The sequence below is a fragment of the Astatotilapia calliptera genome, chromosome 7 (genome assembly GCF_900246225.1).
Source record: "Astatotilapia calliptera chromosome 7, fAstCal1.2, whole genome shotgun sequence".
Lineage (NCBI taxonomy): Eukaryota > Metazoa > Chordata > Actinopteri > Cichliformes > Cichlidae > Astatotilapia > Astatotilapia calliptera.
In genome coordinates this window covers 18,431,999-18,539,243 of record NC_039308.1, presented here as the reverse complement: position 1 = coordinate 18,539,243, position 107,245 = coordinate 18,431,999, and the positions used below count along the sequence as shown (strand labels likewise).

The 107,245-nt window shown below is 40.2% G+C and overlaps 1 protein-coding gene across 1 annotated transcript; it reads right to left on the bottom strand.

Annotated features, from left to right (window-relative positions):
* Positions 1–38,339: 38,339 nt before the first annotated feature.
* On the bottom strand, positions 38,340–106,209 carry hcn1 (hyperpolarization activated cyclic nucleotide-gated potassium channel 1). The gene is made up of 8 exons (XM_026173561.1): positions 105,532–106,209; positions 99,017–99,440; positions 75,354–75,515; positions 63,723–63,941; positions 58,544–58,690; positions 54,399–54,639; positions 48,056–48,220; positions 38,340–39,711 (listed from the first exon to the last, which is right to left on the bottom strand). Exons 1-8 carry the CDS (start codon positions 105,885–105,887, stop codon positions 38,633–38,635), a joined length of 2,793 nt encoding a protein of 930 aa, XP_026029346.1. The 5' UTR covers positions 105,888–106,209; the 3' UTR covers positions 38,340–38,632.
* Positions 106,210–107,245: the final 1,036 nt, after the last annotated feature.

Here is a 107,245-nt window from a genome sequence, read left to right as displayed (position 1 = left end):
GTCAAACAAGTCAGTAGCATTTGCCTAGCACTTAAACCCCCGCGGAGCCATCATTTTGCGTTTCCACCTTTAAAAGCCGGAGAGCAGTCAAATGCTGGAAGTGGAAGCTAAATTGGCTAGTCATTCATATGTATATTAGGTTGTTACCTAGGAATTCTGGAGGGAGGGGAGTGGGGGTGTGTGAGCTAAAAGCTGTGAACTTCCCTTTTGTGTTTCATCTTGATGCATTCTCAATCATCCAGGGAAATAAATCTCCAAAAGTCACCAACTTGGAGTGTTACAGTTTGCCATCTTAGGGAGAAATCAACACACATGGGTGTATTTCCTTTGTTGCTGAGATTTATTGATAAAAACAGTACAAAAAACCAACCATTTGTACACATATTTACAAATAATAATAAAAAGCGAGTGAGTACATTACAACATTTTCAGCAATCACTCACAATCCTGGCATCCATCACATCCACGCCACACTTTGTTTTGTTGTAAAGGGTGACAGTGTTTGGCTTCCTTTTGGTAGTGTTATCAGTCTGAACCACGCTTTGTTGCTGAGATTTATTGATAAAAACAGTACAAAAAACCAACCATTTGTACTGTACTGTACTGTATCTGAACCACGCTGTGCATGCTGCTTGACCTTCCCATTGCTCACAATTTGAATTTGTTCACACTGCAGATGAGGAGACTGCTTCTCCACCGAAAAAGAGAGCTTGTTTGGGGACTGAGACAGCGAAAGATGGCACAGTGTGGCGTGAAGAACAGGTGGGGACCTGTCTCCCTTTCACCCCAATAGAAGGTTTTCCGTCTAAGAAGTTTTTGCGCAAGTGAAAGCGATGTGAAGAAATTGTCCGTGGTAACATTTCTGCCCTTGTCTAGGAATGGTTCCATCAGCCTCATTACTACATTTTCAGAAAGTCTCTCCCCAGTGGGACGATTGGGGTCCTTGCCAAGATATGGGAAGACATTGCAAATGTACTTGGATTTTAGGTCGCAGGCCACCCAAAACTTGATCCCAAACTTGTCAGGTTTACTTGCAATATACTGCAGGAAACAGCACCGAGTCTTTGATGGGAAAAGCTGTTCATCAACGGTGATATGTAGATCAGGGTTGTAGCACGTGATGCAGTTGGTGACAAATGATCCCCACACACTGGAAATTGCAGCGAACTTGTCAGTCTTTGCTCGATCACAGCGGGTGGACTTGTCATCAAAGCGTAGGTGTTGCATGATGTCTTGGAAGCGGTTTCGTGCCATAGTTCCAATTATCTGTGGGTTCCAATTATCCATCCAGCAGTCATTTACAGATGGAACCCTGTAAACCCCCCGCAAGATGACAATTGCAATAAATGCCATTAGTTCAGGGAGGTCCATGAACCAATGAACATGCTCCGTTTGCTGTGCATGTTGAATAGTCCATTCGACAATACGCTAACTAAGAATAGTACAATATATACATATATATACATACATACATACATAAGTCACTTATAAATAAATATTTGGAAAAGAAACATGTGTAGTTGTAGCAGCAAACAGTGTGTTAAGTGGATGCGTTGTACAGGGAGATGGCCACAGGCAGGAAAGATTTCCTGTGTCGTTCAGTGGTGCTTTTCGGTAATCTCAGTCTCTCACTGAACGAGCTCCTGTGACTGACCAGCATGTCATGGAGTGGGTGGGAGGTGTTATCCAACATTGTCTTTATCTTGGACAGCATCCGCCTCTCCGACACCACCTTGAGGGAGTCCAGCTCCATCCCCACAACATTGCTGGCCTTACGGATCAGTTTATTAAGTCTGTTGGCATCTGCGACCCTCAGCCTGCTCCCCCAGCATGCAACAGCATAGAGGATCGCACTGGCCACCACAGACTCGTAGAAAATCCTCAGCATTTTCTGGCAGATGTTGAAGGACCTCAGTCGCCTCAAAAAATAGAGACGACTCTGGCCCTTCCTGTAAAGTGCTGTGGTGTTTTTAGCCCAGTCCAGTTTATTGTCAATGTGTACTCCAAGGTATTTATAGTCCTCCACAATGTCAACACTGACCCCCTGGATTGAAACAGGGGTCAAGTGTTTCCTGGTCTTCCTGAAGTCCACGATCAGTTCCTTGGTCTTTGCCACGTTGAGCTGCAGATGATTCTGCTCACACCACGTGACAAAGGAGTCGACCACAGCCCGGTACTCTGTCTCATCATCCCTGCTGATGCATCCAACCACCGCAGAGTCATCAGAAAACTTCTGAAGATGGCATGTCTCTGTGCAGTGGCTGAAGTCTGTGGTGTAGAGGGTGAAGAGGAAGGGGGAGAGGACAGTCCCCTGTGGTGCCCCTGTGTTGCTAACCACCTTGTCAGACACACACTGTGGGAGACGTACATATTGTGGTCTTCCTGTCAGGTAATCAACAATCCAGGACACCAGAGAAGCATCCACCTGCATCGCTGCTAACTTATCACCCAGGAGGGTCGGCCTGATGGTGTTGAAAGCACTGGAAAAGTCAAAAAACATGACCCTCACAGTGCTCGCCGGCTGGTCCAGATGGGTGTAGACACGATTGAGCAGGTAGATGATGGCGTCCTCTGTTCCGAGACGAGGCTGATAAGCGAACTGAAGGGGATCCAGATGTGGTCTTACTATGGGTCGCAGCTGGTCCAGGATGAGCCTTTCCAGGGTCTTCATGATGTGGGAGGTCAGTGCCACGGGCCTGTAATCCTGGGGGCCACTGAATGCTATGAAGCATGTCAAGAGTGATGAAACACAGGAAGCTCTGAAGGCGACTCGAGATACTTCTCCTGGCCTTAGCCGTTGGCTCTCCATCTGCAGCGTACGCTTCTATTGGGGTGAAAGGGAGACAGGTCCCCACCTGTTCTTCACGCCACACTGTGCCATCTTTCGCTGTCTCAGTCCCCAAACAAGCTCTCTTTTTCGGTGGAGAAGCAGTCCCCTTATCTGCAGTGTGAACAAATTCAAATTGTGAGCAATGGGAAGGTCAAGCAGCATGCACAGCGTGGTTCAGATACAGTACAGTACAGTACAAATGGTTGGTTTTTTGTACTGTTTTTATCAATAAATCTCAGCAACAAAGGAAATACACCCATGTGTGTTGATTTCTCCCTAAGATGGCAAACTGAAACACTCCAAGTTGGTGACTTTTGGAGATTTATTTCCCTGGATGATTGAGAATGCATCAAGATGAAACACAAAAGGGAAGTTCACAGCTTTTAGCAGCTCCCCCACCCCCTCAATCACACACCCCCACTCCCCTCCCTCCAGAATTCCTAGGTAACAACCTAATATACATATCTTCCACTTCCAGCATTTGACTGCTCTCCGGCTTTTAAAGGTAGAACGGTAGAAGCCTGGGACTCCAGGTGCCTAGATGTATGCCTACCTGACTCACACCTCAGTCATGTGGCTTCTGTCACTTTGAATGGAACTCACTGAATACAGAAATCAGACAGCTTTTTCACTGGAGAATGTAGAAGTGTAAAGTTCCTGTCTTAGATAATGTTTTTGTACAAAAGAGTTTTACCAGCCAGGAACTTGTTTAAAAAATCCTGAATTATAACTGAGTATCTAGAAGAAAAAAATCAACTGAAGTGCTGCAGATCTACCAGTCCAATTTCTACTTTATTAAATCATGTTAAAAAAAAAAAAAGCTGACTTAGGATTTAAAACACCGCTCATTAACAGGTGTGTCTTTTTCCTGAGAGCAGAGCAGCCTCTCTCATCCTGACAGATCATTACACAGAAGAAAAACTATTCCCAGTGTGCCTCCATCCCATCAACTATGTAATGATTCCCTGGAACCAAGTTGTGACGCTCGTGCTCTGCTAAGTGACCTCGCTATCTAGCTCATTCTTTGGGTCAAGTGATCTACGAAGACGGAGGAGAAACCCTACACTAATAATAGGCTGCTGCTGACTTCACTTCTGATTGACCTCGACCTCGCTGTAACCTCCAACAGCGGGCCTGATATAAGCACAAACGCCGCTCTCCAGCACCTGCGAAGCTCAAGAGTTCTTCAGTTTCTCAGGAACACAGTGTGGCATTACAGGGAGTTGGATAGCGGAGTCACTGAGGTGTCTGTAAAGGATATCCCAGTGAAACAGGAGGACTGCGGTGTCTCTTACAGCAACTGTGGTACCTTTGGGGAGGTCAGTCAGGTATGATTGAGCTTTATTCCGGACATTATTTGAATTTCTATTCATGGGAAACTTCTTTTTCCCAACTGAAGCCTGTCAGTCACACCTCCTTCAATATCACTTAGCAGAAAATTACACCTGCAGCTTGCCTAAATGGGACTGCTCAAGTGTGACCATTTCAAGTTCAGTGGTAAGCACTGTTTCGCTTGTCTGTCTTTTGGAGTCATTACAGCAGAGCCTGGGTGCTCCAGCACTGAGCTGACGGTGCAGTTCAGTTCCCGGCCACTTGATGGCCCTTTCAACCCAGAGATCTCACCCCCACCCACCCCCTTTCGCCACTATCGTCATCATTGCCCACAAAATGGATGACAGCTTTTAGCAATACCAGGGTGCGTCACGACTCTGAGGTGCACATGCTGTGCCATTTATGTTCCACCTGTTTTGATGCCTCAGCAGCTCGAGAGCCAGAGAGTGATCATGCCTGCAGCAGCACAAGTATCCAATTAATGCTGCAGCCTGATATTGTATCAAAGCTCCAGGGCTGATAACCTCAGCACCTCCTGCCTTAGAGAACATTATCTGTGATTCTTTATGTAATTAATTTGTAGGAGAAAAAAAATGACAACAGAAGAAGAGTTTTACCCTTTCTCTGTTCTACTTTATGTATTAGTTGTAAGTAGCACTTTATTGCCTTTTTAAAAAAGGTGTTTTGCCTTATGACCTCTATTTATGTGTATAGGGCATAGGGGCTGTTTCTTCTTACCTCTATCTTTACTACTGATTTCATTTTTTCTTTTCTTTTTGTACTTTTAATCCCTGTTTTCCTCCTGTGTTATTTTAAACAACAAATTCCCAAATTAATGACACGTTAGAAGTCACTATGTGGCCTTTAATGGGAACCATTCTCACTGATCAACTACAGTGTTGTTCGGGAAGAACTGGGGTTTTCTGATCTAAAAGGATTGTTTAGACCACCTGTTTTTTCTCAGCAGACACTTTTTGGGATGTTTATTGCCTGGAAAGGGGAACAAATAAAAGCATGGGGAAGACAAAAATACTGTATAGACACAAAATAAAATCACATTAAAAAAAGAGATGAAAGGAAGCATTTTCTATTGGAGCAAACAAAGGCCAATAGGAAGAGCCGCCTGTGAGTGGACTTGGTTGTTTCTCTTGATCAAGGAGCTGTCCTTGCCTGGCTAAAACTGTCTGCGTTCATAAAAAGGGTAGAAAATACATCGCTAATCTTGGATGTGCTTCTTTAAATTATGCGGCATCAAATATACTCTGTTATTTGCTGGCAAGAGCAAGATCTGAAAAGGAACATGTTGCACTGCACTGATGAGCTATGAAATCACAATACGTACCATGAAAAGTTGTTCAGTGCCTTGTAGGTTCCTGACAATGACATTAACCTTTTCTTGCTTAATGGATGCATTATAATGCAGCAGCCGACCATAGCCTTTTATCCTCTAAATGCTCCCTCACACATGGGATAAAAAAAGAGTATGTTGCAGGGAATGAGCACCCTACTGTCAAAACTCCTCTCCTTCTGTCTTTCTCTCTCTCCAGAGTGCAGCACTGCAGTGCTTTCCTGCACATGCCCAGACAGACTGGGAGAGTGCCACAGCAACTTTGAGCACACTAGAAATACTAACAGCCTGCATCACAGACACATTTGTGTAGTCCTGCAAGATGTATTTGCATCCAGAGAAAAAATCTCTAAATCTGTAAGATTATATTTATATATATGTATCTTTTGTTTCCTTTTGTTCCCTTTTTTTGGAAGGTCAAGGTGCTGTTGACATGAGCACATTCACTGAAGCAAAGAGGGTTGTCTTTGGGTGTCAAGGTCAACTCTACCTCCCGTCATCATTACACCAAGTCTTTTTTTATGATTACATACGCTTTAGCTTGAGGATGAATATAACCCTCATTATATGCATGTAATTCTGTGCTGTATGAGCTAATGATCCGACCCCTCTGGATCTCAATAATGTCTCAGATTGCATTTGCCATATAGTAGCTATTATTCTGAGTATATATATTCTCCTAACCTTTCCTTTCTCAAACTATCCGGTAGCTTAGCAACTCTAATGGACAGACTTTCCTTCTAGGAAAATATTGATGTTAGCACATTATGTTGCTCTTCTAGTCTACCTTTTCCCTTAGCAAGATGATAGCCTCTATTTTACTTTTTGTTATAGTAGTTGGAACAATAATAGGTGAGCGATAAAATCAAAGAGCAAACAGACTGAGTCATAATTCAGTTAAAGAAAAGATCATAAATGTAGAACAGGTAAAAATGAAGAGGATCTATTGTTGTTTCTCTAGAAAAATCAAAGAAAAAGTGAGAATCAGTTACACCGAAAATATTTCTTTCTTGAACTCTTTCCTATAATTTGTCAAACACGATAGGCCAGGGGATGGATGATGCACTTATGTTAACCGAAAGTGTCTATATTGTAATAAAATGGCTATTTATACACTCATTTTAAAAATTAGCTACAAAGATCTTTTAATCTTGTAATTCCAGTGTAGGTTAAGCCTGACTTGAAAATTGACTGAACATATGTCAAGTCATATTCATACACAGAGTAAAAGACACAAAAAATTGTATATTTGTTTTTATGCCAAATATAAAATAGCTTTTTAAGTCCATCGTTTCCTTTTGGAAGTGTTGTATGAGATGCCATGTAAGGATGTGGCGGGCGAGCCGGTGAAGCTCAACCTTCAACACTGTGCTCTCCACTGTTGTGGCAGCAGGTTAATGTAGAGTTTTCTTACTGCCATCTCAGTGATGGTGACTTGCTTCTGAACATGTCACTGTGGCTCTGCCTCTCCCTCTCTCTTTCTTCACCAGCTGTTCACTGCTGAGTCACATAAGGATAGCAAGAGATGTGCTTTGCTTTACAGTTGCTGTGAAGTTTCCCATCCACACAGAAACAGCCTTGGCTCTGCATGGAACTGAGGAGGAGAAAGAAAGACTGTGAAAAGCACTGTTTTAATGTACTGCTCAAAGAAATTAAACTCTTTGAAAAGACATCAGATCTCAATCATCATAGAGAAGAAGACAATCATTCACAGACAATCTGAACTCACAGATTAATCTAACCCTACTAATTACATGTCATTGGACTGTGGGAAGACGCCTGAGTACCCATGTGACATGTAACATGCAAACACCACACTAAATGACCCCAGCCAGATAGTAAATTTAAACCCTTCTTGCTGTAAGGCAACAGTGCTACCTTATCACCATGCTGCTCCCTTTGACCTGCACCCTGCAGATCAAAGGATAAAAATGATGCACCTGACACTGGTTGAACATGAGGCCAGGCACTTTCATGATCCTGGGACCCACTGCACCAGTGTAAGGTCTGACAGTGGGTCCTGGGACAACCGTTTCATCCTGATACCTAACGCCAGTCAGGGTCCCGTTGCTGAGCCTGTAGAGGTCAGTGCATCCCTCAATGAAATACCTCACAAGACCATCAGTGACCCACAGATAAACTGGCCACGCTGAACGACGTAACAGGCAGCACAATGCTCTCTACGGTTTCTCTTTCGTGTCTGTCACATGAGCTCAGGGTGAACCTGCTCTCATTTCTGAACTCGACAGACTCGAGCAGTAAGAGCTATAAAAATCTCAAGTAAGCTGCGAGAATTTAACCGATGTCAAAACATCACTAGCATTTATAGAGAGATGAAAACATACATGGAATACTGTACATGTCAGTTCATGTGTCCTCATCACAGAGCTGTAATCAATAAATATAACCTTAGTGCAGTATCCTTGAGATGGCCACATTTCATTGCCTCTCCAAGCCATTATACTCCCATCCCCAACTATTATCACACCCATTTCTTTTCCTGTCATGGTCATGCACTATATTTATTTGCAGCTGTAACACCGCTCACTAGTTTTCCATTCCAGTAGCTGTTAGTTAATGATTTCATTTCCTTATAAACATGGTGTTGCGTTCTGAAGTTGCTGTGCCATATTGTGGCTAAAGCCAAAGCCTTAATACCGACCTAAAATATAATGCAGAGGTGCAGCTATCACTAACACAGTGACCATTCTTGGCAAGGTGTAAGCACAAATGTGGGGGTATTGCCTCAGGAGGCGTTACTTCCCTGTATGTCTTGTCCGGTCTATGTCTGTTAAAAGCAATCTATGTTAACAGTACATGCTTTTCTACTGGAGGGAATCTCAGCATGTGCATATACACCAGAAAGCAAGCCTAAAGCATTAATGGTCAGTTTAAAAACATGTATTTGAAAAAAAGCTAATGCACAATAAACATATTTTCATGCATTTTTTTTCTTGTTGCAATCTGTTTATCAACAATACACTACTCTTGAGCTGCTAGTCTGAAACCTTGAAGTCTCCAACCCTATTTGACAAAAAATGACATATGTGACATTGTAATTAGCTAAAATGCATTTTTACCATGACTCCATGCAGTCCTGCCAAAAACTAATAATAAGTATAATAATACAGTACTTGTTTTCTGCATGACCTTTTCAGTCGCTCACATTGCTGTGGAGAACCTTTTGCCCACTCTTCGTCACAACGTTGCTTCAGCTCACTGAGGTTTGTGGGCATGCACAGAGAGCTGTGCATAAACTAATTTTAATCATGCTGAGGTCTGGACTTTGACTGGGCCATTGCAACACATTGATTCTTTTCATTTAGAGTCATTTTGTTCTGGATTTTTTTGCTGTGCTTGAGATCATTATCCTGTGTTGGCTGAACTTTAACGGTCGAACAGATGGGTTAGAAGTCTAGTATACAGAGGAGTTCATGGACATCTCTATGACTGTGAGTGGCCCAGGTCCCGTGGCTGCGAAAAAAAAGAAAAAGCTAAAATCATCAACCCTCAAGCACAACTGTGCTGGGCAGTTTGTAGGAGGTGTTCGTGCTGATACGCTCTGTTTGGTTTTCTATCAACATGGCACTGTGTATTAGGACCAAGCATCTTCGCAATGTGTCAGTAGGACATTACTCCACAAGTCCAGTTTCTTTAGATGCAATTTTACAAACATAAACTGTGAAAAAAACCTCTTATTTTACAAAGAAGAGCTTCTGCATCCCTTCTACAGCCCTTTTATTATCATGATCATTATGATTATTACTAGAAGTGATACTGTAGTAGCAGTGATAGCTATACATGGTGTAACAGTACCAGATGGATAAACATATCTGTATCTCTAAATGACATACTAAGGAGAAGTAATGATCTATAAATGATGAATTAATCACTCGCTACTACCTTAATAATTATTAATGGTGTGACATTATGATAAAGTACTACCAGTTGTTTTTTCACATATGGAGCAACTCTCCAAAGCACCTGAAAACATACTAATAAAATAAGTGCCATTCTCTCTGAATGAAGAATTAGTACTGTGAAATGAAAGCAGTCCTGTTATCAAAGTCTAAGATACTCCATGTTAAGCAAGTTGATACGTGACTTACTTTTGCTTTTTCACTGATGATCTGTTAATGTTTAATGTTGGGGTAAGATGACACCTAACTTTGCCTGGTAGTTGCGCCCAGCACACATTAATCACAGGCTTAGTTATTTGGATGCTAGCCAACTTATTTGTTATTCTACATTTTTAAAAAATAAAAGCAATTTCAAATTAGTCTGTTTTTTTCTTAAATCATGAGATCCACTTGGCTTAAAATGCTGAAATGATTTGCAGAATGGCCATTAACACTATATACATGTAAGCAAGGTTTTCTCCCTATACTTGTCTTGTAAGCAAATGTACGCAAAAGAAATTTACTGTAAAGCAAAAGGTCCTTAGTGGACTTTTTGGCAGAGAAAGACTGTAGCTTGCAGAAATCTTAACAGTTACAGCACAGTGACTGGCAGCTTTCACACTTACAAACACCCGATAATATAATTACAGCCAAAACCTTTTGACAGGTTGGCACTTTGCATCATCTACTCATTTACATTTTTCCTCATCTGGTGTTTTTCTACCTATCCAGCCTTGTGTATTCTTTCAAATGTGTCCTAATGAAACATTTTTCAGTCCAATATCTCATGCAGATTACTGCTATGCTGTCCAAACTGATGTACTGCGAGATGACCTGCTGACTGCATTGGCTAATTCTGTTTCTGACCCCAGCTGACCAACTTGTCAGTCATAGACCACAGTCGACCAAGGCCCTGGCAGTTTTCTTGGCATGCTTGAGAAATGAAATGTAAGTAAGATTGTAATAATTAAACAAAGTTACTTTATCTACATGGGCGATCGTGGCTCAAGTGTTGGGAGTTCGCCTTGTAATCAGAAGTCCCGGCTTGGACAGTCTTGGTCCGTTGTGTCCTTGGGCGAGACACTTCACCCATTGCCTACTGGTGGTGGTCAGAGGGCCCGGTGGCGCCAGTGTCCGGCAGCCTCGCCTCTGTCAGTGCGCCCCAGGGTGGCTGTGGCTACAATGTAGCTTGCCATCACCAGTGTGTGACTGTGTGTGTGAATGGGTGGATGACGGGATGTGTAAAGCGCTTTGGGGTCCTTAGGGACTAGTAAAGCGCTATATAAATACAGGCTGTTACATAGTTGTTGGCTATAGTTTGAGACTGCTGTGGGTCTTGCAATGCGTGACTTTGTCCTGCTGTAAGAAACTAATAACCAAAGACAAACATGGCTTATAGCAAGTTAGTGCACATCTACCATACCATTTTATATTAAACAGAAGTATGGGCATGTGATATTAATCATCTATGTACATGAGACCAAAATCGAAGGTTTTGGTCTCATTGTTGGGTTAATGTTCCAGCTGTAGAGTTTTCCCCTTGGTCATTAACTAAGACTGCTTTACTTACGTCATCCCAACTGATCAAGTCAAACATACTGAGTTAATTTGGGGGGGGGGGGGGGGCTAAAGAGACACATCCTAAAAACAAGCACCATGTTGGCTTGTAAAAAAACTACAGTTAACTAAGCAGTGAATATATACATGTCTTCACTGCTGCAGAAATATAAAGTATAACTCTTCTGATAGTCTGCAGTCAGTTCAGAACACTTGAAGCCCTCAAGCCTTTTTAATAATGCATTAAACAGTGGCTTTCAGGTCAGTGCTGGGAGGCGGTGATGGTAAATACAGCATCAATATGGATAAGACTCATACAGCCTTGTCACTAGAGTCTTGGCCACTTTGCCCTCTCTCTCCCACTTCAGCCACATAATCATCTCAGTCATTCAGCACCTCTCACAAACCAAAGCACATTTTCACATATACACAAACGCACACACAAAAACAAAGTAACACATGATTGCATAGAAATGACACTTTTGGTTTATCACTTATTATTACCTTTTTCACTCACATAATTTGGTTTCCTCTATGTGGACAGTGATAATTAAAATGATGTGCTGTAAAAAGGGGGGGATGGAACAGGAAATGGACCTAAGTACATTTTGGAACAGTAAAGACTTTTCTGTCCTTCACTATGCATCAGAAGTGTCAAATTACAACTGAGACACACACTGAGTTTCTAACCATTCTCCATGTAGTCGCAAAGGGTAGAAAAGCTTACAAAGCTATTTGGAAAATAGTGTCGGTCAACTTTTAACTTTTAAAAATATATAAATTGGTTTAAGTACCTGCACATGTCATCTGGCTAATTTAATTATCAAAAGTAGCCAGACTCAAGGACAAGCTTGAAATTCAGAACAAGGCAAAAAGAGACAGAGAGGAGAAAGAGAGAGAAGGGATGCATACTAACAGATGACACAATGAGAAATGTGTTCTTTTTAGTCCTTGACAACCTTTCTTAAAACACAATTAAACATAGAATAAATGAATGGAAGGCATTTTGCTTCTGTACCATATCCATTACTTTAGCTGCAAAGTCTAGCTGCATGACAAAGTACAAGCACGTGAACGGTAATCTGCACTAAATCAGCTGCTAAAAGATAAATGGATGGATGACTTTTACCAGGTCAGAACAAAAACCGCTCCTTTCATCTGTTCATCAAAACAAATAGGTTGTGCACGGGATGCTATTTATCCGGGCTTACAAGCACAGGCATCCCTCGGCAGCTGAGTTCAGGTTTTCCAAGTCTGTTATGTCTCTGTTATGATATAATGCATAGTTATGGTCAAAGGTTTACATACACTCATGTCCCTGAATGTCACTGTAATTTTGGGTCTTCAATGATTTCTTTTTCCAGGGTGGAATGAATGTTCAGGACACAGCTTAAGTTTAGGATTATTTTCTAATCCATGAAGAGTAAAAAAATATACATCCAGGCTCAAATATACAGATACGTTGACCAAATGCCTTCTGGGGAAAAGTTTTATGGTTGCACGAGACATAAATGGAGCTATTTGGCCACAATGACAAGAGGTATGTTTGGAGTACTAAAGGCGAAAATAAGGCTCTCAAACCTAAGAAAACTGGACCAGCTGTTAGGCATGGTGGTGGTAACATCATGATCACAGATCAACATTTTTTTTTCATTTGATGGTCTAACATTAAGCTTCTTGAATTGCTTTTATAAAGTCCTGACTTTAACCCTTTTGAAAATGTCTGGACTCTGCTTAAAAGCTGGGTCCATATTAGGAAGCTCATTGATTTTAAGGAAGTCAAATTCAAAGTTATGCACCCAATTCTCCTTTTTTTTAAGTCACAAAGAGTTATGCTGGGCAAAAATTCCACCCTGGAAAAAGAACAGCTCAAAGAAACCAATAAAAGCCAAAACTTGTTACTTTTGACCACAAATGTTGTAAAATATAAAGTCTTCTGACCACAACTCTGTCTGCTGTATGCAGAAAAGATTCCCCTAACTTAACTTAGAAACTCACTCTGGCTAATATATAAATAAAGGATACGAAGAAATCTTGCTTGGATAAGGTGATTAAAAAAGTTTTGACACAGAAAGTAAAAATATTTCCCAGCTTGACATTTATTTGAAGAACCCAAGCAGAGTCTGTTCTCAGATCTACTGCACTTCTTTGTGGTATCAAATAAATCTCTGTGACTCGCTTGTCACCTTTGCTTGACGCTAAATGAATATCTGATCAACTCCTCGTGGTTAAAGGACATTGGGGGCTGATCTAGAGAAGGTGTTGAAAAGGAAAGAGCTTGCATGGAATAAACAACACAATATGTCTGTATCTGGTGATCTTTTCTTTTTTAAACATCCAAGGGGGTAAGGTCATGCTGTGAGTCAGTCTCGTTCAACCAAGTCTTTATACACCACTCAATATACTGACAAGAAAGTTAGTGAGTGGGCTAAAATGGTATGAAATTGAGGATGTTTTATGGACACTTAGGAGCTGTTTTCACTTTCATTTATACAAGGAAAAACTTCTCAGCTGCAAAAAATAAAAAAAAGAACCAGTGAGTATACATAGTCAATGGCATTTTGTGACTTCAAGCAACTAATGGAGAAGAAAATGCTGCCAACATGAGGTGAGCAGACCCTAAGATCAAACTACCAAGGAGTCCAGGATGCTGGTGACTGTCATATCACAAGGCAGCAATGCACAATAAGCGATTCATTCCCTGTGTAGACACAACTTAAAGGGACTTCCACATGTTAATATCTTATATAAAAAACTCTCCTTTTCATGTCATCAATGTTTTCTTTGCCTGTTATTGCTTGAAAATACTAAATTTCATTCACTTTCTATGGTCTCTGGTCAGCATGTTGCTACAAATCACTTCCTGTGTTGACCTGCGTGCCTAGGCAAACCTGTAATGTATTTACCAACCTCTCATATGTCAATCACTGGTATCCTGTGCTCTCATTGGTAGTCACTTCAATTGCTGGCCTTGAAGTTGAAAAAAAAAATCTCCAGACCTGCCCAAGTCCAGTTTTCACCTGTTGTTGCTTGAAGTCGCTGCTTATCATTGGCTTCTGGTTCTGGTTGCCACGTTGTTGCAAGTCACTTCCGGTGTGAATGCAACTTCTGTTCACTTTGATATGTGTGGCAAATAATAAAAGTTATAATAGAAAAGAGTAACCCAATCTCTGTAATTGCAATTGTGTATTTCCTCTCCATGAGAAAAACTAAACGAGAGGATAAATGGGTTTATTTTTAGAATTTCACAGGGAAGAGGCACTATATAACCAGAACCAGGGCCAAAGCGCTATCCAGTCTCTCATTTTATGCCTCAGGACATGCAAATAAATAACTAAACAAACAAAAAAAAGCCATGAGGTACATGCCAGGGCCTTTTTCTCCTATAGCCACTTGTCTATTCTGTGTGATTTTAAGATGATAGAAAAAAATGGATATCATTCTATACGGTAGATGAAAGAGGATACTTTGCTGAGCGAGGCAATAATGGCAGACAGAACAGGCTTTGAATTGTATTGTGTGTGTTGCAGTAGAAAATGTAAGACCGATGACTCGCTGGACTCAGCATTACAGGAAAACGATGCATCCAAACGATCTCGAGCAGCTTCTATTTCATTTGTAGTTGGTGTTTATAGATGTGTCATGATGAAGGATGTCCATCACAACCATAAAGATGACCATGAACTTTGAGCAAATCTCCATGTACTATGATCATCAAACAGAGAAACATGGAGGGAGCTGATTATGACATTACTAGCAGAGAAAATGTCTCTCAAGGAATTCAGATTCAGTAACCTCTGTGAAATGCCATTAACCTCAGGGGTAATGCAAGCTTTTAAGAGACAGATCACCACTCAGCTAGCTGTCAGGATTCAGGGACCACAGACCAGCTGTAATTTGACAACAGGGCAAATAGAAGGTTAGATAACTGAAACAACCCTTTTATCTTTGTAGGCCACTCGAGAGAGCAAAAACATCCAAAATTACATTTATCTTGCTCTACCTTTTATGCATTTGTGCCTTTTTATTGTAGACTACAAATGTCTGACTTAATTCTGTCCTCACCAGAGTATCTACAGAGTTCTGTCCTCTCAACACTTCATTAGGTGTACGTGTTCAACTGCTCATATAACACTTAGATGTAATCAACCAATACAACGGCAAGAACTCAGTGTATTTCGGCTTGCTGAAATTAAAACTGAGCATCAGAATGGAGAAGAAAGGTGATTTGGAATGTGGCATGGTTGTTAGTCCCAAGATGGGCTGGCCTGAGTAATTCAGAAAAATGCTAATCTACTGGGATTTTCCCACACAGACATTTCAAGGGTTTACAGGGAGTGAATAAAAATGTTGCATTTAGATGATAGAGTCAGAATTAAAGCAGATCTGAAAGCAAAGAAGGCTCTATCAAAGCCATAAACTATTGTTTTCAAAGTAAGCCACCAACAGAGTGCGGTGAGTTTAAGAGAGGCAAAGACAAATGGTTCACAAAAAGGACATGCGTGTATTTGCATGTATTTGTGAGACAGCAGAATGAATCCAAGTTCTCTAGATAAAATTAAGCTCTGGAATCCATAAGAAACTTTGACTTGTCTACTAAAAAACATTGATTTCTCTCCTCTGCGCTCATTCAGGTCATTGGAGCTTTGGCCAGTAGTTTACGTCAAGTGGCCCAACTGTTTCCCTCCTGTCAATAAACCACCGGGACGCCAAATCAGAATCAACAAAGCACTGATCCAGAAATAGCTCCCTCCTACGATGCTGACAGGAAGAAACTTTGCAGAACAACACGCAACCCACCCTCAAAGTAGGGGAGGGAGAGAGATCATCTGGCCTCTTTGTTATGTAAATTGACTGAATCAATATGACAAATGTACTGTGAAAGGGAAGAAATACAATGCTTTTTCATCCCCACCAGCATTCATCACAAGCCTTGGTCTTATCACCACTCCCAGCCACGTGGAAACACCTGATTAATGACTGTCACGTGCCACCTCCGTGAATCATCAGGGCACGAGTGAATGAATAGAGCATGAATTAGATGGTGACACATAGAAATAAGGCTTTAGGATATACACTTGCAAAGGAGTAGTCTGTGCTAATTAATCTACTCTTTTAGTGATGTAATTTCTATTTGAAATACACCAAGATGGCTGATTATTAGCAAAAACATTGAAAATTTAATAAAAATCATGAGCTCTTTGTTGGACTAAAACATCACTGAAACATAGGCAACATAGTCTTGACTTCAAAGGACTCTATAGCTGCGCTAATCACTTTGAAGGAAACGCTAACATCATTATTATAACATGGACGTAATGACTACACTAGCTATTTTATGGATACAGTCCTGTATACCAGCATTTCATAACGAAACGGAGCCAAGCCTGATAATGCTTTGACAAAATAGTATGGTTTACGGACAGATACTAAATTTTATCCGGAAATGGTTTTTTTTTACCATATTTCAGGGAAGTCTACCCTAAAGCTGTTCAAGCATTACTCTTAAATGCAAACCTGATGGTGGCTCCAGAGTAAATGTTAGGAAGAAAACAAAGTTATTTTAAACTTTAGGAACTACTGCACTTCAATACTAAATATCAGCATGTCATTCAAAAGCGGATGCAGAAGATGAAATTCTGCAAAGATACAGTACTGTGAAAAAGTCTTGGGTCACCCCTCATTTCTTCATATTTTGCTCTCGAGGACTGTGAAAGAGAAGCGCTGATCTGACTTCCAAGGAGCCAGATTTCTTATAATGTTTAAACTAGTCCTGAGCAGTAGTTCTTTCAGAGTTTTTTCTTTGTATGTTGGCTGTTTCTTCACTCAGTTTTAGTCCAGTCCTTGTACCTGATCTGTCATGTCTTAAAGATGTCTAAGTTTAGTGGACTCTACAGCGTGACCTAAAAGAGGAAGTTTTCACAGATCACAGATTTATTTACACAAAGGAATAACTTACACAGGGAAGATCACAACAAGAAGTATTTCCAGGAATCAATGCAGGAGATTGGGCGTGAATTCATGCCTAGAGAGGAGAGGGAGATTAGTCCAGGTGAGTCTGTCAGAGGGAATTTCACAGTGCTGCTCCAGAAGTGTTTGGTAAGTGTGAGTGAGGAACAGCTTACTTTAGAGTGTCGAGGGAGAAGCTCCGGAGAGAGGCACTGGTTTTCTCGAGGTAGGTGCTGGAACATAGGAAATTTAGTGGTAGGATGGGCAGCAGGTGGGTGATACCACACAGAAAATTTGGTGGAGACTACATGCAGGAGCTGCCTCTTGACTACAGGCAGATGAGGCACATGTGTGATGGCTGAAGAGCGCTAGCCTGAGGCAAGAGTGGGAACCATGTCTTGAGGAAAGAAAGTCAGAAAGTCATGTCTTAAAGAAATAGGAAAAATGCAGCAAAAACCTGACACAGGACCAGAGAACAGCATCTGGCTGTTCAGTTGATTCATCTACTGTTCACTGAACCCTCATCAGAAATGGTTTCAATAAAAGAGTGGCTGTCAAGAAGCCATTCTTAAGGAAGGGAAACGAAAATAAAATAACCCAAGAACTGAACTGAGGACCTAATACTTATGCACTTTCATAAATAACATAAGAACAGAAAACTCTGAACTGCATTTTGCAATGTAGAAAAAGTAAAGAGACCATTAGTCAAGCTATTAGCTTTTGTTTTCACAAAGAAAAGCACCTTTGTTGATGTGGCTTTAAAAGCCACGTGGCTATCCAGTGTGTAGAGCACTCTTGATCCTTAATTTCTGGTTGAGTACATTTAAATCTGTACATCTGTACATGTCGGTTCATTCTGTGATGTAATACTTTCCTCTAATGAGACTGGAAACCATCTGATTATCACATGGCTTCTGACAGAGTCTGAAGGGCAGGCCTTGGATCATGAGGGCAAACAGATATTTTTCTCTGAACTTTTCAGCTTACTGTTCCCGAGTAAATCTTAGACTTATTTATGCACAAAATGGCAAGATACTTTTATCTGTGCAACGTTGCTTTCCTTTACTCTTCCCTCGTCTTTAGTTTAGTCTGTTTGATTTGGATAAATATATATTTAGAAATGTTATGAAAACAGAAATAAAGCTTTTTGGAACGTAAACAAGATTGCAGCAGAGTGCGGCATCACTTTGCAAAACAAAATATTTATTCTATATGTGACCCAGTACTTTACTGCATGTGAAAATATTCACATATGAGGAAAAAGAATCCATAAACCTATGGTATGGCCCTTTAATGTAAACACTTAATTGCCCCTGACAGCAATTCAATATAGGCTCTGAGGAAGGATGCAAATCTGCACTGCAACAGCACTTCTCAAAACCTGCCGAGCTTGTGTGCAAAATAGGCCACAAAGATGTGCTTCTTACAATGATAATGATGATATTAATAGTTGAAAAAGAAAAGGCTCTAGTGGTCCAACTTAAAGCCAGATTATATCAGGATTGCATCACACGTCTGTCATACAAAGTACGTGGCTGTCACATGATTCTGTTGACTTTAGAATAAAGGAAGAGGTTTAGAATTGTGTTTGTATGTTTGGCATACTATAGCTTGGTAGTGAATGAAGATAGTACTGTCCAGCTTTCCTGCTTCTTGAAGAAAAAGTTATAATAATATAATAAATACATATATAAATATATACAAATGCATATTACTGTTTCAGTGTATGATTTTTAATGTACATTGTAAAGTCAGCGTAACTGAGTTTTAAAAGCAGCACATGGAAAAAGTAAAAACTCAAACTTGTTACTTAAAGTTCAGTGAGCTGGTTTCAGTCATTGTGCAAATGTATCGTTTATAAGATTGGGGAAACCTGCAGTCAGCTGAGACTGAAGACGTCACTTGAATGAGTGACGAAATGTTTCTCCCACTGAAAACGCTACGTCCAGATGAACAGAATCAGGAGGTATTAAAGTTGAGAAGGAAAAAATAATTTATTATTATATTATATGATATTATTTGTATATCCCTTTCATCAGCAGTGTTGCTCATATGTCACCTGCCACTGTTGCAGGGTCAGTACCAAAGTATTTATGGGAATTAAACTTGGTTTAAATGATTCTTTTAGCTAACATATAAAATAAGAACTAGATTAAAAAGGAGAACTAACTGAAACTGGATTGTGGACTCTTGGAAATCCCATAAGCGAATATTTTATTCCCAATAGGAAATTTAAAAAACATTTCAAAAATGTTTAAATTGACGAACTGATAATATTTTAAGAAAAAATAAAGTAATTTTGACTTTGATGTCAGTATCATGTTTCAAAAAAGTTGGGATCAGGGCAGCAAAATGCTGGAAAAGTAAATGGTGCCAAAAAGAAAAACAGCTGGGGGAACTAAAACCTAAGGACTTAAGAAAACACCTAATAAATCACTATAAAAAAAAAAATACTGCATTACAATTAACATATCGTCTCAGTTACAGCAGTTTCACCATATTAACCATATTAACGGAGTCGGGTGCACTAGTAATAGCACCACCGGGGGAACTAGCGGTAGTAGCAGGACCATAATAGAATTACATCTGATCCCTTTCATTTTTTATTATGGGGAGGAAAAAAATAAAATAAAAGCTTATGTTGTCTAACAGACGGGTCGGGATTCCACAGCTTAGACTTAACAGGCTGCAGAGGTCATTCGCTCCTTAATCCACAAAATTACAAATACATATTTTTTTATGGATTTGTTTTTATGGCTGGAACTCAGGCTGACATCGCCCATAGCAGTTTTACTACAGTGTGATGGATGTGCAGCTGAGTCTGCTCTATGTGTAACAACCACAACATTTTGTGGTCTATTTGAATTCTTGTCCTGATGAGAAAGCGTGCGGAGAATCACAATATCGTCATTAGTATGGTTATGGAAACTACAACAAAAAGTCAATTCATGAGGGATTTTCTTTAATCTGGATGGCTTTAACGATGGTAGGATTATTTACTGTTACGCAGGAGGCTTTAGGTGTCACATGTCTGCACGGAGTATATGGATAGGACTCTATATCAGAGGGAAACCTCTGACATCCATGTGCCCTCCAGCTGATCAGATTACATTTTGCTTCAGCGATGAATAACTGATACAGAATGAGCGGGGATTTGAGTTCATCTGTGTACACTTTGTAAGAAAATGCATACATGCGACTTTCCTGCAAACCTAAGCACCCATGTTTAGATAATGCATTTGTACAAAATGCTGACAATTTCAAAAAATAGCATCATTTTGTTTGTTGATGAATGGAAAAGTCCTTTTATTTGGAAGAATGCTTTAGACACAACACAACTGCCATGACAGACAAATGCTTCACCAGGAAAGAGGGTGAATGATGATCATGTGGCAAGATTGATGAGCATACACGCAGCCCTAAATATTTTCACTTTGCAAATGAGCAAAAACTGAAATGACCTTTCATCAGTACACTGTATTAAAATTGGATGCCCTCACATGTGCCAGATTTTAAGACCAGATTCAGTTCATTCATGCTTGAACACAATGCAGACGTAATTTCCTCAGATCAGATATAATCCAACAGCATTGCGCTGTAGTTATTAATCGTTATGAGTAGTTCTCTGAAAAAAAGGCCTACTGCCTACTGGCTGCTGTGTTCATATGTAAACTGGTGATATAACACATAATGTCATGGTGCGTGGTGTAGTTACGCAGTCATATGTAATATAATCACATGACACGCTGCCTGGGTAAACACCATATGGATAAACCTTTATTTATTTATTTATGTTGGTTGGTATTCTTATGAAAGAATGACCAAGTACTGTACTATGTTTTCAAAGTACTAACGCCACTTTATGGTATTTATTTACAGTACCTCGACTCTTGATTGTTTGTTCATAGGCAAGCAAATAGAGATTTTGAGTACTATACTACAGTACCACAATAGGTATTTCTATAAACTAAGAACTTTTGCCAGCTTTCTTTGCTTCCATCTTATGAAGTGTGAGATCTGCTGCTATTCTGAGTCTATGGCTTACATTTATTCAAGTACAACTGTGGGCTGCTTAGACTTTGTTTCAATATAGCCACATCTACTACTCTCTAACAGACTTTGAGCTGAGGGTCTTTTTTACATATTACTTCCACATGCCTTTGAAAATGCATAAAAATGCATGCCACTTAAAGAAACATCCAGTGCACAATAACAATAACAATATAAGCAACAGTCTTTTCTCTCTTATTCTTCAGCCTCACAAAACTTTATTTCCATCAGTTTGGATTAATAGTTGGCCTAAAGACAAGAAAAAATGTTCAGTATTGCTGTGAGTACAGAGAAAGGGTGATCAATCACCTCGGCCTGGATCAGTAGCTGGAGCTTTTAGTGCTGACGCTTATGTTTGGCCATGTTAAGCCACAGAAGAGTGCACTTAAATGTAAGGAGAAAAAAGACAGATGAAGTGCAGTGATTTTTCTCTTGTCAATGCTGCCCTGTTCAAATGACAGCACACTACAACAGTTTTGCATCACTGCTTCTGAAAAACACTCAATGTTTAATCAGGGACATTCAGTTCGGTTTAATTTGCTGGGTGTGATGCAAACAAATCCAGTAATTATGTAACAGTTACTAGATTTGTTTGATCAGCCAGTGACTGATGCCACATCCTTAAATGATTGTGTGTTAGTGTCGATCACAAATTCAACAATAACTCGCACTCAATTATGTGTCACTGACACATAATTGAGTGCAAGCAGGTGTGACAAAATAACAAAGGGGTTGATTTTCTGCTTAGTGCAGTTTTTACTGCTATTGTCATATAAACTCTTCTCAAAGGACCAGTTTAGTTTCAAAGTCGCCATTTTGGAAAGATGTGAGTAAGGCAGGGCCTTTAAAGCAGTTATACAGTATCTGAATCTTTAGGCGACCTGAGACCTTTCAGACTGTTTGCATTTTGAGCAATGAAGTATCCAATTATCCAAAGAAAGCTTTTCATACAGTCTGCAAATTCAGGCTGTGGATTGCTGGCAACCAGAGGAAGTGCAGGCATGATTTTGAAGCTGATAGGAACTAAATTTGCAAACAGTCAATACAGCAGTTACACTAGCAGCAGTATCTTAAATTTTGGTGACCCTCAGTGACCACAATGGTGACCCTCAGTTACCACAGGGCCCTCCTTCTTAAACGGCTAATGGATGATGTGCGATGGCATCTTTGTAGAAAATATCCCTCTGGCATGTTCAGTGTGCTGTGAACTGAGCCTTTCCATATGTGTGTGTGTGTCTGTATGTGAATGTGTTCAAAGGAGCTTGCAAAGAAAAGCGTCTGGACTTCTTTAAGTTGCTTGAAGACGTTTCACCTCTCATCCGAGAAGCTTCTTCAGTTCTAAGGTCAAATGCTGGGGAGTCCCAGATTTAAACCTAGTGGGAGTATCCCCCCACAGAGGGACAAAAGGACCCCCTGATGATCCTCTAATCGCCTGAGCCAAGGTGTGAAACTGGGTGTGGGTCCCAATCAGCCAGGGTTTCGGGTGAGCTCATTGTGAAACCTGGCCCCACCTTATCATGCGAATTCCTGAGATCAGATGGCCAAGGATGTGAGTGGGCGTTAAGGCGTCTGGGGAGGGAACTCAAAGCTGGATTATAGATGGCAGAGAGTTGGTGTCGTAAACCACCGCCTTTGTTCAAAGATGGTCGCTCACAGTGGACATAGATGGCTTCTTTCACTCCTCTTTCAAACCATCTGTCCTCTCTGTCCAAAATGTGAACATTGGCATCCTCGAAAGAGTGTCCTTTATCCTTAAGATGCAGATGGACAGCTGAGTCTTGTCCTGTGCAGGTGGCTCTTCTATGTTGTGCCATGCGCTTGTGAAGTGGCTGTTTGGTCTCTCCAATGTAGAGGTCTGGGCATTCCTCGCTGCACTGTACAGCATACACCACATTGTTAAGTCTGTGTTTTGGAGTTTTGTCTTTCGGGTGAGCCAGTTTTTGTCTGAGTGTGTTGCTGGGTCTGAAATGCACCGGGATGTCATGCTTGGAGAAAACTCTCCTGAGTTTTTCTGATACACCGGCTACATAGGGGATGGCAATGTTGTTGCGTCTGTCCTTCTTATCCTCCCTCGCTGGTGTCTGGTCTTCTTTTCTGTGCCTCTTTGCTGACTTTAAGAACGCCCATTTATGTGAATGTGTATTCAGTAGCACATTCGCTGACTTCATTTCATATTAAACCCAGACTGAACCCAAACTTATTATACTCCTACTGCGAAGTTGTTTTGGACAGCTGCCATTAACTGTGACTATCCTTTACAGTACGGCCCCTTTATTACCGCAGTGACAGCAAAGCAAGAAAAAGTGAAGATTCCTTTGGAGTATATAGTAAGTGCTGAGCCGCCAAGTATTAGTTCTGTTTACTGTAGTGACACACTCACATCTGGACTCTTACTCATTTCAGTTATATCTTGGCAGCCTGAATCAGCTGTGTGCTGTTGCTGATACACTCCATGCCTCCTCCAACAAATGACTTAGCAGTTCCACCTGCTTTGAAGAAGCATGTTTTTAGTGGACACTGGATTAAAAAACAAGAGTCAAGGAAACTGCTTTGCAGACAGACATCATGTTTTAAACTTAATTAATTTCACAAATGAACCCAATTTTCATGCTTTCAAACTCAAGCTCACCTTGGTCTGCTGTGTTACTAAAAGTCATGCTATGGGTCTTTTCATTGCAAGAAGGGCCAAATCACTGCATGCAAGTATGTGTGTTTGTGTGTGTGTGACTGTCTTCACACATGATCTTATTTTCTAATTAGCTAAGCCTGCTCAATAACTGTATAATGTAAAACAGTCCAGAAATGCAGTATGTTAGGTTTCCAAAGTTGATTACCACTTTTGCAATTCAATAAGAACCGTTCATCTTTTGAAATTGTCAGTAATTCAATGTGTGTGTGTGGTACTCCACTCACTCACTCTAATGCGAACAACCGAAATTAATCACTACACTTATTCTCTCTAGAGTTAAATGGGACTTTATTATACCTCAAAATTACAGATGACATCAAGATTCCTGACTGGTGAAACTCTCCTTTCTGTCTGTGTCAAGAATTTTAACTGTACAATTTGTCTAAAATAAAGAAATGATGTTGTAGTAGATGAAATTTGATGGCACAACTCAATATTTTTTAAACTGTAAGAAATAAATGTCTAAAGGTTCTGATTGCCCAAACTGTCATGTAATTATAAGTTTTCTTGTCAGCTTTGTGTATGCAATTTTCTGTTTAGTTATTGTTGCTTACTTAGTTTTACATAGTTGTCGTCCATGTCTTGTATTCAGCTGTACTTCCTCACCTGTGATTGTCTTAATTGTGTGGATCTGTGTCTCATTTGTAATCACCATTAGCTCTCAGTGTGTGAGTATATTTCTGTCATTCCTGTGTTCAGTGTTCATCCTTGCGTGCTTGTCTGCTGTTCATGGATTCTTGTGGTTTTACTTTTCTGTTTCATTTCATGGACTTCGTAAATCTGAACCCCGTCATTTTAAAGGTTTGTTTCTTTGTTTACGTTTGTCTGCCTGGGAGTCTGCATTTGCTTATACATTTTGCAGGTTATTGCTGTCTGGTAGGGCTGCCACAAACGATTATTTTGATAGTCGACTAGTCACCGATTATTTTTGCGATTAGTCGACTAATCAGATCATCATCCATTAGACGTAAAACTACAGCTTATTGCACCAGCAGCATCTGCTCTTATATAACTATCATTAGCTTACAGCTTTAAGTGTTTAAGGTCTGTGCTAACTAAAAATAAAGACAAGATGATAGTTTATTAAATTTTAATGAAATTTGCAATTGTTTCGGTGAAGTTTAATAAACTCCTTGCCATCTAAAATATAACAGGACACTGGAGTATATTCTGGAGCATCTCACACTTCTGATAATCAGCTGTCTGCTTGACGTTTATTCAGCTGTGCAAAAACTATAACTTTAATCTCAGACAAACTGATTTACTCAGGAACAAATAAAATACTAAAAAAAAAAGCCAAACAATAACATTTTAAGTTATCTAAGTGACTCATATATATTTAACCTGAGTAGCGAAAGACAGCGGTGGGTTTGACAACGATTTGCGGGGAGTCCGGTGTTCTCACGGTGCTAGTGAGCCTAGCCCCCGGCTCGCTAACGAGCTAGTGGGTAACAGATGTCTCCGAAAACGTCGGAGCGCTTTTGAAAATATGTGGTGTCCTGATAAACTGAGCCGATATTTGAGGTTTACACAGCTACATTCTCGCCTGAAAATATGTTAAACGTTTATTTTGTGACCCAGAAAGAATAATAAGAGTAACATTAAAACTAACTAGCTGCCGCCATTGTTGGAAACTGCGCTGGGCCGCGCTATGAATTCTGGGACACAGCTGCTTCTTCTTCTTCTTCTTCGGGGTTTAACGGTAGCTGGCATCCTTGTACATGCAGTGCTGCCATCTTCTGTTTCAGTCCGTTATTACACTCTTAAATCCTGCTACTTATTCCTGCGTCTTTTGGGATCTTACAAAGCTTCAAACGGCGCGTCGACTATTAAATCAGTCGTCGACGATTTTGATAGTCGACGTAATCGTGACTAGTCGACAAATCGTGGCAGCCCTACTGTCTGGTGAAGGGATATTGAATGTTGTCCTTGAAGCAATTGTAAGATAATGATCTGATTGAGAGTGCTTAAGAGAAGACTCAAAAGGTGACTACAGAGAGATGACTAAAGAATATGACAGGCATTTGGCATCATAAATTAAACCAAAAGACAGTGTTTGGATAAAGATCTATGGTTAGTTCTCATTAAAATGTCAGACATTGATTACTACAAAAGATGCAAGATCACAGGAAGGAAGTCACTTCTCAGATACACATTGTTACACACTGAAGGACGACAGGGTTCATTCAGGTGCACATGAAGATTTATTGCGCTGAAACACAGCAAAACAATTCAGTGTTACTGGCAGCTTCCATTGTAATAACTGGCCTGCGTTACTTTTGTAGCATTACGTGTAATAGCCATGTATTAATCAGCCCTTAACACACAGAGAAAATGACCAGTAAACAATAGACAACATAACATGTACTGGCTGGTCTATTTCCTATAACTTTAACTAAAACCAGCTAACAGTTTCCTTTCACCTTACTGATGGAACAACACGGTTACAGAGATTAATGCAGGAGGCTAACACGACTTAGCTAGCGCACAAATGTTACTAGCATTACCCACAGATAACGTGAAACAACTCCCTTATTCGCTCACATTAAACACCATATAAACAAGAATTACACTCCAAACATGTTAAATAAGCATCGACTTTACATAAATGTATGTAGTTCTCGTATATTGCTCTCACCTGAAACACAGCAAAACAATTCAGTGTTACTGGCGGCTTCCATTGTAATAACTGGCCTGCGTTACTTTTGTGAAGGATTATTTTGCCAGTTACCCGTTTGGCTGAGCCGCCACTGCCACCTACTGGCGAAACTAAATATCGCCCTAACGTCACATCAGGTGGGAGCAAATGAGCTTTTCACTCTGTGTTATGATGCAAACTATTGTCACAACAAATAGCAAAAAAAGATGATGGGGGGGTGGGCACGAACACATAAGGGACACATCTGAGACTTGTTCTTAATGCTCAAAATACTCAGGGTGCCACAACATTACTCAAAAATTAGGGCAACACTTAAAGCAAACAAAAGTGACAACAGGTGCACGGACAGACCATAAGAAGATACAGCTCCCTAAAGGCAGCAGTTTGGCAGATGTTGGCCACAGACAATTGCTCTCTCTTTATCCTACTATGTGATTCTGCCTTTGCTTTTTGTCAACGTCCTCATCACCGCTGGTAGCACGAGACGGTACCTGCAGTGCATTTAGGTTGCAGGGTTAGCCCAGCTTAGGATGGCACGTTCATAGGTTTGTTGGGTCTTGCAATCAACAATCTTGAGAGTGTGGAGGAAAAGCCAGCCGATGCGCACAAGGAGTAACAGAACCTCACAAAAGTAGGATAGTAATGCGCATGTTAGTGACCAAACCATCATTGCCAGGCTTCATGAGTGCTGTGCTCACAGCTCACAGGTTGAATGGTATTCTCCAGAGAACACCAGAACCAGCAGATCCACTGTCCTTTTCATAGGTCAGAGCAGGTTTGAATGGTAGCCAGCAGTAATATGTGACTATTGATGCACGTCACCCTAGTGGTGCCACAGACTGAGAGGAGATCCATCAGGACGCCATTCATTCACCATCTCATCGGAAGCATGCCCCTGTTTCAGAGGTGCTTATGGTCACATGGGGGCATACACACTACTGAGCATCATTATAAGACAAAATTTAATCCATGTATGATTTCAATTTTTAGTTTCGCTTTGTGATTTTCAGCCCTCAAAGTTTTGGATAATTTTGTTTTTACTGATTGCTGTTATAGCTTTTTTTTCTTGACAAATCACACAGTATATCTGTAAAGATATCCATCTGCAATAATTGGCTCATCAAGATTCGATGCATGATTGCAGTGTTCTTTTAATTTTTTGGAGCAATTTTCCATGCAATTAGTCAGCAGACTAATATGTGTAGTTTGCGAAGCACAGTTAGACTATAAAAGCCTATGTGCTCAGTAGCTTTCAAAGTATTTGTCTTTTCAATTGAACATGTTGATGGTTCAATTTGTGCTGGTATTAGAAATTCGAATGTTGCTGTAGGTGTTGCATAATAAAAATGGCTGGAAAAGTCCTTTTTTTCTACCTCCACTGTAATTTTACCACTTTTTTCTGTAAATTCCATAATGAAAAATAAATAAACAAACACATAAATAAATGAATAACTCAGTCCCACTGACTGTAAAACTTCTCAACTTCTTAACTTTGCATAAGCTTGCATATTTCCTCAGTTTTCCTCTGTGTTACGAGGACAAGAATGGAAAACAAGGCTGCACTGAAATTGGCTTAGGAAAAAAATTCTCCATGTGTAACTGATGGAGAGATGTGTTGCGTGAAGGAGATGGCAAACACCATCTGCTTACAGTTCATCAATAGGCCTTTGAGTGCTACATTCTAGGCAACATCAGCAACGTAGAAAGCTTTCATAAAAATAAATCCGAGGTAATTTTACCACAGGGCTTCCCCCTGCGTTCTTATTTATCTCTTCTGTCTTTGTTAAGGAATCAGTTTGTGGGTAAGAGAGCATTCAAAAGGCTTTATCTGTCATTCATCATTCAATCGCTAATGCTGCGTATTAAGGGATCCATCCAGGGAGAAACGGGATATGTGTGTTTGTTTCTGCTTGTGTGTGTGTGTGTGCGTGTGTAAGAGTGCATGGGTGACTTACAAGAAACCTCTAACCTCTACCTTAAGGTCAGCACAAATGTCCAGCAGTCAGATTTGAGGTTAAATGCATGTGAAGCAAAGGTTCTTGTGAAAGGCTGAAGTGACTCACAGCACATCTGGGTACCAGAGAGAAGTAAAACAGAGCGGTTTATACAATACTGTACAAAGGTCTTGAGCCACCCATTTATATTTTGCTTAGAAAATAAGTGCAGTGATTTATTGAAACGTGCAAACATACATGGAAGTACAGTATTTGTTAAATCTAATGAGCTTGAAAGTCAAAATTGGGTATAAGCCCCTTTATTCTTCACAGCTGCACAGCCTTAACTCTCTTAGGCAAGACTTCTTGTTGCTTTACAAGATGATCCTACACGGTTTCAGTAATGTTGATGTTTGAGCTCTGGGGAGGCCAATCCATGACTGATAGTGTTCCATTGTGTGCTTTTCTGTCAAGCAGGGAGCCTGAACAAGTGGTAGAGCTAAAAGCCAAGCTTAGGAAAGCCTTCCCTGAATAAAAGCTGATTTTGGGAACAAGGTAAGATTACAAGTGCTTATAGTCTCACTGGTCTCAGAATAAAATAAACTGAGAGGGGAAATAAACAGAGGTTAACATTGTGGTTTTACCACTGATTACTGCTGTCACATTAAGTTGCAGAAGGGCAATGATGTTGTCTTGTAGTAGACGGTGTCTAGTATAACATTAATTATATGTCTGCAATTTCAGCATTTTACACAAACTCACACCAAGACTTTTTTGTCCCATTTGAAACACAGACAGACTCCACACTGTGGCCGTTTGGCTTTTCTTTTGCTACATCCTTTATTGTTGATTTCAAATCACTGCATTGTCTTTGAAAAACATTCGTAATATAATGACTCAATTCCCACTTTAGTGAACAACAGCCACCGACTTTTATTTTCTCTATATTGGATTATATAAGAGGAAACAAAATGTTTTTCCCTAAATTTAGACAAGTGCTCTTTTCTTTTAAACTTCATCTGAACCTTTTTGAGCCAGTTTCATATCTCCATATTTTATTTATTAGCCTACAGACGTGGAGCATCATCACAGCACAGTGGTGCAGTGGTTAGCACTGTGCTTCACAGCAGGTTTGGGGTTTGAAACTTGCCTGCTTTCCCTTTTAGAGGTTGCATGTTCTCCCTCTGTGACTTTGATTTCCTCCCACAGTCCACAGCACATTAACTGGTGTTTCTGACACTGACTCTGGATGTGATGTAGCAGAAAAGAGCAAAGAATAAAATGAGACAGGGGCAGAACAGTAACCTTTTTACTGTAAGGCAACAGTGCCCTTTTTTGTAATTGTGCAAAACGTTCATGTTTTATCTCCTTTTCCTTATACTGACGTTTGCATCAGCAATGGAACATAAAACAAGGATGGAAGTGTTAATGATCGGGCTTTAAACTTAAAGCAAGCCTCTGAAATATTAGCTTTTGTTGAACTCAGCACTTGAAAATCTCATGCTTGCCACAGTGCTAGCAAATAGGGCTTGCAAATCTTGTTTTAATAACATTACATGTAAAAAGTTGGGATAATTTTTCTTTTAGTTAAAAGGCTCAGGCAAAAATCCAAAAAATGAACAAAGTAAACTGCATCATTCATCGCCCAGTACTTTGGTGAAATTTTATTTTTAAATTTATTTATTAGGTTGGAATGGGACTGCAGTGCTGTTCAGGGTATATTGTTAAGTTTTTACTGTGCCGACTGTCACGCTATAAATTTCGCATGCACATCTCAACGTTTGCATTCATTTTCTTGCTTGATGGTAGAAAACTGAAAAATGCAATGTGTGTGTACATGTTTAGACATCTTTGTGAGGACAGAAAATCAGCATCCCACTATACAGGGAGTGCAGAATTAGTAGGCAAGTTGTGTTTTTGAGGAATAATTTTATTATTGAACAACAACCATGTTCTCAATGAACCCAAAAAACTCATTAATATCAAAGCTGAATGTTTTTGGAAGTAGTTTTTAGTTTGTTTTTAGTTTTAGCTATTTTAGGGGGATATCTGTGTGTGCAGGTGACTATTACTGTGCATAATTATTAGGCAACTTAACAAAAAACAAATATATACCCATTTCAATTATTTATTTTTACCAGTGAAACCAATATAACATCTCCACATTCACAAATATACATTTCTGACATTCAAAAACAAAACAAAAACAAATCAGCGACCAATATAGCCACCTTTCTTTGCAAGGACACTCAAAAGCCTGCCATCCATGGATTCTGTCAGTGTTTTGATCTGTTCACCATCAACATTGCGTGCAGCAGCAACCACAGCCTCCCAGACACTGTTCAGAGAGGTGTAATGTTTTCCTCCTTGTAAATCTCACATTTGATGATGGACCACAGGTTCTCAATGGGGTTCAGATCAGGTGAACAAGGTGGCCATGTCATTATTTTTTCTTCTTTTATACCCTTTCTTGCCAGCCACGCTGTGGAGTACTTGGACGCGTGTGATGGAGCATTGTCCTGCATGAAAATCATGTTTTTCTTGAAGGATGCAGACTTCTTCCTGTACCACTGCTTGAAGAAGGTGTCTTCCAGAAACTGGCAGTAGGACTGGGAGTTGAGCTTGACTCCATCCTCAACCCGAAAAGGCCCCACAAGCTCATCTTTGATGATACCAGCCCAAACCAGTACTCCACCTCCACCTTGCTGGCGTCTGAGTCGGACTGGAGCTCTCTGCCCTTTACCAATCCAGCCACGGGCCCATCCATCTGGCCCATCAAGACTCACTCTCATTTCATCAGTCCATAAAACCTTAGAAAAACCAGTCTTGAGATATTTCTTGGCCCAGTCTTGACGTTTCAGCTTGTGTGTCTTGTTCAGTGGCGGTCGTCTTTCAGCCTTTCTTACCTTGGCCATGTCTCTGAGTATTGCACACCTTGTGCTTTTGGGCACTCCAGTGATGTTGCAGCTCTGAAATATGGCCAAACTGGTGGCAAGTGGCATCTTGGCAGCTGCACGCTTGACTTTTCTCAGTTCATGGGCAGTTATTTTGCGCCTTGGTTTTTCCACACGCTTCTTGCGACCCTGTTGACTATTTTGAATGAAACGCTTGATTGTTCGATGATCACGCTTCAGAAGCTTTGCAATTTTGAGACTGCTGCATCCCTCTGCAAGATAGCTCACTATTTTTGACTTTTCTGAGCCTGTCAAGTCCTTCTTTTGACCCATTTTGCCAAAGGAAAGGACGTTGCCTAATAATTATGCACACCTGATATAGGGTGTTGATGTCATTAGACCACACCCCTTCTCATTACAGAGATGCACATCACCTAATATGCTTAATTGGTAGTAGGCTTTCGAGCCTATAAAGCTTGGAGTAAGACAACATGCATGAAGAGGATGATGTGGACAAAATACTCATTTGCCTAATAATTCTGCACTCCCTGTACTTGTGTTGACCATCATCACTCATGGGGACAAAATGCCTGTTCCCATGAGTCTGAAGGCTTAAAATGTGGCTTTAGTGTCAGAGTTACTATTAGGTTATGGTTAGGTTTAGGCTGAGGGTTAGGACTATACATTCATTTTTGATGGTTAGGGCCCAGGGTAAGCCACTAGGGTAAGCTTCATGTCAATCAGATGCCATCACTAAGATATGAAAATTAGTGTGTGTGTGTTTGTGTGGATTCTTTCTATGAGGCCAAAACAAAAGCAGTAGTAATTTCTATTACAGCTTGGTAATAATGGATGGAAACAAGAATGTGATGATATGGAAAGTTATTACCACTTAGTTAACAAAGTAATCCAAGTAATTACTTGCATCAAAAGTGGTTAAAACTGAGTAACATGAAACATATGCAACTAGTTAACAACAGGCTAGCAATTGAAACAAATACCATGGCTAATGTTTTGGCTTATTACCTAGAGCCATACGTGGTAGTCTTTGTGTAATAACCTTGAATCAGGGCTGAAAAATGCAAAATAGAATAAAATAATAAAATAGCTGTTTCTATCTAGGTCCATGTAAACAAGCTACTAAAACAATCTTTAAGAAGAGTGATAATTAGCTGGAAATGTATGATTGTTTCTGTGTAATAACCTAGAATCAGAATTTGAGGTCAAACCTGGACACCGGGACAGCAGAGTGGTGAGTCCAGTTCCTCAGTTTTGCTGGAGAATATGGCACCAAATTGGTCCCGTAATATTATGCAGGTCATGTAGTTTTGCTGCACAACTACTTTAAATTCATGGTTATAAATAATAAGAAGAAAAAAGATAAAAGCAATTACAATTAAAATAAAGCGACCATCTGGTGTGTGTGTGTGTGTAATCTGTAGCTAAATAGCAGATGCAAACAGAGACAAAACAGCAGCAGGGCAGCACTTGCATTCCAATCGTGTCCACTGTTTTGGCTCCCAGGAAGCTTTCATCCAGCAGTCCAGAACACTGTGCATCTAATCAGTGCTTGCACAAATACTGAGTAAACACAAACATACACACAGACATACACGGGCTGACTGAGCGAAATGAGCCCCGCTCAGAACACAGGAGAAATATCAGATGTGAAAGAAAGGGTAGACCACAGGACAGCGATGACCGTTCTGCGGTGACTTTGAACCGCTCTTCACCGGCGCTGTCCCCTCTTTTTTGTTTGTTTATTCTGACTTCTGTGAAGGCATGCTCAGCATTCGCCTGGATGGCAAAAACACATATTTGACCTTTGCATGGCGGCATGCGCAAACATAGCAATCAGAATGTCAACATAAGAAGACACAGCATGGCCATACTTAAACAAACATGTACTGAGATGCTGACTAGCTCCACAGTTTGTACTTGACAGGTACGTAAGTTGAGACTAGCGACATCATACAGAGTCAAAGCTGACATTTCTTAACTTCGTTCCCATAAATATTGGGTCACTTTGTTTTTTTTTAGTCATGTGTACTTCGGGAATCAGAGGGTCATTTTGCAGTGAATTGTGGAAAATGATGGGGTCATTGTCATTGTTTTTAAAATTTCCAGCAGCGTACTCCAAACTGCTCCAAACTCCAAACCATCATCATTGTAGCTGTTGTGAGCGTCTACTCCGATAGATGTGATGCAGACAGCATACAAAGTAATCTAAAAAGCATCTCTAAATGACCCCAAGCATTATGCAGCTCCTTTGCATTATATTCTGTATGAAAACAGGACAGCACTGGTTGAGCTTAATATCTGTCGGGGACTCAGTCAGGCTGTTCGCTACAGCACTCTGTGCTTCATGCTGTTGTGCCCTTGGTAGAGTTTAATAATGTAGTTTAACTGACATGGCCGTGGACTCGCTTGCTATTGGTTAAACCAAAGACTTTGATATTTAATTCCCCTGTAAATAAATTCAATCAAGTCACGGTCATACCAAGGTTAAGGCACATGTTCTCTCCGTGTAATGCTGAAACTACGGGCATCTGTCATTTATATGGATGTCACTCGCCCTGTTGTGTTTCCTTCTCTTCCCCCTTCTCCTCCTCAGGGGTGGGATTAAGCAGCTCGTGTCATTCATGAATCCTTCTGAGCAACTCCTCAAATCCCATGCCGCTTTCAAAACACAACAATGCTGAGACCAGTGTTTGCAGATAGGAGATTCAGAGCATGACCTGTGAGTAAGTGATGAGGGGCACGCCATACCATCAACTAGTCAGTCCCTGGTTTGATGCCTGACTTATTTGCACCCTTCATGTTAATCTTCCTGCTTTGTGCTGCAGCTAACCTATAAGGCAAATAAATAAATAAGAAAATTGTTATGGAATTTGGTCCTCATATTGAGTCTGATGTAAATAGGACACGTGTTGTCGTCATGGGTGTAGTCTTCTTATTTCTTAATTGAAAAGTCATGTCATGTTATTTGGCCCACGGTGTGGTTCGGAGAGTGCGCACTTGTTTGTCTCTTTGTGTTTGACAGTGACAACAACTCGGCTCCCATAATCATAAGTTTATACCACCTGTTCTTGGATAGTGCCCCAGGTATTGTTCTGTTTACACATTTGTCCACAGTGACAGCACGAGCTATTTAAACATGCATACTGACAATGACTGACTTCAGCAGCAGTGGTGGTCTGGGAGATTACATGAGAAGCGCCTTCAGGGAGCTGTCGTGATTTGGAACTAAACAAATCAGCTCAATTAAACTTGTGTGTGGGACTGTTGTAGACGGCGGCCAAACAAGCTAAACTCAATTCTGCTCAATTAGAATTGTATCTTTTGTAAGTTTATTGATGTGATCCTCCATAGAAGACCCAGTTTTTCATGCAACCCCTTGGTAAAAACTCACTGCACATCCCCTGTTACCGTGACCCTGAACTGGATAAGTGGAAGTAAGTCGACGAATGGATAGGTTATTGCTCTAAAACAGAGAAAAATAATTCATTAAATACCAGGATCACTGCAGATTAGCTTTTGTTTGTTCTACTAGATATACTACAGTTTTAATAAAATGTTATTTAGCCTGCATTAAACACTTTACAGACACATGCTGCATCTGCTTATTCCTGCTCTGTCCAGTCTGCTGCTGTAATAATGTGGAACTAATAAATCCCATCTTACATGAGCATGTATTTAGTAACTCTTCCCCTATGAATAGATACTGAGAAATCTACCTTTGTATTATGATTAGATGACCAGTAGTTTTATTTGTTGGTAATGACACAAAATGTGTTGACAGAAATGTATTCCCTGATGCTCTCAGAGCCTCTCCATCACTGCTTCATCCCTTCTGAATATTTCTCCATTTTCCACATTATCTAACACTTGTTAAAACCTGCGAATGGGCAAAAGCTCAATCGCTGTGAAAACACAACGACACGCACTCAGTTTAAATGACAATATGTTGTTTATTTTCTATATTTTCAAGGTTTATTATTTACAAACAAAATAAACAAAAAAAAAAAAATCAAAAAGATTTTTTGACAAACACTGTTTGTCTGCATATTCTTGTAAGAAAGTTTACATTTATCTTTCTTTCGTCCGTATTAAGTAACCGACTGACAGTTCTTTTTACTCTAAGCCTTGGATTACATGAATGAGCTGAACAGTGATCATGTGAGTGGGGTTTAAGAGGACCGAGCAGCTCACCGTCGCTCCCGCCCCTCCTTCCACTACGCATATCATCAGTAAACATATGAAACCTGTGGTCGTCAAAACCAAATCAAAGATTTGGCTCGTCCTCTCTGGGCATTGTCAGTTCTTTTTGCATCTCTTGTTTTTTTTCTTCTCCAAACCAACAAAACAAGAAACAAAAATATACAAATATATGTGCTGGTTTGTTGAGAGTCTCTATACTGCTAATATGTAAGCTCATTAGTTTGTGTTATACATCACCATTAATGCCCATTCCAGTATGTTAGTTGCGATTGGTATAGTGAAAAAAAAGCACATAGTTGGGAAGCTCTCCCTCCAAAGGCAAGTATCAAAAACAGCACAAACCAACAGTGCCGCTGTCCATCTCGACTGTGAACTAGTTCCTATACACTATGGCGTATTCACGATTAAGCGCTCTTCGTTGTAAATAGAACATCTCCACCCAAATACCCGGAGATATTGCTCCCTCACTGCGACATCTAACCTAGCTGAAAGAATCTACATGTTGTTATTAGTAAGTCAGAAAGTGCAATTCAAAACAAAGACAATGACTTAAAATGTTTTGCTTTGGCCAGTTTCCTTCCACGCGTCGATATTCAACCCAAACGTCAGTGGTTAGCTACAAAGAAAGGTATAAAGGTGCTCAAATTTGTACAATGTCTCACTGGTGTCACTGCAAGTCTAAAGATTGCACTTCTTCTCTATTTATTTTTTTTTAAACTGTACATAAACCTCACTGAATATCTATATAGCTTGACTTAGAATGTTAGAAACACCTGCCTCTAAAAGTTCGTACCGGAAGTAAAGATACCAATTGGATAAACGGAGACATTTGGCCATCTTCATTGCTTACTCCTTTCTCGTCTAAAAACACTGAGACATAGAACACATAGAGTATAGTAAGGATGATTGCGTAGTAGTGTGCAGAAGTGCCCCGGACCACACCCCACCCCGCCCCACCCACCCCAATATGCACCAAGCTCACACTCATAACAAAGGATGGAACATGGCTATAGTTTAGGCACAAATACTTTAGAATGTCCATGTGAAAAGTCAATGCTTCTGTTCACACACAGATAACATCTAGGCAGACAGATAATGAACAAAAACATAATCTAACATTACATTTAACGTCAACATTTTTGAGATAGTATCTTTTTAAGTATTTGTGACAGCGCATGCTTTCGTGATGGGGTTGACTGTATTGGTACACTATCGGCACAACCTGTAGTGAAGAGCCATCTTTTAACATGGTTGCTGTGAGGGCTTAGTCACTTTAACCTGATGGGACACGGGTGCCATGGTGACTCTGACTCTGAGTAGAAATTCTGCATGGCCGAGACGTTTGATCAAGAAGACCGCATAAGCACGGCCGTCTTCTATAAGCAGGAAAACGACTGGTCGTCCTGAGATTTCGTGTAGATTTAAATATTCAAAATATTCCCTTTGACAGATATTAAAATATTGCTTGCTCGACCTTGCGTCCATGCCTCAAAGTCCTGGTCAGTTTAGAGTAGCTAAGCCCACATAATGGATTTACATGAGACAGAAACCTTAATGCAAACCAGCATTTCGTTTTTTCTGTCACTAACAGCGGTTTATAAACAGCTTTCAGTGTAAATGTCCTCCTGCACAACTGAGTGACTGAATACTTGATGTCTTGAAACTAAAACATAGGTACTAGAAATGTTGTGCTTCAACTGATATGACAGCAGTACAGTACAAATGTACACCAGGAGCTGGTTAGCTCAAAATCTAAATTGTGGTTTATATATAAAAGAAAAGGAAATATAATGGGTAAAAAAGGAAAAAGAAAGTCTAATTTTCACACCTAAGCCATACATGTTCATACCAGCTGTGTGGTAAATAATCCCTGGCAGTACTTTGGAGTTACGTTATAGAAAAGAAGCATTTGCTTTTAATAGGATGACACTGAAACGAAGTTGTGTATTGTAGGTAAATACTGTATACTGTATGTCCACTCGATGTTAAATCAGAAACTACGCTAGGACTAAGGGTAGTATACAGAGAGACAGAAAGAGAGAAGATAAGATTTATAAATGTCCTTCAATCAAGTAGTGCTAGCTATTGCATTAAGGTTTGTTTATCTCTCATAAATGATATCCAGGTTCCTGATAGAAGTAAGACATTGTTATGATAGAGAATGCACCACACAGTATCTGTAAATACTAGATCTACAAAACTATTTACAGGACACATATAGTTAATTTTTATGTCACAGTCTATTGCATAATGGTGATAATCTTTAGTTTATAAATACTATAAATATACACAGAAGTTTTAAGCAACATTAAGTAACATCTCAGCCATCAGAAATCAGAAATAGAAAACAATAACATCCATCCATATCTGTGCACACACTTCATTTTCCTCCAAAATAAACAAAGAAAGCAGCATTTCTAATATCTATTCCCTTTGGACCCATAACACTGCCATGGTTTGTGTGTGTGTGCGCCTCTGTGGGGATGTAGTGGTTTATCAGACTGTATTTTTCATCGCAGACAGCAACGGAATAGTTACAGTATTGTTATTTTGTTCTTAGGTGAGTTTCCAGGAAAATGGTTTGAGACCGATTGTGTGCTTGTTAAGATTATTGGTCGGCATTATTTGCATTTATTCTTCCACAGTGGTGCTAAAGCTGCTTAATAGGAGAAGATAAGTTTGCTCTTCTTTTAGTAGAAAATGAAAAAGTCATTGTGAGAGTCCACAATGCAAACAAGTTTTTAAAAAAAATCAAGAGCAAAAACAAACAAAAAAATTCAATGAAAAATAAAAAAACTTAATTTATATATATATATCTATATATATCTATAGATATAGATATATAATTTTTTACATTTCTCAGAAAGGAAGACTCATGTTTATACTACAGATTGAAATTGCCATTGCCAATGTTGTTGGTGTTTTTTTTGACATGGTCCCATGCACACAAACACACACATCCCCGTGCACACACGTGCACACACGCTTTCACATCTATATATACATATCTATATATGTATATATAGATATGATCAAAGAAAGGGCGTGTATCTGTATAATATACATTCTTAAGTTTAGGGAGACAAAATTGTCTAAAATATAATACATGGGTTATATATACAGCATTTCTATGAGGTTACTTTAGAAGAAAATTGGAGAGAAAGAAAACAATGCCAAAGTTCCTCATTTTGACCTCTTTTGTTCTAGCTCCATTAAAAATGATTTGAAACATATTTCTGTTTAAAAAAAGAGAGGGAGGGTAAAATGGGATCATAAATTTGATGCAAAACGCATTTTGTCTTGCTCAGTTTCTGTACTGCTGAGCACTGAATCTCTTCTAGATCCGGGAGAATCCCTGTGCTGGGTTGAGGATGAGGACGCTGCTGCCACTGCTGCTGCAGCTGCCGCTGCTGCAGCTGAGCGCACGGGAGGCAGGGCTCCTGACGACATCTGGCGGAATAAATTGACCCGCTGGGGCACAGTGGTGCGGATGCCACTCTGTAGATTCATTCCCTGGATCACCGCTGCTGTGGGTGGCACGATGGAGGCAAGGGAGTCTCCTGAGGTGGGATGCACTCTGGGCCCCAGAGATGTGTCATGTGGTAGTGATGGTTGGGAGGCTGATAAGTGTCGGATGTCTCGACTCAAGCTGCCTGATTGTAGAGCCTGCGTGCTCTTGTGGATGTCCCCCCGCTGAGGTGAAGGGACCTGCTGCTGCTGAGGTGACGCCTGCTGCTGCTGTTGCTGCGCTGCAGAGGATGTGGCTGCAGTTGGCGCAGCAGGCTGCTGAGCAAGCTGTTGCGTAGACAGAGATGGCTGGGGAATGGGTTGCTGGATAAGGGACAGCTGGGAGGCTGTGGGGGAGCCATACTGGAAGCTCCGGTTAGCCAAAGGGGTCTGCACAGGCGGGCTACACATGGCAGCTGTGAAGGAGCAGGGAGACATGATTGTGCCTTGCTGTAGTGGGGTCTGTGACAAATTTAGGGTGCCACTTTGAGTTTGGTAAAGCCCCTGTGCTGCAGCAGCAGCAACGGCAGCGGCTGGCATCATGCGGGCAGCGGAGGCATTAGCAATAGCTGAAGCGCTGTAGGTCAGGGGTACAGAGGACTGCTGCAGCTGAGTGGTGCCAAAAGCAGTGGAGAAGGGCGGCTGGGCTGGTGAGTTAATAATGGAATTTCCTGACATTGGTGTTGAGTTCATCCCGGTTACCGACTGCTTGCGGTCCACCATCATTACCATCTCCCTGTCCTGACGGATAATCTGCTTCAGCAGCTCGTTCTCCTGTGTGTTGAAAACCCCGGCGTTCAGATCCTTCTGGAACTTCTGCAGCAGCAACGAGTTCTTCTTCCCTGTTGGGGTGCAGTCAGGACACGTGAATACACACAGCCACGGTAAACTTTGGATAAACTATACTGCACCACAGGAATAAACAGGATACGGGTCAGTAAAGACGCAGCTTGTGGGTTTTAATCACACATTAGCTTCTTCCTTTGATCAAGGCCAATTCTTTAACAGAGGCATTTCACTGTATTCATTCCACATTCATTCATAAATGGGCTACTTTTAACCACACAAACTGCATCTTTACACATTCACTAAAGGCTGTTACAGTGAATAAACCTTTGAAAGACATTAAATGGAAATGACTGTGGGAAATATACAGTTTGAAGGGGTGAAGGACACGTAAGGAGACAAAGATTACTGAAAGTGTGACTTGATAGCACAGACTGTGAAGTGGCAGTGAAACACAGAAGAATACTGATGAGTTGTACCCACACATGACATGACTGATTTTAGATATTTTAGAAGAAAAGGGTCTAAGGCTTAATTTAAAGCCACGGTCTAGCTACATGGTCACATTGACATCAAAGCCATAACACATCACAAGGGCATTCTGCGTAACATCTATAGTGTGGAAACAAAGTCAAATAAGAAGAGAATATATCTTATTTTATACATTATGTATCATATACATAATGTATAAAATCTAACTTAATATTAATCATCTAACCACACAATGAATGGGATTCTCTTCAAGTTATATTTTATATTGACTAGTGCAAAGCAGTTTGTCTGCATATTTAAACAAAACACAGTATTCCTTTAATACTGTAAACAAACTGCTTTTAAAAAGTACTCCAGTCATATGCACTATAAAGGGCATTTTGAGCCCACATGAAAGTCTTTCCTAGCATGTCACAGGTCTTGAACCGTAATAATAAAAGGCTTGGCAGATGGCTTTTTAAACACCAGCCACTTTTGTGGCTTTGGGAGTTTGAGTAAAAAGAAGAAGCTGTTGTAAATGGGCATATAAAGACATCTTCAAACGAGCCTGTCTTAGAAGGAATTGCCAAATCTAAAGACCTAATAAACATATTTACTTTGAGTGATAGTGTCCAAACGTCTTCATGGGAAGTGTTTCCTGTCATTACTACTGATCGCGTATTGACAAGCAGCAACGCATTGCCGGTAAAGAAGACAAAGTGGACTTTTAGTGTGCTCAGGGCTTTAGCCACAGTCAATCAATCATTCAGCCCTGTCCTTGACTGGCAGAAGATTTTTCCACTGAGTTCACCATTTGGCACCATATGCTGGATGGCTTTCACCTCTCAAGGCTGCTGGTAAGTCATGCATTCAACTATAAGACAGGACTTTTGCTGCTGTAGCAGCTGAAAATAGATTGCTGTAATATTTTAATGCATTTTTCTCAGGATAAAGCCCTCAGTTTGATGTTTTTCTCCTCGACTGCAGCAATCTCTACAGGGTCGGGTAGCTAAAACAAGCACCACACACTAATTATAAGACTATCGTTAACTTACACGTCTGTTTTCATTGCATATTTAAAGGTGACAGGATTAAACTCTGTAGATTGGAAGGACAACACATGTTCATTGTTTGGTGTGCTTGTCACTCTGACAGAAACATCTGAACACACCAACAAGTTAGAGACAGGGGCAATAACTGGGTTTCAGGGAAACAGAGATTCTTCTGTATACCTCTGAAAAGAAAAGTATCTCATTATCAGTGTTTTGTGCACAGTTAAATAGAGTTAAAGTCAGGCAAACTTAGTTTACTGTACAGTATGTTTACTGCATATTGATACTATACAAGCTAAAAGCACTTACTTTCATTTAATTATATCTGTCATACAGACAGTTTCAAAAAATGCCAATATAGCATTTTGAGCTACACATATGCAGCAACATTTAGGTTATTTTGTTAGAAACAAATGATTTCCGTTCATTACGTGGGGAGCTGTTATTTTCCATGGTGCATCATGGCTACAGCACGTGAAATTCCCATACATTCATATATTTGCTTTACAGTTGATCCTATTGAATAATACAATTTGTAGGTATGCAGAATGATGAAAATTTTAACAATAAACATTTGTTGTGAGCTAACTTGGTTCAGCTGCCCAGACCAGGCTGAATCTACATTGCATCAATAGTTCGTTCAGCTTATATATTATTTACACTCTTTATTTGTACCTAAATAACTTTATTTACTTCATGTTGCACATTTACAGAATTACTGTCTCGCTTTGATCACAGAATTAAACTTACCCCAAAAAACAAATACATTGAGAGGATTGAGAGGCAGACATATTGTATAAGCTCGGCAAAACCTGACATATTGTGTATATTTTCCACTAATACTTTCCGGGCTAATAAATACAACTTGGTAGGAATCCATTTCTCCCTTTCTGTTTCAGCAAGGCACTTCGGGCATATTACTACTAGAACAGTAGCCCATTTCTAAACTTGAATAGAAAGGCTTTGGAAACAATATGCTTTAAAAAAAAAAAAAAAGTAAAAGTAAAAACCACTCAGCTTTGACAAAATTAAAATAAATAATAGTAAAAATATCAGATAAGTCCCCAATTCCCACTATTTACATTCAATACACTAAACATAAAACAGCTTGATAGCCAACAAACATCAACCAATAAAAAACAAAACACAGAACACAATATAATGTTTACAGACATCATATATAATAGACAATGAAGACTGTATTAAAAAATGCATATCTTTGAAAGATAACTCCAGATGCATTCATGTTTTTACAGATAGATATCTATGTGTGAAAAAATTACTGTGTTGAGTCAATCTACAGGGAACTCATTCACTTGATGTACTTCCTGTAATGCCATTACACTGAAACCAAGAGGGCACACATGAGATAGTCCTCAATGAACAGCTAAACAGTTAGCTTCAGCTAACAGTTACAAAAATGACTTACATATGCTAGAAAAGCCTTTATTTTAGTTTTGGAAATATGGAGTTTATTATATGTCACAATTGAAATAAGAAAAAATACAGATTTTGCTGTACCAGTTCACTTTTTTTTCTCTTTACTAATTATAATTTGTTTTGTTATATCTATAAGAAACCAAATTTTGCCTATAAAATGTTAAATAATAAAATGTGCATACTACAAACTATATATTCTAGCAGACTTTGGTGGTCAGCAGCAGCTCAAATATCAAATGACAAAAGCTAAGAAAGGGTCTACAGCTAACATTCTATGAATTTTATGTTAGTGGGATTTGGCCTTTTACAGCGACTGAAAACTAGTATAAAATTCATTGTCTTATACCCGGTCTTTTAGCCTGACGTCATTAGCCGTTTCCAGGTCCAAACTCCGCTTTAGGTCCCAAAGTCAAAGGAACACCGTGGCATCACTGAGAGTTAAAAACTGTCTAAATTCTTTTATCTGAAATAAAATGATCAGTGTGGCTGCTCTACCAGGTGTAACAATTAAGTTTAACATCCAGACATCCATGAAAACAGAATTTATGACATTTAATGGAGTTAGAAGTTAGCGGGAAGTTAGCTCGCTAGTTTCCACGTAAACATAATATACTATGTTTTGACTGAGGGATTTCTGAAAAATTCAAATGTACAGCTCTGCTATCACTTCCGAAATAAATGAAGACATGAAACTAAATATTACTGATGTTTGTGGGGTTACTGAAGTTGGGCTAGCTGGTATATAATGATGTGCTATGTGATGGCTAGCTGCACAGCTGTGGTTAGCATAATATAAACATATTAGCACAATGAAGCTGGAGAATGGAGAACAACTGAGATAACTGACCCAGAATACAAGGTTAGTGATTAATTTACTGCTGCATGGGCAGGTTTTAAAAAGCGAGCTTTAAAATGAACAGTGATAATAAAAACCAAGAGGCCGGCAGTGATCACTGCCTTTTTTAGGGGCTTGTTCAGATTAAAGAGAACAAGATACAAAGCATCAAAACATGTTAAAAACACAACAGCCTTAATAAACGCAGAGTAGTCTGGACCCGGAAACAGGGTTCACACGTCATCACTTAAAGACCAGATAGACATTTCAAGTGTTTACAAAAGTTGATGACATGTTTTGTGGGCGGAGCCCAAGTGGTGGCAAGAAGTGGCAGCTGTTGTTAGCATTGTCACTAGTTAAGCTAATTTTTTACGCTAGGATATAAATCTTTCTCCAGTTATTTTAATCATTTGCCAAGCCAGAGGCAGGGGAATGCAGAATTCCTGCAGAAAATGTGGACCAACAAATCCAGTACCAACATACAGACAGAAACTGCAGTTGCAAGATTAGTATTCATTATTTTTCGGTACAAGTGCAAGGCTCATTGTAAATTTTGGTTGTTGTTACTAGCTACCACCCGGATGTATTTAAAAATGTCATGCATAACTTTAAGGTTATACACAAATGGATTGCATTACTATGTTATATTACATACTTATATTTACAGGCCTGAATATTGGTCAAAGAAGACTGTAAAGTGGCTTAATGGATTTACAACAGGACCATTGTGGACTATTTCGCAGCTGCCCTCTGTGAAAAAGAAACGTCTTTGATTTTAGAAAGTAACATGTTTTAAAGTTTAAGCCAAAAGATAACACTGACTTTCTTATGATCAGTGTCAGTTTTGAAAATTATTAAAAACCCACATACTTCAAGCCAGACAATCAGAAACAAATCTTTTCTGTCGATGATATATGAATAAATAATGAAATGGGATCTCGGCATGTAACAAAGATTGTATGTGCCATTGCATTAGTAAAGGTTTTACTAATCGGCAGACATGATTTCATTTGTGAATACACTTTGAACGAAGCATTCAAAGATTTATTAAAAATGTCTGAGCTGAGTTAATAATCCAGTTGATTATTCTGCGAAAAATCTGTTGCAAATCAAAGATGACATGTAACGCTGAATATGATATCTTTTGTTTCCTTGATTGTCTTATTTACTGACATTGACATGATGCGTTTCATCAAAAGGTTTTCAGCTTTAGTGTGGGTGAATTGAGTTATGTGTCACTGATGCTGGAGTTAAACAGTCAATGTGACTTTGAGTAAAAGTTCTTGGAGGATGAATTTGAGACTGGATCCATTTAGCAAGCTTTAATAGGTCAGTTTGCTCCTGTTCGAATACTGGAATTGGAATAAAGTGTTTACCTGTTGCCTACTCGTCGGCCAGGACACTCTTGAAAACGAGATGAGCTCGTCTCAAGACGGACTCCTGGTCAAATAATTTTTAGATAGATAAAAGATAATGTCAAATGTACAACACGTTATTGGTTTCAAAGCATGGTTACTTCTTTTTCTTTCCTTTTTAGAGCAAGACAGGCATGTAACCAAATGCAGTTCAGATATAGAAACGATACAACCAGCACAGATCATGACAAAGTGTCTTCCCTCGTATGAGACAAAACCCCCTTCATGGCTAGTCTGAAAGGATGGATCGAATCTATATCACTCTGAGAGGTGTCAGTCAGAGTGGTTAACTTTGAGTTTCCAACATTTAGTTATTGGTAGTTATTATAAAAAGGGCAAATGTAAATTAGGCCTTATTGAGGTCAAAGGGCACTCAGTATGTCGTGAAAGCCTCAGCAATGCAAAATTAACACATTTTATCAAAGAAGACTGTAAGACTTTTGAAAAAATATGGTAGTCAAAATAACACAACTTTGTCTCCTGCAAATTATGCTCATATACAACTGAATCACAATTGGTTATTAGTGCTTTATTGCAGGGAGCAGGGTAATGTAAAGTCTTTCTGTTGAGGGCTGACTGGATAGAAATACAGCCCCTTGTCTGATGTAAAATCCATAAACATAACATTACCTAAAGTGCTCAAGATAACACACAACCCCCTAACTAACACCATACCTCAAAGGCTGCTCAGCAACCATCCTCACATTTCAGTCTCTGTTCTGTTCTCCACTGTTGCTTTTATTTACAGAGCTAACATTCTTGTCGTATTAATTTTTTTTTCATAAAGCAGCTTGTGTTTATGTACACTGGGTAATTTCTCTTTTTCTTAATCAAACTGAATACCTAGAATCGCGTAATTCTATTGGTATTGGTGCCAGCTACTAAATTTCTGGTACTGTGATATCCATAGTATGGGGGTGCAGTGCTTTCAAGTTCACAGTCACATCTACGTCTTGCTTGTGATCTCTAAGTTTAACTAACTACAAATGGAAAAAAACAAAATGCTAAACTCAAAACTTCAAAACGATAGTCGATCTTCTTTTTGACACACGTGTGTTGTGTGTTTTGTCAGGAATTTTAGAATAATCCAGTCATCAGTCAACATTACCCCCTCTGCCCACCCACCAGCTTATAGTTGAATATGAACATAATTCTGAGGAGCACGTGCCATGACGATGAGATACATCACTTGTTGGAGTTTGATTGATTTCAACACTACGGGATTCCAATTTTGAGTCAACATTTGGGTTACAAAGCAATTTGCAATTATTAATGTGCCTGTCTCAGGCAAAACTAAACCACAGATAGAAAGACATGACAAGGAAAAAACAGCAATATCTGACAGAAATGTAGTTACTGCAAAACTAACATGAGACAACACAGGAAAACTGTGAAGTTGCAAATTCAAGAATTTTTATTTAGTTACTTTTTCCCCCTGTTTTTAGGTGAAACTGTTTCCACGTTAAACAAATCACTAACAACATTACGGCCTCTTTTAGTAATCGATCCACAGACATAAAAAAATTGGACAAGACAAGAAGGTGGCTTTATTAGTAGAGCCAGTAGAGATACAGAGTGAGAGGATTTGGCTTTTTTTTGTTTTTTTTGCATATGTGGTACAATAAAAGCAAAGAAGCAGTGTTGCTTCAAAAAGGTAAAACATTTAACAGTCTTCATATGGGGAACATCGCCCAGGTTTTTTTTGACAAATAGGCTGCACCTGATTAATTAACTTAATAAACCACCTTCTTTTCAGAGCAGTCATTTAGACACACCATAGTATTCAAATACAGGTGTTTCTAGTGACATTAATTAGGGTTCTGTGGTATTTATGTGCAAGCCTTAATTATAGTGATGAGAAACACCTGTGTTTACCTACTGCGTAACGTCAAAATGGCTGCGTTGAAAAAAAAGGTGTATGGTGCCCTGATTAAATCTGTGGGCAAACCTAGCACATGCTGGAAAAGCTCTAAATGCATTGTGTTTTTAAAGAAAATAGAATTGTACTCTTCAGAGATATTACTGTCTAGATATCATGTCGTTTCTAGCTTGATAATCCTAGAGCATTATATAAGGAGTAAGAACATTCCTGCTAGGCTTTAGAGACTTTACAGTGCAGTAAAATTGAAATTCTTCTACCTAGATAGACATTGGATAACAAGATCACTACATTAATTCAGATATTCTTAGAGTAACTAATGAGATTACCCAGCCCAGCGGTTGGATCAGACTACATAGATACCACATCGTATAAAAAGTATAGTAAAATAATCTGCAGTATATTCGTTAAATATCTTTCCTGCTCCACTGTGACACAAGTGGAAAGTAATGTAACAGTGTGCCTAACTTATACATGAAGCATGCTGAGTTATTACTTTCAAGTCATTCATAATGGAATCTTATAGAAAATGTTAGAGCAGACGTAAGAACTTAACGAAGTTGGAGAATGTGCGACATTAGGATCAGTGCAACCAATTACTGCCCTGTTTGCGTTACATACATGTGCCCCTTTTTTTAACAAGACTCTGTGTCTGAATTGTGATCACGTATTGAACTATCATCTGTCATGATTGAATTTCTCTTGAAACATTTCTCTACTAGACAGTAAAAATAATGTGATGACTGAATTAAGCTACACAAGGTCCTCGACTGGACCCGGTGAATGTGGGGGCTCTCTTGTTACCTGACCCAGCTCTTTGTTTCTTTTTATGGGGATTTTGAGAACTCTAACATGGGGCGGGGTGCTGCTCATACCCAGGAGTGCAGATGAGTGGAAAGAGGGCCAGACACACATGCATGTGAGGTTAGCTTCGATCCACTCGCTGACATCCAGTGGGGGGGTCAACACCAAACCAACGAGGGGGCGACCTGACTCCCTCCCGGACAGCGACATGCACTGCCTTCCAGTTAATCCAACCACAAAACGCTACTTTGTTTCTTTAGAAGGATTAATGCTGGTAACATCAAAATTTTCTTTAATATGTAATATTTTTTTTAAGGTAAAGAAAGAGACACGAGAAAAAAAGAAATCAATAGAGAGCATACAGGTCATGCAGCACAAGATGGCAGACACAATGCTTTTATGAGGAAAGAAGGCAAACAAATACTGATAAAGACAAGACAACAAGGCACTATGACAGGCAAGAGATCCAAACAATCAGAGAGAAATGAGGCTCGTAGGTCTTACCAATGCGGTCCAATCGGTCAATGGCGACCGTTTCAAAAGCGCGTCGCATCATTGGGTACTCTTCTAGCACCTCATTGAAATGGTCAACAGAGAGGGAGAAGAGTCGACAATAGGTGTCTGCACGCACACTCGCCGTTCGTCTGCCCTTGGTGAGCAGACAGATCTCTATAGGGCAGGTAAAGGAAAACAAAGAGGACACATGATGAAACTGTAACAGGAGTGAAATGTACAGGAAGGAATCATCCTAGTAATTACAGTACATACAGTATTCTCATATAAATGAGCCTTGAGTACAAAAGGTACAGGAGAAGAAGCTAATTTGAATGCAAATAGAATGTGAAGCCCATCAGCAGTGCTGTCACTTGCATTACGCTAAGATAATTCATCATGCTGCGGAGATATAATAGTGCAATAATATGATGCAGTACCAAGCTTTATTAAGAAAAAACAGGGCGGGCTCAATGCACCGCGTTAAGAGGACGAGACCGAAATATTTCTTACTGACATGACAAGATGTGACTAGAACAGAAGAATTCATCAGCATTGGATCATAATTAACTTTGCAGTCTTCTTCACATTAGATAACACAGCATGCTTGTCTTTATGTGTGAAATTAAACACAAGAGTACCATATACACTAAAATTACTCAGATCATCATTATTAATAGTAATTACATTTTATTATTAGCAGTAGTATACTGTAGCTATAGCATTTTTCTTGTTTTGTGTTCTTGTCATCAGTGTGGAAAGAGTACTTATACACCCATATTTTATTTACAGTTAACACGGACAACAAATGCACTACATTTTTAGTCTTTTGTGAAAAAATATGAGCTCATTTCATCTCGGGAGAAGAAACAGATCCAGACACACTGCTGTCTTTCCTGGGCCAAAACTGAGGCGAAGTGTAAAACTGTTCTGTGATCAGATGAAGTGAAATTTGAAATACTTTTTTTGAAAAGATGGATGCCACATCCTCTGAACTTAAGAGGAGAGGGAGCTTGTTATTAGCACACATCTTTGTTGATACAGAGGTCCATTAGTGCCTATGAAATTGGGTATATGGACATCTGAGAAGGCACTGTGAATGCTCAAAGGTGCAGCTGAGGTCAGAGTGTACAGGTTCGTATCATGGGCATGAATGTCGTGCTGGGGCTTCTATTTATTTCTTTTTCCCAGGTAGCTTGATTGTACTGCATACGTCTTTAATGCTTTGAAATACAAGAACAGATTTTCTCTAATTATTAGTGGGTCAAAAGTACACAGTACAGGGTATTTGGTTAAATTTCCATTTGGAAGTAGGAAGTCAACCCGATGCTTTTGGTACCCACCAGGAAGCTTACAGTGCTTAACAGTGTATATGACTGTAAAATCTGACATATACAGTGTCTGAGCTCATCCAGAAGTTGAATGTGAACAATCCTTCCCTTAATTTTCTTTCCCTGAATCTTTAACACCGCTGAACCCACACCCACATTTGTCCAGTCCACTGCACGACTTCCATCTTCATTAAATCGTTAAATGTTAACTTGTTATGGTGTGATCTTTCTGGGCTCTGCCAGGAGCTGTCATGAAAATAGAGCACAGAGAGTGCAAGATGTGTGAGCAACACTCTCAAGCTGTGCGTGCGAATAAGGTGTTAGTGCTGTTTTAATGGAAAAAGATTCACTTTCACTGGTACATCCACTAATGCAAGCAGACGCACACAGAGAGAAAAACCTGCGTCATGTTCAAGGGGATAAACAAACACAAGTAGAGTGAAGTACAAAGAGTGGTTGGTTTATCTTTAAGAAAACGCTCTGGTATACCAGTAAACTGGAGACATCTAGAGACTAATGTGCATGCTTGACACGTAGCAGCCAGTGACTCAGTTAAAAACAAAGGTGAGTTAATCAGCTGAGTGGGCGAACTGAAAATAACTTATACTCTCCAAAGTTTGACCTGCTATGGCACTGAATGAGAACGATATCATAGAGTCTTCACTAAATTCAAAAGCTTGTAAAAATGTTGGGACTCCAAGGTTTGGAGGTCTATCTCCCCCCCACCACCACTTCCCCTGCCAGTGGCAGACGCCCTCAAACATCGGTGCGTTGGTGGTTCTTTGTGTCCGGGGGTGGGCGTCCAGGTACACACCGGCTCACTCCTGGTGGCTGCTTGTTGGGGCCTGGACCCTGGGGCTCGCTCGGGCCACTTCAGGGGTGGGGTGCCCTCGGCCTCTCGGCCTGGGGCTCGGTCTCTCTGGCACAGCTGGCTGCCGGCGGAGCTCACGGGCACGTCACTGCAACCCCTCCTGGCTTCTGCTCCGCGGCTGCTGAGTGACCCCTCATCTGGGGCTCTCCTCAGCTCTTACTGGGACAGTGGCGCGGCTGCCCCTCTGTTGGTCTTCCTTGGTCTCTTGTGTTCTGGGGGCGTCTGGATGTCTGGACTTTTGATCTCCTCCATACCTGCTTCATGCCCTGGAGGACGGGGCTGTGGCCCCCCCACACCCTCTAGCAGATCATTACATGAAGGAACCTTTTTATACAAGCGCGTCCATGCTCACAGGTGTACACACGGGTGCTCACACACACAAACTACACCCTTTTTGGCTCCTACCTCAAAGCACACTGTGCGCTGTCGATCTTACGTGCTGCACAATAATGTTTAATATTTAGTATTTACTGTTATATTCCCATATATCATCGTGATGTTGTTTATTTTTCTTCTGCTTGTTTTCTCTTTTTTCTTTCTCAACAGGTGATCCAGGTGATTGATTTATGTATTTTATGTCTGCTTATTTTGTTGGTTTTTGTTTTTTGCCCTTTATCCCCGTCCCTCTTCCCCGCTGTTTTTCTTTCCCTCTTTCTTTCTCCCCTTTCTTTTCCCCAGTCAAGTCTGTCCCGTATTTAGCAAGTGAAAATAAAATAAAATAAAGAATAAAAGGTGAATCAAATGGACCATTACGGCAAGGCTGGGTTGGTCCATTTGGTAAAGTAAATCCGTTGGGCATCTTTCTTCACCTTTAGACAATAATTCTGATGGCAAAAGAGCCAAACGGGACAAAAAAAAAAAGTTGGTTCTGAGCTTTTTTTCCCTCTTTTTTTTAATTGACCTGAGTCTAGTTACCTGTAGCTTCTCCTCCAGTATAAAGGTAACGCTCTTTTTTTGGCCTAGCATCATATGTCTAACATATGTCTAAGTACAGTTAGGAACATCTGTAAGAGGACTTAGGAGTTTCTGATTATATGTGCATATGCATATGTACAGTGCTCTGGGTTTCTGTGACTTATCTATGCTAAGATGCAGGCCAGAAACACAGTTACTCAGATAAGACACTGCTTAGCTGTCTGCATTTTCTATTTCTACACTGCAGCAGGTGGGTGGAGTCAGCTGGAGACACCTGGACCCAGACTGTGCTATGTGAAACCATAACCTGCTTCAGACCTCTTCTTCTTCTTGGGCGATCGTGGCTCAAGAGTTGGGAGTTCGCCTTGTAATTGGAAGGTTGCCGGTTCGAGCACCGGCTCAGACAGTCTCGGTCGTTGTGTCCTTGGGCAAGACACTTCACCCGTTGCCTACTGGTGGTGCCAGTGTCCGGCAGCTTCGCCTCTGTCAGTGCACCCCAGGGAGGCTGTGGCTACAATGTAGCTTGCCATCACCAGTGTGTGAATGGATGGATGACTGGATATGTAAAGCGCTTTGGGGTCCTTAGGGACTAGTAAAGCGCTATATAAATATTTACCATTTCTTCATTTTCTGCCTCTCAGCTTTTCCATCACAATGTAAATCAGTTATGATTGGCTTTCATCTGCCATCTCTCTTTCTCTTTTCTCATGGCTTCATACTAAACTTCCATACTAGTATGTTGACAGTATTGTGTAAGCTGCTATAGTTTTTTAAATGTTGTTTGACATTAGGCACACATGAGCCTGTCTTTTCTGAACAAACTTTGTCTCCATTAACATCCTCAGCCCCCCACAGCACAGTTGTAAGTTTAATACCATTTTCTGGAGCCTCAGCGTGCACACGTGGCATTCCTAGGTATGTTTTTTGTGTGTGTGTAAGTTAGAGCCCTGTTAACACTTCCAGTGATGCGGTTTGACACGTGTCTGTTGCCTTGTCACAAAGCATCACTGTTGAACCCTGGGGCATTGCGGATAATTTGTCAACACTTTTTGTGTCACACACTCGAGGCAACGAGCTCTTCTTCCCTCGTCTCTACTTACGGCGGGTGCTGTGGAAATGTCTCATATGACATTAAAGACATTAAAGCCGAATCTGGATTTAAATCTCCTGTCGGTCATTGTCCCTGCACTGTGGTCTCTTTAGTACCTCGGCCTCACAGAGCTGTGTGACGCCAATGTGTACGCTCATTCACCACGCTCACCTGTGATTACTATGATATCTCTTTAGCATGCAGGTGAGTCACTGACCATTGTCAGAGGTGCTTTGTGACCTACTGTTCTCAAAGATGTCCTACTCATTACTATGGTAATAGTTTCCTGTGTCTGGGCTCAGTTTTGTAACTCGCTCTCTCCATCTCTGAAGCTGTCTCAGTCCCCCTCGCTGATTTTTCATTCTGGCCACGATCTGGCCTGGTTGTAAGGGGAGTGTAAATCATCTGAGAAAAGGGGGTAGAGTGAGATGCCGGGCATAGCCAGCTGCTCCCAATGCAAGGCTAATGCCAAACAAATACGAAATAAAAATACCAACAGGGCAGAAGGCAGCAGCTCTGGTGGGGCTGTTCACCCCTTTTTATTGGGTGAACAATTTACAGTGCATCCCTAATTTAATTTATTACATGACTCATTAAATGTTAGTATATTTTCTTAATTAATATTTTCATTTTTATAATTAGGCTTATATTAGATGCTGATCGTTCACTGTGAACCCTCCATCTTTTTGAAATACTAACTAAACTTGGGGGTGGGCAATCTGATGATCGTACGAGGTCAGTCTTCATAAGAACTGCTTCATCTTAATACTGACTGAACAGTTTGCTATTTGCTACTTATTTCTATTGTACTTTAGGCGAAAGCTCAAATGGTTACTCACACAACTATGTAGCATTATCATTAATTAAAAATGCTAATCACAATCTGTTTCCAGCTTCCTAATTTGTTTCCTTAATTTTCAATTAATGTTTTTTCTTTTTTGAAAATTAATATTTTCTTAGGTGTTTGTGCTGACTGTAGCACAACGCTAGGCTCTAGGGTGTAGAAAAAAAAATACATCCTATTAACATCCTTTTATTAGAGCCTAGTTGGCCAAAGGCGTTATCCTGACATTTCACCTTAGTTTCATAAACATGATCTGCTTGCTCTGTGTCACTGAGCAAAATGTCTCTGAGTTACAGCCTCAGAGGATACAAAGCCTGAATATGACACATATGCACTTCCAGCAAATCACCACATTACTTAATGCAGAGTTTAAAGCCACCCATATGTGAAACTACATATCTGAAGCAGGTATCTTTTCTAACTGATGTATGTCAGTACTCCTGTGTTTTGAACAAGCAAGGGGAGGAAAAAAAGTCGATGCATTTCTTTCTTTTCTTTTTTTTTTTTTTGATTCGCTTCATTCCATGGCTCGCCTCTGAGACGTGAACTGCATGGAACAGACACACCAAAGTGAAGGTATTCTTAGACTCGTCAGCCTCCTTCCATAGTGGGGATGAACTCAGGAGATAAAATATGCAAGAACCTCTAAAATAGGAAACTTTGCTTTGCTTTCACAGAGATACGACAATGTCTGCCTGCGGATTTTGTCGGAGTAAACAAAGTGCAATGAAATTACATTTGACATTTAAAAAATTAATGATATCTGGAACGCTTTGGATGGGGAGTGGGAACCGTGCCGAGAGAAAGAGAGAGGAAGAAGCAGAGCACAGCAGAGGACAGAACTGGGAAACTGCCCCTTGTTTTACACCGTGCCAAGTGAATGCAGCGGGAACATATAGATAGGGTGAGAGGAGTTCATGCTCATGTATGTGCGCCCAAGTGTGTGTGTGTGTGTGTGTGTGTGTGTGTGTGTGAGGATGGGGGAGGGACCTCTGTGTGTCCTAAGGGATGCCTGATCCACGCCTTGGCCCACTCCAGCAACCAGATGAGAGGTTACGTAACAGCGAAAGCTGACTAACATCCAACAGTGGTTAATGAGAATCTACATTTACAATAACTTAACTTCAAAAAGCATTAAAGGCCTCAGGCTAGTCTCATATATATGGTATAACTCTAAGAACACAGTGTGCATTGATGTAAGAAGCACAGTGGAATATGTAGCTAACATTTGGATTTTAATGTGAAAACAAGTCAAAATAAGCAACTGAAGTTCAATTTCCAGTGTTTATAGTTACATTTCTTACCTCCAAAATAGGATCCATCAGTCAGCTTCATCTCCTTGTTGAACTTGGTGATGACACTTGCAACGCCATGTTGAATAAAGTACATCTTTTTCCCCACTGTGCCTTCCCTGATAATGTAATCGTTGGGCTGGAAAACTTCAAACTTCAACTTGCTCAGCATCCCCGTCACAAAGTTGGGGTCCGCATTGGCAAACAGAGGCATGGTGGCCACAAGCTTGCGGCAGTTGAAGTTGACAATTTCCTGGTGGAGGGGGGAAAAAAAGAAAAGAGAAAAGTGTTGATTTAACAGATGAGATCATGCCATCAATAATTCAGTTATTTCAACCCAAAAGTGAAAAATGAGCTTCAGTTCGGCAGCCTGACACAGAACACCACCTCAAATCTTTCATCTCTGCCGCCTTCACAGTATCTGCAAACATAAATGAATTGGAATGCATATTGCTGCTTTATCCCTAATGCTCCTAAAGCACTTTCCATTTCTCCTGCGAAGAAACTTTTTGGCACGCAATTCATATCCTGATGAGTTTGCCCTCTGGTGCCGGCTGCAGGCCATCTCTCTGGCCCATCCTGTCCCCTCAGACCCAGCAGCAGATTAGGAGCTTGTTGTCTGTTTACCCACACATCTCTGTTGCTGTGCAGATGGAAAGCTGGGGCACTTGGCATCTGCAGCGATGTGTTGTTGACCCCACATGAGGGATAACTCCCCTCCACTGACAACAGGACATTAACAGAAAGATAACCAATCTCTGAAATGCTTGCTGGCTCCACGAGGGCAAAAAATATGTTAACTAAGCTTCAGAAGCCAGTGTCAGGTAAAGCCACGGCTCCGACCTCAATCAAGCACCAGAACTAATGAATACGATAGTAAGCACTTTTCATGCACAGTCAGGATTCCTCATGGGAAAACAATGTTTGGCTATGCCTATTTAAAGATTTGTCATATGGCAGAGAATAAAAGGCAGTGAGACAGAGGCGAGGAAGGGAGCAGGGGGGAGAGACAGAGCAGCAAAACAGTCTGGCTATTAGGCTGTGTGGACTCTGGTTTAGCATATTTTAGCCGATTAGCTTCAAACTTCATCTAGTTCAACTGTATTGAATCCCTATACATGCTTCAGATGTTCTTGTTTTACGACAGTCTGAAAGTCACCTTAGAAAAACGTTGATCACAACGTGTTTTTTCTTCTTCTTTTAATATTATTTTTGTCAAGGTTACTTTGTCCTTGTTTTCCTTCGTGTTCATCTTTGCTCGTCTACATTGTACATCAGGTTGTCAGCTACCAGAGATAATCAATGTAATACTGTTTTTAGGAGCTCACAATCAATTATTGGATGTTGCAGTGTCCTTGAATGCAACACATTTTTTTTTCTTTAAAGCGAAGTCTGCCCGTGGCAACAAACTGCTCAATATGTTGATGGATCGCCTGTCTTAGGATGACCTTTACAGTTCACCAAATGAATAAGTTAAAACCAGCAGGGAAATTTGGAAAAGCTCTGCAGATGTAGAAATATTCTGACATAAATGTAAAAATGTATATAGTGGTGGAATCATCTTACATAGGATATACATCTTTTGTTTTTGTAACCCAAGTGAAGTCCGTACAAAATCTGGAGATCGTTTAAGCCTACAGCAGCAGTAGCAGCATAATTGTTTTGCAGACTTGTGATAACTGGCTTGCCACAATCAGTTATAAGTATGCTTTAACTGATTCGGCATTCTTACCTAGCCTGAGTGGTGCGAAGTGGAGCTAATTCAGTTCCCAAATTGACCTCTAAGTCAGGACCCCACAGATTGTCCATACAATCAGAACCACTTAGGTTTCAGTCTGTCTGAAAGTGTCCTGGCTTTACTGATGATGGTCAGGTTTACAGCCACATTAATTGATTTTCGTTAAATGAGCTGTGGAAAAGCTCTACATTGTTGCTCTTTATCTCCCCAAATTTAACCTCAGCAATTTACCCAATCTCCTACCGAGCTGTTCACTCTGGGTAAAATATACTATACCGTATTTTAAACAGAAGAAGGCAGTGGTCATACCACAATGACAAACAGGACAATAGTTGATATGACTAGACCTTTCTATTTTTAGACTGGAAATTTATTCAAAATATGCTGAGAAAAAAGAAACAAACAAAAAACCCCAAACTTAGTAAGAGCTATAATCTGCTGGTCAGAAGATCCTGAGTGAAAGGGACATTCAGGTACTTTCGGCTAAAAAAAACAGCTCACAGAAAGAGATTAATCAAACTAAGTCATTCCGATTATTTCACCAGTTTTTACGTCATCCAAGCATGCCAATGTAGTGGCCTTCAGCAGTTCATCAGAGCACTCAGTGGAATGGAAATCTATGGGAGAAGTTTGCTCCCTCCCACAAAATACTTAATCATCTGGTTTATTACAGCTGAACAGCAAAACATAATTGTACTGTTGCTCTGACAAATGCACACAGATGAGGTGCACAACAGCTTAAACTGTGCGGTGCCCAGCAGACCTAGTGATTATTGTGATAAAGATGTAGGTAAGCTTAATTATTGTTTTTCTTATAGCGTGGTATTTGTTTAAGTGTCTATTAAAGTAATAAAGGGTTATATTACTCTACCAGCAGTAAAGTGACCTACTTTGGTGATGGGAGATCAAATAAAGCGCATACTTTTAGAAACAGAGAGGAAACAGGCTGCACACCTGACATGGGGGAAACCACGGCGCCTCAGTTGTTGGATAGACTGATTAGAACAGAAGTGCAGTCAGCTGACACTAAGTCAAAGCTGCCAAATTACAGATGACGAATCAGACGAACACTGTCTTGTAATGTAATAAAGCTTAGTCAAGTTTTGGTGTCTAATTAGGTTTTCATATTAAAAAATCTCCAGTAATTATCAAATTTATTAGACCGACACTCAGATTGAGGCATATGCCATGAGTGCCTTAAATGAACAGTACTAGTAATCACACATATCATTTTGTTAGCTTCTGTAATGGTTCATCAACCAGTAGATGCAGCTATTTATTTGAAATTGTAATATATAATGTTTCACAAAAAAAGATAAAAAAAAAAAAGTAGTAAAGCCCTTTATTATTTTTGAGATGCCAAATTACAATCATTTACTTACATTCCTGAACAGGAAAATGAGTTTTGGTGATTCAGTGTTATAACTGATTAATTACAAAAAGAAGTTTAAATATGTACAAAAAATTTTTCCACGTAGTTTGTTATATATCATTTTGTCAAACGAAGCTAAAAATAATTTATTCAATCTGGTTAAATTAAATTTACTCGACTGGTACTCATTCAGTTTATACCAATTAATAATTCATTAATTAAAGAAATAAACCTTGTTCAAAATAATTGCTTCATGGTTTTTGATGATGAAGAATCTGTACTCAATCTAGGCATAAAAATGTGAATTTTGGCAGATTTCTCAAATATTTTAATATTTTTCTAAGATATATGTGTATTATTTCTTGATTGTATAACAGGTGGTCTAACTATTTTTTTTAACACTGTACATAAAATTACAACAAAATGTAAGACTTACTGAAATTGCTCTGATGTGACCATGTTTGCTATTATCGATCTCTCTCAGTTTAAGCTGGATTTAACCTTTGCTTAGTGCACATATTGAACTAAGCCCATGTTTTACTGTCCCTTTAAATCCCTGCACCTTTCTTGTAAGTGCTTGGGACTATGCAGCAACTCTGCACACCGTAGCATTCATCTCTTGAGCATATAACTTTGCAAGGTGACTTAATGGGGCTTTATGAGAGCTGGTCAGGATTCCTACACTACATTTATCCTACATTCACTTCTTACTCCGCTGCTCCCTAATATCCCTTTGCATAATTACACATGTAATGTGCTTATGGGGGAGGTCGTCCAAGGACCAAAACTGGTGCTTGACGTCACAGTAACCTTTATTGCTCTGTCTCAGAAGGAAATGTTTTCCTATTTTGACTTTCAGCCAGTCAAGTTTTACCTGGGGAGACTCCGTTAATAATAGATCTAACTTATGTTCCAAAACTAAGACATTGTGACACCTACCTTTCAGTGTCTATTTTTTTTATTAAGGTTCCAAAAATAAAATCAGAGTGTTCGAAAGGAAAAATCTGCAGATTTCTCAAGAAGAGAGCTTCTAAAATGTTGTGTCACCTCTTTGAGGGGGTCGTTGAGTTCACTCAGGATGTTTTCCTCATCAAAGATTTTCCCTTGGTAGCGGTGCTCATAGTAGTCATGGATTTTCTGTCTCATGTCTGCTGGAAGCTTGTGGAAGGACATGTATTGCTCCACTTGCTTATACTAGAAGAGACAAAGAAAAACAGTCATCACTTAACAGCTTAACATGTAAAAAAAAAAAAAATCAGATATCTTAGAGCAGCCCCAGTAAAGTCTTGAGTTTTATATTTATTTGGAAATCGCACCTTTAATAAACAGCAAAGCAACAAAAATGTGGTCTACACAGAGTGCATATTTGTGTCTCTGTATTGAGGACAAGGCGTGCTCTCACACAGTCACAGTGCCATGTCCTGGTTCTGCGTGTGGGGAGGGAGAGGCAGAACAAGAGAGGCAGGTGGTGAAGAAAGTAGGAACGAGTACAGGCCCGGGGCTATGTCAGACCAAGGTAGCAGCAGATTATCTCACCGATGCAGGAAGCTCAGTGCTAATAGGCAACCGAGCTATGCTGCAATGTGAACAAGCGAGGCATACCTAGTATCCAGGAGCATAAGAGGATATTGGGTAATTTTCAAAGAAGAATTCTCCTTTTGACCGCGTTATATATCATCATAGGGTCTTTACCTTATAATATAGAGCATCGTGAGGTGACAGGTGTTGTGATTTATTGCTATCCTCTTTCCTTTCCTGTCTTTGTTTTTTCTTGTTTACATTAAAATGTCATTTTTGAGCACCTTAAACTGCTCAAGTTTCATCATTACAATCAACTTAATTTTCACCTACTATCACATTAATATGCAAATAATGTTAAAATAATAATTTTCAAATAATTTGCATTGGTTTTTGGGTTGTTTAATAACTGAGAAGAGAACTGTCTGCACTTTAAATACAGTTCTGACAGATAAGAATATATTTCAAGTCCTTAGATTTAGCTGGACATACAGTGAATAAATCATTTTGAGATGCTACGAATTATAAAAAGTAGAATTTCTTTTTTAAAAAAGTATAATGGTGTGACATTAAAAAGGAGCGAGGAGGGAATCTGTACACTTGCCATCTCTGTTTTTCTGGCTAACTAAGATAAAAGATCCCGTTTCTACATCCTGTTTCCAGTAATTAACTAAAAATTAGCAGGAGTGTAGCGTCCAGCTGCATTATCCTGCAGGCAAGTACTGACCCACAAGAATACAGAAAAAACTTTGGCTCATTTATTTAGAGTAGTCGGCGAGCACGGCCAAAGCCCCAACACCTGAAAATGAACCTCAACAAAGAGAATAGAGGTGAGAGCCAGCAGCAGCTGCGAGGCTGGTAGGACAGTTCAGTTTGAGAGGCTTTGACCAATGTGACGCAGGCAGCCCCATAAAACGATATTTGTTAGCGAGAGGAGCCACTCGAGTCCCAGTGCCTCCCTCATTGATTTCTCACCCGGCTGCAGAAAGGTGATAAGGGACCAGAGCTTTGTTTGCGGGAAATTGATTTATTTTGAGTTCACACAGCCGAAGTCAGAAGGTGTCTGCAGGGGCTCAACCGGTCCATTTCGACTCGGGTGGTCAGGGTGGGGCACAGAGTAAGGCAATGGGGGCACATTTTAGGCTCGATATGGGGCCTTCAGCTTTAACGTCACATTATCTTTTCATTATGACTAATTTCCATTCTCATATTAATTCAGATGTGTAATTTTATTGGTTAATTACTTTCTAAAGGAGCAATTTAGATAAATGCTGACTACATTCCTCATTATCCCACCTCATCCATTTCTCTCTTTATCCCCCCTCTCTCTCTCACTCTCGTTCTCTCTCTAGAAATAGTCAGGGCCCAGTCAGACTAACACCCACACTGGGATGTGTCACTTGGCAGAACCCACTTCTTTCCTGGCTGATGGCACTCCTGGGGCATTCCTGTGGATCTAATTTAACCCAGGCGCACTGCAATTTGCAAAGTTAAACATCACCCATAAATATATGTTTAGCAGCATTATGTAAAATGATGAAACCTCCTCTGTTGCAGAATGTGTCCTAAGACGTGAAGGACAGTTTAAAGAGGGCAGGCAATTAGTGCAAAGACTTGAAATGCTTCATCCACTTTGTATGTGCTCAACGCTTCTTTTATTGAGCAGGAATTGATCTGATACCCGTCTGTGTCACGCAGAGGACGATGCATTTAATTGCAACCCCATTTGTAGTGCTTGCATGACATAAATGTAATTGCAAGATGCTGTGTTTGACATCTGATGGGTGCACGGTCACAGTATTCCTTTACAGAATCATTTATGTTTCAGAAACTTGTTTTGAAACTATTTAATTATCTTTGCAATATTTCAGAGGAGGGAGGTAGTTACATTAGCTTTGCAATGAACCTCAGACCGAAATATGAAATGTGGGACATCTTGGACATATCTTAAAGAGCAACTCAGCTGCACTGTGGCAGCACCAGGGCTTGACAGCAGACATGTCTCTATATCATACATACTTTAAACCCTCATTTCCTTCCCTCTCCTCCCACTATCTCTGTTTCCTCTCTTCTCTATAGCTTTTGCTTGGTCTGTTTTTTCTTTTCTCCTAGTCTGGATAAAATTAGTTTTTGAGTTTTTGGAAATTAAGTAGAACCTATCAACAACAATCACTTTACTTTCTTACTGCTCATCATGTTCTTGTCATAAACATCCTCCGGCCTCAGATAACTTATAACCTCGCATCCCCATCCATCTCTCCATCCATGTTTCCAACCCTCCAGCTGTGGCAGTGATAGATGTAATGGCTAGAGGCTCAGCACCCTGAACCCATCCCTGCTGCTCTGCAGCCTGCTCCACTGATATGCACAGCCATGCAGCAAATCAGCCCCTGCTGAACCTGGCTCCACACTGGAGCTCCGTTACCATGAACATGGCATTCGCGGCCCCGAAGCTGTCAGTTCGATTCCTGGGGTGACGTTAGAGGGACAGAAAGGGATGTAGATTAAAAATAGTGTGTGATGTACATCTGCTTTGGAGCAACTGAGCTGGAGATGTGCCACTAATTCAAACAGTGACTTGGCACGGCTCGCTTGTTTGCTGAGGGCAACCTGCCGTCATGATTTTTAAAAATTTTTTTTGCTATGCTGTGAATATAACTCATAATTATATCTGCATATTAATGATCAGTCAGCATACCATTAATTTTTTTTATTATAGCCCTTTTATTTGCTGTCTTGTTCTTCGAATCTGTTTCATCTGATCTGATTTATGTGTCAAACAACACTTTGTATTGATAATGATAAATGTGCATTTTACTAATTTGTGCGGATTTGTGATAACACTTTTGCAAAGACAATAGAAACTGCAGTTTTAATTTCAAGTTTTAGGTGACATGTAAGATTGCAATGTGGTGCCAAAACGCACCGAGGGGGATGTTCCTCTAGATTGGACTGACCATGAGGACAGCTGGCAAGGTCGGGCCATCACACTTGAATAAACCGACAATGGCTAAATGATTTTATAAGCAAGGTGTAAATTAACGAAGAGGTATTTTAGCACGTCCTGTAATAGCCAAGGTGACTTTACCAATGCTCTGATAAGAATTATGACTACATCTCTGGAAGGATAAATAATGTGTGCTTTGTACCTCTGTCCAGTCGTGCCTCTGTGTGTGCGTTTGTGTGGATATGTTCTGATAAACTCAATAGGGATGTAAGCTGCTGGAGGGCTCGCTTAGTGGATGGATATGATCAACATTCATTGAATTCAGGAAGTCAAAAAGTGTGCTGTTAAACCACATGAAATTTTTTATAGATTATTAAAAGATGAATAATTACATGGCGGGAAAAATCAAAGTAATTGGTAATAATATTTTTAACTTCCTGACCCATTATAACCCATTTTCATAATATAATTTTAAAAAATGATGAAAACTTAAAGGGAAAACATCAGTTTTATTTCTTATATTCTAAATTAATCTGTTTAATTGCTTTCTATTTAAATAATATCTAAATAATTTTTCTGAAATCATAGACAAATACTGAAAAATTGTCTTAAATAACAAACTGAACAACTTGTATATGAAGATTTATTGTCTTTAGTTATTTAATTATTGCCACTTCTGATATCTCTTGACACGGAAAAGTAGCAAATGCTTAAAATAAAAAATATACTGAAATGCAGGAATTAGACTCCATTACTGGGTGAAAAATGGCTTGAAGAATAAACCCTGCATTAAACACTGTTAAAGACTTAATTTCTGAGTAATTGTTTCAGCTCTCACACACACAGCATGTCATAGTAAATAAGAATGTACTAAGACAAGATAATTAGCGCTTTCTGTTAATCGCATTTCAGCTGACTCACTGTCTTTATATCATATTTGGAAAAAAAAACTATTTCCTTTGGGAAGAAAAGGAGTGTCTTACAAAATCAGTGTGACCTGATGTAACTGTTCTTACATCATCCTGTAAGTTAAAGATTAAGTTATCTTAATCCTAAACTTGTTTGTGGATGAAGACATACCATAGAGGACTAATCCCCACGCCCAATAGTGTGGTATGTACAATGCGTTCTGCAGCATAAGCACAGGCAAAGTTTGGGAGTTAAACTCTGCTTCTTGCGTGCAAACACAAAGCGCATCAGTCATGGCTGGGTGTTCTGGGAATTGCCCAGGCCCCACAGCGGGATCACAGATGGTGGCTCAGTTGAAATGCTGGATAATCATCCTCCACGTGAAAAAAAAGAAAGAAGATATAATGATGTAATAGGAACTGAAGGAAAAGGGAAAAATAAAATGTGTCCACTGGCAGCATACAGACAGTGAGGTGGCTGCTTATGTCATAGACCTCATCACCCTGTTGACCTTAAGAGATCTGCTTGGGGGTAGGTAGGAAATCCTCTTTCCTAGTCATCGCTGCGGATATATTTATATTTATATTGTGGGAGCTCAACCTATTGGTCCACAGTGTAATTGAGGGCTAATTTATTTAAATCCAGCTCCAATGAGCAGGACTTTACAGAGTCACAAAAAAAGAAAAAAATCACATTAATACTTTGAGACCATCTCAGTAGTACTTAGCTTAACTTACCTTTAAACAACAAACCATTAAAGATGTGTACGCATACATCATACCATGTATCATACCCAGTGTTCTTTTAAATCTCAGGAATTTAATATTGTGTGTGCCACTGCAGGACTCTTACCTTCTCTTGGTACTGCCTCCGTGAGGAATCCAGTGATTGGATTAGAGCTGTAGCATGGCCAACAAACATGGCGTAGCACGTGGCTCCTACAATCATACTCAGCATGGTGACCCAAAGGTCAGACATGCTGACGGGTGCCCGGGCACCATAACCGATGCACAGCATGTGGCTCATGGCTTTGAAGAGGGCATAGGAGTACTGCTTACCCCAAGAAACGTTCTGAAAGAACCAGAGGGGAAGAAAAAGGGAAGGAGAGACAGAGGAGGTTTGGGGGGAGTTACTGCCAAGCAAGACAAGGAAGAAAGGCTCCGCGGCAGATAAAAATGGAACAACAGACTTTCCTTTGATGGATCACTAACACTCAGCCAACATAATCTTCATGCTTCTGAACCTTATGGGTTTACTGAATGAATGAACTTTCTACCTTTTTACCTTCTCTCTCTGTTTGCATCTACTTTATTCATTTTACAGATTATCAAAGGGTGAGAAGCGGTTCAGCTTTGCAAAGGTTAAAAAAAACAGCTTCTAAACTATGTATCCAGTATCCAGACTATACGGACAAAAGTACTGGGTCACTTACACATTACACCCAAAGGAGCTGCCCTGCCATAGAAATGCTTCTCATGAAGCTCCTGGTGCACTTTTGTGCTGATGTTAATGCCAGAAGATTAACCCTGCTGTGGTTTCTAAACACTTCCACTTTGCAAAAATACCACGTGCAGTTGGCTGTGGAATTTCTACAAGGGAAGAAATTTCACAAACTGACTTGTTGCGATGGTGGCATCCTGTTTGTATTACCTCACCCAAATTCAGTGACCTCTTTAAATGACTCATTCCTTCACAAATGTGACGGCAGACCGCACTGAATCTACTTGATTTTATACCCCCATGGCAATAGGAGTAAAAACACCTGAAGTCAAAGATTAAGAGATTTGGCCCAGTATTTTTGTCCATATAGTGCAACTTGGGTTCATGGGTCCACTGTTATCCGATAATGTGTCCAGAAGGGTTTTTGAGGAGCCACATAATTCAGACTAAGTAGTTTGGAAAGAACTTGCTTGGTGGATGAAGACTGGTGATAAAAGTTTAAATGCATGGAAGCAGAACTTTAAATGGTCATCGTTAGTTTTAGAAAATATGCTTTAATATCATGCAGGTAACCAGTCTATATGCAGAGCAAAAGATGGACATCAGCTATTGATTGACTGATTAATTGAGTGCTTTCTTTCTTTCTTTAAAACTTGTAAATAAAGAGCCAACCTAACTGGCAGTGTTAGGATAGTCACTGACTATTTCTTTTAAAAGTCTTTTTTTTAGTATGAAATCTTATCAGGAGTCGCTTTCAACAGAGATTTATGCAGAACCTCTTAAATTTTAGTAATCCACATTATCAGGTAGTAGCACAATGCAAGGACATGGCTTGAAAGGCCTTTCATTTGCATTTCAGATTTCCCTCATTTCTGTTTTTCCTGCTTTTTTTTTTAGTCTCAGCATGTCTAATGTGAAAGTATGCCTTTTCCCTCTGGAGATGGGCAAAATCTCTAGTGGGCAACTAAGCGAGCCCATTGCAGTTACTGCATGTCTGTGAAACTCAGTAATCCACTATCTAGAGACAAATGTGACAGACTGCCTGGTACAAAGCTTGTGCTCACAGACATTTTGCTGACACCCCGAAAAGCTTCACCTCCTGCAAAGATGAAGTGCTGAGGAAGCACTCCATGCAGAATACCTATCACACACAGCAGAACAGCTAGTGATAGAAATAGGAAACTTAGATAGTCTCTTTTTTTCCCCCATTTGCCTCAGATCCATGTGTCACATGCCATCATGCCCATTTTGTCCCCTTTGCCATGCCATTGCCTGATCTGCTTGAGTCCACTCAGTTATTCAAGTGGGAATTAGTGAATCCCACTTGAATTTGATGACAGATGCACATTTATAGCAAATCATTAGCCCTGGATGACTCATCAGTTCTTATGTCAACACAGATTAGTTGTTTCTTCCAGAACCGATTACAGGATTTGTTATCAATTACAGCGTGTTCAATTTTTATAACATGATACTCAACAGGATAATCAATAAAATATGGTGTGTGTGTGTGTGTGTGTGTGTGTGTGTGTGTGTGTGTGTGTGTGTGTGTGTGTGTGTGTGTGTGTGTGTGTGTGTGTGTGTGTGTGTGTGTGTTAAACCATTGAAATATTACCTTTAGGTTCAAATATTCTATCCATCCATTCATCCATCCATCCATCCACCTAACTCCTTATCCCACTTAGGGATGTAGGAAGCTGGTGCCATCCCAGCTGCGAAAGCTGTGGCAGGTCAGCAGTCCATGACAGGGATCGTGGCTTTCATTGTACTGGAAATATCTGCAGCTAGCATTTCAGCACAAGCACCCGTCCACTGTAGCACACAACACATACACACAATAATGTATTTCCACACAGAGAACAAAGTCACCCAACCATATACCTGGAACTAATGCAGTTTGGGTCCTAGATGTTCTTTCACACGTGTATATTTCACATGGTGGGTGAGTGTTTATTCAGCAACGACGGGCTGTGTTTGTGTTGACATATTTGTATGCATGGAAAAACAGAGGCATGGTTTTGCCAGATGATATCACAAAGTCCGAAATGACTCACTGCACCTTTTGCTGTTTTTCTCTGCATGTAAACTGCTCCAACAAAGAAATCTCTGCAGTGCTTTGGGCATTAAGGGCCTGGGGACTAACCTCACAGTTTCTGTCTGTTCAACTTCGCTGTCCATCCTTATTTCCCATCAATGTTTGTACATAAACCTCTCCAAAATAGCAGAATTAGCTTTATCATCCTCTTGCTTACATTAATCCGCCTACCTAATCAGATTGAAACAGTGGTCTATCACTTGTAACGCACAATTAATTAGGAGTCAAACAATCATGAATGACCTGTAGACAATTTGTAAAATGAATAAAAATGTTTCTTCATATGAGGCAAACTGACCAGCTGAGCTCACATTTATTATATCACGAGGTATAATAACTGCGAATATTTCCTTCTCCCATGTCCAAAGACATATAATAATGAGCAAATAACTCAGGCAGTCAAACGTGGCATTAAATTTATTCCACAGCTGCTTTGTGGAATATACTGATAACATTGGTAAGTTGGCTCTGACAGTGCAGTGTCAGTGAATCTTTAATAAAAAAAAAAAAAAGAAGCATGGATCACATGACCAACTTTAGTGATTCCTTAAGCCAAATTTTCACTCTTTCTTTATCTTAAACAGACTGATAGAGACTGAATTGTTCAGAAGTAGCTCAGTTCTGAGTTGACATTTCACTGTAACATTAAAGCAGTGGGGATAATAGCTGCGTGCTTGGGGCACTGCAGGTTATGGAGCTTGTTATGAAGGATTATTGTGAGTCCTCCAAATGTGGAACTGATCATCACGATCGTTTCCAGCTGCCCATTGTTACGATTTGACATCTGGGAGACACAGAAGCAAAATATCCAAAGGCGGCTTTACCAGGCAGAGGCAGAGAGAAAATTCTCTCCTAACAAATGGAGCAAAGCCCACAAGTTAGTTCAGGCAGTCAGGCTTTAGCCGAACTGCGTCATACACACTCCTCGTTCTCCTCGTGTCGTACACCAAACACAACCTGCCAATTTGCTGGTCTATCTAAGCTGCAAAATTTCCCATCTTTCCCTCTGACACGTCAGTGCTGCTGCAGCCCTGCATCGCTGTCTGCTGTCTCAACCCCTCCATTACCCCAGCATCCCAGCAACCACCTTGTAAGCTGCCCCCCGTTTCTATACGTGACATATTTACGGGAAGTGATGAGCTCGGATCCCAGACGCCAAACTCTATTATGTTCTGCTGCTGTGATAAATAATATCAAACATGAGCTGTCTCACTGAAGTGATACTGTGGTAATGATGTCTGCAAAGTGGACTTTACAGGAGCTTTTTATCGAACATAACAAAACCAACAGCATCACCGCTTTTCACTTCGCTGTTCTTCACTCACTGCTGTTCCTCAGTGTGATTGCTTAAATTTGCATTTTGACTGCCATCACGGCATGTGAGTCACAGCTCTGGGGCAGTGCGCTATGATTACAGCAGGCACTCATGCTCAGCACCCATTTTTTTGTCTGATTAGGTTGGTCACAAAAGGACAGATACATGCACACTTTTATCTAATGCATAAAGAGTGATGATAACTAGAAATCTCCAGGGCTGGTTCTGTACAGCCTTCCTTTGGGAAGAGTGAGTCATTTCACTCTCAGTGCAGAAAAAGCAGTTTCTAGTTGCTTTCCTATAGTTCACAATGTACAGCCCCCTTGATATAGATTTTGCCAACACAACAAATGTATTCATTTCCTCTAACATTATTCTAAATATAATTAAGCTCTGTTTTTTAGCAGGAAAACACATCAGACACTGCATATTCATCTTTCAGCAGCCCCGTAAGAACAGCAGCGCAGGTTCAGACTTCATTACCACACACATTAAAGCGATCCCAATTCCGCACTATTGTTTAAGCACCAGCAACTTCAAAGTATCTATAATTTAACTGTGCTCGTTGTTTTGACAGCACGCTCGTGCATTTTAACCACTTGCTTGCATTTTAATTAATTAGTCACAGAATCAGCAGTCCTCTCTCTCAAGATGAAACCAGGAAGGCGGCTGATGATTCACCATTATCCTCGTGTTCAGTGCGACCCAGAGGCTTTGGTTGTTGTTGATACTGACAAACTATGAGACTAACAGGATGTAATGCCTTGCTGCAAAGAACACAATTTTGCAAAAAAAGAGAACAGTCCGAGGACAAATGACAGCAATTAAACTTATTTTTCATCTGGACTCCCAAAGATTTGCACTGATACTTAGTTTCACTGCAGCACAAATTATACTCAATAGAGTGTGTAGCAAGATCTGGTTGCCCTGTAAATATGTTTTAGTTTTATTTAACATTTTATTTTTTTTGTTTGCGCCTGTGCGTGTCTGCAGAGAAAATAAGTGAATGAGCAAATTTGCCTCAACTGATTAATTTAATCACTGATTAACTCCCTAAACCCAACAAACAGTCCTTGAATGGCAAAAAAAAAAGAAGCAATGCGCAATATTCATTTTTCAATTGCATAATCAAACTGCAAGCTGTTCTCCCTGGGAGCGCACAGAAGGCACGGCGGCCTTTAAACACAGATGACAGAGTAAAGGGATGTGCAGGCCTGCATCGACACCAAAAAAAGCGCGCCCAGTGATGTATCTCACTGTGTGCGTTGTCATTGTCTCGTGAGCTTTTATGTTCATCACCTGTAACAGTACTAATGGACTTCATCTCTCTACAGAAGTTTTTTTATGCACTGGCACCAGTAATGTGGCCCAAGACATATCTTCAGATTCATCTGTGTGTAACTCTGTTTGCTCCTTTCTTGTAAACGCACAATCACTTCAAAGGTTTGAGGGAATTTCCTCATATTTTGGCATTTTGGCAAACTTTAACTTCAGCTCAACCAATCAGATATGTGGTAGTCAAGGGTCAAGGTCACTGTGGCAAGAAAAAAAACATGTTTTTAACCGTGAAGCCACAATTCAAATGCTAATCATGACCATATTGTATATAACAGTCAAATAGTATGAAATTATGAAGTGATAAGCTGAGAGGGTCTGCTGTGGCGACCCCTAGAGGCAGCAGCTGAAAGAAGAGGCAGCAGATTATTATATCTAATAGGTCAAAGATCAATTCTGGACAATCATGGATCTAAAGTGCAACTTTACTGACTGGCAGTGGTACACGTGCCATTTCTTTTCTTCTTTCTTTTTTAACATTTTCGTGGCAGAAGTCTTCTCAGAGGTTACAGACAAAAAAGCCTTTGGATATCTGAAACTTGGCAATATTTGGCATTCTTGCTTAAACTGGGAACTATTAACCAATTATCAAGATAGTTCCAATTTATAAATGTTTGCTTTTGCGATTTTCCACCCAATCTTTACGATGAATGAGGTACGGTGATTTTTCTTTGTCTTCTCACAAGGCTCTCCTCACAACAGAACTTTATTTTTTAAGATCCCACAACAGCCTCTGAAAGCTCAGCAGCTGTGGTCCAAATACCCTCACACAAGCTTGATTAAACCATCCTACTGTATCAGTTGACAAATAGCACACAATTCTTTCAGCTAACAAAAAATGATTACCAACGAGAGCCAAAAAAAGAATCCAAAAACAAGCTGTTCGCATAGGGACTGAAGCAGTCTTGCATTTTCCTTCCATAAGCCCAATGTGTATGTTGAGGGGAAGTGTGATGTGAAAGAAGGGAAGAGGGTGACACATCTGATTAATTCATAAATTCAGGACTGAGCCCGCCTTTTGAAAGTGACTCATTCAGGGAGATTGAGAAGAAATGGAAGGAAATGAAGTGGGTGGTCCATGGATAAAAGGAGCCAGGAAGGGTGACTGATACTGAAGGGCAGTTGTGCATGGTTAGCCAGGCGTTTCTGTCCTTTTTTCCCTTTTCCCCCTTGTGTCTACCTACAGTATATCCACCTGTCTTTTGGCCTCTAGCTCTCTCTGAGACAGGAGCCCTCAGCAGGGCTACTGCTGTCTCTCTCTTGATATGAGCTTGGCCAGGAACAGTAGGCACACACATACACTCACAAATGCTCCACCACATGCATCTTTAAGCTGTACAACAGCCTATCCAATACCACAGCCCACCACCTTCCAACATGAGCCAACATAGTGACAGCAGCATTATCTTGTTTGGTGATTAAGTAAATGCAGCCTCTAAAGAGTAAGAAGCTACTCTCAGACCATTAGTCAGGAAGATAACAGGCCTAGACTGTGCACAGCACCACTCAGCAGTATCTGCAGCCCTTGCTGCCCTCACTCTTCTACTCACAGCTGGAGACTGAAAGCACGGAGCCAACAACAGAAAAAAATATGATGCAATATATGGCTTTAAAGCTCTCCTTTTTTGGACAGAGACAAAGACAAACCTCTTGATGACAACGTTTAACTGTATTGTTTATTTATACCTGCAGCAAACACAGCAAACGGAGGAAAAGATACCTTATCCTGATTTTCAACTTGTGAATGCTAATGCATTGCGATGGTGTGAGAAGAGGAATCCCATATGCGAGCTGGCCTTATCACTTTGGATTTGCCAGACAGCAGTCAGTGCACAGGCTTGCACTTCTGCACAGATCCACAGGGAAGAGATTCTGCAAATTGCCCATTCTGCCACATCACCATCAGTAACACTATGCTCATGTGCAGATATCTACAGTACCACTGGCTTAAACAGATTTTACCTCTAAAATGCCTCGTGGTTTTCTTTGTGAGTTATTTTTAGGATCGCCCCCTCATAAAACAGAGAAGAAAAAAATCTTAAAGCTATCCAGAAAATTATGAATTTTGAACTTAAATCCAAAAATACTTCCACAGTTTCACGTTCTTTGTGGCTTTCTGTCATTGGAGTGTGCATAGCCTTCTCTTCTAAGATTTCAGCATTCTTAGCCTTGTCGTTTAGAAATTTGACAAAGAGTAACAATTATCATGTGTAGGACACCTGCTTTTGGTTAAATGTAAAAGCAAACATAATACTGGCACTCACTGATGAACTCATATGCTCCTTAATGTTTTTTTAAAGGGCAAGATGAATTTGGTTCAGCTGTAAGCGGCTCAGCGGGATAAAAATTGCCCTCATTACTTACAGACAAATACATATTTGATGACCCAAACTAGATTTGCAAATTTGTATGAATATTTGTAAATAATATACAGCACTGTGCAGAATTCAGACGACCCCTTTATTTCTTTATAATTTGTTTCTTTAAAAGTGCTCTTCGACAATAGGTCTCCACGCTTTGGAGACCTATTGTCTCCAAAACTGCTTTTTCCCTGAGTATTTGTGCATGGCCATTTTAAAGCGATTTTTCCATTTGTTCTGTTTGTTAAGCCATCTGAGACTGACTGCAAGAGGAGGTCAGGAGAGAGGTACAACAGTGGTGTTGGAGATCTGATGGAAGCGATGGAATTAATGCAGAAAAGTACCATCAGATTTTGAGCTTGTTTGCAATATCATGCATAAAGCATCTGATTGACAGTGGCTTCATTTATAGAAAGACAATGATCCCAAACACGGTGCTGATACAGTATAAAAGCATATCAGGATGGGAAAACACAAGATGGATTGGTCTCCCTAGAGCTCAGACATTACTGAAGCAGTGTGGGATCATCATAACAGAGAACAGAACAAAAAGGTAGTTAATATCCAAAGAAGAGCTTCAAGAAGCCTGGATATCTATTCCTGAAGAAATATCAAGAAAGCTGCCTGAGAGAGTTTAGGATGTGTCAATTCACCAGCAAGTAGCTAACCCATCAGAGAAAGTGTAAAACAAACATACAAAGCCATCTTTGCAATGTTTTAGCTACATACAAGTGAATACAGCTTGGAGAAAGGGTTTCGTGTCATAACAGCTCACCCACAGGCTTCTAGCACTGATTTATGCCTTATTTGTTTTAGAGGCAATTTTTGCAGGCTGCAGCTATAGCCACACGGGGGGCACCAAATTAGGCTTGTACACCATCTCCCTTTGATATTGATTTGCATAGAAGGAGGATGTACCAGCTTTATTCTCAGTAAGATCAGCAACACGCAGCGTGCATGCAAGGAGATGTTTATCATTAAGTTTTACAGCGACAAGTAATTATGAACCCAGAGTGTTGCTGTTTAAAAGGAAGTTTAAGAATCTGGGTTACTGAGGAGATGTTCGCCCGTAGTTACCATTAACAAGGATGAATTGTGACAGTTCTGTGGGAAATTACATCAGTGCAAATTCCTTTGGTGCGAACAGAGATGGATAATGTCTGTTTGGATGAATAACACATGCTAGCTGGTATCAAACGCACTTGGGCAACTCGTTGCCTCCAAGTAAAGATGAGAGCTGTGACGTTTATAAAAGCTGACATTTGCACCTCCGGTATGATGCCTCTAAACAGTTCGTGCGCTCGTGCAGCACAGAAATGTTTGTCACAGAAAGAGGGAGAGGAGACGGCAAAAGAGCTCCGCGGGGGAGTATTTACAATCAGCATTACCCAGGAGGTCTGCACGCGCTCACAGCAGTCCAAAACGGGCAAGCACAGTCCGCTTGACCTCAACTCAAGAGGAGAAGAGGGAAGATGAAAGATACAGAAAAAGTCCAAACGAGGGGACAGTCCCCAAAGAAATCAAACATAAGCTGTGTTGACACTGTCCAGTTGTCCAGCTTTCTACTGTACACAGGGGACACACTGGCTTACATTTTTCATACACTGATACACGTAACTAGAAAGATTACGTCAGCGTGTATATTGTGAATTTTCACCTAGGGCCGCAAGACACTCCACAATCACCACTCACTCTACTGTTACATTTACAGTCACAATCAGTAATACAAAAAACAGTAATACACAAAGTAACGTGTAACATTATGCTACATTTTTACAGTCGTGAAAAGGAAAGCTTTCATTGCTGCGAAAATCACTTGAAGTGCAGCAATAACTTGAAGTGATTGTTTCCGTATGGCTTTGTTAGTCTCTCGCATCGCTGTGGAGGATATTTGGCCCATGCTCCTTAATGACGTTGTTTCAGTTCATTGAGGTTTGCATGTATTTGTTTATGCAACATAAACAAATACAGCAACCATGCTTGCTGTATTCCCTGTCCCTGGTTTAAACTGGTTGCAGTATGACGGCAATAACCAGACTGTGAGAAATACAGATCAGATCGTTGCAAAGAAGAAATGAAATACATGTGTCTTTTTTTATTCGTTTGTTTTTTAACAATGACAACTAATATGTTTAACACGTGTTAGTGAACACAAAGTATTTTCCACATACAGAGACAAGTATTACTGGGGATATTTAAAAAGCAAACAAACAAAAAAAAACAGCAACCTTTTTTAGTTATTTACTGTTTTGTACATCCAATTTCTATTTCATATGTGGGATGGTAATCTTAACACATAGGACTCTTACAATGACATATAGTGTCCCTGTCCTATCTCTGATATTAGTCTGACAAATACAGAAATTCTCGTCTTTTCATCTGAAGCTGAATAGCTGGGTAGGATAGGTCTTAATAAGAAAGACTTAAAAGGAAGAGGAAGCGGGTTTGAGTGACACTTAAGATGAGATATTTTGTGTTATTGTGATAGGATAATAGTTATATTAATTCTCAAAGAGAAACTTTCTATTACTAGGAGGGCTAACAATGATGTTGAGGTGACAGATGCCACTGCTGCAACTTTCACTTTGAACCTATTTTGGAACTATAACATGACCAGACATTGTGAAAAGACCACCAGCTGACGATTAATAATACTACTACTACTACTAATAATAATACATTTCATTTAAAAATAGCACCTTTCAGAGCACCCAAGGACACTGTACAACAAATACACAATATACACAATAATAAGAGTAACAGATAAAAGTTAAAAGCATGCAGAGGTTTAAACATAAGCAATTTTAAACAGGTGAGTTTTAAGGGTGGACTTAAAAAAAACACCTTATTCAAGGTATTGCAATAGCTTGAAGTCTAGACTTCAAGCTATTGCAATACCTTGAATCCTTTCTTTTTCAGCCATTCTGTTGTAGTTGGTGCTTTGCATGGACAGATGGCATCACATCTGACTCTAGAATACTTTTGGTATACAAAGGACTTCACAGTCAACTCAGTGACTGGAGGATACCCAGGTCCTGTAGCTGCAAAACAAGCCCAAACCATCACCCTTTCAGCACCGTGCCTGACAATTGGTATGAGGTGTTTGAGCTGATGTGCTGTGTTTGGCTTTACAACAAATATGGCGCTGTGCATTATCAAACATCTTTCACCTTGTCTTGATAAGATGAAGCTTTGCAAACCTAAGCCATACTGCCGTGTTCTTTTTAGAGACAAGAAGCTTCCTCCTGGCAACTTTTACCATGCTAACTGAGGCCTGTGGAGTTTACTTACCTAGTGAAGCAGTAAAGGTGTGCTGAGGTTTTCACAGGACTGTGAAAACTTTATTTTTCACATGACTGTTTATAAAGTCTATGGGTGGTAATTTAAAGAAATACCAAAGAGGCCAAATCACTGTCAAAAAAGACTAATGTTTCGCTTTGCTGCCCATTTTTTTAACAATGTTTTGCTTTATTTCTATAATCTCTCTCTGTTACAATCTAATGTAATTTTAGGACTAACTAGAGCTGTGCTACAAAAATCTGCAAAAATATATTTGTGTCTCTGTCCTCATGTTGTTTACATACATAATAAAACAGAGTGCTATCTATTTTTGTGGGCCATGTACAGGTGTGGTATTAGCATGATGTAGCAAGTGTATTTTAACGGGGGGAAACAAGGTGGACACATTTCAGTGCTACGAGAAAAGGCCCTTTCAGCAAACCCCTGCACTTTTAAATTGTTAGCTGGCTACATCTGATCACATCTGTTCATTTATGGTTTTGATTAAAAAATAAGATTTAGAAAACTGCTGTATAGGAATGAGATTGTTTCCATAGGCTTGACATGTGGCAGGTGTTAAAAAGCGAGTCTGCTGTACAGCTTTTATACAGTAAAAATCCAAAAATAACAAACAAAAGAGAAGAGTGTGTAATACTTACAACCATACCGTTTAGGGACACCCAGCAGTCAGGGGGGAAGTCTTGGAGCAGAGGCACCAGATACTGCAGACAGCCATCCCAGTGACACAGAAGCAGCATCATACCTATCAAATTAAATATTCTTACCACTGCACTAGCCAGGTCATAGGTCATATGGAAAATCTGCCAAAGAGAAAGACAGAAGAAAGGAGAGATAGAGACCTCATCAGCATCTGCTTGGTTGTGCGAAAGCATTTATTCAAATTCTGACATTCGTAAGCCAAATGCAAGCACGGCATTACGAAGAAATATAAACTTCAGTAAGCAACACAGACACAGCGGCCCAGATTTAGATCTGTAAGAGTCTCAAACGTTGGATGCACTGGTATTTCAGGGACACAAAAAGATTAAAAAAAAGATTAAAAACACTTAAAACGCTCACAAAAGTACAAAGTCACCTTTGAAGCTGAGGGCACAGTGTGCCTGTCTGTCCTCAGCGTCTGTGTGTGCCTGCACGCGTGTGTGCGCATGTATCTCTGCACTCACAGATGTTGAGCTGCTCATAACTGAACACGGCTGCTTTCCAAAAAAAATAACCTGACCAATAGAGGAGACACATAGAGCTAGAGTAGGTAGCACAGAGCAAGTGAAGTGAATGATGAGGGGAAGTGCAAACTTCTGGAATAATTAGCCCGTAAGTGTGTTTCAATGCTGTGAGCTGGAAAAGGTGTCGGTGCTGGTGTGGCTGTTTAATCAGAGCCCGAAAGTTTCAGAATAGAAAGTCATCAGCGGGGTGAGTAAGCATGTCTGCGGCGCAAAGCGGTTTCATTTACGTCGGATCTGGCCGAAGAGAATTGACTCACGCCTGGTTGGCTGTGGCTTTAATTCAGAGTTTCTCATTAGCATCAGAAACCCATTACTTATTTCCAGGTTAGTTATTCCATAATCTTCCTCACACCGAAGCTCAATCTCTCCTCCCGCCAGCCCCCTGGTTCGTTTTGCATAATAAACCTGCCCCATTCGCCAGTTTGTTGAATTGAGACATTTCAGGTAATTACCATCTATTTTAAGTTCATGTCTTTCCATTCCCCATACATTACCTGTTCTACCTATTATACATATAGTCGCTTCGCTTGTTTTTTAAATGAGAACTGATGAACTTTTTGTTTCGGGGGTTTCCTTTTACTGACAAATGTTTACATTTGTATATAATACAAGAAATCAAGGATTTTCAGGTAAGTAAACATATATGTACAACACACACCAGTATCTTTATCTCTATATCTAAAACCTTGGTCATTTATGGTCTTTTTCTGTCCTTGTGTGCACCTAAACACTAACAAAAACACTACTACTACTGCATATAATTTAGTTCCAAATAAGCCCAAATAAGATCTGCAAGAGCATGGACTTCAGGCTGTGCTGATATGAACCAGTTTTGCCATTTGTATGCAAAATCATCTGTTAAACCCCCACCACCACCAAACCCCAGGTGTTTTAGAGGCTCTTTTAATCTTCCTCTCTCCACCCCGGTCTATTGTGACTGCCCTGTAACCTTTCTGAATAAAGGACAGTGTCCGCACATAGAACAGAGGAGAGAACAAGAGGCTGAGCTGGTGCTCAGATCCCTCTATGGTTCAACTCATCCATGGGGAGATATAGTGCACTGCCATGAAAGGCTAAAATTAGCCACTAGCTTACAGGACGGCTGTCTCAGTGCACCCAGTGTCTCTTCTGCTGCCTATATCTGTACTCTTATTTTAGCAGAATTCGCTCTCCCTCTGTTATGTGCGCATGCATATTTACATATAGCCTGATGACATAATAAGGAAAGCGACAGAGCATAAGGTAGCCGTGAAGTGATAAAGGTATCTATTTCTGGAGGTGCATGCTCCTGAAGGATTGCAACAAGACTAGAAAACAGGAAGTAGTGGGCCCTGTTTGAATTGCAAATGACTCATAGGCAGAAATAGGAAAAGGCTGATCACTCTGTCTCCACTTTCTTTTTTCAGTTAATACATAAGCAAAAGAGTGAAAAATAAGGATGAAGTTTTTTGGGTACATTTCTATGACGCGCGAGGGTTACAGGGAGGTCTCACAAATTCCCAGGGACAGTCTCACTTTGCTGGGAAGCCTCTGTGACCTTTGGGTCACGCTGAGTCAGAGAGGCTAGAGAGGAAATGATGTAGATGCTCATTAACACAATGTGGAGTTTATTTGGGTTTGCATTGCAGCGGCATCACTTTGAAAAGCCTGCAAGCAGCAGGAGGTAGCCACAAGGCAGGAGTGGGGTTTTTTTGTTTTGTTTTTTTCAAATAGGGTTTTAAAGAAGAGGCTGCAGGTGTAGATCGCTGGTCAGGTCACCAGATTAAAAAGGATAACCTTCACTGTGATGTGCAGATATGTAAGGATAAATTTGAACTGTGTGAGATGGTTCACTGAAGCGCACTCTGCTAATACAAACACAATGTCTCCATATTGCCTTTACAGAGTGTTTCTCATAATTAAAAGAAAGCATTTGCACATACTCGATCATCCAACTTCTCTTTTGAGAATTAACTGTGTTGGACAGCCTCTTTCTTTCTTTTTTTTGTGGTAATCTGTTGTTTTATCTCACTGTAAGGCTTCTAAGAAAACATGAATTGTATCAAATTGGGCAAAGGAAGGAATGCGGAGAGTGTAGGTCCGAATTTACATCTATTTGACTCAAGCAGACAAAGAAAACACACAACTTGCAAAGCTTTCATGTAGCACACAGCCGGCCCCTTGCTCAGGATATGTGTCACAACTAAGAACCATGCGCTTCAATTTGCTAATATGCACCTACTCGATCACCCATCAGCAACGTTCTGTTTCGTGCAGTCAGCAGTGTGTCTGAGCATCCCGCTGATGGAGAGGAATGATTAATATATGCCTGTGTTCTGTTCAACGTTTACTGTAAGGGAAATCAATCCAGATCTAAAAATAAAAGCAACAGAGTTCTGACAACAGCTGAACAGCTGGTCAAATAAATAAAAAAGTGACTACTGCTGAGGACTTTACTGTATGGCACGAGTTATAAAATGTACTATGCAATCGTTTATCATTGTGGCAAGAAGCAAATTGATCCTTTTACTAAACTCTTTAAAAATGCTTCAACTTTTGTCAGACCAGCATTTAAAAAGTCTAAATTTCTTCTTAATTTTGATAAATCAGCCAGTGCAGAGTGGTTACAGATTGTTAGCTCAAGGCTCAGTGTCTGCCATTTAAGAGATAAGTCTGTTTTCACAAAGACTCGAAGCCTATAGTGTAGGTTTGTTTTCAGTACTGGCCATTTATTTCTATTTTGTTTGTGTCTTGCCCTGCTAGAGGTTTTTTCCTGTTAAAAGAGAGGTTTTTTTTTTCCCACTTCCGCCAAGTGGCTGCTCATAAGGTGTCCTCTGATTGTTCATGTTTTCCCTCCATTATTGTAGGGTCTTTACCTTACAATCTAAAGTTCTGATTTGGCACTATATAAATAAAATTTAACTGAATGTAAAATGTTTGAAAAATGTTGCTCCAATAGCAACATTAATATAAAGTTTATTCTGTGGTTTAAGACAGTTTTTGCAGTTCGGTGGCAGTGAATCGCTCTGAGATAAACATTTGAAACCAAATTTAGACTCAAATCTGTCATATGACAGATCCGAGTTCATTTTGAGCAACTATAACGTTTTCATAAACCTCGTGCACAGGAAAGGTAGAGCTGACACAGAGCCAAAAGCATATCCAATGCTCTTGTTTGGCTTTGGCAAAATATAGGCTTGGAATTAAATGCATCAAGCTCAAATTTGACTGGGAATTAGGGCATAGGTCAGCATAATCCTGTAATACATTGGAGAAAAACAGCCAAGATTTGATATGATAGTGATAGAAAGTCACACGCTAGCTCTGTCAAGCCAGTAGGTCGCTCATGCACTTGGTCTTTCCGCATCCTTTTGATGGGTTGTTAGAACAGAGCAGAGAACATTTTGAAACTTTGCAGGTATATTTTTATGTAAAGCAGCATGCTGATACATAATACTGCAGGGATTAAAATTCAAATCAATGTTGCCCACAAGGTATGGCACGAAGAGTTTTTGCTTATACAACTGCGAGCTGTCTGGTGGATGTATGCACTGTAGGCAGACATTTTGAATCCTATGCACAGAGAAGAGAGCATGCAAGAGAATTACTCATCACCAAGCATCAAGCTGTGGGCCTGAAACACGCAATTACAAACTGTTCTTTATGCATCTTCAAATTGGACATGAGTGACCTCTGTTTGAGGTTAGCGAGGATTAGCATGGGACTAATTTGAGGAGATTAAATCCACCACTGGCTATTAGATTGAAGGATAACAAAACTGCTTCCAGGAAAATCTGGAATTCTCCTGCTTAGCATCATCTTGTAAATCTCCTGCTGGCTCTCTTTTGGTTTTGCTTAATCACGAAATTACAGTTGAACTTGGATTCTAAAAAATCATACCGGGACGTAATGAGAATTCACTGGGAATTTGCAAGTTTCCTGTTTTCTTTTACTGCCTTTCCTCCTCTGAAGGCTAAAAAGCTTTTGCCCGCTGTACTTGGTCTACTTAAAAAAAGGCAACAGCATGTAAGGCTAAATGAGCAACATTCTATATTTTCTATGGCAAAAAAACATTTCAATGCCGGTCTGTCTCTTTCTGAAAGAAAAGCAGCCTGCTGGAAGTAATCATAAATCCCATCACTGAAATGTGCAATGTGTAATCACATTGGTGTAAGTATAGTTCAGCAATAAATAAATATAAACAGAGCTGGCATTATTTCAGAGCTTCAGGCAACATACTGTATGTGCTGGGACGCTAATCAGTCAGCAGATCTGCTTATCATACAGACTGGGATACTGTGTAAGAGGAGAGGAAAAGCCTTTCTAGCAATGTTGTGCTTGTAACTTGGTTCTTGCCAAATCATGCGTGCAAGTACATAGGCTGCATAAAAAGCTCTGAATCTCAATGCAGAGGAACATTTAGGTAATGAGGCCCAGCAGTAATTAGGAGACAGAGACTTAATTAAGAGCCACATAGTGATCAATAGGATCTTAACACAGGCAGAAAACAAGCGATGATCTATTAATATAGTAAAGGACCCCCTAAACCATCATTGCTTCTTCATCGCAGGCTCTCATGCATGCATTTAAAACTAAAAAAATAGCAGCATTATCAGTAAAATTTATATAAACTGTTCAAGGTAAAAAGTAGCATTAAATAGAAATTCACCAAATAACCTGGTAGGTTGTTTAAGTAGTTGTTATTTCCAACTGATGCATGCAGTTCATCTCTAAGCTATCAGTAAAGACAATAGACAAAAGATTATTAAAAAAAAATCACAGCCTCAGTTACTCTTCCAGATATCGATTTAGTTGTTATGAAAACAAAATATTTTCACCATACGGACTCATCCCACACAGGCCCTGACACACTTAGAGAAGCCGAAGTGTTTCACATAAAAACAAGTCTCAAGAATCATATTGAACTGTATGATTTTAGAGCAGAACTGCAGTAATAACTGCACACGCAGACGTTTGCAGCTAAAACAGTGACACCGTGAATCAGAATTGTCTCCAATTTGAACAGGCCACTGATATTTTTTCCTCTTCTGGAATCACAAATGTTCTCTTTTTATTCCTGTGCACCCACTCTGATATGATTTCTGCAACATATTTCATCTACCAATGCTTGAATGTACCCTCATGACCTCAGCAGATGCAAATTTCTGAGCATCAAATACAACTGCTAACGTGCCTCAAATATCACCAGTGAATGTGTGAAAGCGAAGGGCTCAAACTGGATGTGTGATATCGCAGAAGATCCTGATGCTCTTCCTCACCTCGCAGCTTAACTACCAGCCAATCAGTGGACACATTTAACTAGACAACTCTTCCCCTCGGAACTTGTCGATCACATCTTTCAGTCCAAGGAGATCTTCCTCACGGGAACGCTGCTGATCATCTGCTCTGCTTTCCAGCGTTTCTGTGTCCGTCAGCATTATTCTCTTGTTCTTCCACTAAGCACATCACACTTCACCGCAAGCCGAGCTACTTTGCCCGCTGTCTCACCCGCTCTGCGTCTATTTTGGTCGTGTGAGCGTGATAACCTTAACACTTCTGTTCTGCCTTAATCTGCGCTCTACCATTCACAGATGCATTGGCAGAGGCAGCGTCCTCCGGGGCAGAAGCTCACAGACCCGCAGGGATCAAATTTATGATCTTCTCTGCGTGGACAGCATTGGTGATCCACTCTGTGTGCTAAGCCTTTTTTTTACTGTAATTATATAGACATCAGTCCCAGAGTCTGTAGGGATTCACGTATGCAGTTAATGCATGCGCATTCTTCTAGAAATTTCCTGCAGGGCTTATATTAGCCTGCTCTGCGCAGGACAGGTATGGTGCATTAGGACAACAAGTAAATGTATTTATGGATGAATGTTCTATTGATTTGTACCTGTAACCTGAGCAGTGGTAACAAAATAACATCAGCTCAGGTCTAATAAATCATGTACACAAACACAAGCAGTACTTATAGCTCGGACAGCAGCACCAGTGCATTTATAACTCAGTGCACTCGGTGCAATGAGAAAATTGCTGGGAAGTGAAAGAGGCATGTGTGGACATATTGTCCAAAACATGTTAGTGCCCTCAAGAATAACCGTTTTCCCACATGACCCATTTTTAACGTCATCTGTTCGGTTATGCAAGTCTGTTGACAGTTTCACTGCATCATTATAGGAATCATCATTACGAAGTAAGGCTGAGGGAGGGAAGAAGGAAAAAAGAAAAAGAAAAACGAGCTGTGAGCGGACAATGAGCTGACAGAGAAGCGTGCATCTTTCACACAACAATCCCAGGCCAGAAATAAAAGAAGAAAATACTAATGCTGACATAGTATTACTCTGTTTTGACATTGACCAGGACTTTTTCTCATTCAAATTATCCCAAGGAGCAACTCTCCAGAAATGAAAGCGCACAATGCAGCAATGAAAGAAGAAGCTCAGTAGAGGAGCATTTAAACCTCATATCCTCTGTATGTATGTGCACAGCATAAAGTAGGGTTTACTGCGATTCATTTATGGTTTTTTTAACACTGTTATACAAGAACGTGGGCGGGCTTAATTTTATTAAATTGTTTTATTGCTTCAGAAAAAATAAACTTTTTTTAAAGGAGAAACTACAAAATGATTGTGCAGTCAAATATAGTTCCTGAAAGCAGTGAAAATAGAAATATCTGAATTGACAGATCAGACTTCTAATTTAGTCAAGACAATCTGAGCATCTCCGTAGATCTGCATTAATAAAGGCTAGACTGAAAAAGAAAGAAAGAAAGAGGACTGCAAGTTTTTCCTTTGTGCAAATGTCACAGCAGCGCAGTGAAAGAGAGACAGAGAGAGTGCTGTAGTCTGAGTTGTGGTTGTACTAAGAAGGTAGTCAGGGAAGATTAGTGCTCATGTGAGAGCAGGAGGGATTTGACTGGATTGCACAGGGTGACCCGCTGTGCTCATGTAAATATCAGCAAGATGGACGGTATCACAGTGTGCATCGAGGTCACACCCGTCCCGATACACTTGGGGATGGAGGGGTGGAGATTGCCTGGTGATGCAATTTTAGACTGATTTTTATATATTTCTTTTTAATCATCATAATCAAAGTTGCAGCTGAAGCTTGGTTAAAAAAATATGATGGCATTAACAGTGTGTGTCTTTTCGGGATGATTGTTTTAGGAAGAGAAAAACATAAAAGAGGAAATCAGGAAATGGAAGAGTGAATGCATACACCCTTGAGGGCAGTCTGATGTTATAATTACTCATCTGACTAGCAGTGGAGCAGCATCATACTAACTAGTTCCACATATCTCTTGACTGCATGACTACAGCTGACATGCTACATATAGTCCTGTCCATACTGTAGCCATGGATTTGTTTACCGCCATAGTGGTTCCTCCATGTATGTGCTTAGATTCACATAAACAGCTGGATTTCAGCACATGAGCACGTCATCATGACAGATGGATGAAGGGTGCTTCGCTAAGTTGATCCACCGCAACATTAGCTCTTGGGAAGTGAAACCCTAATGCCTCAGTAGTTAGTAATCAATTAATTTGCACACAAAGCATCATTACAGGATGTCTGCAATGAGTGTCGGTGCTTGCCTTTAAACAATCAAGGGATCGTTACGCTCCTCATGCAGAATCAGTCAATAACAAACAGGTTTATAGTGATTGGTCAATTATTCAATAAGTTGGTTGATAAGGACGAATATTCTCAAACCATTTTGTCAATCAACCACTTATTTTTCAAGCTGAACCTTTGATGGTTCAGGTTTTGTTTTATTTTTAGTCATGAAGGCTTAGATCACAGAACAGGAATTTTTCTTTTTGTTACTTTTGTTTCTGGAGAAAATTCTCAAAAGAGCATCAAATAAAATGAACATTTTTGCAGTCGAGTGGATCGTAAAAAACCCAAACAACTGCAGCTAATGACACTCTTCCTCTTGCCGATGCAACGCTTGCAATATCAGTGTGTGTGTGTGTATATATATATATATATATATTAGGGGTGCAACGATACTCGTATTGATATTGAACCGTTCGATACAGTGCTTTCGGTTCGGTACGTATATGTATCGAACAATACAAATTTTTAATTTATTTTATCAACTTTCCTTCTGACAATGCTGTCTGTGTTGAGCGCTCAGTGGATCTGCGCTCGACAGTGCAGCCTAGGCGGAGTAGTCGAACGCAGATTCACTGAGCGCAGGGCAAGCTAGCCAGACAGAAGCTAAGCTCCTTGCAACATGGCAAATTGAACCTCCCCCACCCTCATTCAGATCTGGCGTTTGGAACTATTTTGGTTTTCATGTGACGTATGACCCTGAAGGTAAGCGCGTCATGGACTAAAGTAAAACAGTATGTTGGATGTGCCATGCAATGCTTAATTACATTGGTGGGAACTAGTGTGTTAGCGCAGTTAGCTCGTTAACGTGTTGGCGGTCCAGCCCCATGCACGGGGCTCGTTAACTTGCCGTGTTGTGGCGTTAACGTCATTTCAACGAGATTAACGCTGACAGCACTAGTGGGAACACAATGAATATGACTGCACATTTACTCCAAAATCACCGATGGGCAAAGACAAGTGGAAGCAGACAAAAACAACAAGCAGGCATGCTACAAACTTTACCAGAGTCATTTAGACAGCTGTTAGCACATGATTCTCCTTGTGGGGACCTGATATGTTTAATATGCTGCTGAGAATATAGCCCAGAAGAAGCGTATAGTATAGCTTTATTTTGGAAAGAGACATTTCTCTGTAATAAACTCTCTTTTCCAAAGATGAGTGATTTCTCGATCAGATAGATTTTTTTTATTACTTTGTTGTTTCAGCAACATTAAATTTAAAAACTGTACTTTTGAGTTAAAATATATATTTATAATTTTAATAAATGACAAATTAAAAAGGCATGAACATTTTTTTTGTATCGAAAAAATATCGAACCGTGACACCAAAGTATCGAACCGAACCGTGAATTTTGTGTATCGTTGCACCCCTAGTATATATATATATATATGTGTGTGTATATATGTTGCTGAAACAAAAAAGTAATAAAAAATATATATATATCTCAGGGCTCGCAAAATTTCAAAATCCCTGGTAGCCCTTCGGGCAGGGACTCTTCAGTTTTTGGTAGCCCAAAATAAATTTAAGTAGCCCGAATAAAAAAGAGAGCAATTTTTTGATTGATGTTTTGTTTCCTTTACAATATTATACATTAAAGTATAACATTGTATAATTATATAATATTAACTTCTTATCTTGTGCGCGTTTTTTATTTTGACAGCGAATGCGCACCTGCGGACCACTTATGTGCACCCCTGGTTATATAGCTCGTCATATTGCAGCCACAGAAATTCTTTTGTCCATGAAACCATAAAGCTGCACTTTCTTTGTGCCTTATAGTCTGATTTGTCATAACTTTTCCGTTTTGTGATCACTTCTTGGTCCCCATGTTTGAAACAACCACAAGAAGCACAAGTTGATTGCACGCGGTCACACTTGGTCATAGCACCGTCTCCAACCACTGTTTTCCAGTGTGTGACTATAGCATTACGTACCAGGCATCTCGTCTTTCACTGTGACCCTGGATATGTCACCAAGATACTTCCTACATGCACAGCTACAACACTACCAACCAGTACTCAAAGTATTCTACTGTATTCCTTACACCGATCACTTGCGCCTCTGTTACAGTATTCCAGTAAAAATACAAACCTATACATTAATTGCAAACCAAGAAAATGGAGCTAACATGTGTGTTTTTCAACAGCCACCAGGATCTTTTTCTGTTCTTAAGTAGTGTTTATGTCTGAACATATGAAAAAAGCAAGTGAAAATGAAACAAAACAACGAGTGACAAGAAAAACGTAACTGTTCACATACAAACCTTGAACCCTTGTACCTGTGCCTGAAAAAATGGACTTTGTTGCCCTTATAGAAACACTGGAGACACTGTAGTATGGCTTACAGCACATGAAGTGCGTTAGGCTGCAGAGACAATCAACCAGCATAGATCATTTGGAGGATTCTTGATGTGTCATGTGACAACTTTCTGTACTGTGCGCACACTGCAGAGGGAAACTAGTCTCCATGAGGGGATATCCCATGGGAAAGGACAGAAGATCAAAGCTGCTTTCGCTGACAGCTTTTTTCTACTCAGAACTCTAGAGAGGGGTAACAGAAATCAGGACTTCTTTTTTGCTAAATACTGAAATACGATGTGTTTTCAAAAACAAAATTATGATAAAAATAAGCCACAGTTGTTGGGATAAAAAGCATCTCTATTTCACTGCTCTGGTGCTGCTGTAACTATTATAAGAAGAGTATGGTGTTTAAGGTGATTGGAAGTATTAATTACTATGAATTATAACCAGAAACAGCTGGTAGTTTGAAAATAATACACACGTGATTCTGTTTCCTGTCGCTTTCAGTCTTGCCGTCTTTACTGTGCAGACATGTCCGTTCATATCTTATATCAAATAAAAGGCTGAGCTGAGAGACGGACTGGCAGCAACAGTAAGAGATGAAAAGAGTCAGAGTATGCAATAAGCAGAAGTACTCCCGACGGAGCAGTATAAAACATTTTGAACATCGTGCACAGCTTACAATGACACCACGATACAAAGCGACCTGTAAAACCAGCCAGCAGTTGTTGGTTAAGAGATGTTGACGTGCAGTATGAAATACAGATACATTTATTATGGATATTCCAGATTCAACACGTATGGTCATCCCCATTTTCAGTTTGTCTTATACCCCAGTGAGATAAGCGAGCTTGTGCACTATCAGCACCCAGACAGGCTGTCCTTGAGCCTCTGGAGGAGCAAAATGAAGGACACCAAACAGAAGACACAAAGGTCATCATGCTCCAGAAGGCTCGTCTGGGCCTGCATCTATCAGGCATTCCTTAAATTGCGACAACCAAAAAGGTCATTCAGCTACAAAATAGCCATAACAGAAAGTATATAATATTACAATTCACACAAAAGTAGATTTTATTACAACACTTGGAAAACTAACACCAACACACGTCGCTGTTAAGTATCAGTCAAATATCTGTAGGGGCTATTAACGGCCCATATTGTGCCTTTTAACTAATATTCATCTGTGGTATTGCAGTAATTGCAGCACATTATTAGTTTTACACATTACAAAATGCTACAGATCCTGAAAGCAAAACATGTGCAGTGTGTCTTTTTTTCCTGTTTCCATCCCTGCAATCCCAACTGGTCACAGCACAGCACACAGTGTCCCTCCCTGGATCTGGTTCTGCCAGAGTTCTTCCTGTTAAAAGGGAGTTTTTCCTTCCCAATGTCGCCAATTACTTGTTCAGAATGTGTTGTCGATAACTGTGGTTTTTCTCTGTCTTTCTCTTTACCTTACAATATAAAGCACCTCGAGGTGACTGTTTTGTAATTTGGTGCTCTATAAATAAAACTGAATTAAATTTTCAGTGTGATGGTTCATTATTTTGATTCAGTTTTCTGCCCTATTTGCAACTCATCTAACTTCACTGCTTCCTAGGCCCCCTCTCCCTCCTGCTGTTCTGTTTATGAGCTGCACAAATTCATTATTTGATACTGCAGGAATAGGGATGGCTATCGAAACCCGGTTCTTGTTGAGAACCGGTTCCCACAGTTTCAATTCCTTGGAATTGTTTGCCATTTTTGCAAACGATTCCCTTATCGATTCCAGTCGCCCTGAATGACGTCACCGCATTGCGGAGAGAAGATATAAAACAAAGTTCTAAGCTAATCGACCTTAGTGTTCTCTTTTTTTAAAAAGAATTGATAAGAGAATCGATAAAGAATCGAATCGTTAAACAGAATCGAAAATGGAATCGGAATCCATCCATCCCATCCATTCGCTTCCGCTTATCCTTTTCAGGGTCGCGGGGGGCGCTGGAGCCTATCCCAGCTGTCATAGGGCGAGAGGCGGGGTACACCCTGGACAGGTCGCCAGTCTGTCGCAGGATCGAAAATGGAATCGGAATCGTGAAAACCTTATCAATACCCACCCATATGCAGGAATGACACCTTGTGTATTTTTTATTTACAGAACCCATGTGTTGAAACCACATATTTGCCATAATCCCTCTGTTTTTATATGTATGCTGTTAAATATGTTATATATGTTATGTATGTTGCAGCATATTGTATTCTAACCAAACCTCTGACTGATTCAATGAATCTTAGCTCTGCCGCAGAGCACTATACATTTGTCTGCTTTCAAATCATTGAGCCTGACAATTAACTCTGTACTCTAAACCATATGGTCTAGCAATTTACTGGAAACAGTCTACTACAGTTAACAAGACCAACTAACAACAGAAGGAGTAATGAGAGACTTGGCAAAGGGGAAATTGGTTAAATCTGCAGGGAACAAGGAGGAAAACGTTCTTTCAAGCGGTGCAATCTGGGATTTTCCACCCTATGGGCCAAGAGCGAGCTTCCCTCTGTGAGCTGAGCAAGAACACAGTTCAAGGCACATTACATTCAACGTCAGAGCTTTGTCTTAAAACAGAGAGGACAAGAACACAGACAGCATGGAGGGGGAAGAAGCACTGTCCTTCATTTTTGTTTGCTTGACAAAATTGGACTGGAGGAGTCCATTAGGCTATTGTGTGGGACTTGACTTGCTTGTTTGTGTGTGTATTTGTGTGTGAGAAAATGGGAAGAAAGAGACGAAGCTAAGAAGATCCCTGTCTGTGCAAGGGAAGATCATTTAACATGTTTAATGTCTGAAGGGCTCAAGCTCTCATTTAAGCGAGTAGAAGGCCCTCTGCACACAAAATATGAAACGTGTGACAGGCACATTGTCACACATGAAAACACGTGACAGAGCTCTTTTGCAGCCTGCAGCCTACGACACCCACACACAACACAAAACAAGTCTGCTTCGCCTCCAGAAACCTAGCATGCTCTGCAGTACAAGGTGGAGTTCACTTGTGTGTTTATGCCAGTGAAAAACAAAATGTGTGGATCCTTCAATAGCAAGACACCCATCCACATGCTATGGAACACGGTTTGATTTGGATAGTCCAAATAAGCATGTGAAAACACTGTAGGCAAGAATTCATAGAAGACTGAGAAGAGTGTTCTCTGGCTAAATGGTTATCAACACTGGACCGAAAATATGCACATGGTTTAGAGTCGTATCCAATATTGTTTGTTCAAGCACTTAATTTAGCTAGCTTTATTATAACCAGACTTGGGAATTGTATGGCCCCGAGCTACATCTGGTCCATTTGGTTATCCCTGACCGGCCTGCATGAGGTCAATGGCAATTAAACAAAATAAGTGTAGTTTTCTCATTTCAGCCAGCAAACCCTCTTTGATAACTCCTCCTCACAGAATGGGTTACTATTTGGGTTATTTCAAAGGGAAATGCTCTTTTTTTAATCAATTATAAAATAATAATAATAATAATAAACTTTATTTATAAAGCACACTTAAAAACCAAGGGTATGCCAAGGTGCTTAACAAGTAAAATAGAGTATATGAGGAGGATAATAGAAATAGGACCAAAGCAAGTACTAAATATGCAAGCAGATAACTGTCACTAATACATAGGAAAGCAACAGGTACAGAGCAAACAAGAATTTAAATGAGCATAAAAGTGCGTGATATAAAATCATAAAAGAAATATTAACTAGAGGGAAAGGCAAGATTGAATAAGTGGGTTTTTAATCGTGATTTGAACAGTGCAATGGAATCAGATGCGCGGAGGTCGAGAGGAAGGGTATTCCACAGTACCGGGGCAGCCAGAGCAAACGCACGGTCACCCCGAGACTTCAGTCGAGATCTGGGTTGGGTCAGAAGTAGTTGAGTGGCAGATCTGAGTGTTCTAGCAGGAGTATGTGGTTTGAGAAGTTCACTAAGATAACTTGGCGCTAATTTATTAATAGTTTTGAAAGTAAGAAGTAATATTTTAAATAAAAGCAGGTTTGTGCAAGCGGATGCAGCTTCACTGTATTTGAATTAGCACAAACTTTAATGAGATATCTCGGTTTGCTAACCGTGAAGGTTGTTATTCATTTAATGCAGAATGCAGAAGTTTTTAATAAGATATAGACTGAAGACTGAGATAAAGCAGTGTGCTTAGTTTGTGGATGACAATTTAAATCACTCTTGGGACTAAACATGCAGAGCAGAGTTAAAACTTGGCTAATGCAGAGCAAGAACGTACAGTTAAACCTTTACTAGCAAAGCTGCAACAAGGACTTTTTACCAAGTTTCACACATCCAGGGACGCAGCAGTCAAGACCAGCTCTGTGATTTCCCATAACAACAATAAGCAGTAAGCATTTCACTGATGGGGAGTTTTCCAAAGTGTAATGCGCTAACATACCCCGCAAAAAAAGAAGCATTTGAGAACCTGCCCCTCTCCAGGCGAATCATAACAACGTGGCTCTAGGATATCAGTCTCTTTTTAAAAATGTTTTTAAAAAATTCTTGATTTTATTTGAAAAGGGACCGTGTACAATATTAACATAGATGTTGCCACTTGAAGCATTGTACCAGCGTTAGCTTAAATTTAAAATCCTTCAGCTTCAATTTTACCTTTTTCTACTTGGCTCTGGATGAGATCTGGGGTTTCCATGACAGCTCAGTGACTCCTCTTTGTACGTGGGATAACCAAAGAGTTTATTAAGGAGCTGGAAGCAATGCATGCCGTGAAAGAGACTACGAGAGGGAGTTCATGGAGTTAACAGCATGTTTGCTGGGGCTAGTGATAAAATGTTGGCGCACTTGCTCCGCTGATTTCACATTTCAGTCACTTAAATGTAGCATCTTTTCTTACCAGTGGCAGTTTATAAAGAGATAAAATTGATATTGAGCAGAACTGAATTAATCTCACTGGTACCTTACTCCACAATCTAAGTTTCCCAAATGAGTTACCCACCCCTCATAGACACAGCATTTGGATTTACAGGATGTAGCTATTTCATGTTTATGTTGCCTTTCTTCATTTGCATTAATGCTGCAAATGCTTTATGGTCTATGTTTTTAATTCAATTCATAAAAACAATAGCACTGCCATTTTTATGTAATTAGTCATCAATTTAGCCAAAGTCTGCAGAGTCCATCGGCAACATGACTTTATTCTGACCATGGAAAATGCATAACAGAAGATTGAGCTAAAAGAGCCACTGTTAAGAAAAGAGAAAGCATTAAAGCATATGTTTCAAGAGGCCGAACCCTAGATCCAAGCAGTCCCTAGACTCTCATGTAACAATATCCTAATGCAGACTAGAAATGTCCAGTCAAAATGTCATGGTGCAGTCCAATGGTGCAGTCACAATGAGCATCAGTTTTACCAAAGCTGCAATACGTGAATCTTCTGTTTTCAAATGTCTGTTAAGCTAATGCATTCATCAATATCTTCAGGGGCCTGATCAACTAGCCTCACAGCACATCTCCTCCTTTACTTCACACACAAGCTGTTTCTTAGCTGCTGGCTCAGTTTGATAAATGACATGCACAGAAAACTATGATGCACCATATAAAGTATGCTGTCAAAGTCTTCCTGTCCTGCAGTGTCCTCGACCGAACCTATAAGCAAGAGCAGAGTGTTTTTGTGCTTTGAAAATCAATGCCCCCTGTTCATCTTGGGACATTAAATATAAACAACCAGCTGTGCAGCCTTGGCAATGTTTGCTTCTTGAGTTAGCCCAACAGAAAATCTGGGCTAGCTCACACCTGCGCCACAGTTGGAACATGTTCACGGTTCAACTTCCGCCGCCTCAACTTTCAGTGGTGCTGTCACTTTTAAAGCTTTAATGCTGTTAAATTCATCTCTATAAACAATACTATTGTGCACGTTTTCCTATTTTTTATTTGCAGTGATCCTATCCATGCTATTGGTTCATCAGCATTAAGTATTATAAAAATACTGTACACTGTAGCAATAGTTAGTACAGCATCCATACATCAGAATCCTTCACAGGTATGAAATACACATATAAAAATGAACACATTTGGTAGATATGACACAATCTCACAACAATTCCCAGACTCTCACATCACATCAAGCACTTGTACATCGTCATCAGCCAGTACCTTTGCTCTTTCACAGAGGAGAGAACCGCAGCTGTCCCTCGCCACTATTGCCTGCGCGTCCTGTAACTAAGAGGATGTAATGAGGATACGCTCCTTTTAATTTTCCTCCAGTAAACACTGTCATAAAAGGATTGTATATCTTCTTTATAGATTCATGTTGTCTTTATTTAAGATAGTTGCTGACAAACTGGCAGACGATGTATCTTATCAGAAGTACTAAAAAACACATTACTGCATCCAGTTTAATTTCTCGTTCACCTTGCATAATCGTTCATCTGTAACTACAGAAAAAAACAGGGTCAGTACAATAATTGTTGTATATAGCATTTGTATTCTATTTTTATCCTATTGTATATATTATTTTATTTTATTCTATTGTATATAGTATTTTATTTTATGCTATTCTATTGTGTACAGTTGTTTACAGTATCTTATCCTTATTGTATTCCAGTGTTCTCTCATTTTTGCTATATAACTTTGCACTGTCCATTTTCTGCTGTGACAAAACAAATTTCCCACGTGTGGGACTAGTAAAGGTTATCTTATCTTATCTTATAAACAAGCGAACAAAGTATTAGAATGGAAAGCTATAACCCCCACCGCCCCACCCCCGGTGCTTTCCTCTATTTGTTTCCTCTCTTTTTCTCTTTATGATCTCTCTTTTAACCTCACAAATGAGTCAGCGCTTTATGATTCAGCACACTTTCAGTGTGTGTGCGTGCGATTATGCACCTGTGTCCCTGCATGACACCAGGGCAGAGACCTTAAGGCACCGAATACTTGGCATTGCCTATTCTGAGACAGGTGAATCGGGTCCACGGGACTCTGCAAACACAGTCCCACTAATCTGCTTTGGCACCAAACTATTTGTTGCTATCGTGGCAGACTACAGTACACAATGGCTCACAGAACACGACGGCCTTTTTCACCTTACTGTTTCAGTACCTCGTGTCAGTTTCTATTCATCACTAAGAAGGTTATATCTTAATTTTCAGTGCCTGTAGCACTTAGTTCAATATTCAGCTGTTTATAAAGAATCCTTTATCTAACAAAGATGCCTTCTTTTTTTATGTTTCATATGTTTATTTGGAGATATTAAACACATTTAATCAAATAAATTGGCTAATATTTAATTTTTGAAAGTTAAGCTGTTTTCTGACTTAATACTTGGCATGGCTGTTTGTTTGTGAGCCTGTGTTTAATTTACTGTGCATTATTTGAAGTGAGCTACAGACAGAGGTCCGATGATCTGCTCTGGCTTTAATTTAGCATACCGATCAAACTGAAACATAAGCCACTGATGTAAACACAAACTGACAAACATCAGTGCGTTCACATATTTTGTCTGACGATGGCAGGGTATAAAAGGGCATGCTGTCAGGCTGTCATACAAATAGCATGGGATATTTCAGTGGAGACCAAATATAGCCAGGGAAATGTAGTTAAAGCCTCTTCTTCAGTGAACTGGATACTCGGGTCAGTTGGCTCACATTTTCTCCCATTTCAGATCAATTTACCGACAGTGAATTAAGCACCTTTGCTTAGGACGACATCTCTATCCCTACAGGCAGATTCTAATTAATCAGATCACTTGCATCACGTTCTGCAGTCATCTGTAGCAGATACTACTGTTTTTGTTTTTAAAGTATGCAACTAAAAAGCCTGAACCAGCAGTGTTTGCAGATAAAGTGCATTATTAATAATACCAGGTTAAATGTTTTTAGAAGGCAAATAAAAGGACAATTTGACTTATTCAGTAACACGGATACTCACAGAAACAGGTTGTACTATTAGTCTGTGACTACAGTGATGACAAAGTGAAGGTGCACATGGGAGCTGACGCTTCCTACAAGCAGCTGGTTAGTGTCTCAGCACTTGGACGCCATCAGCCAACAGATCAAAGTAACAGAAGAGGAGAGGGAGAGGCTTGAAGGCAGCTCAGGGCAGCAAAGTCAACGCTGGTCATGACATATGTGGATGCTCAGCACACACGTGTCAACAGCAGCAATCCAGATGCATTACTAGCAAGTACTGAAAACATAGATACTACTATATAGTCTCCACTGTACCGTACACCACGACCCATCCTTTACTTATCCAGGTAAAAAGTATCACTGAGATTAAAATCTCTTTTCCAAGAGAGACCTGGCCAAAGAGGGCAGCAAAAGGTACGACAAATACAACACATACAAGTTGGGGGGTTTGTGCTAAAACTGAAGCCTATTTAACCACAGATGTAATGGTTATTTAATATCTTAGGTCACATAACAGCAACAGGAGTAGTGGCAGTTTTGTTTTCATAATACAACCAACAACAGTTTTTTATTCTATTTTAAATGTACAATAAACAATAAATATTGTATGACAGATGTTTGGGGGTTTTTTTTTTGTTTTTGTTTTTGTCTGGTACCCTCAAAAAGGGTACAGTTCCCCTTGGGGGATGGTATGTTGCCACAAGCCCAACCTGAGCCCTCCTGCTTGAGCTGGGATCTGGCGGGAGGCCTGGTGACTGTGATAAGCCAGATGTGGCACTGGGAGCTCTGGGGATTTTCTACAGCAGTTTAAAAATGTTATCCTTTTAGTCTCCTTTTGCATTTTCATTAAATAAAACAAACTAAAACCAGCATTGAATAGGATAGTATATAAATCATTTCCCTGTAATACACGTCATTAAGATCTGTCTGACATTAGCACATATCCAAAGGTGCCAACATTCTGAGAGAGCAAAAAACAAAAAAAAAAAACCACTACTGTGACTTTAAGGTCATTGGGATAATTAGCTCTGTGTCTGTGAGGGCATGAAGTAATAAGAGAAACATAAGAGAAGCAGGGTTAGAAATGAATAGGAGCAGGGGGCAAAATGCCCTTGAAAGTTAAAACAAACAAAAAAAATCATGTGAAATTAGGTGTAAAATAACCAGATAACTCTTCTCATTTCTCAGTTGTTAAATTGTTAATAATTACACGTAATTCCCTAATGAGGCACTATAGTTGAGAGGTAAGCTAGATGACTTGTAGTTTTCCCAATCCTCTGTTTATGGGAAATAACGACCTGTAGGATTTCTTAACATCATGAATGGCACAGTGCTGAATCAACCAATCACGTGGCAGCGCCTCAGTGCATTTAGGCACGTGGACAAAAGCAGAGCAGAAAGTTACATTTTTAGCTCTGCACTTTTTAGCACTTATGTGCAGAGATGGGCAGTAACGCGTTACTGTAATCCGATTACTTTTTCCAAGTAACAAGTAAAGTAAGGGATTAATATTGCAAAAAAGTAATTCGATTACTGTTACTTTCCAGTAAGCATGCCGCGTTACTGCGTTACTAAACCGTGATTTTATGAGAGTGTCTCATGACAAGGATGTACGAGTGGACAATATGGAGTGCAGGAGAGATTAATCTTCAAATCTTAGCAAGCACCGAGCACGCTGCCACAGGAATGTAACAAAGTAATAAATTAACTAATTCATTTTGAAAATAAGTAATCAGTAAAGTAATGGGATTACTTTCTTAGAAAAGTAATTAGTAACTAATTCCTATTTCAAGTAACTTGACCAACACTGCTGATGTGAATGTATGAAAGATCAGTAGTTACTTTCACATGTGTAAAAAGTGCACAAGCTTCCCTTTGGTTGGTCCCCACTCAGATTGTTTGAGCACACAGAATTTACTGCTCTACGTGACCTTCACGCTGTACACTGCAATTTCCCTAAGTACTGCACATTGTAATAATTATGTTTGCACATGCACATGATGAATGATTTAGAAAACACACAGAGAACCAGACAACTGGATACAGTACAAACAGCAGCATGCACTCTTGAACAAGTAGACGTCTTTTCAGCTACCAAGTCTTAATATCTGTTGCCATGAAACACTAGTAATGGTATTTTTTTTTTACTATTTTTTATTAATTTTCTTCCATCTTTATTACATTTCCAAACTGGCACAGGCAGAGTCATCGAAGTGGAGTTTATAATGTCTTTCTAATGACTGGCAGTTGTGCGAGTTGTTAAATAAGACACGTCAGGTCCTGACTGGGTCCTAATACTGTAGCTGTTCAACTGTTTTACTGCAACCATAATACCCGATATCCACCAAAACTGCCTGTATCAGGATCCTTCTTGCCACAAGCACTTTTAATAAAGGAAAGTGGAGTATTTACTGACAAATTACACAGCTAAATCATTCAGACATACCTGCAGGTGACTCCAAAGACTCATTTTTTATATATTAGATACAGTTTCAGTATCGATCACGCTAAATGGGAAAATTCCGCTCTGAACTAAAAATGAAGATTTTAGGAGGGTAACAACCCTAAAGAATAAGAATAGGTTTTCTCTGATAGAGACCGTGACTAGGACATTAGCAGTGATGGAAAAGTGAAAAAAGACTGAATGGCCAGCCAGCACTGGTGAAATAACAGCCTCCTTTACTCCACAGATGGAGGGAGAAGATGGTGACAGAGTGAAGAGGGCGGGAGGGAGCAAAGACCAGATGAAGGAATGACGGATGGACATACAGTTTGGAGGATGACTTATTGTAGAAACTGACTGAATAACTAGTTGGGTCCATCCCACGGCTGACGTAACGAACGTTCACAGCTTGAAAATCTTTGCAATGGCAGGAGACTACATTCGTCCCTCCATTAAAGCTCTAATCCTGCATCCCACACCTAACATGTTACGACAGCTTGGAATGTTTCCACCGAGTGCCTTTTCTTCCCCTCTCGCATCTCCAGTGGATGTGTTTGTTTCGCCGTTGTTTTATTATTCGGTGTGCTCGTTTAATATGGTTACAGCGAAATAAGTAAATTGATGCAAGCTTCATATACTAAACTATCTTCTTAAGTGCACAGGGGTTGGACATGTCTTAAAGAAAGACAACATGCCGAAGGAGGACATGCCGTGCGAGGGAGAGGGTGAGAAAAGGCATGCAACTGGGGGGAAGGGGGCGAACCAGAGGGAAAGAAGGAGCCACGGAGTTTGATAAGCAGCGAAACGATTGGAGGCAAAGACGAATGACGTGAGAGAGATGAACTGAGAGTAGCGCAGGCCTGTAAGCTGTGCTGTTGCAGCCAGGCATTATGACACATCCCTGTGTACTTTGTACTGCACTGGCTGCCTGCATCCTCACTGCAGATTCTCATTAACCTTGCAGCACTGAATATTTATGCTTCTGTCCTGGTCCAACGTTGTCTCATCCTCCCAATGTATACAAGTCTGCAAACTACGCTGAACCTCACAATCAGCTTCCCACATAGTGTACATACCAAGATAATAACACCAAGCAACCACCATCTATAGTGCGCTCACTTTCAGAGTGTGTTGTGTGACGTATGTGTGCTCGTATGTGTGTGTGAGAATCCTGAACCAGAGACCATATTCAGCAAAGCTTTAATAATGCTTTACTGAAGCATGAATAATGGTTTTGTTTTTCAAATGCCACATTACACAGTAAGGATAATAAAAAATGTTTAAAGCACACACTGACAGAAAGCTATAAGCTACCATAAACACTGTAAAAGTCAGCTGCCTCGCTGGTACTTAAGCAGAAAGATGATCTTTTTCTGTATTATAAAAGTTCACTGATCCGTAATATGGGTACCAGGAATCAGGCACAGTTCTGACTGGAGCTTATGTTTACACGGGCACAACAGCAGCTTTTATATAAAAGCCAGATGTGGCCACCGTGATGTCATCGATTGGTTTATAGCAGGGGTGTAAAATATATAGCCTGCGGGCCAGAATTGGACGCGCAAAGACTCTAATCCGGCCCACTGGAAAGCTTTGGAAATGTGAAGGGCAGGATCAATTTTGGACTTCTAACTGTATTCATTCATTAGTTTTACAGCTTTCCCTCAGATAAAGACCTCCCCCATGGATATAGATACTACACCAAAGTAATTAATAACACAAAAGTTCCTTTTCACTTTCTTATATACAATATTGTGTAATAAAGATGGGCTGAAGCTAGCAAATGAGACACTAGATTAATTAAGAATGTGCTTACCGAACTGTTAAATGACACATGAACAAGCAGCGTCATCTGCTCTCTACAACCTTCCCGTATACCTTCATACAAATTTACTCCACTTTTCAAACCTGGAGGCTGCATCCATCTTTTACATACAGTCCATGCACATAGCACATTATGCCTTGTTGCACTCCTCTTGCTGCTGATATATTTTTAATACACTCTGTGCATATCAAACAATCTAAAACAGCATGGCTAACAGCACGTGTAACAATAAGGGAGGAACGTGTCCCTGACGCTTTGCTGCAAGGACATTTAAAATAAGAGGGAGTCAAGCTGATTAAAAATGACAGCGTTATGTTCACCTATTTACATTTTAACTACGAAATCGTACACACAGTAATGACTTTGGCCGTGATATCTAAACTGGATCCACTAGCTGAAATGACAGGGTCACGATGACGTGTAATTACTTAGTCCTTAGGAGAAGGATGAGAACACTGGATTCAGGTTGGAAAAAGTCTGAGACATGCAGTGACTCAATAGTGGGTAAGTAATGCATCACTCTCTGTTATGTCCTTTGGGTATAACCTTGTGATATTTACACAAAATCCACTACAGTTAAACTATTAAGAAGGTTGCTCACTACGCCTCAGATTCATCTTTTTACACTGGAGACCACTGGAATGGTAAACTGTTAAATGTGTTCCCAAAACGTTGATTCTGTTCATCTGGACGTAGTGATTTCAGTGGCGAAACGTTTCATCACTCATCCAACTTCTCCAGTCTCTGGTCAGGCTTTACCTCTGAAAACGCTACGTCTAGATGAACAGAATCAGCTGTTTGGGATTTCCTTACCTGGTTGACGTGTTGTATTTTTCTCCTAATAAAAGCATCTGCTCTGATTTCACATTTCAAATTAATTTCACACATCAGTGAACTGAAACTGATTACACTAGTTACCTACAGATAAGTAGATAACTCCCAAGCAAGGACCCCACCCAATCACAGTAAGAGACCGCACAACTTTGTTAATTTATGTGACAAAGACAAATATATACGCACCTCCTCCCACTGATGTATGTATCTGATGAGTCGGGACAGTCTTAGCAGACGCAGAAGACTGAGGATCTTGGTGAAGCGGACGATTCGCAGGGCGCGAGCTGTTTTATATACCTCTGAGTCAAAGCCTTTCTCCACTATCAAAAATATATAATCCACTGGAATGGAGGAAAGGAAGTCCACGACGAACCAGCTCTTCAGGTAATTCATCTTGATGACTTTGGGATCTAGGATGATCTCTGAGCTCTCCTCATTGACGATCCCCGTTCTGAAGTTCATGACCAGGTCCACCAGGAAGATGGTGTCCGAAGCCACGTTGAAGACCAGCCAGGTGGTGGTAGTCTGCTCTGAGAAGAAGGTTATTCCCACAGGAATGATGATTAGATTCCCCATCATCATGATGAGCATTATCAAGTCCCAGTAGAACCTGTGGAAAAACCGAAACAAATGAGTAATGCAAGCGATAAAACATGCTGTAGCCACAAAACTGAAGTCCACAGGGGAAAAGAAATCATGCTTCTTTTCTGCTTATTCTGCTGATATTGTTTATATGTATAATTCTGTTTATCCCAGTGCACTGCATACGGTCAGAGGTGACTGTTCACTCTGTCACTACATGTCTTATGAAAAGGAAGAACAGTCCCAGAAAAGAGGAGCACTGCACAATGTTGATTTATAAAGCTCTGCTTAAAAAAATGCCCGATCACTCTGCTCTCTTCTGACATTTAAATACGGTATTTACCGTGTCAGGTCACATGACTTTCTAACATTAGCTGGGCCTCTTATTCAATCTGAACTTGCTCAAATACTCTGCTGCCTACAAATAAGATACGCTTCAAGAGCACGAAGCTACATCCCGTTCTTTTATTAGAACATTTAAAAGGTTACGTATCAGCGATAACTCAATTCACTCTGAGGGAAAGTGTGAAACAAGTTTCATTACGATAGCTATAACGCCAGTTTGCTCCAACTCCAACTTCATGTGGGAAGCAGAGAGGTAAGGGGATTATAAAAGTCAGTAGTAGTCACCTTCTGACATCAGTCACTGCCTATGAAACTCTTCACTGCAGCCTATCCAGTGCTTCAGCCTGCAAAGGTACACAGCCTGAAAGATCTTACGTTGCCACTTCTGCTATCAGCAGATAACATGCAACATCTAAACAGCCGACAATATTAGATAATCTTTCAGCTCAGATCTGGAAAGGCTCATACATGCAAGCTTAAGATCTCGCTCCGAGAAGTATATACTTGAGTTCGTACCAAAACTCTCGGGCTCAAAGTTAATTACGATTCAAGGACATCCAGTAATGTACTGCTATCACTTACTATATGTATTCAGGGCCCTTTAGACTGAGACCCTCTCCATCCTTCCTGGCTGTGTTAATGTCCCTGCCCTCTGCCTTTCGATGAACAGAGCCAGAAGTAATTCATCAGCACCCTGCTCTTTTCACAAAGTGTTCTGGGCCCTGAGTAAAGGCCAGACAACCATGAATGAAAATAGATGCTTTCAGCAATCCTATCTCACTCTAAAAACTCTCCGCTGACGTTATCCCCGCTCCGTGCCTGCCTCTGCTCTGCCTTGCTGACCATCACGTTGTTGTTGAAGGTAGAAATGAACTGGCTGGCCGGATGCCTGTCTGGCAGACTTGCCACCCAGTAATGGATCTGTTTCAATAAATTAAGCCGAGGCCTTGGCTTTATAAATACCCACAGATCACATGTCTGATAACTGTCTTCTCTTCAACTAAACATTGAGGTGGCTGATAAGGTCCACAATAGGTATTTTTACCCCAGCAGATATTGAACTGCTGAGCTCGTTGAGTTCATGCTAAACCATGATGCAAACTGAGTCCTCTCAGGTCAGCACAATAACAACAAAGTTACGCAACAAGTACAATGCGCACTAGAACCGAGCTATAGCATTATGAGTAATAAGAGCATTTAAAAAAAACATACGAAAGCTGTGCTTTTATACGCTTTTTAGCACGTGTGTCATTATATCAACCTTTCAATAAGCTGATGCTTATTGACCTGATACGTCATGTTGTGTGTGACTTTTTTTTCTTGTAATTGTTTATACTGTATTTCAGTGTTAAAGAAGAGGCTGCCATGACTAATCTTTTTCAACTTTAATCTAAGGGGATCAAGGATTGTATAATATCAATGAACACAAACATTTATAGCTAAAAAAAAAAAAAAAAGAGAACAACGGTAGAGCAAAAATAGTTAAATAATAAATAATACACAAAAATGTGAGTTCAAGATGTACAGTCTGTTAATTTGGAGATTAAAAAAAACTAGTCCCTGTGAACTAAGATGTTTTATTTTCCTGCTTTCAGCAAACAGATTTTAATATCAGAATTTAAGTTGAATCACTTTTTGAATTTGGATGTTTTCCACTCATGTTGACAGAGTTCCCACATCTCTAACATATTTATATTTCTATTGTGACTTTTGTGGGTGGTATTTATACTGTACATGACCTCTAAGACACCCACATATCTGTTGAATTAAACATTGTGCTTCACTTCTCAAATAAAAGAAGCATTAAGCAACCTTGAAATATTCGTCATCAGAAGAATACAAGAAATCTGTCAAAGGGAGTGAAACCCCAATGCTACTAGAGTTTACATGTAACTCATCACATACCAAAGTCAAAAACAACAGAGTATGTAACTTCAAAGGTACCATAGTCTAACTGTATTCTGCTTCTGTAATAAAGTACTCATTTTAAGTTAAGTTATCAGACTGAAATAATGAAAATACTAATTTGGAAGTTTAAATGCTAAAAACATTTTTTTATTTATGGTAACACCAACGCAGGTGTGCTCCTTTTGGTTTTACTGACCTAGTCACAGAGGCAGCTCTGATACTGCATTAAGCTTAAGCTTTTGGTCTAATGTGCCACTTCTAAGAAAGCACCGCAACTAAACCAGTAAGGGAGTGCAGTGCACTTAACTGTAACTGCGGCACCAACACTAGCAATGGATTCCAGCTAAAGTACTCTACTTCCACATTCACCCGGTGCTGTCGGAGTACAGCCTCCCCTTCCAGCCCATTTCAGCACTCAAGTCCCGTCCCAGCTATGGATTCACATCCAGATGAAATGTGTACTCTGCTAATCATCTTTTATCCCGAGTTTACAATCAATTTTAAAAAGCTTGGTCTGAATGCTATAACACGCTGCTGTTGTGACTGTTTAAAATGGGAGACATTTCCCAAACACTGTAAGATCTGCAGCAACGGAGAAACTGTGGCGCTCTGGTCACTCACGCAGCATGAACTAGCAAAAAAGCGTATGCGATTTGAGTGTATCGCTGAAAAAATACTTTGAGACAATATGTTCCACTTATAACAAGAGCTGGAAGCTACAGAACCCCAAAGGGGGAAGCAGTGAGCCTCTAATAATCCAGCTGAGGCAGATTAATCACAAGAAAGTTAAAAAAATCTTCCTCGAATCAAGCCAGCACATTTTGTCTTGTAGGTTTCCTTCTTACAACAAGTGATCCATCATGATCAATGCCAGACCCACTCCTGCCAAGCAACACAATGAAGTCCACATGATCCTACTCAGCACAACCAGTCTACAGTGTAGCAGGTACACTGTGCTACAGCATGGCACATCCTCAGACAGAGAGAAAAACAAAGACTTTGGGTTAAAAAAAAAAAGGATGTCAGAGTCATCTACGAATGTCGAGATGAGTAAAACAGAACATGTGGGAAAAGATTTGTTCAAGCTTGATTAAATACTCTAAACTAGCTTTACTCGCCTCTTTCTTCTTTTTAATAAGGCTGTTAAATTAGGAATAAATAAATTAGGGGTAGTAAAGCTACACTGTAAAATTTCTGCCTCTAACCACTCAGAAGAATGCAGGTTTTAGAGTATAGACTATCTGAAAGAAACACAGTTGACTCTACAATTCATTCTGTTAATTAAAAGAACTGCAACATGAGAATTTACTTTGAAAAGGCTTAAAACCTGCACAACGTCTTTGAACAACAGCATATGGAGCATGACAAAGCCACCTTTAGCAAAACCAGAGGTGCGCGAGGCTGTGCATGGGCCCTCTCAAAAATCTATTAATAATGAATATTACTAACCTGCCATAAATCTTTAAGCAGCTACTGTGTACAAAGAATATGTTGAATATTGAGTTTCAACCCTCAACAAAGCAATATAAAGCCCGTGTGAATGCTTGGTGTCATTCATGGTCTGTACTTACGTAATGCTTTTCATTAAAGATAGTGTTTTGTGTCTTTTGTTTTTGCTCACATAACATTAAGATGAGAGTATGTAACAGTATAAGATTAACGAACAAGTGACGAAGACTTCTTAGCAAAAAGAAGAAAAAAATGAGAGAGGAAGATTTGCTTCCAAGAAATAGTACATGGAGCCACGTGCAACAAAGAAGCAGCCTTGTCTCTTCCACCACAAACTGGGCACAAACTGGGATGAAAACCTCAAGGTAGCACTTTCAAGCCAGGAGGCGGTCTCAGCGGCCTAGAAGGGGGTCGTTTCATTGCACTGTCTGGAGGACAAGAGCGTCTTCTGAAAAACAGCCCTCTGGAAAATGTCATGAGGAAGTAACCTTAGGGGGCCTCTGCCAGCGTGAGTGAGACAAACATTTTCTAATAGTGCAGAAAGAAGAAGGCCCAGTCTGCTTGAGCAATCACACATATGTTCTCATTACAGAGCCTTTTTTTCCTGCTGATTTTCATTGTAATCCCCACTGTATTTTTTGAAATTCCTCAAATATAACAAATGCAGCCCATTCACTTTGGGACCACTAATTAATCTCTTGACTCACTAACAGCTGTGGAACAGGTATCCATTTCACTGAACTGCTCTGGTCATACCCTTTGGCTATCTTTTGGAGGGGGTCAATCTTCTTACATAATTGAGTCTGTTAAGCTCGTTGACTGTTGTGTTGTGCTAATCCTTGCCTACCATCATTGTCCATCTGTGTCTGCAGAGGGGCAAACGCATACCAGTGTCTTTGTGTGGCTGAGGCTATGATAGCCTAGTTATCTTTATTCTTATGCATGGAAGGGCGGGGGGGATCTTGCAAGGGGTGGGGCATGAAGATTTATAGAGTTTAGCGCTACCGTGAGTACCATGTGGTATCTCATTAATCACAACAAATGTATGTAAAAAAAATCAGCAGCAAAAGAAAGCCTTGCAGAAAAAGGGAGCGCTGCATTTTTGCAGCCTGCTCTAAGTTCAGGACCATGGACAGCTCTAAGCTCAAGGCACTGGGAGCCGAGGGGGGGACGACAACGTGCCCCGACACGTTACGTGTTGCGACAACGGAAAACGGGGATGATATTCAGCACCAAGCTGTGCCAGGTGACACTGGTGCAGAGGGTGGACCAAATGAGATGCTTAATTGGTGAAGAGGTAAACTGTAAACACGCAGCTCGTGTGTGTGTGTGTGTGTGTGTGTGTGTGTGTGTGTGTGTGTGTGTGTGTGTGTGTGTGTGTGTGTGTGTGTGTGTGTGTGTGAGAGAGAGAGAGAGAGAGAGAGGGGGGGGGGGGTGAGCACGTACCGCCTTTACCTGGATTCATTTGTCTACTGTGTATGGAAATGTAAGCAAATTGGAGGCAGCTGGTCTGAAACTCAAACTCTCTGCTGCAATAAAGCCAGAGAGCTGGTGCAGCTGAGAGGAAAAATAAATAAATTACACAAACCAAAGACCAAATCCAAATTATCAACCACTATGACATTTAGTGGGTGCCGAGGAAGGAAGTGTGGCACGATCCTTCTGCGGTTCCTTTGAAACAAACACATTCCATCACATTTCCTCATTCAAGTCAGTTTTTAAAAAATGCATGTAAAAACTCTCTGATGAGACTCGAAGATCAGATTTTTTTGTTACTAATTAATTCAAAACACGGCCATCTTCTCCTTAATCGTCTCCCTGCACGATTTTACCGCATTCTGTGCATTTTTTCCCTTTATGCACGCAGGCCCATCGGCTCACATCCGCCTACAAAGAAATGTTTACAACCGCCGATGGTGCAATGGCACTGTCACGTTGTGTCCAGGTACGGTCGCCCCTATACGAGCAGGGAATGTGTCGCAATGAGAAGCTGCCACTGCGCCGCTGGTGTGAAGCAGTCAGGAGGGCTGAGCTCTGTGTGTGTTCTCCAATCATGACATTCACCATCCTTTATCCAAGGACGTTTCACTGATACACCTTTAGCCTTAATGCGTCCCTCCCTTTTCTCTTATAATAATAATAACACTAAAAATGCCGCAATGAAACACACAGACACACACACACACAATCACTGAGCACATTTTGACAGAAGCCCTCCTCCCCTCCCCTACAGCGGAAGCCTGATTGCCTAAATACAGAGGTAGATTAGCGTATGCGCTTTGGGCCAGGTTGTGTGTGAGAGAGTGGCGATAACAAGTGGAGGCTATAGCTTGCAGACCTTAGGGTGACAGTGAGGGTGGATAAAATAAAGGGGAGGGGGAGGGGGGGTTTGAGCAGGTGTCTATTCCAGCCCTTACCTAAAATCGCTATATGGATGAATGATCCAGTATCCGGCCGTCTGAACCCTTTCTTGCTCTTTCTCCACAGCTTTCTGGCTGCCGAACATACGCAAGGAGAACTTATTGACTCCGGGCTGCATCATGGCCCCAAATTGCCTCTGCATAAAACCATGTTGCCTGGACGCCCCCTCCAGATCATCAAAACCAACCATGGTCTCTTCCCGCTCCCCCTTGAAGCCCACTGAGTTGCCATGGTCCTTCATGTTCTGGCTCCCCGTGTTATTTTTCTGTATCGAGTCTTGCCTCTGAAAAACATTATTCCCATCCGCCTTCTCCTCCTTGTTGCTGGAGAACGAATTCGATTTGTCTTCCATGGCGCTCTTAGTTTTCCCGTTTTCTGGGGGGTTTTCTTCTGTTTTCTCTCTGAGACTACGCGTTCCCTCTCCGGCTCGAGAGAGAGAGAGGGAGGGGGGGGGGGAGCGAGAGGACGCGCCGCGAGCTCTCCTGTTTCTTTTGATGTCCTTCAAACTGTTCGGCTCCTCTGCCTTCAACGCGAGTGCTGCAAACTGAGACAGAGTGGCCGAGAACCCGGTGGATCAGGTTTCTTGGGTTACCGCCATCTACCGACGGCCCCCGGCTTCTGCCGTCCAAAGCCTGTGCCTCATCTCACTTCGCACGACACTGCGGTTTAACTGGCACATGCTCTTGCACCTTATTTACATAATGTGGCTGACGATACCCCCCACCTCCGTCTCCAGTCCCCTCCTTTGCCAACAGTTTCACACACGGCAGGGGGAAGCCGCTGCTGTAGAAGAAAAAACACACGTATGACAAGTTAATGAGGGCTGGTTTTATTATTTTATTTCTTAATAAACCGATATAGATTAGGTGCTTCCTGTGGTTCGCCTGGCACCTGGTTTGCTTCCTGCTGAGAAGTTACAGTAGAAGCCAACTGGATGAAACAGATTGTAAAGTAGGTGCCACCGGCCACATTAAAATACAAGTTAAACATCTTGTGGATATCGCAGTTTTTAAGGTGTTGCAGAACTTGATCCAACATTTCCTGTAACTACCTGCTGCAGTTTGCTTTATTTAAAAACTTGACGTACAGGCTGCGTAGAAACCAGAGCTTTTATATGCTCCACAAAGAGATGATCTGCTCTATGTAGGAGAATTCTGTAGTGAATTAGGTAACGTCTGAATTAATGAGCGCATTCTGACATATTGTGCAAATTAAGGGATGACCAACTGTTCCACTCATGCTGTTTCCAAAAGGTGTTTTCTCTAATTATGCGAACCGTGGTTCGCTCTCCTAGAATTAGGTCTCTATCCAGAATAAATCTCAAGGATTGCAGGTAAAGATGGGATGAGGAATAGACAAGAAAGAAGATGGACCAAAGAAAGGATGTGAGTCTGAGTTCTGGAATTACATTGCAGTGGGAAAATAATAGAATAAAGTGCAGAAATAATTTTTGTGAAGGGTTGTAAAGACTGGAGGCTGTAGCCAGTAGATGGAGCAATACAGAAACTACAGAAGCAGCCAACCAATTAAAAGGAATTCTGATCAGCTAATCGTACTCTAATCGGAATTAGGTTTTGTTTGTTTGTTTGTTTGTTTGTTTTTACATCCAAATTTATGATACATTTCTTTATTATTTGCAAAGCAAGCTATCAAGTTTGGAAAATGTTCATGTTTTGTCACTTTTTCTGACATTGTTAAGACCGAATCATT

Bases quoted from the DNA above. Each gene is read 5' to 3' on its own strand.
- hcn1 (XM_026173561.1), bottom strand. From the start codon at position 105,887: ATGGAAGACAAATCGAATTCGTTCTCCAGCAACAAGGAGGAGAAGGCG. The intron at 54,640-58,543 runs GTGACACAACAT...CCCCTCCACCAG, and splicing joins TCAACGACCCCCTCAAAGAG to GAAATTGTCAACTTCAACTG. The intron at 39,712-48,055 runs GTAAGACCTACG...GCACCCCAACAG, and splicing joins TGACCGATTGGACCGCATTG to GGAAGAAGAACTCGTTGCTG.